The sequence below is a fragment of the Natator depressus genome, chromosome 5, assembly GCF_965152275.1.
Source record: "Natator depressus isolate rNatDep1 chromosome 5, rNatDep2.hap1, whole genome shotgun sequence".
Classification (NCBI taxonomy): domain Eukaryota; kingdom Metazoa; phylum Chordata; order Testudines; family Cheloniidae; genus Natator; species Natator depressus.
The window spans coordinates 130657199-130768988 of NC_134238.1; the positions used below are offsets into that span (position 1 = coordinate 130657199).

Consider the following 111790-nt stretch of genomic DNA (forward strand, 5'->3'; position numbering starts at 1 on the left):
AAAGAGCTTATTCTTTACAGACATGAGCTCGGGACAATCTCCTAGGTGGCTAAAAAGTGAAGCCCTGCCTGTGCATGCAGTGAATGGGCTGATATGAAATTTAGTTGGAGTATGGTACTAACTTTGCAAGCTTGGCCTTTAACCCCTGCTTTGCCTACACATCCAATGCTGCCAGCTCTTGTATATAGCTGGTGTCATTTCTTAGAGCCCACCTCTGGCAGTGATGGGGTTGGATGAACAGAGCCCTGCACGCAGTGGTGCAAGCAGAAATCATTTCTTGCCAGTACTGCACTCATGGGAGGGACACAAGGGGGGGGTACATGACCCTCCATGGGGTGATTCCCCCACCCAGGGCCACCTTGCTCTCCCCATCCCCTAAGACACCCCACTTACCTGTGTAAAATGATGCTTTGGGCCCCTGGTGCTACTTGTACTTCCAGGTATCACTGAGGATCCAGCAGGACCCCAAACTGAAAGCTTCTTAATGAAAGGAGGATAGGAAGGACAATCACCCCACTTTCTCAACGCACTCAGTGCCTCCCTTTTGTACAAACTAAGTCTCTGCCAGCTTACCTTTATCTAAGGGTACGTGGTCAGCAGCACTTTAAGGTGGTGGTGTAGCTGCGGCACCAGTGCTGGGAGAAAAAAACCTCTGCCCCCATGAGGGGAATAGCTACCACGTGACTAAAATGCATGGTAATGGGGGTTGAGTGCAGTAGGTAAGGGCTGTAGGTCTGGGTGGTGAAGCTATAGGTGTTGGAGGCAGCTGGTGGCAATAAGAACCCGGATGTGGGGGAGAGTGGGTTGGAGGTGACATGGGGGCACAAGGGAAAGTTTTGGGACAAGGACTGCAGGGGGGGCGAGCATGGTAGTGCTCTGCCTGCATGGCTACAAGCACCTGTATCGCGTCCGCTTCGTGCTCCATAATGCTTGGCAGCTGCTCCATGCTTTGGTGCCAGCGATCCGCATTCTGCTGGTGGACCCTCCTTTCCCTCTCCTGCCACTCCTGTGCTTTTTGATTTTTCATTAAGGGACTGCTGCATTACTTCATGCAACATGTCCTCTTTGCTTCTACGTGGCCTCTTCTTAATTCTTTGGAGTCTTTTGGCCAGTGATAACACAGACAGCTGAGATCTCAAGGTTGCATCTGTAACGGCAAAATGCAACACTTAACAGAGGTACCACTGTTCACACCAGACAGCATAATGATTTACCCGTACTTAAAGACAAGCAGTCTACACAATGGCAGAATTTGCCCATCCCAAAGCAAGTACACATAACCCCCAGGAGCCCCAAAATGGTGAGTAAGTACAGGGGCAAGGGCAACTGATTGTTTCCTGGCCATACTGTCCTCTGGGGTTCTGTGCCTTGGTGAGAGCCAACAGCTGCAGGCGGCCCCTGTACTGAGCACTGTCCCCACATTTTCCACAGGAGTTTGTCCTGAAAGCTATCTCGCTGCTGAGGGTGACCTGGAAAGCAAGGGAGGGTCTTCGACAATGTGGCTTCCGCCCTGGCCCCTATGCAGCTTGCCCGTGTGCAGCAATGGTCTCTCTGCCCCTCACGGCACAGTGGCGCGGACATGTTAGCCTGACTGGGACAAGGAGCACAGTAGCTCTCCCAAGGAACCTGTGCAAGCGGCTTGCCCAGCTTCTACATGAGACCTTTGAAGAGATCACCGAGGCTGCTTACCACGATGTGAGAGAGCACATCAAAGCCCTATTCTGCATCTAGGCATGCATGCAGCCTTCGCCCCAAGAGCTCACACCGAACAACTTCCTTCCCAAAAAAAAAGCTGCTTATAGGGAACCTCCTCTGGTGTTTGTCCTTCCCCAAGCACCAGCCGCTGCAACTGGCTACCTTCCTCCTGGCTTGAGAACAGCTCCTGGCTGCATGCAGCTAGGGCTGTCAAGGTGTTTCCCTCCTCCTCCTGCCTTGTTGAACTGGGCTCTGAAACATCCATGGTGATACTCGGAGGGGAGGTGGGGTCACCCTCAAGTATCGCATCCAGCTCTTTGTAGAAAAGGCAGGTCAAGGGGGCAGCACTTGAGCAGCTGTTTGCCTTGCAGGCTTTGCAGTAGGCATTCCACAGCTCCTTCACTTTAATCCTGCACTGCAGTGTGTCCTGGTCATGGCCCTTTTCCATCCTGTCCCTTGATATCATAATTCCTATGGCTGGAGCACAGCTGGGACTGGACAGCTTTCTGCCCCCAAACACTGATGAGGTCCAGCACCTCACCATTGTTCCATACTGGGGATTGCCTGGCGGGGGGAGGCATGCTTACTTGGAAAGATGTGCTGAGAGCAGGCCACACCTGGCTAAGCAAACAGGAAGGGGACTTTCAAAATCCCCAGAGCATTTAAAGGGCAGGTCTGACGACTGGTCACCTGAGGGCAGGGCAGAGGAGTTCAACGTGATGACCAGAGTGGCTAGAACAGGCAGCGTGGGACGCTTCTGGAGGCCGCTCAGAGCGCGCTAACCCGCCAGGGCGTCCACACCGGCGCCGCGGGGCTCCAGCCGGGACGCAGCACGTGTTATGCCTCTCGCCGAGGGGAATTACCAGCGGCGCTCCAGCCGCAGAGTCCGGGCGCTCGGCGGGGCCCTGCCGGGGGGGACGCGGCGCGAGTCCGGGCCGGGCGCTGCTTCCACGCGCTCTGACTCGCCAGCGCAGCCAAGCCCTGACACGCCTCCGCGGGTAAAAAAACCCCCAGACCTTCTGCCCCCGTCCCCCGACCCCCCGAGCAGCGCGAGACGCAGGCGGGCCCACGGGGAGCCCGGTTCAGGGGGCCCGCGGACGTGGGGTGCTGCTACCCGCCTCGAACCAAGGGCTGCCCTCCCGAGCCGACCTGCCCCGTCCCGGCGGGCTCCCCGCCCCCGTCTCCGCGGCGCCCTCTCGCCGGCACCGCCCCAGGCTGCGGGCACAGGGGCCGCGGCGTGCGGGGCTCGTTCGAGGGCAAGGTTTCGGAGGGGCCAGCTTGCCCCGGGCCTCCTGCAGGCCGCACGCCCGGCAGGCCCATGAGGCACCGCCAGCGGCGGCGTCCGCCTCGTTGCCGGCTGAGGCGCGAGGGGCAGCCCGGCCGCACGCGCAGGCAGCGGACCCGGGCCTCGCGCCCTGCCTGGCGCATGCGCAGACGACCCCGCCGCAGGCGGGCACCTTTACGGCTGCTGCAAACCACGCCCCCCCGGCGGACGCAAGCGGCGCGCGGTGGCGGCAGCCAAGGTAACGGAATGGCGGCCTGCGGGGGCTGCCCAAGTCCCCCTGGGGCCGGTGTGGGAGTGGGGCTGGCTCCGGCTCGGGCGACTGCAGCCCCGGGGCGGATCCGGCCCTGGTCAGTTGGCGGGGGCGGGGGCGGGGGCGGGGGCGGGGGCGGGGGCCGGGGGCCGGGGCCGGGGCCGGGGCCGGGGCCCCCGGTAGCTTCTGCCCCGCCCAGCTGCAGGAGAACCCACCCCAGTCTCGCTCCCTCCGGGCTCCGGGCCCCGAGCCGGGCTCTGCGGCCTGCCGGGCAGCGAAGCGCCCTCCCAGCAGCCGCCGCCTCCTCCGCCGCTTGCGTGGGGTGACTCGGGGCGGGCCGCGGGCGTCTCGGCCCACGGCGGGGCTGCAGGTCTGGGCTGCCCCGGCGGGCTCGTAGAAGCGCTGCTTGTCTCCTGAGGTGGGAGCCGCACAACCGCCTCCCGCCCAGCCTCTGTGCGGAGACCGGAATGGAACCAAAAGAACAGCAGGACTTGGGCCTTCCTATGCTTAGCGCTGCCAGCTGTCTGATCACAGACCCCCCTTCCCCAGCGCCCCTTTGCCCCCGCCCTTTTCCGAGGCCCCGACCCCGCTCGCTGCCTCCGTCTCTCGCTCTCCCCGCCCCCACTTTCCCTGGGCTGGGGCAGGGAGTTTGGGTGCGGCAGGGGGCTCAGGGTTGAGGCAGGGGGTTTGGGGGTGCAGGCTCTGGGAGGGAGTTTGGGTGTTGGAGTGGGTTCTGACCTGGGGCAGGGGGTTTGGGGTGCAGGCTCTGGGAGGGAGTTTGGGTGTTGGAGGGGGTTCTGACCTGGAGCAGGGGGTTTGGGGTGCAGGCACCGACCGGGCGGCACTTATCTCAGACGGGTTCTAGAAGCAGCAGCGGCTCCTAGGCAGCCAGGCGGCTCTGTACACTGCCCCCACCTGTAAGCACTTCCCCCGCAGTTCCCATTGGCCATGGTTTCCTGTTCCCAGCCAATGGGAGCAGCGGAGTTGGCGCTTGGTGTGGTGCGCAGAGATCCCCCCTGGCCGCACCACCTCCTAGGAGCCGCTGGACATGCCAGCTGCTTCCAGGAGCGGCGCGGAACCAAGGCAGGTAGGGTGTCAGCCTTAGCCCTGCTGTGCTGCCGGACTTCTAGCGGCTTAAAGTCTTCAGGATTAGCTTCAGTAGCCTCCGGCATATCGAGCCCAGTTCCGGGAGACTCCTGGCCAAACCGGGAGGGTTGGGAATCCTAAATATGCTCAACGTGCTTTTTAAAGATTAACTATTCCTCAGAACATAGAATTTAAGGCAAAAAGGGACCATTAGATCATTTAGTCCCGTGCTTTTCAACCTGTGGTTCACGGACTCCTGGGGGTCTGCAGACTATGCCTAAGATTTCCAAAGGGGTCTACACCTCCATGTGAAATTTTTTAGGGGTCTGCAAATAAAAAAATGGTTGAAAACCACAAATCTAGTCTGACCACCTCTAGATCACAAGCCACCACCCATACCTGCACAGTAACCGGTGACCAAAATGAGACCCAAGTATTACAGTCCACAGGAGACTAGACTGTTATATGCCCCAGGCAGAGAATAGGAGAGTGCACCAATGTCTGAGGCCCCTACAATGGCAGGGATTAAGTGAAATATGGTCGGATAATTTTGGCAAGTGACCCACACCCATACTCCGCAGAGGAAGGTGACATCCCTACACCCCCGGGCACTGCTAATCTGCTCTGGGGGGAAATTCTTTTCTGACCCCATATATGATGATCAGTTAGACCCTGACTATGTGAGCAAAATCCAGCCAGCCAACCACCTGAGAGAATGCTCAGTGCTACCTCAGAGTCCTAGCCCTCCCTGTCCAGTGTCTGATCTCCCATGATGCTTAAGAAGAATGAGATTAAAAAAAAAAAAAGTCCTCTCAGAATACATTGGGTAGGGAGATTATTTACAACTGTTATAATAAAACTGACATGCTTAAATTACCTAAAACATGGTGAGTAGGTAGAACAGATGAGATTAGAATTTGACTCCCCATCCTGAGCTCAGACCATTAGGCCAACTAGAGAAATCCTTTACTTATGAAATCAGACGCTGCTGAGTTTGATTGTATGCTGGTGTTAGTGCCAGAATAGAATCCAATTTACAAAGTATCTGAAAACCTTACTAGAGAAGAGCCATAGGTGTTTCCCACCCAGCAGATTTCCCAAATTATGCCAGCTCAGAAGTGACAGATTGAACTGGAGTCTCAAACTTTGATACCCTGAATGGTAGTTGCATTCTACTACTAGTGCTAGATTTAAATGTTAGTGTTCAAACTCACTATGTTTAAAGCTCTGATTTATGTTTGGTTGACTAGCATCATCAGTACTACTCTAAGCTCATTTTATATGGACAGGGAACCATGGAAGCTATTTAGCTAAGGAAGAGCAGGATTGAAGAAAGGAAATGAACCAATGTTATCACTCTGAACAACACAATACATGAGACATAATCAGAGATGTAATCACAGTATAAATGACTGTTCTAGTGTCTGGTGTCTCCTCAAATACAGGATTTTCTCTCACAGAATGAAGTTTCACTGCATTCTCATTAGATGCCCCTATTTCTGGTCAAGTGAAAGAAAAAATAACACACAAAAGAGGAAAACGTTCTCTTTCCTATTAATCAATCCTGGTTTCTCGCTCTGATTGTTTTAGATCTGTTTTTCCTCTTTCTCCCATTATAGTTAAATATTTTAAATAACAAAATGGTCTCAATGCAAACATTGTTCCTCTGCCCAGCCAATGAGTCTTTTTAGGTTGTCCCTCTTATTTAGTTGGCATTTCTTCCCCTTCAGTAGGTGATTGTTTCTTATTAAACATGATAGTTGCACTTTGATGGTGTTCTCACTCCAGTAGCTTTCCTAGATGTCTTGCTTATATAGTTAGGATTGCATCTAGATTGGCTGTAGTTTGAAGGGGTTTTATTTGTTTAAAATATGTTTTTTCAAAGATAAGACAGGAAACCCAGCAGTTTCACTGATTAGCACCCATTTCATGTGGATTTACACATAATTTGCATTACTCTTTTTTTTTTTTCTTCTGTAAGTACTTTATGTTCACACAATTTACTATAGTTTCAATTAGCTTTTCAGAACTGTTATACCTTGGTATTAAAAAGTAGATTTTGTATATTTTTTTTTTTTACTTAAACTAAGTGACCTTCCTTTTCTCACAGAAAAGCAAAGAAGTAATACGCAATCTGAAAAGATGAAAAAGACTGACCTGCTTTCAAGTGATAATCAAGTGAGCCCTGAAGACTAATGCAGAGAATTAATAAGAACGTGGTTTTGGCTCTTCTTACCTTGACAAGTTCAGTGTTTCTCCTGTTCCAGTTGTACTATTATAAGTACTACTTATCTCCAAAGGTAAAAAATATCACTTTAAAGACTTGAATTTGCGGGGGGGGGGGATTAAAATAGTACTTATTATGCTCAAGTGCATTAAAAATATTAACTAATTATTACTCAAAAATCCCTGTGGGATTGACGACTGTTACCATAAGATTGACTTGCAAAAGTTAAATACATTACCCAACAGGACACAGTGAGTAGGTACCATAGAAAAAATGAGGTTAGAATGTTACTCTCAATCCTGAGCCACTCTGCCAGCTAGACAAAGACTTTACCAATGAAATCAGACACTGGATTGAATTCCGCGATTCCAGGTTTTTCTGCACATTCGAACTCGGTCTGGTACATCAAAAGTTTTTTTAAAACTTCCCAAGTGCATGCACCTTTACTTAACCCAGACTGATGTATGATTCTGTGAAACCTGAGTCAGCCTTGAGTTTCTGTAAGGCTGTTTAGGGAAGCAAAAAAGTAAAATGCAATTTGTTGTTTGCAGCAACTTCAACAGATGTGTTAAAATTAAAAGAAGCTACTGTTTCTGCAGAATCAGTCACCTTTAACCTGTCTCTGGGGTTCTGTTGTAAAGCTTTCTAGATACCAAATGTAAATTCCTGTAGTTATGATTCTGATTGAGAACCAAGAGGCACATGTGGCTAGATGTAATCTTTCCGTAATGGGAAAATAAAGGCAATAATTAGCTAAGATGGTGCTAGAAGTGAAATCTTGCCTCATGAGGATTACATGGTTTATCTCTAGATAAGATAAGTACAAGAACTGAAGGCAACAGTATGTCTTCACTTACTCCTTTAGAAGGAAAGTCTGTTGGTATCTAATATCCGGCTTAGCTCTTTTGGTGGGGGGAACCCTTATTCAGTCTGAAGTCTTCTTAGTGTTATATGACATTACAGTCTGGCTTCCTCATATGCTGTCCACAGCAAGGCTGTGAATTAGAAATCATTGTCCTCTAGGTAGCTAGGAATCTGAGGCTTTAACACAAATATTTTCTTATGACACAAATATTTTCCTTCTCAAACTTATCCACTGAGGGTCATATCTTTGACAGGCTGCACCACTGAACCTAAGGTATGACTTTTCCCCAGTGTTCTGAGGCTACTGGCATTATTTCATCTTCCTTTTTCAGGGTGGATTGATTTAAATCACTGATTTTAATCATGATTTTAATCAACAAATAGGAAACCTTGATTTTAAAAATCAATTTTAATCGCGTTTTGCATTTGTACATTTTAGTATATTGCTTAACTTAAAAGAAGTTATTTAATTTTTATATTTTTTTGTTAGAAAATGGTGAATGATGCATTTCTTGTTGACTAGGTTAATTTTTTACTTGCACTTTGCATCCAGCCGTAGTTGGATGGAAATTCAAATGACATTTAAAATGCAGAAAACCAGCATTTTAAATTAAATAAAACTACCTTAAATAGCCTGGGTGCATAAGAAAATAATTATCAAAACATATCTTGCCTTTAAAACTAACTGATTTATTAAACAAAGTATTATCTGTAGTTAGTGAATTGAACTTATTGTTTCTGGTTACCATGTCTTCATTTAACAGTAGTAAATATCATCATCTCACGTTGTTTTTAATCATAGATTGAAAAGGAAGAAAACTTGTTTTCCTTTTCTAACTCCCAATTATTTTTTTAATTTTGAGTGCACTGAACTTGCTGAACAAACTGAAATGAAGGAAATATTCTCGCTGCAACCGCAGAAGAGGCTACTGCTGTCAAAAGCTGGTTTAGCAGTTCAGCATAATCTGATTTCAGATCCTCAGCCAGTGACTTCCACGAGTTCAGTAATTTGACTTTCTTTAATACTTTGGCAGCAGACACAGAATCATAGAATATCAGGGTTGGAAGGGACCTCAGGAGGTCATCTAGTCCAACCCCCTGCTCAAAGCAGGACCAAGCCCCAACTAAATCATCTCAGCCAGGGCTTTGTCAAGTCTGACCTTAAAAACATCTAAGGAAGGAGATTCCACCACCTCCCTAGGTAACGCATTCCAGTGTTTCACCACCCTCCTAGTGAAAAAGTTTTTCCTAATATCCAACCTAAACCTCCCCCGCTGCAACTTGAGACCATTGCTCCTTGTTCTGTCATCTGCTACCACTGAGAACAGTCTCGATCCATCTCTTTGGAACCCCCCTTTCAGGTAGTTGAAAGCAGCTCTCAAATCCCCCCTCATTCTTCTCTTCCACAGACTAAACAATCCCAGTTCCCTCAGCCTCTCCTCATAAGTCATGTGTTCCAGTCCCCTAAATGTACTGCTTAATATTATTTTTTGTATTTAATTAAATGATTTTAATAGATTATAATAAGTTTAGGCCTAAACACAGGTTGTTATCCAAAATGTAATTTTAAATAGGTTTATTTTTTTAAATAAACCTATATTTAATTTACATTTTAAAAAATCGTTTTGTTTATTCTTACCCACCCTGTCCTTTTTTCTTTTACTAATTGTCCTATTGACTTGGAAACGTAAGGCTAGATCCAGCAGTCCTTGCATGGTCCTTCTAAATATATTAAGTGAATATTCCTGGGCATGATTTTTACTTCATGTAACATATATAAGTGACTTAAAACTGCAATCCTTGAAATGTAAAGTGTTTGTGAAAAAGATATGTACAATTTCCTTTTATAAATCTAAACAAAACCACCATTTGGGACATCTTAGGTTTCAAAATATCTTTTGTCCTTGTTCTTGCTAGAATGGAGCTGTTTTTTCAAAAGTTAAAGGAAGCCAGTCAGGACAAGACAGCATACAATGGGTATGTTCAATGTTATTTATTTATACAGCATCCCTGTAAGTATCAATAAACTCTTATAGAATTGCAAATTATGGGTCCTCTTCTGCGTCCAGTTTAGTCATTGGGAATTTTGTTGTTTTAAATGGAAGCAGCCTTGATCTTACCACCCTGAACATGACCATTAAAGTAAAGGGGATTTCTGAGTGCTCGGCTGTCTCAGGATCATGCACCTGTTTCTAGAGTGGAACTTAGGCTTGTAGTGGTGGCATCAGTATAACAAAATAGTTTAGATACAGGAAGTGAAGAATAACTTATCCTATTAAAACAGCAGGGACAAGTTAGATAAGCAGCATGTAATTTAACCTGATTAGAATTGGGCCAAGACACTAACACAGAAACTGGAAATCTTTAATTTACCTTTTTTAAAAGTGAATTTAGTGTTTGTGAAAGGTATCAGATTGATGGATTTGAACACTGAAAGTCTTCTGAAGTCTTCTGTTTATCAATAGAATACACTTGGGCATGCTAATGGGAGTGCAGTGCAAGCTTCCCCAAGCTCCTGTGCCCCCATCTATAATATGCTGGTTTCAAAACCTATTCAGTTGGAACGGTTTAAATTGTTCGTTCAACTCTGTTTGACGCTTAATATAATGGTGCTTCAGGGCTCAGAGGGAAGTCATTTTCCAGGTCTGTTCAGTCCTTGGCCCCTTTTGATGAGACAACCAGCACAGGTCACAGTTTGAGCCAATTGTGACAATTTCATGATGTAAACTTCTCTCTCATCAGAATTGGACTCAGGCCACGTACTGACAAAACAATCCGGCATGGTTGAACCTACCAGGAGCAAAAAGCCCCTGCTGACACAGACTCTGGGGATCATTAGAGCATGCAAATTGTCATGCCAAATTATCTATCTTTTAGGAAATAGTTTATTTAAACTACAGTTCATAATCCTGTGTATATGCTACAGTACAGTAAGACTCTCAGTAGCCTTCATGAAGAATCCAAAATCGAATATTTAAAAAGAGTTGATAGCAAGTGTGGAATTATGCAATTATTTGTATTTGGATTTTTGTCCAGAGTCCTTGCCATTGCTGGTTAAATTTTATACCAGAAATGTTTGTATCCATGTTCACCTTTCAAAAATGTGGGTAAAGTAAAAGATGCCTTCTGTTGGATCACCATACAGTGTAATACTTATACGTACCAGATGATGCCTTTGTCAGATGAGCAATATTACAAATTATTTGAAGACATTGGTTGAAATTCCCTATTTTTGAAACAGAGGTATTAAGCTAGGTTTGTGGGTTTGGGGACCTTGGAGATTCTTTTGTCTGTGTAGTCCTTAAGACACTTTTCCACCTTTTAAGAAACATTTCTGCAGAATCTGGCTTTGTCTTTCCTTTTCTGATGCAGAAGTTCTGATCCATGCCTTTGTGTCCTTCCAAACTGAATATTGAAATGCTTTGCTTATTGGAATTCCAGCTTGTTTAATACGCTGCAGCTGGCACAAAATCACCAGCTAAAATTTTTACTGGCAGATAGTTACATTACATAATACTGCATACTCTTCCAAGTTGTTTGACCTTGTTTTGCTTGCTGTCACTCTAGCTTCATGTTAGTTGTTTATGCTGACTTATAAAGCTCTTCACAAACAGGGGGCAAAGTTACCTTTCTGGGTCATATTACTACTTCAATATCAAGATATGTTTTGGTTGGCTGCTTTTTTTAGGGCTTAATCCTGCAGGCTGTTGAGCACTGCTGAAAGAAGCTCAGAGAGCCAAAGTTGTAATGCTTATGCTTGGTATTTGTTCAGAACCTGCTAAGAAAAGTAGGTTTTGAACAAATCTCTGTGCCTGCAATGAACACCACACTGATGGTTATGGAGAAAAGTGGATGTAAGAGGGAGACTGTGTAGGGTTGTCAACTTTGTAATCACACAAAACTGAATATCCTTGCCCTGCCCCTTCTCTGTGGCTCCGCCTCTTGGCCTGCCCCATCCCCGAGACCCCACCCCAGGGTGTGAGAGGGGGCTCCAGGCTGGGGCAGGGAGTTGGTGTGCGGGAGGGGAGTGAGGGCTCCAGCTGGGGGTGCGGGCTCTGGAATGGGGATGAGGGGTTTGGGGTTCAGGCTGGGGGGGTGGAGCCGAGGGATTTGGAATGTGGGAGGGGGCTGCGGGTTGAGGCAGGGGGTATGGGGAGGTATGGGAGAGGGTACGGGCTTTGGGCTGGGGGTGCGGACTCTGCGGGGGGGCCAGAAATGAGGGTTTCTGCTTTTCGGGGGTGGCTCAGGGCTGGGCCAGAGGGTTGGGGCACAGGCTTACCTTGGGCGGCTCCCGGTCAGTGGCACAGCGGGGCCAAGGGAGACTCCCTGCCTGTCCTGGCTCCGCGCTGAGCCCCGGAAGTGGCCAGCAGGTCCGGTTCCTAGGTGGGGGGGCCAGGATGCTCCGCACACTACTCTCACAAGCAGGCACCGCACTCTTTTCTCCCCCTTCAACCCGCCCCCCCCCCCCGGCCAATGGGAATGTGGAGCTGGTGCTCAGGGCGGGGGCAGCGTGCAGAACCCCGTGCCCACCCCCGCAGGCGCCAGACCTGCTGGCCACTTCCAGGACGCAGTGCGGTGCCAGGACAGGTAGATACTAGCCTGCCTTAGCCCTGCAGCACCGCCAGCTGAACTTTTAACGGCCCAGTCAGCGGTGCTGACCAGGGTCCCTTTTCGAGCGAGCGTTCTGGTCAAAAACCAGATGCCTGGCAACCTTAAGAATGTGCCCTGGCTGTGTCCTTTGGTTTAAATACAGTCCTGCGCTTGCAAGCGACGTGCATAGTAGTCATTTTAAAGATGTTTGGGTACTGCCAGCCAGGTGTAATGGCTACTCTGGTATGTTCAAGAGCTGTATTTGGGGAAAGTCAAAGCAGAGGCAGCTGCGAGGACTGCCTTCTTTTACAGAATATGTGATGATTCTAAGAAGTGGCATTTCTCATAGCCAGCTACTAAGTGCTTCGTGAGATGTACTGGACGTGATGTTCTTTCTGGCTCAACAGCCTGCAGGAATAGTGCCCTTGTAGCTTTTACTTTACTTTACTTGGATTGTTAGTAACAAAGCAGAATACTTATCCTGCTGGTGGCTCATTGCAGTTGTTTCTCAGCTTTCATCCTGCAGGATAAAGCCCTAAATTATTCAACTTCTCTGAATACCTGAAAATTCTTGACTTCAGGACTATCCCCCACTACCTCTTGTTTAAGTCTAGGGTGACAAGATGTCCCAATTTTATAGGGACAGTCCCGATGTTGGGTGTTTTTTCTTATATAAGCTCCTATTATGCCCCACCCCCGTCCCAATTTTTCACACTTGCTGTCTGGTCACCCTATTTAAGTCTAAACTTGAGCATTTCCTCTGTAAACAGTGGCTGTAAAAATGACACCTTCCTTTTCCCACAGATTTATTCCCTGATATTCAGAGGCAAATCTGCTCACTTTAATGACAAAAGTAATACTTTTACTACTTTACCTTCCTAGTAGTTGTGTTGGCTCTGCAGAGCTCACGGGGGGAATGGATTTCATCCCTCCCTGTGAAACTCCTATAGAACTGGTGCATAAATTCAATTTGCTGAGCTGTATTCTGTTGTCACTTACACTTGTGCATCCCTGTTAAAGCCAGTCGTGTTCTAGAGGTGGCAGAACATGGCCCACAGATGTATATTATTGGACACAATGTATGACCCAAACAAAACCATAGCTTAACATTCAAATGCCAGGTTCAGATTGCAGGGTGGTAGTTGGAGGGTGGGGCAAAGTCTCTTGACGGAACAGATTTGATCTGGAATCACTGAGGTATGATGAACATGCAATCCTGCAATGCCATTTTTACATTCACTTTTCAGAGTAGAACTGCACATTAAGGCATTTGCTTGTAATTGATTTAATCCATCCTGCAGTGTTAAATTAGATTAACTTTTAATTGTTGTCACAGTGCAATAAATTGCTGTAAATGTTTGTTGATTTTTCATCTTCCATGGAGATGTGAATGTATCTAATTGAAAGAATACCTGTGTATGAGTCAAGCTAACAAATCACCCACCTAGAGACTGGATAATCTTGCTGAAGCATCTAGTCCTTACAGTACTTTTTTTATACTTAAAAACATAAGAGTGGTCTAGACGAAACAAAGAGTGCATTACATATATGCTTGTCTGAACAATGCTCATTTTGTACATACCAGAAACCATTGATGGCATGAATTGTGCAGTTCCCCTTAATGGAGTAACCAAATGTCCCAGTTTGCTGAGGATACTCTTGAAATCCACCTGTTAATACTTCTCCCTTGGCCCTCAAAAATAAATAAGCAAAAATTCCTGATTAGATTTTGCCAGTTTCACAGCAAAAGACACCGTGAAATAGTGCTACCATGAGCATGTTTTATGATCAAAGATAGTTTCCTTCACTCTTCTTGTCGTTTCACCATTTGAAAAATAGGATAAGAATATATATCTGTTTCTGTCATATTGATAATTAATTAGTTAATACATGTATAGTGCTTTGAAGACCTAAAGTGGTGAATACATGCTAATTATTATTATGGCATATAGTATCTACTAAGTGTAATAATAAACTCCTCTTCCTCCCAAATTTGAATGACCGTTTTGTAAGATGACTAGCTCACATGATTATATAATCCTGTTGACTGGGATTTTTTAAAAGTAGTCTTGTAAAGAATTTTAATTCTAATTCATATGAATATCACAATTTGTGCTTTCAGGAAAATAATATATTTTTGTTAACTTATTTCATAAGTGAAAAAAGCCAGTACATTTCACTAAACCCACAATTTACTCTTAATTTTGCTGCTGTTGTCTAACGATCATTGTCTCAAAAGCTAGTCTGGCCCTACTTTTTCCAGTAGAGGGCTCTGCTGTACAGCAAGAACTGCACTGGCCAGAAACACTGAACCCAAAACGTGAGCTTAGAGTTCTTAAAAATATATGGACATGAGAGCGCCTATATGTCCACATAAGGACTACATCATACACATGCTATTGCACATAAAGTATAGCCAGTCAGTGAAGGATTTTAAATGTGTGTCACAGGACAACCCTGTTCTTTTATGTACAGTAACTCCTCACTTAACGTGTATTTATGTTCCTGAAAAATGCAACTTTAAGCGAAACAATGTTAAGCGAATCCAGTTTCCCCGTAAGAATTAATGTAAATGGGGGGCGGGGTTAGGTTCCAGGGAAATTTTTTTTTGCCAGACAAGACTCTCTCTCTCTCTCTCTCTCTCTCTCTCTCTATATATATATATATATACACACACACACACACACACACACACACACACACACACACACACACAGAGTATAAGTTTTAAACAACCAATTTAATACTGTACACAGCGATGATGGTTGTGAAGCTTGGTTGAGGTGGTGGAGTCAGAGGGTGGGATATTTCCCAGGGAATGCCTTACTGCTAAATGATGAACTAGCAATTGGCTGAGCCCTCAAGGGTTAACTAATTGTTGTTAATGTAGCCTCACACTCTACAAGGCAGCAGGAATGGAAGGAGGGGAGACAGCGTGGCAGAAAGAGACACACACCTTGTGTGTGAGAGAGAGAGATGCGCATTTCCCCTTTAAGTACACTGACGCCACTCTTAAGTACACTAAGGGTATGTCTACACTACGAAATTAGGTCGAATTTATAGAAGTCGGTTTTTTAGAAATCAGTTTTATATATTCGAGTGTGTGTGTCCCCACAGAAAATGCTCTAAGTGCATTAACTCGGCGGAGTGCTTCCACAGTTCCGAGGCTAGAGTCGACTTCCAGAGCGTTGCACTGTGGGTAGCTATCCCACAGTTCCCGCAGTCTCCGCTGCCCATTGGAATTCTGGGTTGAGATCCCAATGCCTGATGGGGCTAAAACATTGCCGTGGGTGGTTCTGGGTACATATCGTCAGGCCCCCGTTCCCTCCCTCCCTCCGTGAAAGCAAGGGCAGACAATCGTTTCGCGCCTTTTTTCCTGAGTTACCTGTGCAGACGCCATACCACGGCAAGCATGGAGCCCGCTCAGCTCACTGTCACCGTATGTCTCCTGGGTGCTGGCAGACGCGGTACTGCATTGCTACACAGCAGCAGCAACCCATTGCCTTGTGGCAGCAGACGGTGCAATAGGACTGGTAGCCGTCATCGTCATGTCCGAGGTGCTCCTGGTCGCCTGTGTGAGGTCAATCAGGAGCACCTGGGCAGACATGGGTGCAGGGACTAAATTTGGAGTGACTTGATCAGGTCATTCTCTTTAGTCCTGCAGTCAGTCCTATTGAACGATCTTATGGTGAGCAGGCAGGCGATACGGATTGCTAGCAGTCCTATTGCATCATCTTCTGCAGGGTAGGCAAGAGATGAGGAAGGCTAGCAGTCCTATTGTACCATCTTCTGCCAAGCAGCCATGAGATGCGGATGGCATGCAGTCCTTCTGCACCGTCTGCTGCCAGCCAAAGATGTAAAAGATAGATGGAGTGGATCAAAACAAGAAATAGACCAGATTTGTTTTGTACTCATTTGCAAACCCCCGCCCCCCCCCCCCCCCCCCCCGTCTAGGGGACTCATTCCTCTAGGTCACACTGCAGTCACTCACAGAGAAGGTGCAGCGAGGTAAATCTAGCCATGTATCGATCAGAGGCCAGACTAACCTCCTTGTTCCAATAAGAACAATAACTTAGGTGCACCATTTCTTATTGGAACCCTCCGTGAAGTCCTGCCTGAAATACTCCTTGATGTAAAGCCACCCCCTTTGTTGATTTTAACTCCCTGTAAGCCAACCCTGTAAGCCGTGTCATCAGTCACCCCTCCCTGCGTCAGAGCAACAGCAAACAATCGTGCATCTGAGTTGAGAGTGCTGTCCAGAGCAGTCACAATGGAGCACTCTGGGATAGCTCCCGGAGGCCAATACCGTCGAATTGTGTCCACAGTATCCCAAATTCGACCTGGCAAGGCCGATTTAAGCGCTAATCCACTTGTCAGGTGTGGAGTAAGGAAATCGATTTTAAGAGCCCTTTAAGTCGAAATAAAGGGCTTCATTGTGTGGACGGGTGCAGGTTTACATCGATTTAACGCTGCTAAATTCGACCTAAAGTCCTAGTGTAGACCAGGGCTAAGTTGTTAAGTTAATCAGCAAGCTGAGACCCATGGCAGCTGCTGCCAGGAAGCTCCCTCCGTCCTGAGCCCTGTCGTGTGTCCCCCCGCTCTATGGAGATGGGGTAAACGGGGTGCAGGGCGGAGGGGGACACCCTGACATTAGCCCCCCTCTCCTCCTCCTTCCCCTCCGCCCCCCAAGCAAGCAGGAGGCTCTGGAGAGCAGCTCCAAGGCAGAGGGCGGGAGCAGCACATGGCAGTGGGGGGAGGGACAGCTGAACTGCCAGCAGTTGATAGCCTGCTTGGCAGCTGCTGCACAGAGAACTTAGGGGAGCAGGGAGCTGATGGGGGGCTGCCGGTCCACCCTGGTTCCAAGCCCCCACCAGCTAGCTCCAACGGGCTGCCCTTCCGGCAAGCAGTGGACAAAGCAGGCGGCTGCCAAACCACGTTATAAGGGAGCATTGCACAACTTTAAACGAGCATGTTCCCTAATTGATAAGCAACGTAACAACGAAACAACGTTAACCAGGATGACTTTAAGTGAGGAGTTACTGTACACACTTCACTCTGTAAACTCCTTTGACTCTATCAGGTTTGGTGCTTATCCCACTTTCTGTTCCCATTGCAGAAGTCTTATTGGGAGAGATCAATTCCTAATGGATTCATAATTTTAAAAGGTTAACTTTTACACACTTATAGGGTGATCTGATTCTTATTTTTTGCTTTTCCAAACAGCACGTGATTAAGAAATTCCTTGGTTTAGTGTCCAGTCACAATGTACCAGTGTATCTCATTGATCCTTTGGTTCTGGGATTAATTCATAAAGACTTTGAACAGCTCAGCAGCTCTTCTGATGGCATGAGCCCAGAATGCAAGTATTTCTGTGTTCCACGGGATTTCACCACATTTGCACTACTGGATAAAACATGGAAACATGAAGTAAGATTTTCTCCCTTTTCAGTTTTGTCTGCTGTAATGCACCCAGCCATTATAGGATTAATGGTTGAACAGAACATACTTAAAGACTTCCAGGTTTAAAGTTCATGATGTGGAACTGGTCTAAAGGTGGTGGTGTACCTAAATTTTATTTTATTTTTTTTATTTTATTTTGAAACCTCTTGAGGTAAAGGGAAGTCATGCAACAGTCTGTTCAAGATGCAAGGCACATGGCAGGGAGGTCCCTAGGAGAGAGTAGCTTCTGCCAACACTCTTGAAGGAAGCTCAGATAAAATGTTTCAATGGCTGTTTCAGTGAATTGAGAATTCATCAGGTAGCCCAAAGATAGTTGGGTCACAGTCCACAACATACATAGACTGAGGTGAGAGGGGACCAACTTTCAGAAGGAAGAGAGGGAGAGATCTGTAAGAAAGGGAGAAGAAAAAGAAATAGAAACTTACCATACATATAGCCATAGTAAATTCTGAGTAGTATCCATTGCAGAGGTAGCAGAGCTGTTAATGTGCATTGATATGATTGTTTCATAATGTACAGCAACCATATATTGATGCATGTTTGGTACCTTGTCATTTACTTTTTATATTATAAGATTTTAATTAAACTCTTTCTGACAGAAAAAGCTGGGGCTTTATGATAAAAAGAAAAGCTAGATGTACAAAATTACTGTATTCTGGAAATGTGTATTATTTGATTAACTAGCACAAGATGTATGAAGATGACTTCAATAAAAATCTAAATAATTTTATTTAAGAAAGGAGAAAAATATGTGAGACAGGCAGATGTAAAACTCTTACTCAAACACAGTGAAAAGTGGTGGCATTTTGGGCCTGAGTAAGGAAGGCCTGCTGTATTTCTTTCTTTTTCTTTGCCAATGCTAATTTTAGCTTACAGAAACTGAGTATGGGGCCATGAGTCAGCACACTATTCTAGATTTCCCTCTTTGATGCCATCTGTAAAAGGGGAGCTTACAGTTCTGGATTTGTTGTTGAAAAGAGCTGTTTAAGTCTTGAGTGATCTTCTTCTTCTCTTTAGTCATCATCTTATTCCGCTCCCTTTGGAATATGTTAAAGCTGATTGGCTTCATGTAACTCGTGAAATTTAGGCTAACATTTATGCAGATCATAAAAGGAGGATTTGCAACAGTCAAGTCATGATATAATCAAGGGATAAATAAGGACATCAGAAGAGCCAGAATTCTTCCCTACATTGAACCTGAAAGTGATCCAAAGCTAAAGACAAGGTGATGTGGGAGGAAACAAGTAAATTCAAAGTTAAGGACTTTCTCAAGGTTTCAGCGTTGGATGCAAAGTAAAGGTCCGAGTTAAGGAAAGTAATAGAGACAATGGGAAAAAGAGGACTTTTTACTCTGTAGAAGGACTACAGTCTTTGAAGCATTCGGTTTTAGAGGAAGTTATGATCTCGCTGGGGCGGATATGGTTGAGACAGGCAAAGATAGATGGGAGACAAAAGGGTCAGAGAGTGAATGGAGAAAGCTGAAGGATGAAGTGGTGATCACGATTTAATCTAGCAGTGAAATTATCTAGTCTCTTCACAAAGCAAAGACTATCTGGAGTCAAAAGACGTATCAGAACAAACACACAAGAGATGTTAGTCACGTTGGTTAATGCACTTCAGGAAGTCACTTGGATACTACAGTGATGACCATTGTATAACAACCTCTGTAGACTAGATTACGAAGAGAATGAAACACTGAACATTTTGAGATGTTGGTAGTGGATGGAAAGATGTGAAATCTCTACGTGTGTGGTTTGTTTATGTGTGTTTTAGTGGCTAAAGAGGTAGGATTCAAACAAGAAGAGAAGAATACCAGGGAGCTGAGTACTTGCATAAGGCATCAGAAAGGGTACAGTGTTGCATAGTAGAATCTGTAAAGTAGCACAGAGGTTGGCAGCTTCAGTGTAAACATTTATAATCATTCCTGTGAAAAATCTGTGCGTATATATTTACACAGTGGCAGTTTTCTTCGAACATTTTATGGGAGTTGGATTTAAGTAAGGGCTTGTCTACATGAACATTTAGTTCGCAGCAAGTTTGCCTGTGACTCTACCCTGCACGATGCTGTCAATGTGCACTCTGCTGACGCACATTAACAGTTCGTTAATGTGAATTGATCTCGTCCTTTTTGAAATGGGACTAATCAAAGTGCATTAACGAACTGCTAATGCATGTCAGCAGGATCCACACTGAGGGTGTGCTGCAGACTAGTGCAGGGTAGATTCACACCCCAGCTTGCTGCAAACTACGGGCTTGTCTACACGTAGAACGTTTTAGTGAAGAAGCTACTCTGCTGTCGGGAGAGCTTCTCCTTTTGACATAGTTCATCCATCTCCGCAAAAGGCGGTAGGTATGTCAACAGGAGAAGCCTTCCTGTCAAAGTAGCGCTGTCTACACTGGGGGTTAGGTCGGTATAACTGCTTCGCTCAGGGGTGTGGATTTTTCACACCTCTGAGTGACGTAGTTATACCAATGTGTGTAGTTTATACCTGGTCTTAAACGTTCAAGCCCTAAGTAGTGGAAGAGGTGTCATATCCCAGTTTCTATTGTATGATTACAGGGCTTTCACCAAAAGAGGGAACTCATCATATGGTTTCATTGTGCGCTACAAAACTGGGAGAAATGGGGACAGTTAAAAAAAAAAAAGCTTAACCTGTTTATTTTGGTATTGCTGTGATTAAGGTAGGTGAAGTGAAAACAAATAGAAAACGAAAATGTGCATAGACAGTTACCATCCTTTTAAGGTTTAGGAGAAATTCTGGAATAGGTAGGGCCTGATTCTGATCTAAGTTGTATGTTGTAAATCAGGAGTCACGTAAGTTCATGAAGAATTGGCCCTTAGTGTTGAAGTCTTGTTTTTGTCCTTTTCACAGAAAGTGTTGTTTCTCTGATGTTTAGGTGAGCTTGTTGAGAGCTGCTGAAAAAATGGGGTTCCAGTGGCTAAAGATACAGAACAAAGACCCCCGTTTGGAAGGGATGGATGACCTCTCCGGGATTGAAATTCCCTTCCACTATATCTTCAAACTGGCAGCTCATGCCATCCACCTGGTGGTCTTTTATGAGAGGAGTGGTAACTATGTCTGGCATGGCCCATTGCGGCTGAAACAAAACATAGACAGAAAGTTTGTGCCTTTTCGAAAGCTACACTTTGGCCACTACCCTGGAGCTTACAACAAGTAAGTTATAAATGGAGGACAACAAAGAGGATTTAAGTCTATTATAGCACGTTAAATACTACCACTTTGTCTTAAAATCAGTAATTCACGGTTCTAAAGAGCAAGTTATGAAATTCATCTCGTGTTCACTAAAATGCAGGTGAATCAAAAGTTTAAGGTGACAGATCCAGTGATATTAATAGTAAAACAAGTATTTTCCCCAATTTACAGATGGAGAAATTGAGACACAGAGAGGTTAAGTGGCTTAACCTGGGCGTGAGAGATCCAGTAATGGGCCAACCCAGCATTGATTTGTGGTAGGATATTTTGATTTCCAAAGAGGTATAGTAGCACATCTTGCCAGCAGATAATTGAATGATTCTGCTTGTCAGCTTATGTCTGAAATATTTTGAAGTAAATATATGTCAGGCAAGATAGGGATTGTCATATTAGCAATATCTGATATTAAAGAAGTGTAACCGCAATATCTGATATTAGTAACCTCTTTCCGTACGTTTTGTATTATGCTACAGAGCCAAAACTTGGTCAGAAAACTTCATATGTGACACTCTCAGCATTGAGAAAAGGGGAGACTACATTTGCAACAAAGGACTGTGTAACAGTACCTAGTTGCAGGGGCAAGCAAACTTTTTGGCCTGAGGGCCACATTGGGTTTCCAAATTCTATGGAGGGCCGGTTAGAGGAGGCTGGGCCTCTCTAAACAGCAGGCGTGGCCCGGCCCCGCCCCCCTCCCCCCCCCCCGAGACTCCTGCCCCATCCAACCCCCTGTTCCCTGACTGCCCCCTGGGACCCCTACCCCATTCACCCCTCCCTGTCCCCTGACCGCCCCCAAACCCCCGCCCCTCCAACCCCTCCTCTCATTCCTGACTGCCCCTCTCCTCCCCCCCTCCCCCCCCGGGACCCCTACCCCATCCAACCACCCCTTCTCCCTGTCCCCTCACCGCCCCTGGAACCCCTGCTCCTGACTGCCCCCCGCTGCCCCATCCAACCCCCACTTTCCTTCCTGACTGCCCCCAGGACCCATGCCCACATTCAACCCCCCTATTCCCCGCCATCTGACCACCCTGACCCGTATCCACACCCCCACCCCCTGACCACCACTCCAAACTCCCCTGCCCTCTATCCAGCCGCTCCGGCCCCTTACCGCGTTGCCTGGAGCACCGGTGGCTGACGACGCTACAGCCGCGCCATCCAGAGCACCAGCACAGGCAGCCACACCGCCCAGCCACGCCACCACGCAGCACAGAGCATCGAGTCAGGCCGTGGCTCTGCAGCTGTGCTGCCCGGCAAGAGCTTGCAGCCCCACCGCCCAGAGCATTGCACCAGCGGTGCAGTGAGCTGAGGCTGCGGGGTAGGGGGGACAGCAGGGGCTCAGGGGCCGGGCAGGAGGGTCCTGTGGGCTGGACGTGGCTCACGGACCATAGTTTGCCCACCTCTGACCCAGTGACTAAAGTGGAAGGAGAGACCTCTTTTATGCCAGCATAGCTGGGTCAGAAATGCATTTGAACCCATTGCGTCAAACCCCTCCCCCATATTGGTGCATGTAAATAAGAGAACCCATATTTATGCACAACTGTGGGGTTTTGCTGGTGCGGTAGATTTAGGTCCACTTATTTAGTTGCTTGTATATGGACTATTGAAAACCAGTGGTTTTGCAGGCCTGCTTACCTCAGAAATGACCAACTGGAATTTTACCAAAAGCCTCCCACCAAAAATAAAATTTTGAATGAGCACAAGCAGTTTCAGCCAGAATAGGAATAGTAACATAGTATCTGCTTCTGCACCATTGAAAGCAATGGGAGTGTTGCTATTTACTTAAATGGAACCGGGATCAAGCCTATAGTGCTTTTATATTCAATGCACTTCACAAATATTAATCCTCACAACACCCCATCAGGTAGGAAGTACTTGTATTCTCACTGTACATATTGGGAAGCTGAAGCAGCCAGGTTAAGTGAATTGCCTTGGTAGATGTGCAAAGTCTGTGTCAGATCTGGGATGAATTGTTTGTCCCCAGTCTTGTGCTTAAACTGTGCTTCTCTTCCATTTTTAAAGTTACTGTAAGTGACTGAAATAGGAACTTGACATGAAAGTGCCTCTGCTAAAATTGGTCAAAAACAGGTGGCCTGGCTCTGAACTTTCCCAGATTTCCTGGGTGATCAGATCTGGAGTTTGAGGGTGGGTTTTGAGAGAGAATTGACGTCACATTTGCTGTACTGTGACTTTATTTATTTTTTTCATTATAGGGGCCTGATTCTTTCATTCACTTCAGTAAACATGGTAAAATAGTAGTGTCAGAAATAATTAGAATAAGGTTATAATAAGGGAAGGTTAAAAAAAGGAGGGTGGGAGTCCACAGAGAGTAACATCCGTGGGACAGGCCTTTGGGAAACTGATAAAGAGCTCAGTAATGGTTGACTGGAACTCTTGTAACTTGACTCTTTGCGTCTCAATTTCTCTTTCTATCTTTCCTTCTATTTTTGCCTTCCCTGAGCAATGTGTACTTTTGTATTGTAAGCCCAGCCTTCTAAGCCACAACTAGGCTGCTTTCACTTATGCAGTGTTTCAGTAGCATATGAAAAATGGCAAATCTACGCACTTGCTGCAGTCTTGGGGAAGCAAGATGCATACAGCCTGACTGTGAGAATAATATTCCTGCAGTCTACTTGAAATTGTCACAACAACCAGAACAGAACAAACACTTTTAGTTTAAAAAAAAAAAAAAAAAAAAAAAGGAAAACACATTGATTTATTTTTGCTAAGAATTACTGAGTTACTAAACGTCCCCTCTATACCTTGGACTCTTGTATTTATTATATGCATAAACATTTAAAATCCAGGACATTAACTATCAAATGTCATTCAACATTTCAGTTGTCATGAAGGCCTAAACTATTGTTAAATTATTAATATGAGCCAAGACTTTCAAAATAGGGGCTAATATTAGACACCTAAATCCATATTTAGGCAACTGAATAAATGGCCTCGTTTTTCAAATGCTCTGAACAAACAGCAGCTCCCAGTTAACTCAGTGTGAGCTGCTGGGTATTTGGCACATTTGAAAAATAAGGTGATTTATTCAGTTGTCTAAATATGGATTTAGGAGTCTAATATTAGCTCCTATTTTGAAAATCTTTGCCTAGGAGAGTAGCTTGTAGATTTTGTTGCACCCAAGAGGTTCTGGTTTTGTGTAATCAGATGTAATACATTTGGATATAGGTAGCAACTGGTCAAGTGCTCAACATGTTTTAGATCTTTATAACCTGGGCCAGAGATAGGAGGTGGCGTTTGATTAGTCACGGATGATGCATTCTTGGCCAGGATAATATAATGTCTTTCTTTCACTGCAGGCCAGAAGTACTACAACTTTCCATTGATGACTTAAAAGTTCAGATTCCAAAAAATCTGTCCCAATTTCTAGAGGAGATGTCACACTCTAGGTTTCTTGAATGTAGGTACAGAGAAGCTCGGGCTTTCTTTCAGGTGAGTGGTAATCAGGAAATGTAAAGTAGATTTCCACTCATACACCCCCATCCTGCAAAAACGTAGGTATGTGTTTGACTTGAATGGGTCTACTCATAGGCTTAAAATTAAACTCTTGCATAAGTGCAGCATGGTGGCCTTCGTTCTCACAAAGTAAAGAAACTAATTTTTTTTAAAAATTGAGCGTATAACTAGAACTTTTTTCTGTGAATAACTAAAGTTGTTTCATCTGTTTGGTTCTATTCTGGGTGCATTTGTCTCTGCGTTTGAAATCATATGGAGAATAGATAAATGATAATATATAAATTTGCACACACTTTAAGACCCCTCTACTCTGTCAGAGTTGTATAAAGTATCCGTAGTGTAAATGAGAGTCCCAATTTTCTGGTAATTTTTTGATTTTGGTCACAGTAGGATTGACCATGCATTACAGCACATTTGTGGTATTATGCTTAAATTTGAAAGTATATTCATTCAAAATCCCCTTTTTCAGGGGCTTGTAACTTTTGAAGTGATTGATTGGGCTGAATCTTTTTAAAGCTTGTTCAGAGCAAAGAAAAAAAAAATTTGTTTTGGAAAGTTGGTACCAGAGTTATCCCAGTATGGGATAGAGACCTTGTGTTTGTTAAGATGCTTTTTTGTGCTCTAATAACTTGAAAATGCACTGCTGCTCTTAAATGACTGTGCCTCAGCTGAAATTAGTGTAAACTTGTAACTTCACTACACAATTTTAACACTTGGTGGCACCAAACAAGCTGTAAAAAATGTGCTAAAAATAACCACAGTGAGCCCAATTCTGTCCCCGGTTGGTATCCGTAAGAGTTTTGTAATTGACTTTAGTGAGAGCAGGATCAGGCTCAATATGCATTATTGTTGAAAAGTTGTAAGCATTGCAGAGGTTTAATCACAGCATTTACATATTTTGTTTCTTTAATATATACATTCATCTTTTTGGTTTTGGTGTGGATCGTTCCAGTAGTATGTTAATACTGACTTTTACATTTTATCAGTTTGGAAAAGATAACAAAGAGGATGGTTTATTACAGGGGTTCTCAACCTTTTTCTGTCTGAGGCCCCCCTCGACATGCTATAAAAACTCCATGGCCCCTTGGGGGTGGAGGGGCTTCGGGGAGGGGCCTTGGGTATAGGCGTATTTTTACTTCTGTTTGGTGGGGGGGAGGGGCCAGCAGTGCTCGAACCACCTCTGCATGGAGGGGTCCAGGGAGGGAGTGCCATCTCCACCCCTTGACTCACCTCAGTAGGCCACCCAGCCTGTCTGGGTTGGGGGGCAGGTGCAACCCAAAATTATAACTCAAAGTTGGGGGGCTTAGCTCAAAAAGTTTGAAAACAGCTTAGCGTCCAGGGACGGGGTAGCTAGGGGCTGTGTGCACACAGGGTGGCTGTGGGTACAGGGAGGGGGCAGCTAGGGGCTGTGTGCAGACAGGAAGTAGCTCAGATGCAGGGATGGGGATAGCTGAGTCTGTGTGCAGGCAGGAGATAGCTCAGGATGCAGGGAGAGGGATACTAGGGGCTGTGTGCTGGGAGGACTCCCCTGCAGTCCCTGTTCCACAAGGGGTCAGCCAGCCACAGAGCTGGGTCTCTCCACCTTGGGGGACTCTTACCGGTTGCCTCTGCTGGAGCAAATCGCTGAGGAGCAGCTTCAACTTGGGGCACCAGCAGGAGAGGAAGGAATGCTGCTGCTGCCTACTACATGGCGCTTGCCAGAGCAGCAGCTGCCCCGCACTGCCCAGCTCCAGCTTCCACCTGCAACGTGGCCAAAGGGCAGGGAGAGGAGATGTGCGGGGGGAGGTGCAGAGCTGCCCCTGGGACTGTCATAATCTAGTGCTGCAGTTTGGGGTGTGTGGAGGGTGGGGGAATGCCCTCCATGTCCCCAACTCTGCTTCTGCCTCACAGGGAGCATCAGGGCTCTAGGCTTCAGTCCGTCTTCAGCCCCATGCGGTGCGCCAGGAATCAGGGCTTTAGTTGCGTGGCCCCATGGCCCCCTTGAAAGGGCTCACGGACCCCCGGCTAAGAACCGCTGGTTTCTTGTATAGGCATTTAAATTTTACTTTTCTCATTTCACCATTTGTATTGCCAAACAGCCACAAGATGGCGATGTGGACAGTGTCCAGAGACTAATCAAAGTCTTGAAAAAAAATGCCTTTTTTTTTTCTTTTTTTTTTTTTAACTAAGAACATTTTCAAAATTAAGGTGCATTTATGTCTGAAAGTAGTTTAATTTCCTTATCCCTTTAGCTGTACCCTGATGATGCCTCTCTTGATGCAGTGGAGTTTAGGAGAAAAGCAAAAGCATTGCTGCATCTGGCTGCCCTGACATTAAATAACTTAGGGGTGAGGTTCTGGCTGAGCAGTGGAACGTGCCTTGGTAAAGTATTTGAGCTTATATCGTATTGCTTTTCAAACCCATTGAAGCCCCTTTCGAAATCTGAAACATTTAATCCTGTTTAGTTCCAGTGCTGGTGGCTGAGATTGACAGCTGAATGCTTCAGGTTAGTAGGTGGTATCTGATAGGTGTGTGAAGCAGGAGTCCAGTGCATTAGCACAGTTAAAATAACTTCACTACTAAGTCAAAATGAGGAATTCACAAATTACAATAAAATAAAGCAGTATTTGTTTTATTTCCAAGATCCCTTTCAGAAGCCACTTAGAACCACTTGAGATGCTGGGCATGCTTCATATGAAATGTTGAGCGTTTCCATTTAAGTCAGTAGTACGTCAGTACGTTGATCACCTCTCAGGAAACTCTCAGCAGCTTGCAGGACCAGGTCACTAATAATAATTTGTAAAGGTACTTGAAAGAAAATGCAGAGGAATCTTACTTCTCAGTTATCTTTTATTTTAGACGCAGATTTTCCTCCATCCCACACAAACTTGGTGTTTAATGTGATAAATTATTTATAAAACTTCAGTAGAGGGGGGACCATATGGTAACCTATTGACTGTATCAAGGTTGAAAGCAATATCTCAAATTCATTATTGGTGAAAGAGAATGTTAAATTCCAAAGTAGATTATAGCCATAGATTTAATAATTCTTGTTAGCATTTCATTAAATGTTAGGGTTTATTTTTGCCTTTAAATGGAGTATTATTTTAGTGATGTGCAGTTCCCTATGATGTGGCTTAAACAAAAAGGGGGAGGGGGGAAGCATGTCTGGTTTCTAGTCTCACCATTTCCCAACAGCAGTGGGTAGGCAGTTTACATCCCAGAAATACCTAGTATTTGAAATGAAGTAATCCATTTTTAAAAATAGAATTGTGACTCCATAAATATTAGATTAAACCTGGCATAAAGGGCTCAGATCAGGAATGGTTTTCTTTTAAAAATGTAAGTTAGAAAACATACCTTTAGGAGAGATTGAGGGATCGTTATTTAAGTGGTGATAGGGCCCCTTCACAATCCTAACTTTTCCAGGGGAGACAGCTGGGCCACAAGTGGAGTAGCTCCCTATGCTCCTCCTCTTCCAATCCAGGTGTCTCTGTAGGGGGCAGCTGAGTGGCTTCCCTCAAAGATATCTCAGCTAGTGGCACATGAAACTTCATTCTTACTTTGTTTCAGCTCTAGCTGTGTATTCACCATGTCTCTGATTTCATTTTTTCTCCCTTTTAGGCTGGTATAGACAGTGCAATATTATTCCTTATAGCAAAGATGTGGATTTGGGGGTCTTCATACAAGACTATAGATCTGATATTATTCCAGCATTTCAGAAGGCAGGACTGTCACTGAAGCACAAGTTTGGCAAGGTTAGTAGGTAACAAATCTGAACTGTGAACTTAACCTTCATTATAACATTTTTTTCAAGGTTCTGGTTGTCTGAAGGTGTTTAAAAACAGTTTTCATAAGAGAGGATCTCGTAAGCCTTGATCCTGCAAATGTTTGTGCACATTTAATTTACCCATGTGTAAACTTATTGACTTCATGCACTTTCTGGGCTAGGGAAACACCTTTCATAATGGAATCATGATCCTGCCTCTGAATTCTATTCTGTATATACTGTTATATTAAAGGGGTTTCTAATTGTTAGTGTCACTAGAGAACTTTAAATAAGAAGGTGGATTGTGTTCTGTTGCTATTGATTTGGCCTGCTTATAGGGGTGTCATTCTGCATAGACTAGTGCTTACAGCCGGCAGAGGCTGGAAGGGCTGCAAGGGAAGTGCCTCAGGGTGCCCATCAGAAACCCCCAGATGGTTCAAGAAACAGCATTGTTAGACTCCAAAGAGTCAGTGGCTACAGTGCAGGGTCACAAGGGTGGAGTGAAGAGACAAAATCACAGGTCTTGGACAGAGATGCGGAAGACCTTCGAGTTTAAAAAAAACATTGTTAATTAAATGTAAGTGTTTTATCAGGGGCTATATACAACCCCTATGCCAGCGTGTGATCTCACAAACAATCTTAGTTTAGCTTGGATCCAGGAGATTTATCATTAACTGGTGCTAATGGACTTATGAAACTAAAAGGAAGGAACGTTAAAAAGTAATTCATTGAGGTTATTCTGCTCTTTTATGTGAGAATCCATCTCCTTCTCAAATTGAAGACAGTTTTGCATTTTGAGTTCTAATAAAATACTCCTGCTGTAAGATCTGGCTAAAGAAATGTGGTTACACTTGCATTGTTGCAAATCTGTATACAGGATAGAGCTATGGAAACTGGTCTTCTGTGGTCTTAGAGAGGGCTTGTTAAAGGGTTTCCTTGGTGACCAGATTCTTTTTATCTTTTTACCCTTCATGTGTTCCCCACTGAGGGGGACACCCGAGATTGTAACAAGGCAATTACTCCCCTGTAACATGTCAGCACAAATAAATCACAGGCAACCTCTTACTGTTTTTTTCCTGATTGTATTATGAGTATATGAGGTGTATTTGACTGTCTCACAGGTAGAAGACAGCTTGGAACTATCCTTTCAGGGAGAAGATGGTGTGAAACTTGATATTTTTTTCTTCTATGAAGACGATAACCACATATGGAATGGAGGAACTCAAGCCAAATCGGGCAAGAAATTTAAGTATGAATTCATTTCAAATCTATAGAAGGGAAAACTAGTTGAACAAGTTGTTACCGCATTAGATGCTGTTATTAAATACTATGTGTTACTGTAATGGCAATGTTTTAGAAATAGTAGTTGGCATTTAGCTTTATCCTCCAAGCAAGAAGGTACTTCAGGAAGAGAAGAATTTGTAGAGATTTTGCACAGTGAGGGCTGGAGAAATGGGAAGAGAGAAGTGAGCTGTAGCTCATGAAAGCTTATGCTCAAATAAATTGGTTAGTCTCTAAGGTGCCACAAGTCCTCCTTTTCTTTTTGCGAATACAGACTAACACAGCTGCTACTCTGAAAAGTGACATTTAAGTGTCTCGTCAAATTGGTGTTATATTCAGCATTGTCAGCAGGCCCTTTGAAAATCTGCAGTAGCCTTGGAATCTAATCGTTAAACAGATGTCATCTGGACTAAGACCAGCACTAGTTTAATAAAAATGGAAAAGGGGAATCAAGCCTACCATTTTTTTCTTTCAAGTGCTTGTTTTTATTTATTTTGTAGCACTGAGGGTTCAGTCATCTATCTGTGTGATTAGAGATTATGGCATGGGGGCTCACATGTCCCTTGCAAAATAACCCAACTCATTGAGATTCTGCTGTAATGGTCCACAACAGTACATTTCACAATAGCATTTCTGCAGTGATATGAGTCCTTACTATCAAATGCCTTTGATGTTTTTTAAAGTACGTTCATGTTATGAAAGTGGCTTAGGAAACATGGAACCCCATTTACAGCATCTTGCTCTTTTCTTTATCAAATATGCAGGTAAATGTAGATTTAAGCATGCAGGTTAAGTTCATGGAGGATAGGTCCATCAATAGCGGTTAGCGAGGAGGGTCAGGGAGGCAACCCATTGCTCTGGGTATCCCTAAACCTCTGACTGCCAGAAGCCAGGACTGAATGACATGGAATGGATGACTCAATAATTGCCATGTTCTGTTCATTCCCTCTGAAGCATATCGTGGTGGCCACTGTCGGGAACAGGATACTGGGCTAGATGGATCATTGGGTCTGACCCAGTATGGTCATTCTTATATAAACAGTCAGCCGCGCAAACTCAGCCTGGGTTCTGAGAGTTAGACTGGGTTCTTTCCATCTGATACCTCATCTCCAGTGATAAAGGTTGTGCGGGCCAAAAGTTGTGCTGTACCTATGTTGTGACATCCAGTTCCTTGTCAAAAGAGCTGATATTCTCTTCCAAAATTATATAAGTGCACCAGTCATTAGGAGCATGAAAGCAGTGTTTTTTCTCCCTGCACAAGGCAGAATGCCTCCCATGTGTGAGAATGGATGTTGGCTTTGAATTCATGCTCCAGTGTTGTGCCCAAGGTACTGCACTCTTGGATATGGTACAGATGTTCCAGCTTTCACATTTGAAGACAAAAATATGATTGTTCTAATCCCTTTTTTGCTTTTTAAGCAGTATTGGAGAGAGGCTGGTGTGGAAGTTTGGTCTGTGATAGGTGTGGTTAGAAAGTAGTCAATATAATGAAAACGTTAAATCCTAAAGAGGTGCTTTCTAGGTATAGTAAACTATATCTAATATATACCAAAAAGAGGCATGGAAATTAGTCCTCTTGATCAGTAACAGAATGTATCTGTTTAGAATGTCTTAACTTATCTTCCATTGTATTAAATACCTTCTCAAAAAGAGAGATACAAGGGGAGATTTTATTTTATTTTATTTTATTTATTTATTTATTTATTTGCCATTAAACCTTATTATTAACTACTCTTGACTTTAAAGGCTGTGATACCCACCACCATTAGGTGCTTTCACTTTGTTCTTTCAAAATGATTGTGAAACGTGGGAGGAAATGGGGTTGGTCAACCAAGACAGAAGTTATTCTGTTTAAGTCATGCTAGAATCTAATTCTTCAGCTTGGAGTGAATTTCTAAGACTTGTTATCACCTTAAAAACAGAGCTGTACAAGGCTGCGGATGGGAGAGTTTCTAAACATCAAAGTGAAAACTATAGAGTTTAGAAGCTATAGAGTTACTGCTGCAGAAATTAGAAGCTCTATCATAAGTACATACAGAGCTCGCATTTAACTTTTTATTTTGTTGTATCTCTAAGTGACCTTGACTAGGTCTGAGCCCCTGGAACTGTATGGTCATACAATAAATGATCTCTGAATTGACTGTTCTTCAAGAGTAAGTGGTGGTGATACAGTCAAACCTCAGAGTTATGAACACCTTGGGAATGGAGGTTGTCTGTAACTCTGAAATGTTCGTAACTCTGAACAAAGCGCAGTTTGGGCTCCAAATCCAACAGCTGACACTCGAAGCAGCAGCTGAGCTCCCTACTCAGCCCCAGCATGAGTTTACAAGCTTGGCCCCTTCAGCCAGGGGCATGTGTGTATGTGAGAGAGAGAAAACAGCATGTCCCCCCTCCCGGCTGGGGGTGGGGGTAAAAACAGCTCATCTCCCTCCTGGCAGAGAGGGGAAAAAGCTGTGTGGACCCCAGCGCTGCTCCTGCTCTGCTGGCTCCAGCTGCCTTGGTCTGGCAGCCCTAGCATCTTGCTGTAAGTGGCTGCCCTGCTGGTGGGGATGGGGTGGGGACAGGCAGCCCAGATGTGCCTACCTTTAAGATGCAATACAGGCACAGTACAGTACTTGCTTCCCCCCCCCACCCCTTTCTCTCCGCTGCTGCCTGATTGGTTACTTCCGGTTTCACATGTTGTCCAGTCCAGAACTCTGGTGTTCATATCTTTGAGGTTCTGCTGTACCAGAATTTCTATGGTTGGGAGTGAATGCTGCAGAATTTAGAAGCTCTGAAGTTACTGTGGTATAGCAACAACTTAATATTTCACAGTAGAAACAATAAGATATATTAGATTTAAATCAACCAACTGAACAAACAGATCACATTGGGAAATTAACAAAAAACTTAGCATTAGGGTAAATAATATTAGTATAGGAACACTATGAATTTCCTCATTTTCAAACATTAATTTAGTAAAATTTTATTGGAACAATTGTAGTTGTATAATTATTTACAACTATAAGTATTTTAACAACGTTTTTGCCTCTGAATTATAAGGACAGTGCAGCTGGTTGAGCAGCGGTGACTTTTATACTGGCATTTGAGAGACTCTTAATTTGACAGGTTTCAGAGTAGCAGCCGTGTTAGTCTGTATTCGCAAAAAGAAAAGGAGTACTTGTGGCACCTTAGAGACTAACCAATTTATTTGAGCATAAGCTTTCGTGAGCTACAGCTCACTTCATCGGATGCATTTAGTGGAAAATACAGTGGGGAGATTTATATACATAGAGAACATGAAACAATGGGTGTTACCATACACACTGTAACCAGAGTGATCACTTAAGGATCACTTAATTTGACAGTCAGCATAGGAGCGTTGTGCCTTAACTAGTGTGTACCAAGGCTTGTTGCAGACTTCTGTTAGGGAACTGGTATGATCAGATAGTGTCATTTTTACCACACAGAGTAAATGCCCAGTGTAGAATGCTCACCAGTTATTTACATCATACTAGAAGTGATCTTGATGCTTTACATTCATGAATAAAAGCAGGGTCCCTACTCCAAGAAATGCATAATTTGAATAGCCAAAATATAGATTAAGGATATGGGAAAGGAAAGCAAAGTATCGGAGCAGTTATGTTTGGCACACGTTGTTTTAATTTTTTAGAATTGTAGCTATTTTTCATGCAGTCATATTTTGTTCTCGGGGAGCTGGTTTCCTAACTTCCACAAGAGATGCCTTGAATAGATAGTTTTGTGAGTATGGCCCCAATCGTGCAAACACATATATTGTGATTAACTTTATGCACATGATACTCTTGGAGGAATTCTGCACCAAAAAATTAAACATTCTGCGCACACTATTTTAAAATTCTGAAAGATTCTGCATATTTTATTTGTCAAAATAACACAATATAATCACACCAGTTTCAATTATTTTGGTAAATTATTTCAAAATACCTATCAGCAAGTATGTCTGTAACAATATAGAAAACAAAAAGATCAGAAAATGTTTTTTTGACAAATAGGTTCCTTACTAGGCATATTAATACAGAACTCTTGAGTAATAATTCATTGAAACTACAGAACCATATTTTCTGCACCCCTCAGAAGCAGTGCAAAGGTTTAGAGGAGTCAGTGTGGGAGAGGGAAGTAATTGCTGGGAAGGAGCCTGGGTATGAACTTGAAGGGTTGTTGGGTGTGGGTAGGAAAAATATGGAACAGGTATTTTTGGGGGGTGGGGAAGGATTGTTAGGGAGCATCTCCTCATGCAGACCCTTGCTGACCCCTAGCCTCTCCCATTCAGTGAGGCACATCTGCGCCTGTCCCCATGTGTCTCTGTGGCCTCCATTCAGCCACCCTCCTGTCCTCATGTTGGCTTACACCCTTCTCCTATCCCAGTGTGTCTCTGAATCCCTCAGCTAGCCCCCTTCCCTCATTTCCATGTGTCTCTGTGCCCCACTCAGCCAATACCCTTCCCCCTTGTAGCTCTGCACCCCCTCCCTCTCTGCCGATGTGGCCCTGCACCTCCCTCCCCCCCGTGGCCCTGCGCCTCCACTCCCATTCAGCCCCTGGCCCAGTCTGTCCTCCCCCACTATTGTGGCTCTGGCCACAATACACAATCTGTACTCCTTCATAATTTTAAAAATCAAATGTTGTAGTGGCTTCCAAGGTTTTGTTTACTGAATATCATACCTATATTTGAGTCTTAACTATTGTGTTCTCTTATTGAAACATAGGTACCTGTTTCCTAAGTTTACACTGTGTTGGACTGAGTTTGTAGAACTCAAGGTACATGTGCCTTGTGAAACCCTCCAATATGTCGAAGCCAACTATGGCAAGGACTGGAAGGTACCTGTGAAGATGTGGGACTGGAAAAGCTCTCCATCCAATGTGCAGTCCAATGGGATGTGGCCTGTTGATGAATGGGATGATGTCATTCAAGTCTACTGATCACATGGATGTAACCAGGATTTGTTTGGTATCACTGGACCTATCCATGCTTAATTTCCCTAACCCCAAGATGTTGAGATCAGTTTTCATCCACTTCCTAAGGAGGTCTTGAATCTTTTTTGGCATAATAGGTGGTGTGTGTACTACTCACGACACTTACATCTGGCATTCTCTGTGACAGCTAAAGGAAGAGAATGAAGGTAGTATGTGTGAACTGAGAAGACTATCTGAGAGGAAAGAGGTACAAAAGGAGTGTAAGAAAGATTGAAGTGGGGATATAGGTAGGAAAAATTAAACTTGAACCCAGACCAAATGGCTCAGTATGCTTTGTCTTGTGGGGGGAAGGATGTCATTTGCTTAGAAATTCAGCACTGAAATACTAGAGTGGTGGGCACCATAGAAATACCTTACATAGATAGATAGATGCATTGATCTAAAGCATCCCCCAGTGGTTGTGGCAGTCAGTCTGACTTCAGAGGTCACTGGAATGTTGTCCAGTTACTCAGAGCAGGAGTCACTGCTTTGTGAAGGGGTACAACTAAGATAGGGATACAAAGGCAGCCCTGGATGAAAAGGTAGGGTAAGACACTGAAGAGTCCTATCCACATCAGAGGAGGTGTGGGCTTTCCTAATATGCCCTTGGGAAACCCTGAACTTGGGGCTCAGTTAAAAGTAGAGACGTTTTCTATTAACCACTTTATGTAGATATGTCAGGGAATGCTATCCACACTTTGTATTTTTAACATGGAGCCATATGCTACAGGGGGACACTTTGTATAAAAGGAGAGTCCAGAATTCTGATTTTTGATGCTCTAAACCATGGGTCTCAAGTAACCTGGGAGTTGTAAACAGATTTTAGAGGGTCATAATCACCCTCCCTTTTTTTAGAGTTAGATAGGAGCAGAGTCCTGAAACTTCTTTATTGTTGTTGTAACCTGGGGTCACGATATGGACGAGGTTGAGAATCACTACCCTCATCTTTTAAGTGTAAACCTCAGGCTGTTAATTTGTATACAGCTGCCAACTCCTTCCTCAGATTTACAGTAGTGTAATCTAAAGGCTACTGCTGGTGTGTCACTAGATATAAAAATCTCTCAACTGTATCTCCTTTCATTACTACTTGCATTGTTGGTCAGTACGGTAAACTTTCTTGTTTTTTGTTTTGGGGAGGGATTGCTGAATAATAGCTTCTGTTTGAACCTGTGCTTGAATCCGTTTAGCGAGATGGATCTAGAGTATTCCCAAAGTAAAGTCAGTGAAGCTAAATGACCCTGATTTGTTCAGCTCCTTCTCAGTGGGCAAGTCGAGCTCTGGGGTTGTTAATGAAATATGAATACCACATGTACTGGCAGTAACCCTGGAGCACTCATGGTGCCAATGTCAAGTAGTTAAGCAATTTGATGCTTTCATATCTGTGTATAATAAGGCTGTACTCCAGATTTCTTTCCTTGAGTATGACGGTTATCTACAAGTCACGGCTTTTTTGTCAGTTACTGGCTACAGATAGGACAAATCTTAGTTTTGTATTTAGTTGATACAAATACCTGAAAAATTCAATATTTATGTATCCAAGTTAATACAGTTTTGAGTAGCTAACACAGCTGCATCTGAGTGACTGTTTTACTGCTGTACCATTCCAGGTGCACTCTGGGGCTTCCCTGATATTTACAGAGTGCACGACACTTTATTCCTGCCAACCCTCCTAATTCCAGAACTCTCCTGCCACTGAATACTGCAGTAAATAATTCAGAATTTGTCCAGTACTTTAAAAAATGGATTTGTCACATCCTTAATTACTACTGGCTTTTTAAACACTGCAAAAACGTCAATATTTTTTGCCAAATTGGGGAGGGGAAGAGGTTAAATCCTAGTAATGTTTTTACTTGATGAGGTGAAGTACTGAGTCTGTGAAGGGATGAGTTTTCAGGTGGTACTTCTTGCATTCTTTTTTGTTGTTGTTACATATGGCCTAAAGCTAATCTCCTTTTGATGGCTGTATTATTCAGAGCTCTGTGTTATGCAGCACTATGTTATTAAATATGGTACAGTTGCTCTCTGTTTTTACAACGTGATAGAGCTTTGGAATGGAAAGATAAGATAGTGTCAGGATAGAAAATGTGCAATCCTGTCACAAGTTTGTGATTTTATATTTGTAAATGGAAAGGCTAGAAGCAAAAACAAAAATACTCATCCCCTAAGCAGAAGAGAATGTTTTAAATATCTGACTACAATACTGTATATGTGTGTGTGTTTAACTTATTGTCCAGGCTGTTAAAATACATTTCTTCTGAAGAGAAAAAGATATTCTTTAACACTGACTAAGGCCATGTCTACACTACCACTTATGTTGACAAAACTTGTGTCACTCAGGGTGTGAAAAAACCACCCCCATGAGCAACATAAGTTTCACTGGCCTAAGTGGTAGTGTGAACGTTGCTATGTCGGCAGAGAGCTTTACCTGATGACCTCGCTACTGCCACTCATTGAGGTAGTTTTATTATGTCTCTGGGAGAGCTCTCTTCCATCGGCAGAGAGCAGCTAGGCGAGCGCTCTTAGGCCATGTCTACACTATGAAATTAGGTCGAATTTATAGAATTCGGTTTTGTAGAAAGCGTTTTTATACAGTCAATTGTGTGTGTCCCCACACAAATGCTCTAAGTGCATTTAGTCGGCGGAGTGCGTCCATAGTACCGAGGCAACCATCGACTTCTGGAACGTTGCACTGTGGGTAGCTATCCCACAGTTCCCGCAGTCTCCGCCGCCCATTTGAATTCTGGGTAGAAATCCCAAACCCTGATAGGGCAAAAACATTGTCACAGGTGGTTCTGGGTATATATCGTCAGGCCCCCCCTTCCCTCCGTGAAAGCAACGGCAGACAATTGTTTCGTGCCTTTTTTCCTGGGTTACCTGTGCAGACGCCATACCACGGTAAGCATGGAGCCCACTCAGCTCACAGTAACTGTATGTCTCCTGGGTGCTGGCAGACACGGTATTGCATTGCTACACAGCAGCCGCTCATTGCCTTTTGGCAGCAGAGAGTGCAGTATGACTGGTAGCCATTGTCGCCGTACTCCAGGGTGCTCTTTTAGCTGACCTCGGTGAGGTCGTCAGGGGCACCTGGGCAAACATGGGAGTGTCTCAGCCAGGTCATTTCCCTTTTAAGTTTCATCTCATGGGGATTCAGTCCTGCTGGCAGTCCTACTGCACCGTCTTCTAATGAGCAGCCAGGAGATGACGATGGCCAGCAGTCATACTGCACCATCTTCTGCCGAGCACCCAGGACAGGACGATGGCCAGTAGTTGTACTGCACTGTCTGCTGCCGGCAAGATGTATAAAGATAGATGAAGTGGATCAAAAGAAGAAATAGACCAGATTTGTTTTGTATTCATTTTCTCCTTCCTCCCTACCTCCGTGAAATCAACGGCTTGCTAAACCCAGGATTTTGATTTCTATCCTTGAGGGGGCCATTCTGTTTCTCCCTGATGCAAAGCCACCCCCTTTGTTGATTTTAATTCCCTGTAAGCCATGTTGTCAGTCTCCCCTCCCTCCGTCAGAGCAACGGCAGACAGTCATTTCGCACCCTTTTCCCTGGATTGCCCGAGCAGACGCCATTGCACAGCAAGCATGGAACCCATTCAGCTCACTGCAGCAGTTATGACCATTGTAAACACCTCGCGCGTTATCGTGCAATTTATGCAGAACCAGCACCTGAGAAATCAGGCGAGGCGGTGACGGCAGCGCGGTGATGAGGACATGAACGCAGAATTCTCTAAAACCGCGGTCCCCAGCAGTTTGGAGATCATGGTGTTACTGGGGCAGGCTCATGCCATGGAACGCCGATTTTGGGCCCAGGAAACAAGCACAGAGTGGTGAGGCTGCATAGAGTTGCAGATTTGGGATGATGCCCAGTGGCTCCGAAACTTTCGCATATGTAAGGGCACTTTTATGGAACTTTGTGACTTGCTTTCCCCTGCCCTGAAGCGCAAGAATACCAAGATGAGAGCAGCCCTCACAGTTCACAAGCGAGTAGCAATAGCCCTGTGGAAGCCTGCAATGCCAGACAGCTACCGGTCAGTCGGTAATCAATTTGGAGTGGGCAAATCTACTGTGGGGGTTGCTGTGATGCAAGTAGTCAACGCAATCATTGAGCTGCTGCTATCAAAGGCAGTGACTCTGGGAAACGTGCAGGTCATAGTGGATGGCTTTGCTGCAAAGGGATTCCCTAACTGGTGGGGCTATAGATGGAACGCATATCCCTATCTTGGTACTGGACCACCAGGGCAGCCAGTACGTAAACCGCAAGGGGTACTTTTCAATGGCGCTGCAAGCACTGGTGGATCACAAGGGATGTTTCACGAACATCGACGTGGGATGGCCGGGAAAGGTTCATGACGCTTGCATCGTCAGGAACTCTGGTCTGTTTAAATGGCTGCAGGAAGGGATTTACTTTCCAGACCAGAGAATAACTGTTGGGGATGTTGAAATGCCTATAGTTATCCTTGGGGACCCAGCATGCCCTGGCTCATGAAGCCGTACACAGGCACCCTGGACAGTAGTAAGGAGCTGTTCAAGTATAGGCTGAGCAAGTGCAGAATGGTGGTAGTGTGTGCATTTGGACGTTTAAAGGGTCACTGGCGCAGTTTACTGACTCGCTCAGACCTCAGCAAAACCAATATTCGCATTGTTATTGCTGCTTGCTGTGTGCTCCACAATCTCTGTGAGAGTAAGGGGGAGACAATTATGGTAGGGTGGCAGGTTGATGCAAATCTCCTGGCCGCTGAATACGCGCAGCCAGACACTAGGGCAGTTAGAAGAGCACAGCAGGAAGTGCTGCACATCAGAGAAGCTTTGAAAACCAGTTTCATGACTGGCCAGGGTACTGTGTGATACTTCTGTTTGTTTCTTCTTGATGAAAACCCACCCCCTTGGTTGCCTCTAAATTCCCTGTAAGCCCCCCGCCCCCCTCCTCTTCGATCACAGCTTGCTTGCAAAGGAAATAAAGTCACTATCGTTTAAAAAACTTATTCTTTATTAATTGATTATAAAAATAGGGAGATAACTGACAAGGTAGCCCGGGTGGGGTGTGGGAGGAGGGTAGGAGGGAAGGAAAAGGCCACTTCAAAACTTCTTGAATGACAGCCTTCAGTTGCTTGGGTTGTCCACTGGGATGGAGTGGTTGGGTGCCTCGAGCCCCCCCCGCGTTCTTGGGCGTCTGGGTGAGACAGCTATGGAACTTGGGGAGGAGAGAGGGCGGTTAAACAGGGGCTGCAGCGGCAGTCTGTGATCTTGCTGCCGTTTCTGAACCTCCACCAGACGCCGGAGCGTGTCCATTTTATCCCACAGTAGCCCCGGCGTTGCCTCATGCTTCCTCTGATCTTCCTGCCGCCACCTCTCCTCACGTTCATCGGCCACTTTCCTATACTCTGCTATTGTGACCCCTCTACACATTCTACTGAGCTCTCAGTGCTGGACGACTGCATGAGCTCAGAGAACAATTCAATGTGCGTGCATTTTTTCCACTGCCTTATCTGAGATAGCCTTTGGGACGGAGGAGGGAGGCTTGAAACATTTGCAGCTGCTGGAGGAAAAAAAAGGAGTGAAGTATTTTAAAGTACATTTTACAGAACAATGGCTATACTCTTTCACGGTGAACAACACTATTCGCATTACATAGCACATGTGATTTTGGTGTAAGGTCGCATTTTGCATCTTATATTGAGTGCCTGCGGCTTTCGTGCTAGAGATCACACACGCAGTGCCGGGCAACAGAATTCGGCTTGCAGGCGGCCACGGTGAGCCATAGTCTTTCGGCTTCTGCAACCTTCATAACAGCAGCGCCCTCCTCTCCCATACCGAGCAAAGCACGTTGAGTTGGCCATTTACTGCTGCGGTTTTCCTGTTAACGTGCAGCAGCAGAAACCAAACTAAACCCCCGCACCCCCCATCCAATTCTCTGGGATGATCGCTTTACCCCTCCCCCCACCGCTTGGCTGGTATCAAGGAAGATCCCTGCTAGCCAAACGCGAACAGCTCAGCGCCAATGCCCCCCCCCTCAACCGCATGGCTAACTGCGGGGAGGATTTCTTTTCAGGCACAGGCAAACAGCCCAGTAGGAACGGCCACCTCTGAATGTCCCCTTAAGTAAATTCCCCTATTTCAATCAGGTTACCATGAACGATATCAGTCTCCTGAGGATAACACAGAGAGATCAAGAACGGATGTTGCTTGAATGCCAGCAAACACCGCGACCATACGCTGCCAGGCTTTGTCATGCAGTGATACCAGATTACTTGCTACTAGCATGGCGTGGTAAAGTGTCCTACCATGGAGGACAGAATAAGGCTGCTCTCCCCAGAAACCTTTTGCAAAGGCTTTTAGAGTACCTCCAGGAGAGCTTCATGGAGATGTCCCTGGAGGATTTCCGCTCCACCCCCAGACACGTTAACAGACTTTTCCAGTAGCTGTACTGGCCACGAATGCATCCCAAGTCCTCAGGGCTACTTAATCATTAAAAAATGCTTGCTTTTATAACATGTATTTTATATTTAAAAAGGTACACTCACCAGAGGTCCCTTCTCCGGCTTGGTTGGTTTGGGAGGGTATTTCAGTCAGGGTGATGAAAAGATCCTGGCTGTCGGGGACGGTGTGCTGTGTGCTCTCCTCAAGCTCGTCCTCCTCTTCCTCAACTTCCCCGTCCGCAAAATCCTCAGCTGTGGTGGAGAGTACCCCATCATCGGAGTCCACGGACAGGGATGGGGTAATGGTGGTGGCCCCCCTAGAATTGCATGCAGCTCAACGTAGAAGCGGCATGTCTGGGGCTCTGTCCCGGAGCGTCCGTTTGATTCTTTGGTTTTCTGGTACGCTTGTCTGAGCTCCTTAAGTTTCACGCGGCACTGTGTTGCATCCCTGCTGTAGCCTTTGTCCCTCATGGCCTCGGAGATTTTTTGAAACGTTTTGGCATTTTGTCTTTTGAAACGTAGTTCTGATAACACGGATTCCTCTCCCCATACAGCGATCAGATCCAGTACCTCCCGTTCTGTCCATGCTGGAGCTCTTTTTCGATTCTGGGACTGCATGGTCCCCTGTGCTGATGAGCTTGCCTGGCCAAACAGGAAATGAGATTCAGAAGTTCCCGGGGCTTTTCCTGTACACCTGGCCAGTGCATCTGAGTTCAGAGTGCTGTCCAGAGTGGTCACAATGGTGCAGTGTGGGATAGCTCCCGGAGGCCAATACCTTCGAATTGCGTCCACACTTACCCTAATTCGAAACGGCAATGTCGATTTCAGCGCTAATCCCCTCGTTGGGGAGGAGTACAGAAATCAGTTTTAAGAGCCCTTTATGTCAAAAAAAAATGGCTTCGTTGTGTGGATGGGTGCAGGGTTAATTCGATGTAACACTGCTAAATCCGACATAAACTCATAGTGTAGACCAGGCCTTACAGTGGTGCAGCTGCATTGATACAGCTGTGCTGCTGTAACCTCGCTAGTGTAGACATGGCCTGAATGAACGAGTTTAATTTTCTACTCAGTCTGCTAATGTACAATTACGTTTTGTTATCTAGGACAGCATTTTTAACATACGGTTCAGTGTTACTATTTACTGTGGAATAATTTGAAGAGGACTGTTTTTGATCTTTGTTTTTCTAAATTCTTTATTTAATTGTTTACCATATGCTTTTATTTTTAATAAACTCTGTGAAAACAATGTTGTTTGTACAAAATACCAGAAATTATTTACTGTATCTGAGAAATAGGTGATATTATTATTATTGGATTAGATTCTCCCTTTACTTACACTGGTACAATCCCATTGACTTCACTGTGGTTGCACAGGTGTAAGTGAGGGAAAAAATTGTGCCAGCTTCCCAGCTCCTGCTGCAAACCTTTCTGACATTCACTGATTTATTTACCCACTCTTGCCAAGTAAAATGTAAGTAGCTTTCACTTACCTGCATTGCTTTCTTTATGTAGTCGCTATGCCCACATAAGATTGCAGAAGGGCAATAGCAAGCGTAACAGATTCCTCACATCTGTCAGAAATTTGGTAGCTTTTTAGCAATATCTACACACTTTGTTCTACCTATAGAACTCTCCTGGTCTGCTTTCTTTACTTGTTAGCCTATTTTTTGCTTCCAGCAATATAAAATCTAAACTTATTACAACAGATGCCACATGGTGAAACAACATAAGGAAAGAGGCAGAAGATTCTGGGAGAACCACGAGCAAAACCAAAAGCAGCAAGCAAATATACTAGGGCAGGTTAGAACCCAGGATGTAGTTGCATCCATTTTGCAGAATATTCCTAGGGGGTCCTCCTTTAGAAATAGCTTATTGCAGCTTCCCCTTCAGAAAATGGTTCCTCTGATGATAGATCATATGATGTCTTCAACAGACACACAGTAAGATAGAAAAGTAGAAAATTAATGATACATTATACTCACATTGGAATCATTTCCTGCTGCCTTATCCTGTTATGCATCTGGCTTACCCTATCATGCTGGAGATGAGTTGTAGCTGTGCTCCGATCACCCCACATGGTGTGTTGCTCTTGCTCTCACTTAAGCTTGACAACCAGAGCCAGCGTGACAAAATTAATTCCTTGATACTGGAAGTCACATTTTCTGATGTTAGCGCTCTATGCAAATGCCAAATGCAGATCTTGGACTACTGTGTAATAGTATTGATCATCACTTCTGAGTAAATGGCAGACTTAAAAATCTGCATTTATTCTGTTATGAAGCACTGAATTGTGAGGGTGGCACACACAATCTAATCCCAGATGCATTTTTGATTTTACAGATTTGTTCTTTTTTGTCCTCCTAACTAAAAATCCCACCTTATTTTTGAAAATGAAAATTTTTGTAGGCTGCAGGGTGTGGTTCTGATCTCACTACAACAGTGTGAGTGCTTAATCCTGCAAGGTGCCAAGTACTCTGGCCCTGATCCAGGAAAACATTTAGGCACAGTTTAACTTTAAGCATATGAATAGTCCTGTTGAAGACATTGTAACCTGGTGGGATTCTTGGACAAGAAACAGGTGGGGGGGGGTTTGTTAACTGTGCAAGGCCATGCATCCTGAGAGCTCACACCAGTCTGTGCTACTTAGAAGTCATTAGTGGGTTACTGATATTGGGTTGAAAATATAGATAAAATGAGATATAGAAATAATGTGCAGAAGTTGATAAATTCAAGGAAAATCACTATCTTTTAAATATTTATCTTTTAAAATATTTAAGTAAATTTAACTGTTGCGCCTGTTAGTATCCATGGAGACTGAAGCCTCTTTCGGTAGGGCTGTCCTGCAGTCATTGTTTAGTTAGGACTCCTACTACCCATCTCTGGGCAAGTAGACATTTGCTTGTTAGTCACCAAGTATGGAGTCCATATGGACAATCTCTTGGAGAAGAAAGCCAGTTGCTTACCTTACAGTAAGTGTGGTTCTTTGAGATGTATTGTCCACCTAGATTACCACTCTTCTTCCCGGTCACAATGGAGTCCTTCTATGGGAGTCTGTATTGGCAATGGAACTGAGGGATGGTTGGGCTCATTCTGCCCTTTGTGCCCTCATGAAAAGGACCTGGGGATTACAGTGGATGAGAAGCTGGATATGAGTCAGCAGTGTGCCCTTGTTGCCAAGAAGGCCAACGGCATATTGGGCTGTACTAGTAGGAGCATTGCCAGCAGATCGAGGGAAGTGATTATTCCCCTCTTTTCGGCACTGGAGAGGCCACACCTGGAGTATTGCATCCAGTTTTGGTCCTCCCACTAGAGAAGGGATGTGAACAAATTGGAGAAAGTCCAGCGGAGGGCAACGAAAACGATTAGGGGGCTGGGGCACACGACTTACAAGGAGAGGCTGAGAGAACTGGGGTTATTTAGTCTGCAGAAGAGAAGAGTGAGGGAATTCAATAGCAGCCTTCAGCTACCTGAAGTGGGGGTTCCAAAGGGGATGGAACTTTGCTGTTCTGAGTGGTGGCAGATGACAGAACAAGAAGCAATGGTCTCAAGTTGCAGTGGGGGAGGTCTAGGTTGGATATTAGGAAACACTATTTCACTAAGAGGGTGGTGGAGCACTGGAATGGGTTACATGGCGAGGTGGTGGAATCTCCATTCTTAGAGATTTTTAAGGCCCTGCTTGACAAAGCCTTGGCTGGGATGATTAGTTGGTGCTGGTCCTGCTTTGAGCAGGAGGTTGGACTAGATGACCTCCTGAGGTCTCTTCCAACCCTAATATTCTATGTGGGGGAGCATAAGGATCTCTAGCAAAGGCACGGCACCAACAGACACTGCTGGCCAAAATCATCCAGTGTCACACACATGGGGCCCTGGAATCTGTGTGGACCACACATCTCAAAAACACAGTTACTGTAGGGTAAGTAACTGTTCTTTTCTGTTCCTGGCATTGCAGTGTGACTTTCGGCAAGTCAAGTCACGTCACCTCGCTCTGCCTCAGTTTCCCCTCCCACCTTTTCTCTGTCTTGTCTATTAAGATTGTAAACTCTTCAGGGCAGGGATTATCTCTGACTGTGTTTGTATGATGTTTAGCACAATGGAGCCCATATCTCAGGTGTGGTCTCTAGGTGTTGCAATAATACGTAAAACTAATAATGTCAAAACCTATTTGAGACATTTGATCCAAGGTTTAAAAAATTACAGTTATAATTTGCATAATTAAGAAGGCAGGAATACCTGAGTATTCAAGTGCTCCAGATTTCAGCCATGTCTAATCCATATGCCATGGTCGCCTCCACTGTGAGCACCATGTCACTGATGGATGCATGACTATCTGATGTTGGTGATTCCAATATGAAATTCTAAATGTGTGTGTTCAGTGAGTCAACTGCTGAGAAAATGGGAAAAATCTGGTGTATAAATTCATTTTTAAAAAATTTCTCTTAAGAACTGCCACACTCAGGAATCTACAAATACTACAGGCCAAATTTTCAAACAGGGGCACCTTCGTTTTCCTTACACTGTAAGGGCAGCTTCTCCTTTTTGCTGATCTCATGAGTACTTAGCTTCTTGTGTTAGAAAATTAATCCCTAAATATCAAATCAGGATTTAAGAGGGAAGAAATGAAAACCAAGAGCAGCAAGCAACAATAGTAAATCTGTTTGAAACGTGTTTCGAAGGTACAGGAGTAAAAACTAACCGCAGATTTCTGGGGTGCAGGTGCTCCACTGGGAGAGAGCCACAGACCACTGGGGTCCAGGCATTGGACTAAAAAAGAACTTTTCCACTCCAAAACCTTACATGGTGTTAGCTGGCCAGGATTTGCTGTTAACTACACTGATCTCATTCTATTGCGGTCTTAGGCTGGTCATTCTGGTTTCAGTAGATCCACAGCATGGTTAGTCTCCATCTACGGTTAGGGAGAAATCTGAAGGGAGCCTGCTAAATCTGAATAGATGACATTAGGAGTATATGGAGTATAAGGAATGCCTTCTAGATACTCCAGTGAAATTACATCAGAGCAAAGCGCGCACTCACAAGCTAACACTAAGCACATAGCAGATGGATTTTGGTACTGAAGTCAATGGGAGTCTTCCATTGTCTTCAGTGGACTTTGGATAAGGTCCTTAGGACTGTATGATACTGACTGGAATGCTAAAAGTCTGAAGCTGTCCCTCCAGTGCCCAACTCTCTTCCCTTCTCCCTGACTCAGCCGTTAGCGTTGCTGTTGCTACAAAAATAAACTGAACAGCCCCCTTTCCCACAAATAAGCTAATTAATGCTGCTTTTGGCTTTTTTAGCCAGTCACCTCCAGCCAGGGAAGTCAAGACTCTTGAGTGTAGCTATAGTGCAATAGAATTGCTGTTTGACTTTTGTAGCCTCTCATCTTGAACTGACATTACACCCCACTTATCACTCTGTGTGTCAGGAGCCATATCTCAGCCTCTGGCATGGCAGCAGCAGTGTCTTTGGATGAAAAGTCTGTGTGTTTACTCTTCGGGCGGTTATAATCGTCCTCCATTGTCAGCATTCAGGCTTGGTCGCCCGTTAGTAACAACCTTCCCAGCTGCACTGAAAGAGGGAGTACTGAGCAAACACTGCATGGGCGAGCCGATTAAAAAGGTGCCAGCCGCTGGAGACAAGAGCAAGCCCGAAATATTTATTTCGGGAAGCCATTATGTGCGGGTGGGTCTCAGCTTGGCTCTATGACTGATCAGACATATGGTGCCTGATCTCCTGGGGAATCTGTTTTTCTTTATTTGTAAATATTGGTGCCTTGACAATTATTTTTCTACATCCTTCTCAGCCTTAGCCATAGAGAAAACATGCAGAAAGCCTAAGGGCTTGTTTACACACCATAATTGCCCTCCTTCAACTCAACTAGTATAAAGTGGTACAATGCCCCTAGCTGAATGCAGGTATACTGGTATAGCTGTTCCCATATGGGGAAGGGAATAAGCTATGCCAATATAAAACACCTTTATGCTGGTATAACTGCATCTGCTACTCAGGGTTGTATCAATATGACTGTATTGGTAAAAAAACCACTCTTACCAGAATAGTTTAGACTGGTCCAAATCTGTGTATTAGACCAGAGCTAAAAGTAAGAACAAAGTTTCAAGTCGGGGGTTTTTTTTTTTTTTTTGGAACATCCATTCTTCTACCTATCGTCACATGGGCCTATTTATTGTGCAGCCACAGAATCCACTGTGCTCAAGAATCTGAGGCTATGCAATAGCCATTCAAAACAACTGAATAATTTAGCTCTCAGATCTATGCATCAAAAGAAAATCTACAGTTGTGTGATTTATAATCCTGGGAAGGACAGAGAGGAGGAGCCTGGGTAGAATGTTGGCAGGGAATCTGATCTCTGTTTTATTCCTGACTGTCAGTGGTTCATACTGTGATCTCGGTCAAGTCACACAACCTGCCAGGCTTCAGTTTATGACCGACTTGTAAAATAGGACTTTCCTGCCTTGCATGTGTATTGGAAGGCTTCATTCACTGTTTGTAAAGTGCTTTGGGATTCTCTGATGGAAGATGATGCAGAAGAGAAAAATACTCCTATTGGCAGAACGCACTGGCAGTGTTAGGTACCAAAGTTTAACTAACGTTAAAACATAAGGGGAAGCTGTGAAGTGGAGAGATAAAATGTACCTATTGTACTTTCTCGTCCATTAGGATCTTCCCAAAGCAAAATTCACTAGTCCTATGACAAGGGTGAGTGTAGCAATGATGGCTGAAGTTACTCATGTCGTATGTCCGGAGGTGACTTTGAATAGGTCTGGTTAGAAAAATTTAGAATAGCTTGAAATATTGATGACAAATGATGACATCCATGTAATAAAAACCTGTCTGCTAGAATCTGGACCAAGATCAGCAGCTCATGATTTACAATCAGACATGCCCCCAGTTGATTTAGAAGAGAAAGGTCGTCTTCCTTAAGTGGGCAATGTTCTGGATGATGTCCTATGTTTTCAGTGTTCACAAACAGGTGTGTGTATCTCCTTGAAACTCCATTACTCTGCTGCAGGCTATGGTTATTCTGTCCTCCTCCGGCCTAAAGGAAATGTTCTTGAAATAGCTTTAATAACACAGGAGGCTGGGAGACAAGCTCATGCCTGGTATCACTTCTCTGAAGTCTGTCATACATTTGTGCTTGTGTATTTAGCAGACCTCCTACGACTGTGTCCTGAGCCTGTAGTGAGAGAGAGTAGACTGGCCTGTATTCTCTTTATACGTTCATTTCTTTCAGGCAACGTATTGAGCCATAATTGACAGGTAGCTGCCATTATTACAATTGTTTCTTATTAGTTTATCCAACTGGGCACTTGGAAACTCCCCTAACTAAGGAACAGATTTGGCCACCCTTATGTTGAGTCATGCCTGACTCTGTGGTTAGTCCTGCTTATTCCAGTGGAACTACTCAGGCCCTGATTAGAGAGGGAGTCTTCTGCCGAGACACGTTGTTCGGGTTGTTCCAGTGTTGAGCCCTCCCCTGGGAGGCGCTGGGCGCTTTCATCAGCAGCTATGGGGCTCTCAACGCTACTCTGGCCTCACGGCCTTCAGGACAGGTCAGTTTGTCATTTCACTTCTCCGCTTGGAAAGACCAATGGGGAGGAACGGGACAAGGGACGAATGTTTTTCTCTGGGTGCTGTTGTTGCCGCCTCAGGATCAGGGCACTGCCCCCATTCCGGTTGTCTGAAATCAGGATAATCCACTGAATGCTGCATCTCCGGGACTAGTCCAAAGTCCATTGAATGCATGGGGGAGGGGGAGGTCAGTGGCGGATTAGCCAGTGGGCCTACGGGGCCCGTGCCCAGGGGCTCTGGCCAGGTGAGGGGCCCTGGAGCCCTGGGCAGGCAGGAAAAGCCCCCAAGCCCCGACCCTGCTCCCTGGCAGCAGCGCTGGGTGGGCAGGCTGGCACTGTGGTGGGGGAAGCACCTCCTCGACCCCGCTATTTGGCAGCTGGATGTGGGAAACCCCCGTGCCCCTGACCCCACTTCCTGGCGGCCAGGTGGGGGCAGCAGGGGAAGCCCAAGTGTCCCCCATCACCAGCAGCAGCCGGGAGGCAGTGGGGGAAGTCCCAGTACTCCCAGACCCTGTCCCCAGCAGTAGTCGGGGAGTGGCAGGGAAGCCCCCAGCACCCCCCGTTCCTGGCAGAAGCTGGGGAGCAGCAGGGGAAGCCCCACCACTGGGACCCCAGCTGCAGCCCCAGGACTGGAGGAGGTCTCGTTTCCTGCTGCGGCCTCAGGGATGAGGGGGGACAGAGCTTCTCCGGCCTTGGGGCTGCAGTGGGGGGGACCCTGAGTGGAACAGGGGTGGGGCCATGGGTGGGGTCACATGTGGAGGGGGCGGGACCACAGGTGGAAGGGGTGGGGAGGGCCCCCCATTTGCTCTGGCCCAGGGCCCGAGGAAACCTTAATCCACCTCGGGGGAGGGGGGATTGTCTTACTATTGATATCAGTGGGGTTTGTGATTCGGAGGGGGATGGGGAACAGCCGCTGCACAACACTGGAATGTGATAGAAGGAAAGAGCAATAAAGAAAACAGGAGGCAGGAAGACCTCTCCTATTCCTGGCTGGGAGAGTGTGTGTGTGGGAGGGGATAGGGGGTGGGGGCAAAGCTATGAGCATGGGGGTTTCCTTTAGACGATTTCCAAAGTTGGGGGAGGGAGGTTATAGCAAAACCCCTGGGTTTTTCCCTAAGCAGGAGTCACAACACAGCCTCTTGCAAACACCTGCTTGGCTTTGTGTGAGGGGGGAAGGGAAGGGCTGCAAGGGGCTCAGAAATCCCTGGGGTCTGTATGTTAAAGATGGGATTTACTATTTGGAGGGGGAGCAGTAAAATGAGAGAGAGAAACAGCCCACTATGGGCCAGACCCTCTGCTGGTGCAAACTGGTGCAGTACTGGTGACTTCATAGTGACTTATATCAGCTGTATTTTTAAGCAAGAACAACATGTTTCTACCCTTCCAGATAATCTGAATCCTAGCAATAATTCAAACAATGAGAGCGAACAAGAGAGACTGGGTGATTCCAGGATATTCTCCCCCGGGCACGAGGCTCCCAATCTGTTTACCCTCCCTGGATAGTTGGGACACAAGCAGGGGTCTTTATGTATAGAAAAATTGGTGGGGGTGGGCATGCTTGGTGAGTGGGAAATGAGTTGTGATAAGCTCTTTGACTGTATTTTATTTTACTGAGGTTCTTAACAAATAATCTTTCTGCAATGCGAACAGTCCTTATCAGGCTAATGCAGATTGTCTGAAATCCTTATCTCCACGGGCCAGTTAGCTGGAGTGATCCCCTTTTCACAATGAATAGGGAATGGAGAGCCAAGCACAAGCCCTCCCCTCCTGCCTTCCAGTCAGTGCCATTTACTGGCGATGAACCAAATGTCTCTGATTTCCAACCTCATAAATAACATAAGGCCTTCAGAACTGAACTGTCCTCGATTGCTGAGCAGTTGTTCAGCAGCGCAAACAAATGGAGCGGGAGAGACGGGAGGGTGCTCTCTACGGGGTGTCCTTTTCGATAAAAGAAACAAGCGACACATCAGGTTAGTTACAGGAACATCATCCGTTTCCCCCCACCCACTTGCTACACCACACACCACCATTCTAGTCACTTATGTCTATCGGACACTGTCCACAATAGCCCTGAGGTTAAATGTGTTTCCTTGGCATGGCAATTGCTCCATAGCTCTGCTGGGTGCTGGACCAAGCAGCCACAGTTGTTTGCAGGACTGGGGGGATGGGGGGGGGGGAGAAGGGGGTTGAGATTTATGGTGAGAAATGTACCTGCTGCTCAAGTGAAGCTTTTCTTTCCTTTCTCGCCCATTTTGTTTTTCTAGGGAAGTCAACTTTGTGTACCTGGGGAATGGATGGCAGATAAAGAGATCTGAAAGCTCCCCGGGCACAGAGTCGTGGAGAAAGAGTGATGGTGAATGAAATCCGATGAAGTGAGCTGTAGCTCAAGAAAGCTTATGCTCAAATTATTGGTTAGTCTCTAAGGTGCCACTAGTACTCCTTTTCTTTTTGCGAATACAAACTAACACGGCTGCTACTCTGAAACCGGTGAATGAAAGGAAGTTTTATTAACCCACTGCAAAGTTCACGGTAACATCTGAAAGGGTCTGCCTGCGGGAATATGGGATGGAGACAACAGATGCTGCTGTGTGTCCATTTAGCAGCATGATTGTTCTCAGTGAAAATGTTCTTTGTCCCAGGGACATCATGAGAAGCCAGACACTTAGGGCTTCTAGCACCTCATTCCATGGGCAGCAGTGTGGTCAAGTGGAGAGAGACCTGGCCTGGGACTCAGAATGTCTGGGTTCTATTCCTCCCTCTTTCACTTTCCTGATGTATGACCTTGGCAAGTTACTTCACCTCTTAATGCCTCTGTTTCCCATTTCTGTGTGTTGTCTATTCAGTTTTTAAGCTCTTTGGGAGAGGGGTCATTCTTTATGTTTATGTACGTGCCTTACACAATGGGGTCTCAAGACACTAATAAAATAAATGATAATAATAGAATGGTCCCATGAATTCCAGTGGAACTATCCCTGGAGTCAGGTATTATTTTGTGTTAGGGTATCACAGCCTGGCCCTCCTTCTGAAGATATCCGGACAAAGTCAAAGTGGCGAGGGTGATAAGGAGAACTATGTCAATAGCAGAGCTGGGCTTAAGCCACTTAACATGGATACAGAGCTGAACTCTCCTGAAGTTCAAGAGTGTTTGGATCCAGGGATTTCATGTAGCTTCTTCTAGAGATCCGGACCAGCTGCTACATTTGGATTTGAATCTGAGTTATACCAAAGGTTAGGGGTGACTTTTTGTCTTTATGAGCATTTGTCTGATACCCCCCATCCCTACCCCCCGTGTGGTATCTGGGCATTTACAAGGTGTATTAGAGTCCTAGATTGTGAATCCTGAAGAGGGACCATTATGATCCTCTTGTCTGTCCCCCTGCACGGCACAGGCCAGAGAATTTCCCCTGGTGACTGTGTGGGGTTTAGGTTTGAACTCGTCAATCAGGATAAGATTGGACCCATGGGTTTCTGTAGCAGAGTGCTCAAAGTTAGAGAGCCAGCTGGTGTAAGTGGCCGTAGCTCCACTGAAGCTGACTTACAGCAGTGGGGGATCTGGCCCAGAGATCCGATCTAGAAAAAGATGCTAACGGCAGTTTCCCACCCCCTTGTTGTTTTTCATTTTGCCCTAAAAAAGAAGGAAAGCTCCCCTCCCTGTTACACGAATTGGAGAAAAATAAAACAGGCAGAACATCGTCCTTCTGTTGACGCTCCGTCCATTTCACGGATCATTCTGCATCATGCCTTATTCACACTTACTGGTATTAAAATATTGAGAGCCATGGAGGAGAAAAAATAAATCACACTTAACATTTGTTTGGGTGACGATTGTGGATGGTTGCTTGCAGCCCAGCCTTCTGATACCCCAAGGCAGACAGCCGTGGTGGGTGAATGTGGTCCGGGGGCACCAGCATGTCAGGACCTAGTTGGGTGTGTGGCCCTGTAAGTAAAGGCTCACAAATTAGTCCCGGGTGATTATAAAGGGGAATCTTTTATGTTGGATTGAACAAAAAAAAGTCCTTTTCTTCTGGGGAATCCAGCTTCTGTTTGCCAGGATGGTTCATGGTCTCTCGGGGCTGCCAGGGTTGACAAAGTGTACTCAAAGCAAGGGAAAGATGTCCAGTTCATTCCCGCTTTAGCCAGAGCCTTTCTTAATGATATGCTGTTCTGCAATCCAGATTTTTCTCCTGGTTGCTGGGAGAGGCCAGCACACACTGCCTGGTATCTTCCCTGGTCCAGAGAGCAGCCTCCCCAAAGCACTCTGCCTTTAAACTATTGATTAAAAGAACCCTCCCTAGCCCTGGAGTCTGCCTCAGTCCCTCAACATCAGCTCTGCAGCGAGGACAGATGCGTGGGATTAAATTCGGGCTCTATTGAGGTCAATAGTAGAGCTCCAGTCACTTCAGCAGGGTCAGGTGTTCACCTGTGATTACCTTCTATTTAGAGCCTAATACAAAGCCCATTGGAGGTCAATGGAAAGACTCTTATTGACTGCATTGGGCTATGGCCCAGGCCCTGGGTAAGAAAGATTTAACCTTTTATCTTTTTAATACAGGGGCCCGACACACCAAGCTACACAGATGTTGCCAACGTGTTTTTTAAAAAGTTAGTGACAAGGCAGCCAGATTAATTACAATCTGCCTGGTGTAAAGCTTCGAAGTGGATTTGGGATTTTACCCATGTCCTTTGTCAGTTTCTGATTTGGTGGGAAGTTGCTACACAATATGGCACCATTTCTCTCCTTTCTCCCGGGTTATGCAGAGTTTTTCCTCCTCTCTTTTCAGTGAAAATCCTTTAATTGTTCAACATCACCTGTGGGAATCTCTTGTACTGCCTAGTTTTTTCGAATGTTGGAGTAAAAACAGTTTCTCTCCATGTGTGTCTGTCCTCTGACACTGGTTACCCAGTTCTCTGGATGTGTAATGTGCTTTGTAGAACTCCCAATTTCTGCCTCATTTCTCTGGTCATTGATTCATGTAGTTGTTCAAAGCCTGTCCTAGCTCTGCGTATTCCACTGGCATGAGATATTCTGCTAGACTGTGATCACTCTATGCAGCTAGATTTAGATATGCTCTTCCCAGTAATTTTTATATAAGTGCTTGTGACGATTTGGGGAATCTGTCTATGGACACCTTAGGAATTCTGGCTAATGTCATGAAGTTATGAAATTGTATCATGGACTGCCTCTGTGCAGATGTGGAATACGCCGTTTTCGAGGCTGTAGCATGTTTTTAGACCTTTATTAGTTGCCTGTTCAGGAGGAAGCACCTTGCAACAATGGAGGACATATGAACGGCAGGGAAGACTCATGCAGAAAGACAGGAAGCTTTGGGCACAGCCCGCCTGCACCACCCTCCAAAGAATAGTGATGAGATGATGATGTTCAGTGCAAACTATTTTTCCATTAAATTAAGAATATTTTTGTCCTTGTAGCATCCCTGTCTATAGCATCACTCATCGATATAGTGTCATTGTTTTTCTTTTCCCTACTGTCCTGTGATTTTGCTTTAGCATTTATCATCCTGTGCCATGTGTGCTATCCTGTACGGTATAGGTTTTTATACCGCTCATATCACTTGCATCTTCCAGTAGTTCATTAAGCGATGTGACTCATATGTGACATATGCAGTTTATTCTTTTCCTCTTGGGCATTGGCGGGAGATTGTAGGTGCAGTGTAGGGTTTTCATCTTTTTGTTCCCTTTTCAAAGTCAAATTTCTGTTTTGCTGAGAGGCTCACAATCTTCTCTGGGAGCAAGTTCCGGATTCATTGGCCAAGTCACTGAAAGTGCTCTAACTACTGTGCACTCTGAAGGTTGAGAGTTGCATTGTTTCGGTGGATCACAGCTGTTATGGGAGGTTATGATCATGCAAGATTGTAAAGTAATCCTCTAGCAAACAGCAGAAAATCCCATGGATGGCTTTGAAGATGGGGACCAAAATCTTGACTATGACCCAGTTTTGGATGTAGAGTGGCTGAAGACAGCAAAGTGAGGGCACACACTCTCATTGGATGGTGACGATATATCGGTGGTGGGTTATTCAAAGTGTTTCCTTCTACCCACTTGCATTGCCTCAGGCCTTCCTAGTTTCCCCTTCAGCCCATTGCTGATCTCAGCAAAGCCTGCCTGAATAGCTGTGGCCTGGTGCTGTTTCTGTATGAGGTGACTGTGCGATAGAGTGGGAAGCTTCATCTGCGTGTTGCTGGCATTTTAGTCCATGTTGTTTCGTTATCTCCCTTCATGGCTAGGTTGAACAAGATGCAGGCTGTTCCCAAGGCTGTGTGCCATAGAGCCAGGAGTGAAGGAACTTCACAGCTGCAGAAGCATGTTTACAGTGACGGGTGGAGTGGATCTGGGGCCATATACCACTGCCCCCCACTGATATTCTTCTCTGCCCCTTCTCTGTGGAGTAAGCTGGCATGGCCCCCACCCAAGGATGCTTTTGCTAATTTGATGTACAGATCTTCTGCCACTGGCCAGTTGGGTTCAGGGTTGAGATGGCTACTGCATGGTTTACTCTGCCCTCTTTAGCACTGGCCACTTACAAACTTGGGTAAGACTGGTGGACACTAGTTCTTGCACATGCTGGGCATCTCGGTCTGAATTATCTTCCAGGCAACTCTTGTTGGCTAATCTAACATTATAAATCACCCAAATGGAAACCAACGAGGAGCGATGCAAGTTGGCCCTTTTCAGAAACTGATGACCCTTCCTGATAACGCTAACTGGCCCCGCTTTCACTTTAGCTTCCTTAAAACTAATCCAGACAGTTCAATTAAAGGCTATGTACACATGAAGCAGCATGTCTCTAAAATCCCCTTCCTCCCCACCTTGAAGATCCCAGTAGAGAGCTAGCCAGTGCTGCAGGTGCAATCTCTCTGCGGGGTGGTGAGAGCAATGAATAGTAAGGTTTTTAGCTCAAGCACACTAAGGCTGTTTAGCAGCCATTGGATAATCCCCTTTTAATCAGATTATGTAAATTCCTACTTCAACACCCCCCAACTCTCATCCCTCACTCTCCAAGCTGCAAAACAAAATAGCTGCTCTAAAAGGAAAATTTGAACTGCAAAAAGGCAGGCAGCTATGCTAAAAGCGTGGTGACACCCAGTCCATTTAGGGATGGGCTAGCTTTAAGGGAGCAGTAGAGTCATGCTTTGTTTCTGTGTGGCAAAGCATTCCTGGCTGGCAAAGCATTAAGAAGGCAGTGAATCAAAGGCCAGGTTTGTGCACTGTCCGTGTATCAGCACTTGTCTGAGGAACAGGTCGAGGAGGCAGTTACTTGACATCCATGTGGCTTTGTGCTTGGCTCAGGGACTCTACTTCAGCATAACGAGCTCAGACACACTCTAAGCTCAAGCGAAGGAGGGGATGTTTGATTTTCCATCCCTCCTTTTTTTTTAAAGACTCATTCAAGGTTCAAGCCTCTAGTGGCCATATCTGAAAGGTTCTGCCACTCACAATAGGGTTATGGTTTGAGGACCAATGACCAAACTTTCGTTCTTCAGTTTCAAGATGATTAAGCAAGACAACAAGGGGCCAAATGATCAAAAATGGCCATTTAAAGTACATATGCAAAATCTGTATGCGTTATGTCATCAGAGTCTGTCTGTGCCATGCTATTAGAACTGACATTTTTACTCCAAAAACTCATTTGCATGCACCAAAGAGCTAATTGCACCAGGATTAGCCACTCTGTGCATGCATATGGCCTTTTGGGGGGTTGGCATCACAAACAGCGTAATTTTCAAATTTCAGAATCTGTACTTTTGGAGGCAAGTACTGGAAACTTGGTTCAAGGAGTGTTCCTCATTTGTGTTCCAAGGAACGAAAGTGTTATGTTTCTACACAGGTGACTGTCCTTTTGAACTATCAGAATGGGAAGCTGAGGCAGATGGGAATGGTCAGGCTTCATCCAGAAGCAGAAGTTCGTTGTTCTGTGTGTCACCATTTAGAGCTGCCCAGAAAGCTGGGCTGACATGTTCTGTGTAACCTTCTTTGGTTAAAGCAGATAGTTTTGTTCATAACAAAGACAGAGGTTGTCTTTCCTACGGCAGATGCAACGTACCAGCAGTGAGGTTTTCCAGTAGAGCTAGTTCAGCTACAATAACTCCTCACTTAAAGTCGTCCCGGTTAACATTGTTTCATTATTAGGTTACTGATTTATTAGAGAACGTACTCGTTCAAAGTCACGCAAAGTTCCTTTATAAGGTTGTTTGGCTCACTCTGCTCCGCCCGCCCGCCCAGGACTCCTGCCAGAGAGTGGGGTCGGGGCGCTGGGGCTTATCCCACTCTGCCCACCCGCATTCCAGCTGGGGAGCAGGCAAGCCCCCGACCCACCTCCCTGGTAGGAGCACTGGACGGGCAGAGTGGGGCAAGCCCCCACACCCCAACCCCACTACGCCCCTCCTCAACCAAGCTTCACAATCATCATTGTTGAGTACAGTATTAAATAGTTTGTTAAAAATTATTTAAAACTTGTACTGTATATGTATATAACGTCTTTTGTCTGGCGAAAAAAATTTCCCTGGAACCTAACCCCCACATTTACATTAATTCTTATGGGGAAATTGGATTTGCTTAAAATCGTTTAGCTTAAAGTAGCATTTTTCAGGAACATAACTACAACGTTAAGCGAGGAGTTACTGTAGTCAATATGTGTTAGCAGAATTTGTCCTTTCTTTCTGTTAACCTATAAATGAAGCGTGGCGCTTATCTCTTGGGTGGTGTCGGTAACAAAAATATTTGGGCCCCAAGGTTTGTTCGTGAACTAGTGGAATTATGCCTTTGAGTATGCGATATTCAGAATTTGCTGTTTGATTCTGGATTTTTTTGTCCTATGTTTGTGCAGCGCACTGCACAATGGAGTTCTGGTCCATGACTAGAACTTGTAGGCATTATCATGGTGATACAAATGATAGTAAAAACTCCCCTCCCAAAATCTGTTCAAACAAAATGTGGCTGCATGAAAGTCTGGGAAGCCTGCTCTTCAGAGCAGATTCAAATCAGCATTTTGGAGAGAGGAGCATATACTCGCCTGCAATATTCAAAGCATTCAGATAGCCTTCCAAAGTCATTATGAGAATGCACCAGCCAGGACTTGCCTACCCTTCCCATAATGGCCAAAATGAAACTAATGATACATTACTAATGAAACATTCTGTTCAAAACCTGTATTCATCCCATCGATGGCTGAGTAGACTTTTGCAGGGCTGGTTTGAAGTAGACACTAAAATGGCTTTTTGTAGAATAAACAGTAGTGTTCTCATTTAATGGTAGCAGCAAGATAAGCTTTATTTGAGGGCAGTAGTGGTGGGTAAATTAAAAATATATCTAGCCCAGATCCTAAAATGGTGTAATTTGGTGCAGCTTCATTGTAGTCCATGAAGCTATATCAATTTACACCAGCAGAGGGTCTGACCCATATATATTTATAAACATAGAGGTTTAGAATAACAGCAACATCTCCCCATCCTCACTGTAACATTAATCCCTAGAAGTATGTGAGTAAGAAAAAAAAGTTTATGGTAAATCTTTAGAAGTGAAATAAGAAAACTCTGCATTGTGAGTAAGAAAAGCTAGAATCCTCTGGTGTCTGACCAGAAGAGTTAGTATCTCCCTGCAGAACAATACATGAAATTTTACTGAGTAGAGAAACCTCTTTGGATTTCTTGGACATGATTTTCATATAGGGGGAGGTCCTTGGTACTAAAGTATGGGTTCTCCTAACCGCTCCAGGTTGTAATAAAAGCAGTATATAAGTGCCCATGTGTCGTCATCCCTCTGCCAAATGGCAGCAGATTCCAGGGTCTTGGAAGTCAGTTTCCCATTGGAGGAGAAATCCATGGCACAGTCTGTGTATTTTATTAATATAATAAATACGCATTATTTTTATGTGGGCACATATGCCAGTCCTTGAACAGAAGTGGTCACAAACAGCCCACATTCAACCCTTCTTTCAGGAATCTCAGCCAAACACCCATGCACCGTTCCCAGGAAGCAAATCTGCACCAAGGATAGACTCTAGTTAAAGGGATTAGTCATAGAGTTTAATGCCAGAAGACACCACCAGATGATCGAGTCTGACCTCCTGCATACCACAGGGGCTAAACTCCACCCAGCTACCCGTGTATTAAGCCCAGTAATTTGGATAAGACTAAATTATTACAACCCTCCGGAGACTAAACTGTTGTGTTTACCCAGGCAGCAAATAGCAGGGATTCATGTGCACCAACGCCTGAGATACAGAGCAAATTCCCTTGCTGTTTGCAACGACTTTCCTGAAAGAACCTGTGCTACAAAAACAAATGCCAGGACAGCATGGCTTCAAATCCTGCACCTTGCTCAAGCACCGAGGAAAAGAACCCGTAAGACTCTATCAGTGCCACATGCTGACTCCCACCCATAACAGTATTCTCGTCGCTAGTCGTACTCCAAGCATGTTAAAAAGTTGGGGAAGCGTCATTACCCTTATTTTACAGAGGAGTAAAACAGGCACATGAAGGTTAAGTGACTTGTCCATGTTCACACAATGGTAGAACTGGAAATAGAATCCAGGTCTCCTGGTACCCCGTCCTCTGTGTTAATGGACCACTCTCACTTTCCTTAGGCAGGTGCTTCTCAGGGTCATAACTGATATGAAAGGTGGCTGCGGATTTTTTCAACAAGCCTTCCATTGCAGGTGATTATTTTTCCCTGTTAAGTTCCTTTTCCTTCAGTCACATTGCACACAAACTTGAGGCTGACGACTGAACTGTGTTCTGTACATTGGAGTAAATTGGCTCTGCTGACTCTTGGAAGCAAATGATTCATTACCCCATTGGGGTATATGGAAAGCGGGAGTGGGCTTGCTCTCTCTCTTTCTTGGATTGAGGGTGTGGGCTGAGCAGTCCTGAAGGAGGAAGCTGGGGGTCATAGGCCTTCATTAAACTATGTCAACCCAGTGTCAATTTCTTTGCTCAGAAAGCCAAACCCCAGCCAGGAGTTTATATATGGTGTGGACTGGTTGGGAATTGCGCTTGCTCGCACAAGCTTTGTGAGATAGCCATCTTCTGACAAAAATGGATGCAAAACTCTGGTTTTAGGACAAGGTGTTATTCTGATGCATTTAATTTATTTTCCCTTTATTCTTCCTTGCTTTCAAGAAGTCCTTTCATGTCTAGATACTTTGTGATAAAGTGCAGATTAGCTTCTTGTTTTTTCTCCTCCTCTCCCAAGACTAGTGTAAAAGAAACATCAAGTCCCCAGTTTCTTCCCCAGCAAAACATTTCCGTCTAGTCAATCAGTGAGTTTCAGCATTAAAAGGGAAGCATTTGGCTTCTGGAATTAAGTTGAAAGTATGCCTACAAAGCCAAGTATTGCCCCTCCCCCCATTGGGAGTGTTTTGTTACCAGTAATAAGACATTCAAAAGGTTACAAACACCTTCAGATGACAGAAGTTTAATATTACAGTGCAGCTCGTATCGGAACCTCAAGGAGCCTCTCTAACTAACTGTATTCAAGCTCTACGGATTAACATTTTTTTTAAGAGACACAAAGTGGGTGAGGTAATAACTTTTATTGGACCAACTTCTGTTGGTGAAAGAGACAAGCTTTCGAACAGATGTGTATAATTGTTTCTTATTGTTTCCATCTGTAGTATGGTGATAAAACACACACATACACAAGAATGCATACTATTGCTCCTCCATCAGTCACTTCCATGTGCATTTCTGTCCTCAGGTCCAAATGTGGGATCCAAAGAGGGGGAAAGTACTTTAAGCCGGGGGCCATTTTCTGAAGCCTAAGCTCAGTTTTCACTCAGTCCATACACAGGCAAACCTCTCATTGGCTTCAAGAGAATCCCATCACTTTCAACAAGAGCTTTCCCTGAGTAAGAAGGGACTCAAGATTTGGCCTAGCAGGAGACATAGACAGACATAGCCGTCATTTTCTCATTTCTGATCCATGTGTTATGTCTGTGTGCGCTCCTGTACACATGCTTCTGCTCTCACTGAAGTCAACAGGAGTTGTGTCACTGACTGTGGTGGTAGCCAAATGATGCCTTTATGCTACAACGTGAATAGTACGCAGTAGCATAAGCCAAGAACAGATTTGCTTTCTTTCAGATGCCTGGTTATTCCCCTTGGCAGTTTCAGAGCATGTGATTTAAATGCTGACATGGCAAATGAACACAAGGAATCTAATTCATGTGATGACATCCACACCCAAATGTCACATGTATGGGCTTGCCTTCTTTGAAGTGTCTATGTCCATCCTCTTATCTTCCGCTCTACGGACCACATGTACACTTATGCCACTGTATAATGATTAAGAATAAAATACGAGCTGTTGTTGCATCTGGATCTACCTGTCGCCCTTAGCAGCAGTATCTTAACATGCTGAACAGCTGACCATAATGTATCTATCAGAGCTTTAGAACAGTGAAAATGATGAACATCTTGCCAGAGCTTTACCTCAAATAATAGGACAAGACCGAACATCACAAGTGGAAACAGGAAAGTTGGTCAAAGTGGATACGGCACTGGACCGGGGCACAGGAGTTCTGTATTCAGTTCTTGGTTCTGCAACAACCTCCTATGAGACCATAGGGCAAATCTTTGTGCCTCAGTTCCCCATCTGTGAAATGGGATAGTCAGTCTTCTTTCCTCCCACCCTTTGTCTATCTCATCTACTTAGACAATAAGTTTCTCAGGGTAGGGACTGTCTCTTACTATGTAGATGTACAGCGCCTAGCACAATTCAGCCCTGAACTCAGTTGGGGCCATTACATGCTACCATAGTACAAATAACATACAGAATTCCATAGTCAGGATGGCTAGTTACAAAAATATTCTGGGCCCCACTGACATTTCATAAGTGGGGGACACACAATTAACATACTGATTCTGACCATTACAAATGGGAGGAAACATAAAGGTCAGAAACTAGGATAGTTTAAAATGGACAAAGATTGTTCTGAGGATGTTGAGGAAGCACCAAAGGGCCTGTTGTTGTTTTTTGTTTTGTTTGTTTTTTAGTTAAAAAAAATAAAATTCTGCAGATAACTCATGACAATTTGAAGAGTTAAAGGTACATCGTGGATTATAACGTCAATAACACAGATCCATTGAGAACTCCTAGGACGTGAAAGAGGGCACTTTGGGTCTGTAGGAATTAATTTGCTTTCTTTATTAACCATGTGGTTAAATGCACAGCGAAGGTGTCCTTTCTGAGAATAGTCAGTCATTCCACAGAAGGGACTCTAATAAGACTTTGCAGACTGCTTATCAGTAAGTTATTCAGGGAATTCTGCTCTGCTCCAGTGCTGATATCAGCAGCAAGGAGAAGTAAATGAAGAAGAAACTGAGCAAGTCCAGTTGGGATTATTAGTGCCAAGCACAGTGAGTGCAATAGAAAGCTTAATAAAGACAGTGAGCACAGACACTTATTTACACTAACCTTAAAAGCAATCTGGCAGTGTGAAAGTGCCTTAAAGTAGGTGTAAAATGTAATGACCCAGTGCTATCACATTAACCTTTTTTGTGACTCTATACCTCTTTGCATTAATTAGTGAGAGAGCTACCCATGTTATGCAAATAATCATGGATAATAGCGGGTGAAATTCTGAACCCCATTGAAGTCTAAATCAAGAAGCTATGAATTGTCGAAAATTTATTAGAGAAGCAAAGGAACACAAGGAGAACACTCTCACCAACAGAGTTAAGGACAATAAGGAGGAGTTTTGAAAGTATAACAGGAACAAAAAGAATCCTAACAATGGTATTGGTCCATCACCAGATGGAAATGGTAGAATTATCAGTAATAATGCAGAAACGGCAGAAGTGTTCAACAAACGTTTCTGTTCTGTATTTGGGGACAAAACAGATGATGTAATCATAACATATTATAGTACTTTCTGTTCAACTAGTATCTCGGGAAGATGTTAAAAAGCAGTTTCAAAATTAGACATCTTTAAAACAGTGGGTCCAGATAATTTGCATCTACGAATTTTAAAAAGAGCTGGCTAAGGAACTCACTGGACCGTTAATGTTGATTTTCAAAATTAAGAAACAATGAGGAAGTTTAAGAAGACTGGAAGAAAACGAATGTTGTGCCAATATTTTAAAAGGGTAAAACGAGATGACTTGGGTAATTATAGGCCTGTCAGTTTGACATTGAACCCTGGGCAAGATAATGGAATGGCTGATACAGGACTCGATTAATAAAGAATTAAAAGAGTAATGTAATTAATGCCAATCAACATGGGCTGATGAAAAATAGATCCTATCAAACTAACTTGATATCTTTTTTTGATGCGGTTACAAGAGTTGGGCAAATAGAAATGCCCCTGTTGTGTTTTGAGTTTCCTCCCAAAATTTTTCTAATTGAGAAGACTGAATTACAGTTACTGGGCTGTAATGTGCAAAGTGACAGCTGGAGACAGACTGCATCACAAAAAGGCACTGAATATGTGTATATCGTTTTGCTATGTGTTTGTACAGCACCTAGCACAATGGAGCCCTGAACTGGTTCCGGCCTCTAGCTGCTACCACAATAGAAATGTTAAATCAAAATGACTTCACCCAGTAGGACTGACAGGCGTGTTTTAGAATTCTGTCAGAATTCCAAACAAAGGTGGTTGTTCCTTATAGAGCAACACCTAATTCTAAACTATGGGCAAGGGTTTGGAGTATGGTGTGTTTCAGGATCTGATCAAGGGGGGAGATTTCTCTTTTAGTACCATGAGAGACCACGTTTCTGCCACCCATTAGGTACAGTGGGAGAGCCAGTTCCTCAGTGGGGGTAACTCCACTGAAGGCCGTGGCCAGCTGGGGATCTTGCTCAGCGTATTTAACACAGGGAGAAGAGACGAACTGCGGATGGGCACCCAAGGTAAATCCTCCCCTCGGGTAAAAGTGACATTGGCACATAGGGAGGGGGTTCCTTTGCGAGTTGGAGACAGAATTCTTCTCCCAGGACAAAGAACAGGAGGACTTGTGGCACCTTAGAGACTAACCCATTTATTTGAGCATAAGCTTTCGTGAGCTACAGCTCACTTCATCGGATGCTCAAATAAATGGGTTAGTCTCTAAGTGCCACAAGTACTCCTTTTCTTTTTGCGAATACAGACTAACACGGCTGTTACTCTGAAACCTGTCAAATAAATGGGTTAGTCTCTAAGGTGCCACAAGTCCTCCTGTTCTTTTTGCGGATACAGACTAACACGGCTGCTACTCTGAAACATCGCAGGACAGGGAGCTGCTCCATGGTGGCCACTACAGCCTCTCAGTCAAGACCCCAGCCTGGGTGTCTCCTGACTAAATGTTCTTTCCACTGTCCAGCAGGGAGGGGCATGAAGACAGAGATTGTGGGGCTTCCTAGGGAGGTGGGAGATACCCCTGTGACGCTGCACTCCATATGTTTTATGGAAATATGTTTATAAGTGTGAATATGATGTAACTGGGATATGCTTTGTGCAAAAGGTCTCTTGTAAGGTATCATTATAAAGCTTATAATCTACTGAGTGTGGTCATCCTATTTGTATAAATGTATCACTCTTGTATCTGAAACTAGAAATGTGTAGCATAACTCTGAGGTCCTATTGTAATTATGCAAAGTGTGGGCCATTAATGGTGGTTTGGACTCTTGATGGCTCCCATTGACTAGGACAATTGACTGTAGATGGCTCTGTTTACCTGCAAGCCTCCGCTGCATACCTGCAGGCCAGTCCTGGAGGATTGGAGACTAGGGGTCTCCCAGGACATGTGAACATGTCACCTGGTACTGAAATCCACCTTTCACCTGGTGCTTTTCCATTTAGAAGGAGGGGTGGGAACCCAGAGAGAGACAAAGGATTCCCACCTTGTGACCTGCTGAGCAGTTCTTGGTTAAAGTCTGTAGCTTTTGGGGGTGTGGACCAGACCTGGGTCTGTATTGCAGCAGGCTAGCATGTCTGGCTCAACAAGGCAGGGTTCTGGAGTCTCAGGCTGGCAGGGAAAATGGGCTCGGAGGCAAATTCACCACATCAGGTGACAGTCTCAAGGGGGTCTCTGTGACCGAACCTGTCACAACCCCAGAGGACACTGGAAGGAGAAGACTTGCTACCTGCCTCAAAGACAACAGCAGGTAGGCTGGCTGGCTTTCTGCACGCTCTGTTTTGTGGCTGGGTTACGGAGGCATGGGTCTGCTAGGTGCTTGGAAAAGGAGAGGTTTTGCCCTTGGAGAGTCCTAGCAAAAGACATGATGTACGGAGCTCCCTGCGGATGCCCCCATCAGGCAAACCCCACTCCAAGGGCAAGGATTTCTCAAGGTGCCAATGTTCTCTTCAGTGTAGCCTTCTGTGGCATCCACCCAACCTGCAAGCTAGGCCTGGAGTAGTGGTACGTGGTGGTACTTGCGGGGAGAGACCACATGTTTAAGGCAGGGTGCAGAGGCTATATGTTTGAGGCTGGGCACATGTATTGGGCAGCTTTAACTTTCTCATTTCTGATTTCAAACTTTGTCTTCGGGGTTGGGGGAATGCAGTGGGATGGCCCAGTCATGGGATCATGGTTACAGCTGGAGAAGGCCTGATGCCCCACACCCTCTCTGCTCTGCCAACTGCATCAGCCATGGTTGCTCCCTCTTTCCTTCTGCTCCTGCCTTTGGACCTTCCTTTCTGTTATTCCCTGTGCAGGGAATGACTTCCTAGCCCTGAAAAAAGAAAAGGAGTACTTGTGGCACCTTAGAGACTAACCAATTTATTTGAGCATGAGCTTTCGTGAGCTACAGCTCACTTCATCGGATGTAGCTCACGAAAGCTCGTGCTCAAATAAATTGGTTAGTCTCTAAGGTGCCACAAGTCCTCCTTTTCTTTTTGCGAATACAGACTAACACGGCTGTTACTCTGAAACCTCTCTTAGCCCTGGTGCACCAGGCCCTCCCACCACCTTTCCTCACACAAATCCCTCCGAGAGACTCCCTCCCTCTGCAAGTCTCACAACCACTAATCTACAAAGTCAACAGAAGTAGAGAGTAACCACACCACCTTCCTGCTGTGGTGCATCTTGTCTTCTGTGCCTCTCTTTATGGCCCTGATTGTGTGAACTCAGGAGGGTTGGTGGACCCCTGCCCCTGCACTGAGCCCCACTGACATCAGCGACACTCCACACGTGAAGGGGAGCGCCCATCCCTATGCACTTGCAGGATTGGGGTTATAGATGGTAAATTCCCTAAGGCAAGGATGAACCGGCACCTGGGCTGTTCCTACTGAAGTCAAGGGCAAAATCCCTGTTGACTGCAATGGGAGCAGGATCTGACTGTTTATTTTTTGCTTTGTGCTGATAAATAATAGAACAAGAAGAATTAATATTAGTCCATGCAGCCCGCACCCTGCCATGGCAGACACACTCCCGCCAGTACATTTTCCAGTGTTTGTCTGGCCTGGTTTTGAAAATCCTGAGCAATGAGGATTCTAAGCAACCACGGATAACAGCTTCTCTCTCCTCCCCGTTTTGGAATGGCATCCCCCGTTCCCCATCCATTGTGAACTGGCTGGAGTGGCTCATTGCATGCTGTGGGTAAATAATGATTTGGAGGAAGTTACACAGAGGAGATGCATTCTGTGACTGTCCAATGTAAATTACATGGAAATTAGGCTCTGTGAGGCCAAAGGCCCCTGTGGAATAGGGCTGTTAGTTAACATAACACTTGTGCTAAATGAAGCGGTTGACACAGCTTTCAGAGTGTAGTGCTGCTTTTAATTTACTGTGCAAAGGGGCTGAAGGTCCACGTTAGCTCTTTGGGGAGAGAACTGCAGCAGCAAGGGTCTGTGATTTGTTCTTCCCCGAGAAAACAATGTCCCTCCAGAGAGGGTTTGTTAATGGTGTAGGGCACAATCTGATGACATAAAACACTAGCAAATTCTGTAAAGTCCAGAAGGACAGAGGTGAAGGCAAACCCTTCCAGCCTTCGATACCTCGATTCAGGGCAGGCTCCCTAGCGCCCAGTTCAGGACAGCATGTAAGCTTGTGCTTAACTTCATGTCCCATTGACTTTAATGGGACTTAAGCACGTGCTTAAAGTTAAGTGCTGTGCTGAACAGGGATGTTTCTCTGAACTGGGTCTAAGGGAGGTTATTCTTCAGTGTCCCCATGAATTCAATCTCTCATTCCCCCTCAGTCTTTTCTCCCTCACAAAGTGGTCAACCTTCCCTTCCCTGCCCTCTTTAATCAGTGTGCTTAGAGATCAGCAAGTTCCATGATCCGTGTCCATCCAACCTGGGAAAGATATCCAGGTTACTGCTCTTGAAAGCCAGTGCTGTTTATTTTAAACATAAAGCATGGTATTTTGCAAACCAGGCCAAGCTCCTGACCAATGTTCCCTTCTGATATTTGACAGGCCGTGTGCGCAAAAAATTTCTTCTGTGCAAATTGTTGTGCTTCTGTGCCAATTTTTGTGCGTGCGGTGTTTCTCTGTGTGTGCGGGGTTTAGGATCTGTGTGCATGCGCACTGCTTAGAGGGAACACTGCTCCTGGCCCCTTGGATGCCATGTGAGAGCAGCATAGGAGACTTGGATATTTTGGGCAAGGGTACCCTGTACTGGTCTGCTGCAATGTGTCTGGCCAATCTGAGAGCTTTAGTGGGTCCGAACAGAGTCCCACCTAGCTCTCCTTGGTCAGAAGACCAATGTGACACTGCAATGTGACACTTGAGAAGAGGATGTGGGGATGGTCCTCCATGGCTTAGCCCTAAGTGGAAGGAACTGGATATTGGTAAGATGGGAGACTGCATGGCTCAAAGGATTGGTGATGTGCTGTCCAGTTTCTCAGCTGCAGGGCAAAATCAATTTGAATCCAGCACTGTCTGTAGTGACTGAAAGTTGTTACCATCCGAGGGCTGTTCAGTGGCCCTATATTTTACAAATAAATAATCTGTGGCCGATCATATGCAGATATACGCACTGCTCACCTCACAGTCATGCGGCAGCAGGGTAGAACTCCTGACCTTCTGCTTCAAAAACAAGAGCCTTTGCTGCCTGAGCAAAAGATAAAGGGCTGTGAGCTCTGGTAGAATCAAGGTGTGACGAAGTGGGGATTTTCCCTTTTTATGTTGTATGTGAGTTTTTCTGTTTAGCCTTTGTGTGTTTTACTGTTTTGCGTGAATACTTTGTGTGCCTCAGTTTCCCTCTGTGCGGCACCAGTACCTCAGTGGTGGGAATAGGGGTGAGTGACTTTGACTGAGACCTCTGGGGCAGGTGAAGCTGCTCCAGTTGCCTGCACATATGCTATGACCGGTGCCCTTCATAACCTGAGACCCAGGAGGGCGATGCAACCAGGTGACAACCAGGTGACTCTTTGCCTGGGAAGCGAGACAAAGAGAGGGAGGAGGAGCAACGGGGGTATCTGAGGTTGGGTTGCTGGAAGCTGGCAGTCTGGTTGCGGGGACTGGAAGAGGGGGAGTCCAGGCCACCTGGCCCAGGACTCCCCAAGATGGACTTGGCTGAATGTCACTGTTTTCTGTTGCACGCTGTGTTCCTGTTGACTAATAAACCTTCCGTTTTACCGGCTGGCTGAGAGTCACGTCTGACTGCGGAGTTGGGGTGCAGGGCCCTCTGGCTTCCCCAGGAGCCCCGCATGGGCAAACTCGCTGTGGGAAGCACACGGTGTGGAAGGGGATGATGAATGCTCCGAGGTCAGACCCAAGAAGGTTGAAGCTGTGTAAGCTTCTTGCCCTGGAGACAGTCTGCTCGGAGAGAGGAGGCTCCCCCAGAGTCCTGGCTGGCTTTGTAGGGAGTAGTTCAAGAGCACTGCCCTGGTGACTCTGTGACACAAGGTTCATATCCCCTGATGGCTGAAACCTCTAGCGGGCAACATGATGCTGTGCACACGTATTTGAATAGCTCTGGCATTCTATCCAGGAGAAGGTAGCGGTCACACAAACAACAGATACCCATTCCTTCTGTGTGGAATGAGGTAGGTGGTCTCTGCCCAGCTGCTAATGAACAGGTGTCCACCGTGCAAGATCCATAGACATTAACTGGCATTTTTGTTGGCAGCTTCAACAGGGCAGCCAAGGACCAATTGGACCACAGTTACGTTGCCCTCCGTCCCGAGAGCTGATCTCTCTGAAGCAGACTGGTGGGGCAGTGTGGGGAAGCTGGGATTTCAGTTGCCCCAGGCTGTACCTGTCTTGTGAGTAATGGAAGGTGTTGGCTGTGAGTCTGTAGTTCAGGCTGACTTTTGAACTTAGAGCAGAGAGTCAATCTCTTTGTCATGTATGAGGAATCCAGCATATGCTCCCTAAACTCACAGTCTTTGGCTGCAGAATGAATCTTCTGAGAATATAAGTAAATCTGTTAATTAGTTTTTTAATTAAAATTTATTTTAAAATGAGCAGAGAATTATAGAACATAAGCACGGCCATACTGGGTCAGACCAAAGTATCCGGTCTTCCGACAGTGGCCAGTGCCAGGTGCACCAGAGGGAAAGAACAGAACAGGGCAATTATCGAATGATCCACCCCCTGCGTTCCACTCCCAGCTTCTGGCAGTCAGAGGTTAGGGACACTCAGAGCATGGGGTTGCAACCCTGCCCATCCTGGCTAATAGCCATTGATGGACCTATCCTCCAGGAACTTATCTAATCTATTTTTTAAACTCTGCAATAGTTTTGGTCTTCACAACATTGGTCTCTGCCGGCATCACTTTGGCACTTTTCACAAGCACTGAGTGTACTAAAACAATTAAGAAAATACAATTCTTGCTAAGTTATGTCCAAGCAATGCCCTGTCCAGCTTTCCCCAAAGTGCAGCCAGACCCTGCTTAAATCTCTACGGCTGGTAGCTGCTGTTTCACCTAAAGCAGCATGGCTCATCCTTGCAGAGAAAGGAGAGGGTGTGTAGGGTAGAGAGAAAAGGCAGGACAGAGAGAATCTCCTGGGAGATGCAAAACAAGCTCCCTGGATTGCTAGGACTAGTGGTGACACGCGCCAGACAAAGGAGCTGGCATTCTATAAATGAGGCAGCCAGCATCAGCAATTGGCTGATTGCAGCGAGAGCAGCCTCTCTGTCCAGGGTCTGTGAGAGCAAAGAGAAAGGAGGGGAAATCATCCTATTCTGCTGGAAGTTCACTGGCTGAACCAGGTTTCAAGAGCAGCAAGCACCTGTGTTTGGGAAAGTAAGTGACAATGGCATTCTGCTTAGCTAGTCATTTGGGGGCTTGTATGTCTGCATTGCAACTTTCCTGGGTGTGCACAAGTTTGCCATCAGGTATACACAGCAAACTGTATCCTCCAAGAAGGAATTCCTGAATTCCTTTTGCCATCAGCTGGGTCTTTATTAATAATGACTCTCCTGTGTCCTGTCTCTGTAAAGCTAATAAAAAAGCAACATAGCAGACCAGCTGAAGTGCTATGAAAACTGCTACTTACAGGTTACTGAATTCAACCAAAAAGAGACACTTGTGTTGCACTCCTTATGTGACTATATTTTTCAGGCTGTCGAAAATTTGCTAAAACTTGGCAATAAAAATCTCAAGCAAGGAGCAAATATTTGCTGCTTTTGATCATTTAAAAAAAAAACGGAGTGAGGATATTTAAAAATGATATGAAATCTAAACAAACTTTTTAAAACGTTGGCTTCTGTGATTTTATAACTCAACACTGTGGGCCTAATTCTATGTTGCTCTACTCCCTGTGCAATCATTTCCACCAATGCAAAGAGGGTGTAGGATGGCACTGGATCAGAATTGACACTCGTTTTACATGGGTGTAAATGACTGCACAGCAAATAAAGCCCTTTGATTTCAGAAATAAAACGAATATAACTCGATAGCATGGTCTAATGGCTTTGAGCATTTAAAAACAAAGCTTTTAGAAAGCCTAAAGTAGCCAGCTTGTTATGCATATTTGTGCAGTAGATTGTGTGTAAATAATGTGTATTTAAATACTATGAATATCAATGGATAAAGATATACAGAGAGAGCTTTAAATTCTAGATTCACACATATACATTTAAAAAATCCGTATTCCATCACTACTCCTTTACCCTGTAGTCTACGGTATACTGTGTGTGTGATAGATATGTGAATGAATTTCATTTAATGGAACAGTTCCCTAGGAGGAAAGATTTAGGTTTTTCCCCCCTTCCAGTCTATCTGAGAAAAATAATATCAATAACACTCTTAAGAAACAATATAAATAGCACTTAAAAAAAAAAAAAGGCTTCTTAAATTGCTTCTTACCTGCTAGTCTACAGTGGTTCCAAGTTTCATGTTCAGGTCTATTGCACAAAGCTATGTTTGACTAAGGAAATGAATAAATAATAGAAAGAACATGTTTCTAAAATAAATTGTCAAAACTTCCATAGGAGCAGGATTAGACCCAGGATTGTGTATGCTAGATCCTTTCTCTAAAGATTTGTGTTTCTTTTTTGTTTTTAAAATTCCAATATATAAACAGCTTTCTCTTTTCCGATTAAAGTGGTTGCAACACGAATACCTAAACAAATAAAGGCAGTGTTAACAAAGCGTATAACCCAGCTGAAATGCCATTACTAGGGAATATGCACAGCCAGCAGAGTGTGATCAGAACAACATTGTTCTGACCACACTCACCCTGAATTGTGTAGACTTAATCCTGATCTCACTCGCACCGTTGGAGATGAGTACAGTAGTAGCTCCATTAAAGTCAATGGAATTACACTGCAGTGAGATCAGGATTGGGCCCTTTGTCTCCTGGTAGTTTTCATCTTCATATAGAAAGGTGGGATTTGCCAGAGTGGATCAGTTTCTCAGTGATTATGGGGAGCAATAACTTTACTTAAACACAGCAGGCCAAATTAATTCCTGGGGTAACTCCATGCAAGCCAGTAAAGCTGCACCCCGTATGATTTTAGCCCCTTGTGTTTGGAAGTTAATATGTGCTGAATACACACAATATGATACATATACAGGGTCCAGTCCTGCTCTCACTGAAGTCAAAGGAAGGGGCTGCTCTTTCGCTGAGGTCTTAGATCCAGAACACATCATCCCTGCTTCCTTCTCAACATGGCGCAGATTTCTTCTGTCACTAAGAAAGGGGAGGACTCTCCTCACATGCAAGGCAGATCTAGGTGGTTCAAGCAAACGGGTACCCTTCCAATAATAAGTTTTCCCCGTCAGCATTGTGGCAACAGATGCACAAGCAGAGAGATACGGCCAGATACAGCAGTTGTCATGAGTTGGCGGTATAACTGAAGGGTGGTCTTAGAGCAGAGGTTCATCCACAACCCTAACCCTCAAGAATTCCTATAGGATTCACATAGTGTTTGGATTTTCTTTCTGATCAGGAAAGCCTGGACCGTGATACTTGTATATGATATTTGGGAAATGAATTTGACGAAGGGTCTGTGCTTTAAAGAAAACCATTTGGACCAGGGATCCATGCCGTGGCCTGATAAGGGTCAGTTACCTCTGCCTTCCAGGAGGGAGGAGCAGCACAATGGCAAAAGGGCAAGAAAATATTTTACAGACAATAATTTCTGACGCTAATGTGGGCTTAATGGATACAGAGCCCAGGTGTTTATCTTTAACTAATGTTGCTTTATAAATAGCACTGAAACAAAGGCCATCATACCCATGCAAATCTGTCAGCCCTTGCTCACACCAAACTCCCACTGGAGCCGAGGAGAATCTTGCTTGAGAAAGGACTGTGGGGTCAGGCTTTATAGAAATATAAGTGCAGCGAAACAAAGGAGGGCAGAGAATGTTCCTAATGAGCGAGCAATGGGAAAAGGACAAGGGCAAAGAGGTCTGTTTGTCCATGTGCAAGGGAATTTAAATCTCATTGGCATTAATGGAAATGTTTAAATTCACATTTTGCTGAGAGGAGAACAGACCCTCTATGCTCTGCCATGTGCATGTAGGCTCAAAGCTGGTAGATCTACTGGCCTAACTTTTGAAAAGTGACTCCTGATTTTAGGTGCCTCAATTTTTAGGTGCCCAACGTGAGACCTCCTGAAGAGAGAGAGAGTGCTAAACATCCACCCTCTGAAAATCAGGCCCCTTTAAGGGGTCTCAAGTTGGAGCACCCCAAATCACGCGTCACTTTTGAAAATTCAGGCCATATTTCTCAGTAAGTGTTAGATCTGACTAGGCTGAAAAGCAACACTGAATCATGTTAAACATGCCTTATCGAAATGTGCGATGGAGTTGTAGCCATGTTGGTCCTAGTATATTAGAGACACAAGCTGGGTGAGGAAACGTCTTTCACTGGACCAATAGCTTCTCTCTCTCACCACCAGAAGTTCTAAATATAATAGCTATATGAATATTCTACAGTAGTATCCCCAGAAGACTGTAATACAATCGAAGCATGTGGGTTTTAGGCCATTGCTTTAGAACACTGCAGTACTCTTTTAAAACGGACTTGTTTCTAGTCTGAGTGTTCCAGGAAACCCTGGCTTCAGAAGGGAAGGTTCCTGGGATCCGAGATTTCACAGGATAAATTTTGTCACAGGTTTGTAACATTCAAAATCTCTGCCTTGGCTGCTTTGTTTTGTCTTTTGTATTCTCCACAGTGTTGTGCTTTCAGATATTCCACAGTGACATGGTCACAATGGTGGAGGTATGTGGCTTGAAAGTACAAAAGAGCCCCCAGTTAATTCAGACCGTTTATTTTCCCCTTTTGCATGTATTTATTAAAGTTCATTAAAGGTGGTCGCTATAACTCTGTTAAACACAAGAAATATTGATTATTGTTCTGGTTCCTACAGGCCCCTAACAAGATCAGGGCCTATTGTTCTAAGTGCTGTACAAACGCACAATAAGAGACAATTCCTGTCTCAAAGAGCTTACCACTGAACTAGACAAGACAGGCCAAGGACGAGAAGAAAATGGAGGCACAAGGAGATGAAGGAATTTGCCCAAGGCCACACCCCAGAGGTAGTGGTAGAGCTGGGAATAGGACCCAGGTTTCTTGATCCCTAATCCAAGGCTCTATCCACTAGACATCACTGCCTCTTTTTTATCTTCTTGCCTTTAAATCTGATAGCCCTGCAAGGGGAACTCCTGGCACATGGCTCCTGGAGAATCCACCCTTTATAGGAGACACAAGGAGCTATGGACAGGTAGTGGTGGTGGTGACATGGGTGGTTATTCCTACACTGGTGAGCATTAGGCCCAAAAGCCTACTGTCCATATTCTGCTTTCAGTTTAGCTAATTCATTCCAGTCACAGGGAACTCAAACTCGTTTCTACTGGGTTTTCTACCAGGGCTTCAAAAGACCCAGGGTGTTAGTGCTGGCCAGTGTAATATCTTGTGACATCCATGCCAAATCTTCCCTTCCCTCCTGGCTTGAGTTCCACAGCCCAGTGCTACCATGAAATTGAAGGGAGAAACAATGGGTTTCCTCTTTCTCCTTTGTTCCGCATTGCACTAATGCACACTGAACAAAACTCAGCACAAAGTGTTTCTCTGGGGCTCTTTGGCCTCTGTTTTAAATCAGCCCGGCAAGTATCTGCCTGAATTGTGAAGCAGGCTCCATCTTGTGTTTCATTTCCTGTTATTCAAGGGCTGAGGGGACTCAGAAAACCTCACTGTGAAATATTAAATAGCGAGTGGTAACATGCTAGTGGGCCTCCCGGTTGGAAAAACAGGGCTGCGCTGTGGGGTGTATTCTTGAGGGGCCCGATCCTTGATGTCAATGGGAGTGTTGATTGAGCAAGGATTTCAGGGTTGGGACCAAGGGGCCACATTCATCCCTGGTGTAATTCCACAGAGGTCAAAGGTGTTAGACATGGGATAGATTTAGTCCAAGATATTTGCTTATAACCAGCCTGTTAGTAATTACTGAGTCCCAGCCTCCATTGCAGACCCGTTCGCCCCCCACCCATTAATCGCAGCTTCAACAGCCATTCACTTTGGACTATCCAAGCAGAAATGTCGCTTTGTGCCGGGAATTCCCGCTGCCGTTTCTGCCTGAACACCCATTGAGGGTGTTTAATGCTTGTGCATGGAGAGGCTGTGAGAGCTGCTGCTATTGAGAAAGAGATCTTCATCTGTTCTCCGCACTGTGTAACTTGTATGGCTACATCTGAACCCGCGTGAATTTTTTTTCTGAGGAGGTGGATGGGGTAACGAGTTGCTTCTGATACTTGTTTGCTTGAGGTTTATTCTCATTGCTGCAGTTGAACTGCTCTGTGAGTGACCCACAGTTTGGCTGGGAGGGGTTATATTTAATCTGCGTGGCTTGGTTGAACTCTAATTCTGTGAATACAGCTCTCGTGTCGTGAACCAGCATCTGTCACATGATTTTGGGTCTTGCTTGCCTGATCCAAGGGAAATGAGCCAAATTCTGTTCTCAGTTACAGTGATTTAAATCCAGAATAACACCACCAATGAAGTAACCCTGGATTTATATCTCTGAGAGCAGAATTTGTTCTCTTGGATCTAAACTGGCATTTGCCTGGTTCTCTTTCTGCTTAGGTGAATGTAAGACTTTTTGTCTGTGTCTGGTGGAGATGAACTGAAAGAGTTTAATGATGAAGCCATACCTGCAGATTAGTGCAATGTATATTCCTGTATTATCAATGTATAAAATAGTGGTTTGACACCGATTCGCAATGAATAAGTACCTGTACAACAAACAAACAGCCGGTGGATGATAAAAGTTCCATATACTGTATCAGAGAAAAATAAATAATACAGCACTTGGATGTGTAATATTAGCATAAATCAGAAGCGGCAAATAGTTTGAAAGCAAGGTGGGGAGCAGGGAAGGAAGCACGGATGCAGCTGAAACATAAGGCAGATCATTCCTTGGTATGCTGGCCGCTTTGCAGTGTTAGATGTAGGGGACACAGAATGCCTTAGGGGATGTCTTGTATGTGGCAGTAGAAGAATGAGCTAGAAGAAAGAAATGGACCAGAGTTGTGGGTGGTTTCTGAGACAGTAGAATTACTGCTGTGTCGGACTAGGTTGATTGTAACTGGGGAGATCTCTGTCCCAAACCCTGAGTAGATATCGACTCTGTAAAAAGGATTCACGGGGGGCGGGAGTGTGGTGTTTGCTGATCTTGAACAAATGTCAGAGATGCAGTGGTACATTTTTAATATGTCACACAGGAGCTGGACTGATAAAGACAGCTGTTTGCTTACAGGACTTGTGTTCACAAATCCGGTATTGTCCTCCACTGAAAAAAGAGAGGGGAGCCAAAGAAAGAACGATGGGAAGGAGTAGGCAGTGCTCATCTTTCCAAAAATAACACCCCTGCCATGATGGGATCAAATACTTGGAGGGATTTGCTGAAGTGAGGCCAGTGATCTATTCTAAATCATTCTCCTGGAGCATTTCTCTCAGTGCTATAAGTAAACCTCAGGAAAAGAGGCCGTTGGTCAGTATTTGCACTCTGGAATTAAAGTAGGCGTTAAACAGACTCAGAACTATTACAATGCACATGCCACTATTGAAGTCCAGACTGTAATGGGTGCCATCGCCACTAATAAAATAAACAGCCCAGCCCTGGAGAGTTGCCATGTATCTGCTTTCACACAGGAATAAACTTCTCTTTCAGCAAAGCAACCAGCATAAGCTGCACATGATTATAATAAGCAGCTGCGAGGAAGACCTCATTAAAAAGAGAAAGCATAAGCATCCAGGCAACTTCTGTACCAAATCAGGGATGAGGATGGGGAACATGATGTACAAAGTCAGCGCAATACCCAGACTTCTGCAGTGTTTTGGCAAGTAAAGTACAAACTAGCTCTTTTAAATGGGTTCAAGAGATAAATGAAATATACGCTCTGTAGTGCAACCGTAAGGTAACAAACCAGCAGAACGAAATGAATGAGAGAAGATTCCCTGCAGGAACAATCCAATAGGACCCAACATTTCTGCTTTTTGTTTTTTTAAGAGAGACAAGGGTGTTTTGGTGAGATCATTTTACCCTCTGGTAAAACACAGTTTAGAAAAATCAGGTCTTGGTAGCAGCTGCGAAATTATAACAAAATACAAATGTTCTAGGACCTGACTGAATATAACTGAAGGTACCAAAGCAGAGCTGGGGATTAGCAATGAGAACATATTTAAAAAATGGAAGGATGCATATTCAGTGAAGAGCTCAGGGGATTTTGCATCTCTGTTCAATGCTTTCATGTCCAACGCATTAAGATTGAAAGCTCTGTGGTCAGGGACTATCTTTATAACACTGTACATATGTACAGTGCCTAATGCAATTGGGCCTCAATCTCTGACTGGCCTTCTAAGCACTACTGTAAAATAAATCATAGTAATGCTGACAGTATTTTCCTGATGGTTTGGTATTTAGGGTGCTGGATCAGGACTTAGAAGATCTGGTTTTGAACTCCCAGTTCTGCCACAGACTTTCTGTGTGAACTTGTGCAAGTCACATAATGTTTGCCTTCCAGCCCCTGCTCAAACCATGTCACCTGCACAAGGAGCCCTTCATAAATGAAAATATGATGATGATCGCCTAGCAAAGACTGTGCAGTGAGGGGATGAAATCGGTGGACAATTCTGAGCTATGGATGTGAAGGACAGTGGGGAAGGAATACTTAGTCTAGAAAAAAAAGAAGGGCAGTGTAAATCACTGAGCAGCAGAAGGGTCTAAGCGCCTAATGGTGGATACAAATCAACTTAGGGTAGGATTTTCAGAAGAGCTCAGTATTGGCCTAACTCTGCCGCCAGTGACATCAATAGGAGCAGAGTCCGGCCTATGATGGGTACTTTGTGAAATCCTATCTGTGAACCACATTTAAATATTATAGAATGCAAATTACTTTAGGCTCACTGTAAGGCCGTATTGGTCTGGAAATTGGGCTCTATACTCTGTGTAGCCTGCGATATAAGCTGGTCAAAGCTAGGAAAGCTACATTTTAGCTGAAACTCAGATTTTTTGTCACAGTTTCCCCTGCAGAGCCCAGTGCAGTAGCATTTATAGCAGACTCACCAACACTGAGCGGTGAAAATAAAACCAGAGTTAGTATCTTTCCATTGAGCATTTACAGCATTTCCACGTTGCTTTTCCCTCCGCCTTGAGCCCCGACTGTTCTAGTGATGAGCACACATCCCATTGCTGAGAAGTCCTTACTTCCAGCAACAAGAGATTAACGTGGATTGGAAGGAGAAGCAGACTACTGCTTCCCTGAAGGGTTGTACTAACATATTCTACAGTCACAGTCATAATTAGACAATGCTACAGTGCACCAGTGCTTTTTCCTTGGGGGAGTATTTCTCGTGGTGATTGGTAGATGTCAGGGGCCCAATCCTTGGGTCCAGCTGGGCTTTGCTTGGTTTAGGACCCAGGGTGGAGGTGGGCAGCAGTGGTTGTATGCCATATTTATCCCTTTTTGCCCTATTCGGAGGTTGGACTCCGGGTGGTTTGGCCCCAAGCACAATTCAGAGCAATTTCAGGGCTAGTGTAACTTGTGTCAGCTGGTAATGGTCCCCAGAGGGGCAGTTATGCTGTCTTGGGATTGTCAGAATGCTGCTGCTCTCTGGCCATGTCCCCTCCCCAGTAGACCTCCTGCGCTGGGCTCTGTGAGGAGCAGTGGTGCGGCACTGACTCTATGCTACCTGGGGATTCCTTCGTGCCAGAAGAGCCCTCAGATGTCTGGATAAGCCAGCTTTGCAACCCCTTGGGGTGCCATAAAGGCACTGTCTGGGGGAAGTCAGGATCTGTCCCTATGTGTGCTCCTTCCTAATCCTCTGACAATACAAAGCTAGTTCTCTATATCCCACGGCAGTTACTGTGTTTGAGATCGTAGTGTGGGCAGGGAGTGGGACACAGGGGTTACGGTTAATCCATAGCTGGGAATGGCAATCCATCAGCCATGGCAGGGATACATTTCAAATCGCTAGCAACACTCTCACCTCCCATAGAATAATAGCATTATACAGCCTGAAGGCAGGTCTGAGACCTCTAACTTCCCCTCGTGGTCCTCTTTGCTTTTCAGAGCCTTGAGCATGACCAGAAAGATCTTCACCAACACCAGGGAGCGGTGGAGGCAACAAAACGTCAACAGCGCCTTTGCCAAGCTGAGGAAGCTCATCCCCACCCACCCTCCGGACAAAAAACTGAGCAAGAACGAGACACTCCGCTTGGCCATGAGGTACATCAACTTCCTTGTCAAGATCCTGGGGGAGCAGGGCCTGCCTCAGGCAGGAGTGACTGCCCGGGGGAGTATACTGGGGCTGTTCCAACAAGCCCCACATTTGCAGAGCATGGAGGAACTGACTCTGATTGAAGACTGTGGAGTCCCTTCTCCGGGCACAAGCAGCAACATCGCAGAGTGCTGGTCAGAGTCGTCGTCTCCCTCGCAGGGCAGTGAGTGATGCAGTCCTGGTGTTAGTTTGATCGTCTCCTTTGCATAACGTGTGGATTGTTTGCCTTTGTACAGTATTTATCTATTTATATCTATTACTGTTGCATTAAATATATTTTTATTTAAAAGGAAAGGAGGTAGAAGGAGGACAATGGCTTGGATGACTAGGGAGTGGGACCCTTGGGAATTTGCAAGGATTCAATGTAGTGATTTCACAGATTCATGGAAAAAATCAAAGCCAAGAGGGGACCAGTATGATCTGAGCCCCTGTATAACAGGGGCCATAGAATTTCATCCAGTGAGAGCTGCAGTGGAAGAGATTATTCTTCCTTGCTACATAAGGCTTGTGGCTTAGCTAGCGTGTTTCACTTAAACAATATCCAGCCTCGACAAAAGGTTCCAAGCGATGGAGCATTTACCACATCCCTTGGTCAGCAGTTCCAAGCTAAGAGTTTACATCTTATTTCTGAATTGAATTTTTCTAACATGTAGCTTCCAGCTGCTGGATCTTGCTTCGCCTTTGTCTGTTAGACTGAAGGGCTCTCTAACATCAGAATGAAGCACAAATGAGTATATAAAAAACCAGCCACCAAGAAATTAAAACAGAAATGCCAGCTATGTTGAAAGAAGAAATGTTATGGGCGAAATTTCAGCAGATGCAGTGGAGAGAGTCCATCAGCAAATCTATACCCAGCTGTGGGAGCCCTGGGGCGGTGGAAGTGGCCGTCCTCATTCTGGCTCCATTCAAAATCCACAGAGAGGCTGCTCCTCTGACCTTCCATGGCAGGACTTAAAGGGCCAGGAGGTAGCCTTATGTACATGAATCCCCTGGCCCAGCAAAGGCCCCTGTATGCAAACCTCTAGGCAAATTCCACACCACCTGCAGACCACGCCAAACAAGAGCAGGAAGCGGGGACTCTGTGAAGCTGTTGCTGGCCAGAATACAGGCCTGCATGAGCCCAGATTTTTCAGCAAATATGTGTGCCCATTTGGCACGCTTCCAGTGGTTCTCAAATGATGGGGTGGGCCTCCCAAGGGAGGCACGGGAATGTGTCAAGGAATGTGCGCACTCTGGTTGTGTGGGCTTGTTTTTTTTAAGCACTCTGGACTCTGACTGTCAGTCCCGCGTGGCTGGGGCTCGTGCAGAAGCCGGGAAGCAGGGATAAAGGGAACAGGCAGAGCCTTGCCGCCCCTCTCAATCCCTCACTGGAAGGCAGCCGGGGCTTGAGCTCTCCTTCCCCCCTCCTCAATCCCTCACCGAGGCAGCCTGGGCTCAGGCTGTCCCTTCCCCGCACCCCCAATCCCTCACCTGGATGTGGTGGGGCTCCGACTGTCAGTCGGCGTGGCTGTAGCAACGCAGAAGTAAGGGTGGCAATGGGGCGCTAAGTCTTCTGTGAATGGTGATACTGATGCATCCGATGAAGTGAGCTGTAGCTAACGAAAGCTTATGCTCAAATACATTTGTTTGTCTCTAAGGTGCCACAAGTCCTCCTGTTCTTCTTGCGAATACAGACTAACGCGGCTGCTCCTCTGAAACTTTTCACATTGCCACCCTCACTTCTGTGCTGGTACTGGCTGGGCACCTGGCCAGCAGCTGCTGCTCTCCGCTCTGCCTTTAGAGCTGGGTGGTGGTATATGTACCGGGGGGGACACATAAACCACTACAGACATGAAGAAGGGGGGCCCGATCAAATAAGTTTGAGAACCACTGCTGTAGGGAATACCTAAATTATATAGCAGATACTGAGATGGTAACCTTTAAGTATCTCAGGCAATTGTCAGGTGTTTAAGGATGACCACGTGGAGTGGGAGAGCAATTGCACCGTTGAATGTTGCTCACCAATCAGTTCATTTGAGTATCGGAGTTGCCCTCCTGTGTCAGCAAAGATCTGAACAGCTCGGAGGTGTTAAAAATCAACTTGAACAGCAGGTAGAAAGTCTAGGGATTCAAATGTAAAGGGTTTCTGGGTCAAATCCTGCTCCTGCTGCAGTCACTGACAAAACGCCCGTTGAGTTCACAGAGATCGGGAGGTGGCACGCATACCTGAGATTGAAGTACATTCATTATGGTTCAACAAGTGGAAGTGACCCGTGCTCTGCCAGATCTCCTTGGCTGCTTCTGCCTCCTCATGAGAAGATGAGCCGTCTTCAGAAACTGTAGTTAGGGCTTTGAATGCATTACACTGCTTGCAACATTTACGCTTGTAGCACAGGGAATCTGTCACCCGATGATGAGGTTCCTATCAGAATCACACACACCTAACATACAAACATCTCAACATTCCCTATATATTCATTTGTCTCAGGGGAGCTGACAAGGAAAAGATTTGGCCCAGGCATGGTTTTTTGCTGATCTGTACACTTACGAAGACTAAAGTTTGTCAAAAACATTTCTGCTGTGGCTCTGTGATTGCTGCTGTATTGCACGGTGGAGCTAGCAGAAACATTTCAAATACTGACAGAAAAATTTTAGTGAACAATTAATTTTATTTTTCAAAGAACTCTGGTTTCCAGCCTAGTTACTCCTAGATTTTGGCGCTTTGAGGACATGAAATGAGTGAAGTGGAAACATCTGAGTGGAAACACGCCAAGAGTCTTTTTCATGATCTGTGAAGTTCATGCTTTATCCTTTCCTATGCCCACTTGAATGTGGCTACTTGGATTGATATTGTCTATTCTAGGCATAGGCTCAAATGTAACGGGCTAGCTTCTCATCCCGGGTATCTGTTGGCTTCGATGGAGTTACACCAAGGATTTGGCCAAATAGGTGTAAACATTTACATGTGAGGATTGTTGGCGCTATTCTTTCCATCAGCCCATTGCTATCATTGGAAATGTTTTCTCATTAGCAAAGCAAGTCAAAACAGATCCATTCTTTGAGCTGAGTATTGTTGTCAAGGAAAGGGAAGAAAGCCTAGCAATTAAGTAATGTGAAATGCTTGTTATTTATATATTGAAAACTTTTCTTATTTTTGGTTCAAATGTTTTTTGTTCTCTTTTCATTTAGGATCTCCTACTCGGAGGTACAGCATGTGTGTGACTAGATTTATCTACCAAAGATTTGTTTGTCAGGTCTTCTCTTCGTTTTTTGTGATTTCTTATCTGTATGGCTGTGAACAAATATGGTGTAACTGATCACATTTTGTTGTATACAGTGTTATTTAACTGCTAATATATTCAAAATAAATTATTTAAGAAACTAACCTTTTTATCTTTCTAAACTTTACTCTTAAATTCAAAAAACATCTGGCAGGGGATATCAAATAGTAAAGCAGAATGAATTATAACACCAGGACCATTTTCATGTTTGTCACCGACACGCTGCTTCTGATTCTTCAGAATAGTTTACCGGCAATGCTTAGAAGTTAGAGATGGTCCAAAAAACCAAGGACAAAACCAAACCACATTCCTATATTTTTTTTGGAAAATGTTCTTACTTTTTTTTGGTCAACGTTTCATCAAAGTGTCAATGTTTGAAAGATTATGGCCAGCTCTTTGGTTGATCAAAAAGTTATAGATCAGTAAAATGTGTTGCAAAAATGTTAATTTTCCCCCCAAAATATCACAATTCAAAAGACTGGGACCCAGTTGTGGATTTTGAACACCCCAACAGACTGCGATGTTCAGATAGGGGCCACTTGCCATGTTCTTATTGGGATCCAGGTTTGAATTTCAAATATCCCCAAAGCTCAGTGGTGCTTAGAATCCAGATTTCAGAGTAGCAGCCGTGTTAGTCTGTATTCGCAAAAAGAAAAGGAGTACTTGTGGCACCTTAGAGACTAACCAATTTATTTGAGCATAAGCTTTCGTGAGCTACAGTATGCATCCGATGAAATGAGCTGTAGCTCACAAAAGCTTATGCTCAAATAAATTGGTTAGTCTCTAAGGTGCCACAAGTACTCCTTTTCTTTTTAGAATCCAGAGTTTGTTTCTGGCCCATGCCTGTTCCCAAAGGGTTGGTTTTACAATCTAGTCCCCAGTGGTTGTTGGATGGGGTCTAGGAAGGCCAGTGGTGACAATGCTATGGTGAAAAGATGGGAAGAGGGTCTCCTGTCACTGGGAGATGGGGCTCGTGCCTGCTCTGGGACTCATTCCAACTATAGGAATGGAGGCTCTGAGAACTTGGGTCTGTTAACTTCAGTGGGAGATTTGCTTGAAAAAAGCGTGATCGGGCCAAAGGGCTCTGGAGGAAGAAAATCTGGGGCCTGAATCTCATTTACACTCATGCCCCTTAAAATCACCAGTATGGGGTAAAGCAGCCTCAGCGTCAGGAGAATAAGACCTGTAGTTTTAAGGCCCCTGCAGAGCTTCCCACTGGACACCAACAATTTCTGTAAAGTGGGGCTGTGTGACACAGTGTGTGTGTGACCTGCGCAAGGCATGGCTGATACCAGTCAGCTCTGTGTTCTTGGGGAACCAGGGTGCAACACCTGAACATAGCCATTATATGAACAACATACCCTCATATCTCAATGTCTGTACTTTGACCCGTTAACCTTTTACTCCCAATCGGGGATATTGCAGATTATGTATTCCTTACGCCATCTGATCTTAAATCGAACTTTGCACCCCTTGATAATCTGTACCTTATTCCCTGATAACCAGAAACTTCTAAGCTTAAACTCTGTACCATTTCTTTTATTTTAACATCATCTTAATAAAATTATTAAATCTAGCCTGTCTGACTCATGAAAGACCCCCCCCCCCCCCAGCCTCTGTTTAAACCAAAACCCATCAGAGAAAAAAACTTGCAGAGAGCAGTGAAGGGCGTTGGGAGACACACCCAGACCCCTCCTGACAAGGGTGACAAGATTAAGACATCTCCATTAGCATACAGAATGAAGAACAGAGACAACTCCCCTAGCCTCATCTGCATGAAAGATGGGACAGGGCGTCATCTCAATTTGCATACAGAATGGACAACAGAGAACCACACTGAACTCGGGGACCAGAAAAGCAGGGTCTCTAAGGTGCCACAAGTACTCCTTTTCTTACTGCATCATGGGAATCTCTGCTCCAGATGTTAATGAACCTACGCCTGCACACACCCAGCTCAGCAATTAACAGACCAATTCTAGTAATAAATCCTTGATTGATATCCAAAATATTGAAGCAGCCTAGTTGTATTGTGAGCTCCCTGGAAGAAAACACCACCCATAGCCAGGAGTGATCAGCTCCTATTGTCAAGCCTAAAGAAAACCCTTGAGTCATCAGTTTACCTATAAACAAATCTAGTGTTCTCCCTTGAACCATTGTATTTTTTCTACAAAACCCCCTACCTATGCCCAAGTAAGTGTTCTGATGCTTAGATCCAAACTACACATCAGTTCCACTGGGACTCCATCTCCTGACTGATGGTGCTGGGGGCTCTGCCTGTCTCCAGCACTCAGGACCCTGAGCTACCACCATCACCTGGGAACCCCAACCAGTTCAAGCCTCATGGAGTGGGTGAGATCCCCCTCTTCTCTCTCACTGTTTTCCTTTCTACCTCAGGTATTAACCTTTAATAATGTATGTTATGTTGGTTTAGCCCTCCTTGTGTAGTTATCACTATTATTCAATAAATAACTTTCATGGTTAGGCTGGTTGCTTCTCTCTCTCTCTCTCTCTCTGAACTTTACTCTTTTGTGTATTTAGCTTCCGCCATTTACTCTGCAGCAACGCTTCTTTTACCTAAGCTAAAGATCCCTGTGGTGCCCAAAAATTCTGTGGGGTTTGCTCATCAAGTGGGTTACTACCAGTACAATTGTGACGTGAACGTGGGATAGGGACGTGTTAAACCTGTGGCACATAAGGGGTGGGCAGCTCAGCCCATTGAGTACAGGGACAGATAAGGGGATCAGCTTGAGAGTGCTGATTGACCCGGTCCACTCAGACTTGCCCGGTTTGTTTGTGTGTGTGTTCGTGTATGTTCATCTAGTTCTAGGGCTGGAGGAACCCAGTCCTCGGGAACCTAGGTCGTGCAGGATAGCTCCATTGGGAGGGGACCTGCAGAAGGAAGGAGTAGAGCTCCATATGGACACACAAGTGACATAAGCAGTACATTAATAGAATTACAGAATCCCCCTCTCCCCCGCCCCAGAAGAGTAATCCGAATAAATGAATATGCCCCAAAGTAATGGGCACATCTGGTAACATGGCACAGAGGAGATTAACCACTTTTGGTGGGGAGGGAAGGAAGCATGCCCTGCCATGTGGAAAGCATCTGTAGTTAAGACCAATTAAGGAGGCATCTCTTGGCAGCAACCAAAATAACTGGATGGAAAGTAGAGAAGGAAGGGGCATCTCAACGCTCTCCTTGTTGCAAAAAGGTAGGATAGTTTGCTTCCACCCAGCACAAATGGAGACTGATGTAGCCCAGCTTGATGTCTTCACAAAACAGACATTCTCAGTGCTGTACGTATATACCTACTGCTGAACCCTCTAGTGGGTGTCCATTGGAACCAACATGTGAAGTACATTAACAGGAGTGTGGCCCACTATTCCAGAGCAAGCTTGAATTGTTCTCTTAGAAAGGTGGATGTTAGCAGGTAGCGTAGTGGATACCTTTCTGCTACCCGAGTCCCTAAGGGACTGCCTATATTGCAATGAAAGACCTGCAGCATGGGCGTGGCCGGTCCTGGTCATATGGTTGCCAAACCTCCAGGATTAGCCTGGAGTCTCCAGGAATTAAAGATTAATCTCTAATTAAAGATGATGTCATATGATGAAAACTCCAGGAATACATCCAGCCAAAATTGGCAACCCTACCTGGCCAGCTGACTAGGGCTTGTGGGGATCTCAGAGCCCGGTCTCCAGCCTGAGCCCAAATGTCTACATTGCAATTTTATAGCCCTACAGCCTGAGCCACCTGACCTAGGCTCTGAGACTTGTTGCCAAGAATTTTTTAATTGTAGTGTAGACCTACCCTTAGAGACCTGGTGCCACAAAGATTGCACCCCAACCATTACCACAGGTACTAAATTGGGACCAGAAGATTCTTAACACATACACCACTAAGGGAAATGCAAACATATAAAAACAAATACCAATAGAGTGCCGCACACTGGTAGATAAGGTGATGTGATCGGGCACACCCTTCCTGCACGCCCCCCTTGTGGCCTTTTCTGGCCCTGCAGTTGTGTTGTGCTCAACACCCTTCAAGTTCTTTCAATCAATTGTCCAGTCTTAGGTTGGTTCAAAACATGTACCCTCTTCGTGGGGTCTGATTTATTAAGTGGTTCTACAAAGTATAAATCCCTTTGTTAGTTGCTCCAGGTCACCCCACTCTAGGTCCATATAAGAGTCCCAGTCAGCTCTCACCCTGGTTCAGGAGATGCCCCAAACTGGGGCTGTGCTTCAGATGGTCACTCCCTCAATACAGGAGTTCCCAGCTCTCCCCTTGAAGCCAGGCTGTGAGTTCATCCATCCCTCTGTCTCTCCTTAACCAAGAGGCCCCAGCTCTCTCCTTAGAAGGTCAGACCAATGTTCCATCTAGCCCGCTATCCTGTCTTCCGACAGTGGCCAGGGCCACGTGCTTTAGAAGAAATGAACAGAACAGGGCAATTTTGAGTGATTCATCCCCTGTCATCCAGTTCCAGCTTCTAGCAGTCGGAGGTTTAGGGACACCTACAATCCTTGGAGCTGGGCTGTAATTTAGCCAGCTGTAGGTTCTTAGCCAGCTTCTCCCTCCACTGGCCCCTTTTCCCCTGGTAGTCCCCAGGCTGAGAGGGTTCAGCAGGCCAGCCTTCTCCTGCTGGTGTCTGCCCCGCTGTGAGGGAGGAGGCAGCATTTATGCTCGTCCCTTCCCCTAACTCATCCCTAATTGGTTGGGTGAGAAGAGATCCTTGCCTAGCCCTTTCAGCCAGGCTTCTGGCTCTTGTCCCTTAAAGACACAGTGACAGGATTTCCTCCTGAGCACCACTCATTCCCAGTACCTCTTCATCCCTATCAATATCTCCTATGTCTTGTGTATATAGATTGGGTCTTTCAAAATCACAAAGGGCCACCCCACATGATGGGGGCATGGGCTGACGGCTCACCGTTTTACACTTAAGGAGGCAGACTACCTCGTCACAGGTGGTCAGTCTATTTTAATGCCCTAGCTCTGGCTGCTCACCATTGTCTCAATACTGACCTACCTCTGAATATAGAGTGCTAGTAATCATAGCAGTTAGAGGTCAGAAGAACTAGCTATGGGAAGAACTATATTGCCACTGTGGGGTGTTTAGTTAAAGTGCCCATCTAGTAAAGAAAAACTGTTGGCTACCAGCCCCAGTGGTGCCTAATGCATGGTTTAAGGAGAAGGCTAGTCTTGTGATAAAGGCATTGGACTGGGATTCAGGAGATGTGGTTCAATTCCTGGCTCTGCCATAGACTTTCTGGGTGACTCTGGGCAAGTCACTCCCTCTCTGGGCCTCAGTTCCCCATCTGTAAAGCAAGCAGGGTAATACTTCCTTTGTCATATCTATTTAGGCAGTAAACTCTTCAGAGGAAGAATGGTCTCTTACTACATCTATACAGAGCACAGTGAGGCACCCAAGAGCTTAAGGGCCTCTAGACACTATTGTTCTCTTACAAGAAAGCTATCTGGGCCATCTCCTCCCAGGGCAGAATTGTTCCCGGCAATCCAGTTCTTTCAGTAACGGCCTCCGGATTTGGCCCTAGGATTCTATTTTTCACCTCTGTGTTTGATAAACATCCCAGTTCTTCGTGTAGCACGTTTAGAATGTGAATGACTTGTACCGATAATGTCCCCATTTTTATAATCATTGGATCCTTTGTACAAAATTCTAGCGCAATGGTACAAAACAGTACAGCTTGCAACAGTGACACTGCAGGGTTTGGGGTAATTGCTGTAGAATAGTGTTCTATTTTCTTTTGCTAAAGGAGACGTACTAGGTTACAGCCTGATCCAAAGCTCACTGAATGCATTAGAAAGTCACCTATTGACTTTACAGCAGGCTCTAGAATTCATTTTGGGTACGCCTCTGTATTATTGATGTTAGTGGGAGTTTTGCTATTGACTTCAGTGACTGCAGGAACAAGCCACTGGCTAACAGAGAAAGCCAGGTTACCTGTCAATATGCAAGGGGCAATAATTAATCATAGATCTGCAATCAGGTAAATAGCAACAGATAGAAATGCTCTTTACTGGCTGAACTATGGAACGTAGGTCCTTGCTCTCTTCATGCAGCAGTCTCCATGGTAGTGGAGATTTAGTGGCATGTTGTTTGCCATGCTTAGCACAGGGTCTCTGCAACAGCTCTGTTAGCTATGTTGACTCTGAACACCATGAGAGGAACGTGAACTGAGCAGTGTAAGTGTGTGTAGGGCAGGGGGGAATCAGTGGATTTCTTATCCTGCTGGATTTGATTAAAAAAAGGCTATCAAAGGCACGATCGGAAAAGGTTATTGTGAGAAAGAGTGCAGTGTAGCAACGGCAACACAATTGTCAGTCTCTGATTTTAGGCTATGGTGATGGATCCTGGTAGTGGGTAGGTACTACAACTGGACACCAAGAAGGATCCTCGAATGATATTTAAAGGGACAATATTTAGCTTGCTGGGAAACTCCAGAAACCACTGACCGGGAAAAGACTGATGCTGGTCTGATATGTTTCAGGGAACTAGTTGAAAGATGGTTAATAAGTCATTCATATGCATTTAAGATTGCTCCCTACGAAATTTTTTAGACATAAGGGAATTGCCTGAGATGACCAAGTGAAAACAGGGGTGAGCCATGCACGACTGACTTTTATTCTTTGAAGGCTAAGTGAGAAAGGGCAGGGGGAGAATGGACAGCTTAACTGCTGACCTGTGGGTCAGAGGTCACTTTAAAGTCACATCCTTAAATCTTTAAAGCCAGAGATAAAGCAACAGACTCTAAATCCATCGGTTTTCATTGCTGTGATTGTAGTTTTAAAGCAGCAGGTGCAAAGGGAAGAATCAAAGGGGGGAATGGTTCAAAGAATCAACTCTAATAAATATTAGGTTCATATAAGGTACATATTTCTATGTTTCGCTCAAACACAGAAATAACGGATACTTTTGTTGATGTATCAGTATGTTATGGCTGGACGTTGGCCTACCTCTGCTTCCATTCAAGTCCATGGTAGAACTCCAGTCGGAGCAGAGTTAGGCCAGGGCTGAGCGGTTCTGAAAATCCCACCCTTCATGTATGAATATACATCCCAGCTACACATGCGTTAGTCTGATGACAGGGATTATAAACCACATAGTTGATTAAGGCAGGATTCTTGGAGCCCCAGGCTCCTGGATTCAAGTTTTGCGGGGTCTTCCTAAAGAGGGACCACAGATGCATAGATTCCAAGGCCAGAAGGGACCGTTGTGATCAGCTAGTGTGACCTCCTGCACAGCATAGGCCATAGACCTGCCCTGGGTTAATTCCTGTTTGAACTAGAGCATAGCTTTGAGCAAGACATCTGTGATGGGGTGGCTAAACCACACACTGGAGAGTTAAAGGTGCAGGAACAAGTCTGGGCCTGGGAAGCCCCGCCCCACCAGTCTACGGGGCATGCTCCAGTTGGAGAAAGGACTTTAAAGGGTGTCTCTTCAGCACAGCAGGATAGCGGGTGGAGAGAGGCAGGCCTGCACTCACCGCTGCAGAGGGACTACGCCAGGAAGGCATTCCCAGAGGGAGCTCTGCTTCACAGAGCTGACACTCTACCCAGCTGAGACCCGTGGACCAGTCACAACATGCTCCCAGGGGTGGGGCAGAGACATAGGAAGAGACCCAGGGGACAGCGTTAGCTGGACTGCAGGAGTATGGTGCTCAAGAGGGCCCCTGGGTCACAACCTGGTGGAGTGGGATGGCCTGGGTTCCCCTACCCCATAACTGCCAGGCGGGGCTGCTGCCATGGGCTGCAATCACTAGGCATGGAGGCTCTCCCCACTCACCATGTCTTATCTTGATTTTAAAAATGTCCAGCAATGGAGACTCCATCACAACTCTTCATAGGCTCCAAGAATGTGCCAGCCATGGGGTGGGAGCAGCATTACACCTCATGAGGAGTTCTCCCTACCCGAGCCCCATTGCCAAGGAGGGGCATGGCAGGGGAAATCATTGCTCATGACTAAGGGCCTGATTCAAAGCTTAATGAAATTAACGGAAGTCTTCCTGTAGACATCAGCGGCCTTGCATTAGATAGTCAACGTGTGTAACATTTGTTATTCACCCACCAAAATCCACAAAGAAATTGACTTTAAAATCGTGGTACAGGCCAAGCAAGGCAAAGAGAGTCATAGTCACAGGGGAAATGTGTACCATGCCTATCATAGAATCATAGAATATCAGGATTGGAAGGGACCTCAGGAGGTCATCTAGTCCAACCCCCTGCTCAAAGCCAGACCAACCCCCAATTAAATCATCCAAGCCAGGGCTTTGTCAAGCTTGATCTTAAAAACCTCAAAGGAAGGAGATTCCACCACCTCCCTAGGCAATGCATTCCCGTGCTTCACCACCCTCCTAGTGAAAAAGTTTTTCCTAATATCCAACCTAAACCTCCCCCACTGCAACTTGAGACCATTACTCCTCATTCTGTCATCTGCTACCACTGAGAACAGTCTAGATCCATCGTCTTTGGAACCCCCTGTCAGATAGTTGAAAGCAGCTATCAAATCCCCCCTCATTCTTCTCTACTGCAGACTAAACAATCCCAGTTCCCTCAGCCTCTCCTCAGAAGTCATGTGTTCCAGTCCCCTAATCATTTTTGTTGCCCTCCGCTGGACTCTTTCCAACTTTTCCACATCCTTCTTGTAGTGTGGGGCCCAAAACTGGACACAGTACTCCAGATGAGGCCTCACCAATGTCGAATAGAGGGGAACGATCACGTCCCTCGATCTGCTGGCAATGCCCCTACTTATATAGCCCAAAATGCCATTGGCCTTCCGCTTCAGTGGGTAGGTTCTCCACTGAACGTGTAACTCCTGTTATTACTGACTAGAAAAGGGAAGCCTTAAGAAGAATGTTGTGTTAGTGTGTGTCTCAGAACTGGAGAGAACAGCTGACACTTTATTATCCTTCCCTGGAATCTCCTTACTTGATCACTTAGAGAACTGGCCATTTACTAGGTGGATGACACCTGGAAATGGCTTTTAGACCAGGGCTAGTGTGGACGGTCACCAAATTCCCCCACAAAGCCACACTTCCAGAAACACTCACGGCTCTCGGTCCTGGCTCCCCTCTCTTCACTGCCTAACCATTGTTCTGGGAAACAGCAAGGTTCTGGAGTAGGGAATATGAGTTGCTGTGAGACAGGCAAAGAGGGAAGAAATTGGGTGAGGAGTGGCGTCAGAACAGGTAGGTATGTGAGGTGAGGACCAACAGGGTTAGGCAGGTAGAAGACTGTTCTTCGGAGGGGGCAAGGGAGACAGACTGATCAGAAAGGGGGGAAAGGGTGAGGATGTCTGAGCACACTCAAAGAAGACAGGGCAGGCTGCGGAACTAGTATTCACCTCCTCAGGAGATGAGTGGCTCTCGCGTAAGAGGACTTAACTTTGGTGCTGTACTTAAATGTGCTTTTCATTTGGCAAAGTCCCTTCTTTATTAGACAACCCAATACTTGTCTCACGAGAGTTGTGCAGGGGGCACTAGAGTATAGTTTGGAGACGAACCTGGGCAGTTCTGACCCTAGCGTACTGTAAGTGGCACTACAGGTGAAAGAAAGCATAGAGTCAAATAAGTAAAAATCGTCAATGAAATCAAACTGTACCATAGTATCTCTATGGATAGAAATTCCACGCTTGAATAATAGGAGTATAAGAGCAGGAATATACTACTGACCACCTGACCAGGATGGTGACGGGGACTGTGAAATGCACAGAGAGATGCTACAAAAACAGCAAATGCAATAGTAATAATAATGGGGGATTTCAGCTAGCCTAATAGTGGCTTGGAACATGTCACCTCAGGATGGAACGCAGAGATAAAATTTCTAGCCACCACTAAATGTCTGTTTCTTGGAGAAGCTGGTCCTGGAATCCACAAGGGGAGAGACAATTCTTGATTTAGTCCTAAGCGGTGCACTGAATCTGGTCCAAGCAGTGAATATAGCTGAACTGCTCAGTAATAGCAACCTTAGTGTAATTAAATATAACATCCTTCTGGGAGGGAAAATACCAAAGAAACCCACCACAGTAACATTTAACTTCGAAAAGGGGAACTACACAAAAATGGGGAAGCTAGTTAGCTGGAAATTAAAATGAACAATCACAAGAATGAAATGCCTCCAAGCTGCATGGAAACTATTTAAAAACACCATAATAGTGGCTCAAACTAAATGCACACCCCAAATAAAAACCTAAGAGGAAGCAGACCATAAAAATGCCAGCCTGGCTAAACAGCAGGGTAAAAGAGGTCGTTCGAGGCAAAAAGGCAAATTTTCCATTGACTTGGCTGAGACTAGAGATGGGCCAACATGAAGCATTGCACAGAACCTCTCATGGGGGCATCTATTTTAGCCCTTTCCCCTGAATTACACCATGACTCAGTGGCGGAGTTCATAGGGAGGTGGGGGGGAAGCTCAGAGGAATTAGGTTTATGTATGGTGCCTTTTCAAGCATATTATGCAATTGACAAAAGGGGGTGTATGACACATGTTTTCACACAGGGCTGGAAAATGAGCCTACCCTGCCCTCACATGGCAGCGACAGCTCCTGTCCCCCAGGGCTGGACCCAGCTTCCAGCTCTGGGCATTGTGACCTGGGGCCACCATTCAGGTTTGTCCTGGCTGCCCCTCCGTCTTGAAGAAGGCGCAGCTGGGCCAAACTGGAGTGAGTGGTGAGTGTGTTGCAACATGGGTCACAGTGCCAGGTCACCGTGTGCGCCATGTCACAATGCCTGGAGTCGGGATCTAGGCCTAGCTACGCGGGACAGGAACTACTGCTGCTGGGTGAATGCAGGTTCGCTCTCCAGCCCACTGCCAATAACCAATCAATCTTTTCCCTCTCTGCGCATCGCAGTTGGCTCTGTCCTGGCTGTGACTGCTTTCGTTATTCCTAAGTGAGCTGCAGTACATGAGTGGTCAGTGCCGAGGCTTTTAAATGGATCCAGTTGAAAAATGAAACCCAGCTGGTATGTTTGCCATGGGAAATGCTTGTCTCAGGGGGGAAATGCCACTTTGCAGACATGCACCATGCAAATTCGTGCCCTAACTCCAGCTTTTGGAAAAGGTTTCCACGGAAGTTACCACAAAGGTTACCACAGTATTCTCGACAGCAAGTTAAAGAAGTATTGGCTGGATGGATGCACTACAAGGTGGCTAGAAAGTTGGCTATATTGTCGGGCTCAACGGGTAGTGATCAATGGCTCCATGTCTAGTTGGCAGCCGGTATCAAGTGGAGTGCCCCAAGGGTCGGTCCTGGGGCCGGTTTTGTTCAACATCTTCATTAATGATCTGGAGGATGGTGTGGATTGCACCCTCAGCAAGTTTGCGGATGACACTAAACTGGGAGGAGTGGTAGATACGCTGGAGGGTAGGGATAGGATACAGAGGGCCCTAGACAAATTGGAGGATTGGGCCAAAAGAAATCTGATGAGGTTCAACAAGGACAAGTGCAGAGTCCTGCACTTAGGACGGAAGAATCCAATGCACGGCTACAGACTCGGGACCGAATGGCTAGGCAGCAGTTCTGCAGAGAAGGACCTAGGGGTTACAGTGGACGAGAAGCTGGATATGAGTCAACAGTGTGCCCTTGTTGCCAAGAAGGCCAATGGCATTTTGGGGTGTATAAGTAGGGGCATTGCCAGCAGATCGAGGGTCATGATTGTTCCCCTCTATTCGACATTGGTGAGGCCTCATCTGGAGTACTGTGTCCAGTTTTGGGCCCCACACTACAAGAAGGATGTGGAGAAATTGGAGAGAGTCCAGCGAAGGGCAACAAAAATGATTAGGGGACTGGAACACATGACTTCTGAGGAGAGGCTGAGGGAACTGGGATTGTTTAGTCTGCAGTAGAGAAGAATGAGGGGGGATTTGATAGCTGCTTTCAACTATCTGACAGGGGGTTCCAAAGACGATGGATCTAGACTATTCTCAGTGGTAGCAGATGACAGGACAAGGAGTAATGGTCTCAAGTTGCAGTGGGGGAGATTTAGGTTGGATATTAGGAAAAACTTTTTCACTAGGAGGGTGGTGAAACACTGGAATGCGTTACCTAGGGAGGTGGTGGAATCCCCTTCCTTAGAAGTTTTTAAGGTCAGGCTTGACAAAGCCCTGGCTGGGATGATTTAGTTGGGATTGGTCCTGCTCTGGGCAGGGGGTTGGACTAGATGACCTCCAGAGGTCCCTTCCAACTCTGTTATTCTATGATTCTATGAACCAGTGACTTTAGACGGCAAATAGTGAAGTGGAATTTTAACGAGCTGAATATCAGACCAGATCAAACATCCTGCTTTTTTCTGCCCCTGGAAACCTGGATCAAAGTCAGCCTGACAATCATAATTCATATGCTTAGCCATGAACATGTTGTTTTTTTCAATCTAACTTATTTCTGTTTCAGATTAAGGAAAAGGAATAAATAAAGAATGAATATAAAGCCTCCGGGAAAGAGAGACAGAGAGAACACATGGTGACACATTCTGTGTTGGAACTGTCACACCGAAATGGAAGCTGCCCCTGCTCTACATTTAAAGGTACAGTCCCCAGAACATGGAATTGAGCCATCATGTTTCACTTACGTAGCTAAGTATACCACAGTTAATTAAATAACTGAGCTCCGAGGACTTGAGCCAAAGCCTCCGATGACTTCAATGGTCTTTGATTTAGGCCCCAGCAATCAAGGTGGGCCAGCAATGAAACAAAATATTAATCAAGGATCATAATTGAAATATCCAAATTCATCTAATACTTCATTTGGAAAATATATTTGTGACTTAATTGCCCTGCTCAATAATCAAATAACTGAAGAAATATTTGTCAAAAATGTATTAAAAATAAAATTCCTCAGATAAATGTGATTAGTATTATTTAGCCTGCTCTTCACAACGCTGCCTTATGTAGAACTGAACTGAAGATGGCATCTCTTCTCTAGGAAGCATCAGGTTGGAGTCAGCACGATAACTGTGGGCCGAATTCTGACATTCTTATTAAGTCTAAAGTCTCGATGAAGTCAAGGGCTGAGATTTTTCATAAGTGACTAGTGATCTTAGGTGCCTACCCTGAGACACTTGGACAGTCTGATTTTCAGAAGGTGAGTGCTCAGCACTTTGTAAAGGTCAAATCCCTGTAACATATTTACATTTCAGCTTGGGCCCTCACAAATGTAGACACCCAAAAATCACTAAAACCTTTGCCGGTGATTTCAGTGTTCTGAGAACATTCCCCTCCAAGCAAAGTCAGAGAGGAGAGAATTAAGCAGGGTGCTGTGGGAATCATGTCAATCAATTTATATCATGGCTGTATGTAGCAAACCTGGGTGACTAAGCAAACAGCTCATGTTTCCAACATCATCATAAACCTTTGCACTAAATTTGAAGGGTACAGAACTGATTTCTTACGCCCACCAACTACCTCCAGCATGGAACTTAATCTTTCTGCCCTTTTGTCTTTTTTTTAATATGTGTTTTCCAAATAATGAAAAATGAAAAGATGGGCAATTAAAACACTGTTAGGATGGAAATGTAATACATATGAACTGGAACCATAAACTCACTGAACATTAAATCCCACCAAATGAGGGTAGATCCATCCCCATCATCGTATCCACTCATTATACTCCACACCTGAACATAGCCATTATATGGACAACATACCCCCATAGCTCAATGTCTGTACTTTGACCGGTTAAACTTTTACCCCCAATCAGGGAGATTGCAGATTATGTATTCCTTACGCCACCCGTTCCTAAACCGAATTTCGCATCCCTTGATAATCTGTACCTTATTCCCTGATAATCAGAAACGTCTATGCTTAAACTCTGTACCGTTTTCTTTTTACTTCAACATTATCTTAATAAAATTATTAAATCTGTAAAAACCTAGCATTCCCCCAGATTTAGAAATGCAAACCAGCCACAAAACCAGCAAAATATTAACAGCCAATGGGCCTTGTTCCTACTATATTTCTTATCAGTCTCCTGCAGAGACTCTAAAACTGTTATCTCAATAGACCAGATTACTGGGCTGATCGCCTCTCCATGGAGAGTAGGAATCAAAGGACATTTCCCACTGTCAGCACACTGCACATTCCCAGTCCAGATAAATCAATTAATGGGATGCAGGGCTGATTCTTTCTTTCTTTCTTTCTTTCTTTCTTTCTTTCTTTCTTTCTTTCTTTCTTTCTTTCTTTCTTTCTTTCTTTCTTTCTTTCTTTCTTTCTTTCTTCCCTCCCCCAGTTCCAAGTTTTAATACCATCTAAGAGTCCTTAGTCAGAAGAGGACTTGCTGGCAATGCAGGTGCAGGTTTTCAGAAACTCCACACAACAGCAATAACACCCCCTTCTGCGCTCCTCAGGGCTTCTCTTTGTGAAACACTTTTTCTTTTCTTTTCTTTTCAAATGTACAACCCCTGCAGCTAATCTGATTATGCTAATTTGTACTTCATGAACCCAAACACTGTAACAGGATCCAGGGAGGGTGCGCTGGGCTGGGCTGCAGGGATGATGGTGGTGGGGACGGGAGGAGGGGAGGGACAATGAGTTCAAGTTAGTTATCAAAAAAAGACTCTTCTGTATTGTTGGACAAAGCGCACTCTGGGAAACCCACGCAGCTCTTGACAATTTAGAGTGTTCGAAACTGGCCTGCGCTATTGAGCAGAAAGGGCAGCACTGTGAATATACAATGAGGGGCACAATGAAAAGTCTGTTTCCTGTTGAAAGTTGTTTTTCTTTTTCAATAACTAATCCTGCCCAGAACCTAGTAACTGAAGTATTGCACACCAATTGCTAGTCGGGTGGTAGCTGACTGTGACATTAGACATCTTCTAAGTGTAACCGGCCTCATTGGTCCTACGGGTTGGACACCACATTAAATCCACTTAAAATTTGGCAGTATGGTTTGTGGCCACACAACAGTTTTAAACAATATTATAACCACGATTGAGCTCTATGAGGCATAGCGTCTCCAAAGTAGTTTTGCCTCCCCAAGTTTTCACGACAATAATAATAAGCGCTTGATTTGGTCTGACAACTTTTGAACAAAGTATGACTTAAGAGGTTAAGTAACACAGATGTAGAATTAAAGTAATCACTGCTGGCATTGCTTTGTGACGTTTGCTGTATGGCATTGTGTCCATACGGGATGACTTTGGGCTAGTTCCTCAGCTGGTGTGACTAGGCATAACTCCATCATTATACCAGCTTGGGTCCTCGCCCACTGTGGTGTCATAAAATGGAACTGAGATGTTTATTTTGCAATTTAGATTGGAAACTCTTTAGAGTAGGGACTTTGTCTCCATACATCTGTATTAAAGCACCATCTGTGCATACCACACTTTATAAATGATAGGAATCATAAAGGGGCTTTTCAGCAAGAGGTGGGCCTGAACCAACCCTTCCAAACTGGTGAAGTTTGAGACCAATTTCTACCCGCAAAGAGTGTGTATCTTTCATTTTCCAAAGACAGATGAGTTGATTTTAAATGCTCCATTCATAGTCAATGTATCAGTCTCAGTCCCACGCCCTATGTCCCACTAAAATTCAGATGGTTCCTTTCTTGGCTATAACTCCTCTCTCTACATGCAGTTTCTTTGCAGCTAGTTGCAAGAGGAAAGGGAAATTGAGAGAATTTATGTGCTCTGTGCTCCACCTTAACAACAATCACACCCGGTCTAGTACAGAGTGGCATCATTACAGGGTTAGTTCACCCACATGGCATGAAGCAGAATATTCAGGGGTACCATTTTATGAAAGCAAACAGAGGAGGAAAGGTGAGTTCCTTAAAGCTAATGCTTTATGTGTTCTCACATTAAACTAAACTTCAGTGGGTGCTGTGATAAATGAAGATGGCGGGTAGCTCCCTTTTATGGACACCCAGCCAGCCAGTAGCTATAAAATCCCTCTTAGTAGCTGTTCTCTAATTGCTCTACCTGTGAAGGGTTAAAAAGTCTCACTGCTATCCACAGGTAAAAGGAAGTGAGTGGGCACCTGGCCAAAAGAGCCAATAGGAAGGCTAGAACTTTTTAAAATTGAAACAAGACTCCCCTTTTGTCTGTCTGTTATTGTTCTCTGGGGTGAGGCGGACAGGGCAGAGCTATGCTGTAAGAGCTTGGGCCAGGTATGAAAAAATCATCAGTATGATACCTAGAAACTATTCATTTAAAACCCCAGATATGTAAATGACTCAGGAAATGTCTAGGGAGACGTGATTAGGTTTATTCCTTTTATTTCTTTATGGCTTGTGGATTCCTCTGTGCTAACCCCAGGTGCTTTTGTTTTGCTTGTAACCTTTGAGCTGGACCTCAAGAAAGCTATTCAGGGTGCTTAATCCTTGTAGTTGCTCTTTTAAAATCTAGCAATAGCCTGGATTCCCAGATATATTTTCTTTCTTTTTTTTTTTAAATAAAATTTACCTTTTTTAAAGAACAGAATTGGATGTTTGTGTCTTAAGAGGTTTGTGCATATGTTGTTTAATTAGCTGGTGGCAACAGCTGAGTTCTTTCTTTTTTTTTCTTTTTCAGCTCTTCCCTGGAACGGCGGGTGAAAGGGCTTGAGGGTGCCCCACAGGAAGGAATTCCCAAGTGCGCCTTCCTGGGCTCTCAAGGGGGTTCTGCACTTGGGTGGTGGCAGGATCTACCCATCCAAGGTCAGAGAAAAGCTGTAACCGTGGGAGTTTAATACAAGCCTGGAGTGGCCAGTATTAATTTTTAGAATCCTTGCGGGCCCCCACCTTCTGCACTCGAAGTGCCAGAGTGGGGAATCAGCCTTGACAGGTGCTTTAAATTCACATTATTTCAGAGGAGGGATGATAATTTATACAGCAATATTTAACAATATTAACTCCAGCAGAGCAGTGAGTAGGCAATGGAAAAAAACCCCACACAAGTGAAATAGGATTAACAGGTTAAGTTCAACCATAAAGAGTGTATTGTTTAGATTTGCTGCATAGTAACTGGCATCTCTCTGATCCGAAGGAAAAATACACAAAGCAAGTTATGTTTATAATATACATACAAATGTCTCTGAGTCTCTATCTGATACGAACCAAAACAAATGCTGGTTGTATGAGCTATGTTTGTGTTGTACATAATATATCTGTTTAGAGAAGTTGTGCTAAAGCTAAGACAATCAGCAGTTTCAAATCCTGTGGTAATTTACCTCTCCCAACCCATCCAGCGGCAGAGTAGTAGGGGGTTGTTTGGTGGAATGGTGACATACCCAATCAATCAGGCTTTGTGACGGTCCTGGCATTTGACATTCACTGGTATGCTATGAAAAATAAAAAGGCAGCTGTAAACCTGTCTTAATTAACAATTATTTAACCTATAGCAGCCACAGCCTGGCCTGAATGTTCCATCTTGTATGAGCTGAGAGAGGAAATTTGTATTTTTACTTTAAACAGAAGAGCGTGTTTTCAGGGCTGTGCCGGTGGTTGTTTTACGGTCTCATTATGAATGTGTACAGTACTTTGCTCTGAACTTACCATGATTTGAATCATAACAAAGCTTAGGTGTTGATTAGAGCCGGTCAACTCTTGTTTGCAGTTGAGGGTGCTACAAACAACTCCTCCTTGGGGGTTACCATGAAAACAGGGACAGAGCCTTACACTGAGGTGCGGGAGGTGGGCGAGCGCACGGGGTGACATGTAGAAGGGGGAGACTTGGTTGGGATGTTAATGCGAGGGGCAAGAGGGGAATAAGAGGAGAAGGAAGACACTGAGGGGCTGCAGAAGGACTCAGGAGAGAAGAGGCTGAAAAGGGACAGGGAATATGGACCCTGGGTGAGGCAAAGGGGGGATATGCCAGGAAAGCATAAAGAGGCACAGAGGAATGTGTAGGCATAGGAGGGGGCTGGAGGGTGCATGGGAATGTGGGGGTCCGGGAAGAAGCCAAGAGGGGAGCAGGAGAATGTGGGGGGCGCAAGAGGAGGCTGAGGGAGGTACAGGGAAATGTGGGGGTGAGTGGAAGGAGGCTGAAGCGAGTGCAGGGGATTGTAGGGACACAGGAGGAGGCTGAGGGGGTACAGAGGAATGTGGGGGTACAGGAGGAGGCTGAGGTAGGGGCAGGGGAATGTGGGGGTGTGGAAAAAGGCTGAGGGAGGAGAAGGGAAATGGGGCAGAGGAGGAGGATGTTGGGGTGTAGGTGAATGTGGGGTCACTGGAGGACACTGAGGGAGGGGTAGGGGAATGTGGGGGTGCAGTAGGAGGCTGAGGGAGGGGCAGGGGAATGTGGGGCACAGGATGAGGCTGAAAGTTGGCCAGGGGAAGGTGGGGGTGCAGGAGGAGTCTGAGGGAGGGACAGGGGAATGTGGGGGCATGGGAGGAGTCTGAGGGAGGGGCAGGGGAATGTAGGGGTGCAGGAGGAGACTGAGGGAGGGGCAGGAGAATGGGGGTGTGGGAGGAGGCTGAGTGGGTACAGGGGAATGTGGGGACACAGGAGGGAGCTGAGGGAGGAGCAGGGGAATGTGGGGTGCAGGATGAGGCTGAGGGAGGGCCAGGGGAATATGGGGGTGCAGGAGGAGGGTGAGGTAGAGGCAGGGAAATGGGGGCATGGGAGGAGGCTGAGGGAGGGAAAACATTATCTCTGTGGCTTTTAAAAACACTTGTGAAAATTTTAAATTGTTTAAAGGTGGGGGAAATACTTTTAAGAGGGAGAAATATTCTTTTTTAAAACATCTTGTCAGGATATAATTAACATTTGATGTAGTGTTTCATTGTAAAGCCTCTTTGTAAAGCCAAATCAAATCAAATTAACATTTGATGTAGTGTTTCATTGTAAAGCCTCTTTGTAAAGCCAAATCAAACAATGATTTGAAACTCTCGTTGATTAGACTGTGAGCTCTTTGGGGCAGGGACTCTCTTGGCACAGTTTGTCCATTACACACTGTGGCATTATTGGATTAAAATATGACCAGATAGATCATTGTTGCAACCACTGTTATATATTTGCAGCAAATATTGTACAAAGGTTGTCGAGTCAGGTATCTATGAAAAGGTTTGATTTGCTGGTTATGCTTATGCTATCTGTATGCATATTTCATTTTTGTATTTGAAGTTAAGTATTGGCTCTATACTTGGATTTCAAATGTTTGCTCCTGGGGTAACACCCACAAGGTAACACCCAGCACATCTTGGAGGGACTATTTGAATTAATGACAGGTTTCAGAGTAGCAGCTGTGTTAGTCTGTATCTGCAAAAAGAAAAGGAGTACTTGTGGCACCTTAGAGACTAACCAATTTATTTGAGCATGAGCTTTCGTAAGCGACAGCTCACTTCATCGGATGCATGCAGTGGATCCGATGAAGTGAGCTGTAGCTCACGAAAGTTTATGCTCAAATAAATGTGTTAGTCTCTAAGGTGCCACAAGTACTCCTTTTCTTTTTATTTGAATTAAGTGGCTCATGAAGAAATACTTGGTTGACTATGGACCATGGGAGACGCCCATATACACTGAGTGGACTGTCATGTAAAGTATTGTCTGACTGGAGTGTAAGTAATGGCTTCCTGCAATGACTGAGGGAAATAGGGCATGAACATGTGACTCCAAACTCCATCTTGTTGCTGTAATTTTCCACAGTAAGAACAATGGACTGCCCTCCACATGGCAAAAGCTACAAAAGACCCTGGAAACACCTCCACTTGGTCTTCAATCCTGCTTCTTACCTCTGGAGGAACTTTGCTACAAACTGAAGCTCTGAACAATGGACTGAATGACCCATCCAAGCTGTGGATGAACTCCAGAGACTTGACTTAGGTCAGCAGTTTATTCCATCACTGCTACAAATCCTGAGACAAGAACTTTGCCGTTAATGTATGTAATTGATTCCTTTACCCAATTTTAACTCACAGCTTTCTTTTTTATAAATAAACCTTTAGATTTTAATTAATAAGAATTGGCTGTAGCATGTATTTGGGTAAGCTCTGGAATATTCAATAACCTGGGCGGTAATGTGTCTGATCCTTTGGGATTGGTAGAACCTTTTCTTTTGCATGATGAAATAAGATTTACAGAGATTTTCATCATATTTGACATGGGTACCTGGATGGAGGCCTGAGGCTGGATCACTTTAAGGGAACTGTGTTGTTTGGACTTCTAAGTAACCAGTAAGGTAATAAAGAAGCTGTTTTATGCTGGTAATCTAAGTACTGGAATATCCACCAGCTTTATGGGGATTGCCTGCCCCATTCTTTGCAGTTCACCCTAATTGAGTGACCACAGCTGACTCCCCACTAGGACCCCGGTCACACCCCCCCCCCCTCGTGGTGTATAAATATAAACACTCACTGTGTGTTTTAGGTTTGTGGGACTTTCTTCACTCACCTGTTTGTAGGGATTAAAGGTCCCAGCATGGGAGAGGTGACACTCTCAAGGTTAGTAGATATGAACAGAGGTGAGGAAGAATGTGGTGTTTCCAACACAGCAGCCCTATATTGTTAGCATCATATCAAGGGGATCCACTCAGTGAAACTGTGACACTGTGTTGGGAGGAATAATTTTAAATCTATATCTGGGCTCCACGAGCATCCTGAGTGTGCACGTGCATACGTGCTTTGATCTGAACTGACTGTGGGGTTTGAATTGCCTTTCTTATTCTCAGTGAACTAATTTTTCAAAAGTATGGCACTGGATCCCCATATTCTACCATCTGATCTTTTCTTGAGCAGATTTCTTGAGCAGATTATGAACTGGGAAAATCCCATGTTCTGCCTTATTACCCTTCGTTTTTAGGGATTACTTTATGAGGAAATCCACTCTCTCAATTTTAACACCTGAGCCTTTATTTGATCAGTTAAGGATCCTAGAAGTAGATTTAGAGCTGACACTCTGGGGGATAATACATATCGAGAGAGGTGAGACAGGAGCTGGTGTCCCCATATACTTCACTGTTGCACTCTACCAGAGACCAAACACAATGGAGGAGACTTTGACTATGGAGTGTGGTAGGAGTTGAAGGTTGTGTGAGATCCCCACTTACGATGCAGGTGTGACCCAGAATGGCCCCGTGTGTGTTTCTGTTTGAGATGAATGAGGAAATCCTATTTCTCAACTTCATGGGCTGACCCCTGGTTTATTCAGCTGGGACCATACCACAAACTCGACCCGTAATGAGCACACACACCGGGGGGTACGTTATGACAGGGGTCGGATTGATGCTGGCCTTGGCTGCTTCACTTTCCCATGTTCTTACTCTACGGTTCCCTGAACACATTCAGGCATCCCACCGTTTCTCAGTCCGTAGGGCTCCAGGCAAAAAGCACCTACTGGTACCCAATTCGTAGGGCTCAGGGTGTAACTAACCTGGTCAATTTAGGTGCCCACACCCTTTCCCAATACATAGGGCTCCAGGTGTATACTACTTCTGCAGGTGTGCAGGACCTTTTACCAGTGAAAGAGCCCTACACAGTAATATCCTACATCACCTCTATTTATTAATAGTCACCAAAAACAGAACGCACACGCTACACAGTGCTCACCACTCCCAATAAGACAGATTAACTTTTCTTGATGGCCAGTCAGGATCAGGTCCATCTGGGGGATTCCAGTTTCTGCATGATGTCATTGGCAGAGGGTTGAGGTCTGGAAGCTCTGATCTTTGGGGCTCTGTCCTGGAGTTGGTTCCCAAAGAACTTCCTTTTGGACCCCAGTTTGAGTCCTTTTGATTTGAGTCCTTTTTTAGCTATACCTTAACCAATTGTTATACTAAAATTTTACTAACCAGTCCTAACGGTGTAACAAAATTCTCTAACCAATCCTACCCCACCATCTTAATTAATTTACACCTAGCAAAATTAATTACGTAACGGACAGAAACAATTAAAGAACCAGACAGAGACCATACAGACAAACAATAGGGAACTGGGGACCATAATGACAAAACAATAAAGAAATGAGGATTTCACAACCACAACTATTGATAAGTGATTTCTTGACAGACAGAATGCTATCAAACTAAGTTTTCTTTAACCATCTTAGGATCTGTTTCTTTATCTGGTGATCATGGGGGCCATTAGGATGGGGGTCTCCTTCTTAACAGCCTGATCTTACATTGTTTTAATGTAATGTAGATGGAATGTGAGGATGTGACTTCCTGCTTCTCAGCTAATGGCTGCTGCTCGGCTGCTCTTTTAATCTGGCTGCAGACAAAGGCCTTAGGCTTTAGGCCTTACAATATGGCTTCAGACAAAGGCCTGATCTTTACACTACCAGGCAACCTATTCTGTGACTCTTTAAAACACTGAAGCAAATAAGTGCTTGGACAGAAAACTGCAAGGAGACAGAGGAATGTGACCTGCAGGAGGAAGGGAGGGGAGGAACAGGAGGGAAGCTTGGCAGTGATGGGGAAATGTGAGGTGGAGCAGGGAGAGTAGGGATGGAGTGAATGTGGGATGCAGCAGTAGACTGAGGGCAGTGCAGAGGAATGTGAGAAGCAGAAGAGACAATGAGTGGGACACATGGGGAGACTGGGGAATGGAAATGTGAGGATCAGAAAGGCTGTGGATGGGGAATGTGGGGTGCAGCAAGTGATTGAGGGGGAGAGTAGAATGTGAATTGCAGGAGGAGACTGGGTGATGGTACTGTGGGGGAGTAAGAGGCAGACTGGGTGATGGGGAATGAGGAAAGAGAATATGGGAGTTGAAAGGGGGAGACTGAGTGGATGCAGGGGGATAGCTGATGGTAGAGAGGAGAATGTGAGGGAAAATATGGGAACAGATGAATGTAGGGGGCATGTGGAGGACAAACGGCTGTGTGGGAGCCTGTAGGGAGAATGCAAATGAGGCAGGAGACTGTGTGTGGAGGGGAGGGGAGGGAGGGAGACAACAGATAGATGAGAGGATGGTGGAGGATAGATTGGTAGCTCCCTGCACACCAGGGAATAGGTGTGGGTAAGAAGCCGGTGGAACTCCTATGGTTTTGAATGTGTATCAAGGTTATATTTGACCTTGGAATGACTGCACACAGATTGGGGGTTGGGAGGCTTCTTCATAAAGGCACAAAAATCAAACCAAAAAATGCAACACTTTTTGAATATTTGTAATGCCATGGTTGTTGGGGATCTGACATGGGATCTATTTGAATGTTCGGGGATGAATCTTGAATATTCTCCTCCTTGGTTGCTTCCCTGAGACATCCTCCCCAAACTCCAGCTCGGTGTCTGTAGGACTGTGATGGGATGCATGAGCTCCACACTGGTGAACTGAGGGTTAAGGAGCAGCTCTGGGTCCAAGAAGGCCCTGCTCAGCTGCACCTGCTGGCATGCTCACAGTGGAGGCAGGGCTCGAAAGGGAGCAGCTCAGTTCAGCCTAGCCTAAGCTCCTGCAGAGATGCTGCTGGGGCTCCAGGTGGCTGGGACCAAGCCCAACCACCAAGCCACTGCAGGCCCTTCATCCACAGGGCCATGACTGACAGAGGAAAACCCTTCGGAGCATGAACAGAGAGAACTCCAGGGGGAATCCAGACATAGACCAGTGGCGTCAGTGAAACTGGGATAGGAATTTGCCTAGGGAGCAGGCATGGAGAGTTCTGGCTGCACAGTTGAACCATTACTCACAGGGTCCTGGATCGGAACCCGGTGAAACAGGGAAGGCTTGGGTTCCCCTACCCACCAGCCATTGACTCTTGCCATTGGGTGACACAGCTGTTGACTCTTGCTGCTGGGCCCTGTTGCCAGGTTCGGACTTCAACCCCCAACAAGGATCCCAGACATTAAGACATGAAAGGTTAAATAAATATATCCAATTTTCACTAGCAACTTTACTCGAAAAGAAGCAACCGGTCCGTTTTACCATGGGATACATTCTCCACCGTGAGGTCTGAAATTAAGACCTTGGTGTATGTCTCCAGCCTCCTTTGTAAGATCTGGAGAGTCACAGGATGATGGTGTCTGTCTTTTAAACTGCCACTTTCTGTTGTGATGGGGTGGGGGATTTGGGGATATGCTGTCACAAAGTCAACATGCATCTGGACTCCTTTCTCAAAGTCCCATTTTCCTTCAGAAAGGGAAATTACAGCTGTCCAACTATTTCTTAGGCACATGTCAGGGATGGTCAGTGAAGTGCAGGTGTCTCAGGCTGGTGCTCTGGGGAGTTGATCGTGAATTCCATACTCATGCAATAAAGCTGAATGCTTTGCCGTGCTGATGAGTGTGCTCCCCTCCTCCCCCAGTTTCTGTTAGGTCTGAGGAGGTAAAGGCGTCTGATTCCCACTCCCCCTTGCATTGTGAAGTTTATCTAAAAGTGCTGCTGGCCTACCATTAGGCCTGCACCTCTACCATCTTCAGCACCTTTCTTTTTCCTCATTCCACACCAGGGGAGTCATCAGCCCTCTGAGTGGTTGCATATCAGGTAGAAGGCTGGATATGATTAATTTCAGGTATATGCTCTTCATCTGCCATCCTCTAATTACTCTTGAAGTATCTTTGATCTCTGGAAAGTCTGTGACCAGTTGTTGTTTTTTCTAGATCAGATTCCAATCCAGCACTAGCACTGACCATGTGTTGCTCATGTCTGATTTATTTTTAGTGAAGTAATTTTTTCCACGATGAGATGAAGAGCCCACCTGCTGCACTCCTTGCTTTTCAGTAACAACTTGATTAGGAAACACTGGACACTGGTAGAGTCTCCGGCTCACTCTCTCTCTCGTTGCCTCAGAAGCAAACCTTTTTTAAAACTGTCAGTACACATCCAGCATCCAGCTCCTTCTCTTACAGCTCCAGGAAGTAAGAGAACTGGTTGCCACACTCATTTTGATGTTTCATTTAAAAACTGTTCCCAGACCATAAAGTCAGGCATGGCCCACTACTGTCTTTAGAGCCCTGAAAATCTGCTGATATCTGCTTTATATCCACCGATCATGTCTGCGGATTGCGGATAGGATGCAGATACAAATTTTGTATCTGTGCAGGGCTCTAATCACCTTTGGCATCTGGGTCTCCCTCATTCCACAAGAGAGGGAATCATTAGTATAGCATGCTGAAGGCCCCTCTCCAAAGGAACATCCAGTACTGTATAACAATGTAATGAGTACTTTTAAAGTGGCTTCCTAAATGTACCTATTGCCATTTTCTCTCCCTCCCCCATGTCCCATGACCACATGCAAGCTAGTTTGAATTGCTTTTGCTTCTCAGAAATGAACCTGATGCCACTCAGTGGGAAAGAAGCAGTACTGCAAGGAATGAAGTAACCTAGAAAGGATATTTCTTTCTATAGTCAGTGACTGGAAGAAGCATGGTGTCAAGTATCGGGGGTAGCCGTGTTAGTCTGTATCCACAAAAACAACAAGGAGTCCGGTGGCACCTTAAAGACGAACAGATTTATTTGAGCATAAGTTTTCGTGGGTAAAAACTGCACTTCTTCAGATACATGGAGTTAAAGTTACAGATGCAGACATAAATATACTGACCCATGAAGAGAAGGGTCGCCATTTGTCCCGATATTTTGCTTCGGCGCCACTCCGGCTTTTCTTTTGTTGGGGGGGGGGGGCGGCAAAAAACCTAGAGCCGGCCCTGGTAGGGGTGGGGGTGAGCCTGTGGCTGCCCCCCCATGTGTCCCGATATTTTGTTCTTGTCAACTGGTCACCCTACATGTAATTAACATCCTATAAAACATGATCAGGTATTATTTGATGGATACAGCTGTGCAGATGTATCACCGTTCATTTAATGGACGAAAAAATTACATTTTAACTCATTACTGACTTAGGACAGCAATGCAATTTACTAACTTCCTACTGAATCACACTGTACCTGAAGATTTGCTAAGTAAAATTCTACAGTGGAAAATGACCTATGATTTCCATTTTTATAAGGACAGGTCAAAATATATTAACAATTTGTGCGTCAACTGCTTTTCCCGAGAAGTGATCTTCATATTAATAGTTGTATAGAGAGAGTAAGGATGATCATGTGATTATGACATTGGCCTGGAACTGAGATTTAGGAGATCTGGGTTCAGTTCACAGCTCTGCCACAGACTGGCTGTTTGTCATTGGTCCAGTCATTTAATCTCTCCATGCCTCCGTTCCCTATCTGTAAACTTGGGGAAATAGTATTTCGCTCCTTTTTCCTGTCCTGTCTATTTACACTGTAAGTTCCTTGGAGGTGGAGACTGTCCCTCACTATGCATATGTGTAGTGTCTGGCACAATGGAGTCCTGATTCAGACATAAGTATAATACAAATATAACAATGATAAGAGTTTTCCAAAATTCTCTTCTAGTAACTGGGATAATCAAAAAGCAGCTTAGTTACAACTCTAGCTTCCTTTAATTTAAGAATATCACTACAGAGACCAACTGGGTGAATTTTTTATATAACACTTATAGCAAGAAGCAAAGCAAGTGGGCTCATTGTTGGGGTGCAGGATGATTGAGCAGCTGCTGGAAGGAATTGGAATGTTTGTGATGGATGAGGTCAGGAGAGTATGGGCAGCCAGAAGTGGGGTTAGACTGGTTCTCACTTGAGGGTGTCCTTTGAATGGTGCAGTCCCTCCCCTACACAGGTTGCTTCTGGAACCTCAAGCCTCCCATCATCTGGATCTCATCTCTGTTGCTGGAATTATTCCACAGCTCATCCCTCATAGTTAATGAATATACCCTGGTCCAAGAACCTTTGCTTCGCTTGCTATGTTTACTGAAAAAATTCCTGAAGCAAAGTCTAGATCACAAAATTGATCAGCCTGCCTCCTATTTTAAAATTCCCACTGACCCTTGCTGGGTTGGAGGGATGTTGTATACACCTATCACACACCCTTGCCCTGACATTAAGGCAAGGGTATCTAGTCAGGACCAGGAGAAGCTGGGGAAATACCCCTCAGCTCATGGAATACCCAGCCATCCAACTAAATCTCTTCTTGTTCCTCTACCATGGCCTTCAACAGGCATCATACCTCTGTGTACCACTTAATCAATCACCTTACAGCACAGCCCATCCTTTATACCTTATTCATCACCTACTCCCCTCCCACAGTGTACAATTTACATCACAAACATTAAAATCATTGTCCTTCTGTCCTGGGAAGGATGGGAAGTATGGCAGAGCATGGTGAACCCTTTAAGGTCAGGTCCTGCTAAAATGGGGGAGATTACTGACCCCTTTAATAGAATGGAATTTTGGAAAAGGTAGTTTCTCAGGAGGGAAGTGTACTCCTGGATCACCTGATCAAAAGGGAATCATGTGTTGAGTGTACTCAGGCCATATAAAAGCGGAGGGGTGATATTGTTGGAGAAGGATTTAGGAAGTGCTTGGTGGCAAGAAGCCCAAAAACCAGGGGAACAAGAAACTGCTTAAAAAGTTCTGTCAAGAGAGGAAAAAGAAGCATGAAACCCAGGAAGCTGTGGAAAGTGTGTGAGAAGGAAGGTCATAGAAGGCAGCTGAGGGGGGTGCAACAAGAAGGAAAAGGCCTGAGGCAATCTATTATTAGCAGGACTGCCAACCCCAGGTGTTCAAAAATCACAAGTCAGGCCCCAAAATGGAATGGGATTTACAAAAATAAAAAATAAAAAAGCCAAACACATTTTGGTTCTGTTTATTTGGTGTCTGAGCCCTTTGGGTGCACTCAGCTCACATTTTCAAGCTTTTCTCTGCATCCCTGAGGGCTAGAAACTTACTTTTGTTTTTTAAATGAAAATTGAGCTTCTCATGTAATCATTTTGCAACAGCAGACAATTTAGGGATCTGTATGGAGCAGGAGCTTTAAGTAAAACATCGTATATCATGAGACTTGTGATAAAATCATGGGAGTTAGTCACATGGCACTAGAAGGAGCTGGAGGACTGGTGGGTTTACCAATTTATTCTGGGGCTTCAGGGAGCGGGCTTCCAAGAGGGGAAAGAGAGAGGACGTCCCCCCATATATCATCAGTGTAAGGAACTGCTTAGTTAGCTTGGAGGCTATTTATGGTTGGGAGCCCTGAAACGGGAAGGACTATACCTGAGGTTTGGCTGGAGGGCTAAACCCTAACAAGCCACATTATCTGCCCAGCGGGGGGAGATTACAGACCACCACAGAGGTAGAGGGCAACTGAGGTGCAGATATGTGATCAGATGCTTGGGAGATGTAAGGATTTCATTAAAAGGATCAACAATAAAGGTTCACCCTTGCTCTCGGAAGTGATATGGTGATAGAACAGCAGTCTGGTGTATGCCTTCTGTCTTGGAAGGGAGCATGATATCTTGCTTATTGTACTTTACTTATTTCTGACCATATAGGGATTTTCTCGTTAAACTCTGACATTATTTGACAAGATTCAACTATTGTTTTCCTTAAGGTAACTCCATTGACTTCAGTGTTTTGGATGTATGTTCACTGGAGATACAGTTCATGTAACTTCTCTGTAGTTTTGGGCTCAGAAAAACACAAAGTAGAGAGAAACAGTGACGTGTACTGGTGTAAACAGAATCAATTCCCACAGACTTCAATAGTCTTCAATAATCCTGCTTACTCCAGTGCTGAAATTTGTTCCAAATTCAATATCAGTTAAAGTGGTATGTCTTCAATGGGGAGATTACCTCCTACGCTTTCAGGATGGATTGTCATTTAATATATCTACATCCTCTCTAATTTCTCTCATCCTATAGGAATCAAGCAGTTTTGTTCAAAGGCTGGGATATTTTAGCTTTATGTAGTCACTTATTTATTAAGCACAGAGCTTACTCAGTCCCATACAAAACACAAGCATTAAGCCAAAGACCAAATACCTTAAGATTCTTTGGTGGAAAGCAAAAAATGAAAAAAATAATTGAGTGGCTGTGCACATGGAGGGAATCTCTAAGTCTTGCTCCAAACGACTCCAAGTGGCATGAATTGCCAAATGACTTGTTAGTAACAGGTAACTTCACACAAGCATCATTAATGTCATTTTCTGGAATGAAGAGAGAATATTGGCTAAACATACAACCTAACTTTTTAGGCTCCATTTACATTTTTAAAAATTGAGTGTAAAAAATGACACCTTAAGCAGTATAACCATCTGGTTTTGAGGCAGATCTGCATGAATTTAGCCAATACAGCTATAGCAAAATGAGCCAGGTTTTCTTCTGGCTCCTGTAGCATGATCAGCAGAACTGTCTAAGTGCTGATATCTTTGTCCCTATGACTTGTGATGGTGGGTGAGATGGACAGAAGCCAGCTTGACTCTTGGAGCCCAGGCTGAGTTTGGGGGGTGTCAGTTAGAAATGTTTTTTTTTTAAATAATAAATGGAGCATATGTGTGCCCTGATCCTTCAGTCACATATGTATGGTTTGACCCTTGGGTCTGCGAGGATCTGAACGCGGATTGAGGCCTCACAGCGGAAGCAGTGTGGGAGAGGAGCATATTTGTTGTCACCTTGGACAGGCTAACACAACAGAAATAAATCAAGTGCACATAACTTGCGTTCACTTCTCTGAAGCACCTTTTTTGTAAATGTGCTTAGATTTTAAAGGGTCAAAACATTAGGCAAGGCTGCTAAAAAAAAAACCACACAGTACCTTCTGTTGCTGTGCATATGTGGAGGGAGAGGTAGTAGTAATGTAAATAAACTTTTAGGATAGTGTGAGCAGGAAAGCTTTGTTACACAGGGCAGAGAACTCTCCGGTTCCTCTAACCACTTGATATTTACTGGTAGAATTTCAAGAGGTTTTTCTAAAGTGATGTAGGACTCAAGACCTGTGATTAAAGCAAAAGCTGTTTAAGGAATTTACAGTGTTCATCTCAGTACAAGTCTCAAATCCCCATTCACCCAACAGAACCTCACCTCCAATCCTCATACCAGTTCCTAATCCCCTGCACCCATCAGATTCCCTCACGCCCCATACACATAAAGGTCCCTAATCTCCCTACCAACCCCCCAGTGCCAGACAGGTCCCAAATACCCCCCATACCTACACTAGTTCTTAATCCATGCCGTAGATACACTCCTTCCCATAACCATAAAGTTCCCTCATCCCCCTACCAACCCTCCCCCTTCCCATTCAGGTCCCTAACTCCCCACATACTGGTTCTGTAATTCCCCCAAGCAGATGTTCCCCCCAGTCCCCCTAATCCCTGCCTTGAGCAGCCCAGCCCCATCAGCACCTGAGCCCTCCCATGGCCATACAGATAATAACTCCCCACATGCCTAGGGCCGCTCCCTGACTCCCCAGCAACCCGCCCCAGCAAGTCCCGCCCCCTGCAGCTCCCCGCCCCCTCCTCTGCCCCTAGCAGCCCCCCAGCAAGTCCCGCCCCCTGCAGCTCCCCGCCCCCTCCTCTGCCCCTAGCAGCCCCCCAGCAAGTCCCGCCCCCTGCAGCTCCCCGCCC

General features: G+C 45.1%; 1 protein-coding gene across 6 annotated transcripts; it reads left to right on the plus strand.

The window, feature by feature from the left end:
• Positions 1–3150: 3150 nt before the first annotated feature.
• Positions 3151–81592, plus strand: FKTN (fukutin). 6 transcript variants are annotated; one of them, XM_074953667.1, is made up of 11 exons: positions 3151–3218; positions 6427–6616; positions 9325–9384; positions 17221–17424; positions 20356–20633; positions 23984–24116; positions 26372–26501; positions 27744–27877; positions 29010–29137; positions 33894–34135; positions 50417–50434. In XM_074953667.1, the coding sequence occupies exons 2-10, from the start codon at positions 6512–6514 to the stop codon at positions 34105–34107; spliced, it is 1386 nt and encodes a 461-aa protein (XP_074809768.1). In that variant the 5' UTR covers positions 3151–3218; positions 6427–6511; the 3' UTR covers positions 34108–34135; positions 50417–50434. The 6 variants fall into 6 exon arrangements, with proteins under 6 accessions (XP_074809768.1, XP_074809766.1, XP_074809769.1 ...); XM_074953665.1 differs by lacking the exons at positions 33894–34135; positions 50417–50434 and adding an exon at positions 78058–81592; XM_074953668.1 differs by lacking the exon at positions 33894–34135 and having other exon boundaries at positions 50417–50935.
• Positions 81593–111790: the final 30198 nt, after the last annotated feature.

What these genes read in the sequence shown, in the direction of transcription:
- FKTN (XM_074953665.1), top strand. Translation starts at nt 6,512, where the DNA reads ATGCAGAGAATTAATAAGAACGTGGTTTTGGCTCTTCTTACCTTGACA. An exon ending in GACAAGACAGCATACAATGG is followed by an intron (nt 9,385 to 17,220) that starts GTATGTTCAATG and finishes TTTTCCAAACAG; the next exon opens with CACGTGATTAAGAAATTCCT. An exon ending in GAGCAGTGGAACGTGCCTTG is followed by an intron (nt 26,502 to 27,743) that starts GTAAAGTATTTG and finishes TCTCCCTTTTAG; the next exon opens with GCTGGTATAGACAGTGCAAT.